At 42.0% G+C, this 144,179-nt stretch overlaps 2 protein-coding genes across 4 annotated transcripts; one reads left to right on the top strand and one right to left on the bottom strand.

The window, feature by feature from the left end:
• Positions 1 to 5,032: 5,032 nt before the first annotated feature.
• Positions 5,033 to 9,528, top strand: pck1 (phosphoenolpyruvate carboxykinase 1 (soluble)). Its single transcript, XM_035778519.2, has 8 exons — positions 5,033 to 5,159; positions 5,649 to 5,911; positions 6,304 to 6,488; positions 6,745 to 6,948; positions 7,165 to 7,352; positions 7,537 to 7,924; positions 8,064 to 8,291; positions 8,436 to 9,528. Exons 2-8 carry the CDS (start codon positions 5,688 to 5,690, stop codon positions 8,894 to 8,896), a joined length of 1,878 nt encoding a protein of 625 aa, XP_035634412.1. The 5' UTR covers positions 5,033 to 5,159; positions 5,649 to 5,687; the 3' UTR covers positions 8,897 to 9,528.
• A 15,994-nt stretch (positions 9,529 to 25,522) lies between these two features.
• Positions 25,523 to 110,150, bottom strand: pmepa1 (prostate transmembrane protein, androgen induced 1). 3 transcript variants are annotated; one of them, XM_035778516.2, is made up of 5 exons: positions 109,868 to 110,150; positions 48,749 to 48,903; positions 35,013 to 35,066; positions 33,969 to 34,549; positions 25,523 to 27,580 (listed from the first exon to the last, which is right to left on the bottom strand). In XM_035778516.2, the coding sequence occupies exons 2-5, from the start codon at positions 48,860 to 48,862 to the stop codon at positions 27,361 to 27,363; spliced, it is 969 nt and encodes a 322-aa protein (XP_035634409.2). In that variant the 5' UTR covers positions 48,863 to 48,903; positions 109,868 to 110,150; the 3' UTR covers positions 25,523 to 27,360. The 3 variants fall into 3 exon arrangements, with proteins under 3 accessions (XP_035634409.2, XP_035634408.2, XP_035634410.2); XM_035778515.2 differs by lacking the exon at positions 109,868 to 110,150 and adding an exon at positions 105,459 to 105,844; XM_035778517.2 differs by lacking the exon at positions 109,868 to 110,150 and adding an exon at positions 105,459 to 105,844 and having other exon boundaries at positions 25,523 to 34,549.
• Between the last annotated feature and the right edge of the window lie 34,029 nt (positions 110,151 to 144,179).

Here is a 144,179-nt window from a genome sequence, read left to right as displayed (position 1 = left end):
AATGACTTTCGCCAAAGTCAAAGATAGTCAGTTTTACGAGGGTATGTTTAGCAGCATGAGTGAAGGAGGCTTTTTTACCGAAATAGGATGCCCATTCTAGATTTAATTTTGGATTGGAGATGCTTAATGATATAGAGGTCCTGGATGGCAGGGAGCTCTACACCAGTGATGTACTGGGCTGTCCGCACCACCCTCTGTAGTGCCATGCAATCGAGGTTTGTGATGTTACCATACCAAGCTGCACCATTGAGAGAATCTTGACTGGCTGCATCACTGCCTGGGTATGGTAACAGCATAGCCTCGACCACTTGATGCTATAGAGGGTAGTGGGTACGGCCCAGTACTCCAGAACTTCTATACCAGGCAGTGTCAGAGGAAGGCCCTAAAAAGACTCAGGCAGCCAAGTCATACACTGTTCTCTCTGCTACCGCACAGCAAGAGGTACCGGAGCGCCAAGTCTGGGGGAATCAAATGGCTACCCAGACTATCTGCATTGACCTCCTTTTTTTGCACTGACGCTCATGCCCACACACACTCTCTACACACACACACACATATATACACACACACACACATATATACACACACAAGCCTAGTGGTTAGAGAGTTGGGCCAGTAACCGAAAGGTTGCTAGATCGAATCCCCGAGCTGACAAGGTACACAATCTGTCGTTCTGCCCCTGAACAAGGCAGTTAACCCACTGTTCCTAGGCCGTCATTGTAAATAAGAATTTATTCTTAAATGACTTGCCTAAAGGTACAATTTTAAAAATTGACAGCACATATTCACATACGCTGCTGCTACTGTTTATCTTTCCTGATTGCCTACACGCTTACAATGTTTTTTGTTATAGAACCAAAAAGCTTTCTATTGCTTGATTCATATATGAAACTCCTAAAAGTTCTATAGGGAACCCATGTATAGGGTTCTTTGATCAGAGCCCTAGAGGTTCTTCTTCACTGAACCAAAATGGTTCCATATAGAACCCTGCATGGTGCCATTTATGACGTATGGCTATTACTATTAAGAATATTACTATTACTACGAAGAATATACACTGAACAAAAATATAAACGCAACATGCAACAATTGTTAAAGATTTTACTGTTACAGTTCATATAAGGAAATCAGTCTATTGAAATAAATTAATTAGTCCCTAATCTATGGTTTTCACATGACTGCAAATACAGATATGCATTTGTTGGATCATAGATACCTAAAAGAAAAATAGTTGATCAGTCTGTTGACTATGGCCTGTGGAATGTTATCCCATCGACCCAGAGTATCCCAAACATGCTCAATGGGTGACGTGTCTGGTGAGTATGCAGACCATAGAAGAACTGGGACATTTTCAGCTTCCAGGAATTGTGTACAGATCCTTGCGACATGGGTCTGTGCATTATCATGCTGAAACGTGAGATGATGACGGTGGATGAATGGTACAACAATTCGTCACAGTCTCTCTGGGCATTCAAATTGACATCAATAAATTGCAATTGTGTTTCTTTTTATGTGTTCTATTTACAGTTTATAATCACTGGTATAGGCTATGTGTGTGCACTGCTGAGGCCTGTTGGAGGCTTGACCACTTTGGCCAATCAGAACGTAGAAAATAGATCTAATTTCACAGTGTGTCTGACTAGATGTTTATAAAACTCCATGGACTAACTCCCTCTTGTGCAGTGGAACACCGAACTAGTCTATTCAGACCCCTTGACTTTTTCCACATTTTGATACGTTACAGCCTTATTCTAAAATGTATTAAATAGTTGTTTTCCCTCGTCAATCTACAAACAATACCGCATAATGACATTTAGAAAAGTTGGCAAAAATAAATAAATAACGGAAAATATCACATTTACATAGGTATTCAGGCCGTTTACTCAGTACTTTGTTGAATCACATTTGGCAACAATTACAGCCTTGAGTCCTCTTGGGTATGAGCTTGGCAGACCTGTATTTGGGGAGTTTCTCCCATTCTTCTCTGCAGATCCTCTGGAGCTGCACAGCTATTTTAGGGTCACACCAGAGATGTTTGATCGGGTTCAAGTCCAGGCTCTGGCTTGGTCACTCAAGGACATTGAGAGATTTGTCCCAAAGCCACTCCTGCGTTGTCTTGGCTGTGTGCATAGGGTCGTTGTGCTGATGGAAGGTGAACCTTCACCCCATTCTGAGGTCCTGAGTGCTCTGGCGCAGGTTTTCATCAAAGATCTCTCTGTACTTGCTCCGTTCATCTTTCCCTCAAGCCTGACTAGTCTGCCAGTCCCTGCTGCTGAAAGACATCCCCACAGCATGATGCTGCCATCACCATGCTTCACCGTTGGGCTGGTGCCAGATTTCCTCTAGATATGATGCTTGGTGATCACGCCAAAGAGTTCAATCTTTGTTTCATCTGACCAGAGAATCTTGTTTTTCATGGTCTGAAAGTCCTTTAGATGCCTTTTGGCCAACTCTAAGCGGGCTGTCATGTGCCTTTTACTGAGGAGTGGCTTCCCATCTGGCCACTACCATAAAGACCTGATTGGTGGAGTGCTGCAGAGATGGTTGTCCTTCTGGAAGGTTCTCCCATCTCCACAGGCAAACTCTGGAGCTCTGTCAGAGTGACCATTGGGTCACCTCCCTGACCAAGGCCCTACTCCCCCGATTGCTTAGTTTGGCTGGGCAGCCAGCTTGGCGGTTCCAAAGCTTTTCCATTTAAGAATGGAGGCCACTGTGTTCTTGGAGACCTTCAATGCTGCAGACATTTTTTGGTACCCTTCTCCAAATATGTGCCTTGTACAGGTGGACTACAATCAAGTTGTAGAAACATCAAGGATGATCAATCGAAACAGAATGCACCAGAGCACAATTTCGAGTATCACCGCAAAGGGTCTGAATACTTATATAAATAAGGTATTTTTGTCTTTTATTTTTAATACATTTGATAAGAATTCTAAAAACCTGTTTTCGCTTTGTCATTATTGGGTATTGTGTGTAGATTGATGAGGAAAAAATGTATTTAATCCATTTTATACTAAGGCTGTATGTAACATAACAGAATGTGGAAAAAGTCGAGGGGTATGAATACTTTCCGAATGCACTGTATTTGGAATTTACATTCGGCTATAGCATACAAATAGCTATACCACATAGTTGTAAGCTTATTAGGCTATACTGCAAATTATTGTTTTTTGTTCCCTGAACTGTCTGAATGGCAGCACTGTCCTTCAGCACCACAAGTTTGTTCAACTTCTTTAACACCATCCCATCCTTTCAGTACCACAAAGGGAGCTCCAATTGCTAATACTATTATTACAAGTAGAAGATTTGTGCTTCTTTAATAAAGTTAGATCAAAGCTGAATCAATGTCTAGCAAGATAACATAATGATTCATTTGCATTTTACATAACAGAACCGATTATAATACCATAGCATAGTCAGCCTATAACATTACTGAATATCTAAATGCATATCCCCATAAAACTGATTGAGATCAAGCAATTGATTGGCATGGAGATGCAGTTTGGACGTTTCATTGGTAAAACATGAAGCATTATCATCTAAGATTGACAGTGATGATGGCCTATTTTGAAATTTGGTAGACGATGCCTAACTTGGTGTTTGAGGATCTTAAAAATCAAACATTTTCTTTAGTCAATGTGTGTGGGCATAGGCAGAAGTTGCAATTGGAGGATGTCTTTTATGCATATTCTATAATGATAGGCTATTCAACGGTCAGTGCAAACTTCGATTGTGGAAATTATGACATCATAAGCTCTCTCACCTAAACAAATAGCACTATACCACTGGACATATCCCATAATAAAAAATAACATTTATTTTGTAAAATGTTGAAATAAAGTAGCCTAGCATTTTCTGTTTAGCTAGCTAAGCTAGCAAGTTTACAAACGTGCTCAAATTCTAATAACGTTTCAACTTTATTTACCTACCCTTTGCATGGTGAAGTTATTACACTTTGGATGGTGTATCAATACACCCATCAATTCAAAGATACAGGCGTCTTTTCTGAGGAAGGAAACCACTCAGGGACATTTGTGACTTTAAAACAGTTACAGAGTTGAATGGCTGTGGTTCAACAATATTGTAGTTACTCCACAATACTAACCTAAATGACAGAGTGAAAAGAAGGAAGCCTGTACAGAATACAAATATTCCAAAACATACATCCTGTTTGCAATAAGGCACTAAAGTGAAACTACAAAAAAATGTGGGAAAGAAATTAAATTTTTGTCATGAACGTTTTTGTCATGAACGTACAAAACGTTCTGTTTAGGGAAAATCCAGCACAATACATTACTGAGTACCACTTCATATTTTCAAGTATGGTGGTGGCTGCATCATGTTATGGGTATGTTTGTCATTGGAAAGACTAGGGAGTTTTTTTTAGGATAAAAAGAAAAAGAATAGAGCTAAGCACATTAAATTCTAAAAGAAACCTGGTTCAGTCTGCTTTCCAACAGACAATTTTTCTTATTTTTTAACTCTGCATTGTTGGGAAAAGGCTCGTAAATAAGCATTTCACGGTAAAGTCTACACCTGTTGTATTTGGGGCATGTGAAAAACAATTTTTATTAGATGTTTTATATTTACATCCACAATTATAAGTTACATTTATTTTGATATGTCAAAAATATGCAGAATTATTAGAACTTCAAGGATCGGCACATTCCTTTATAGTCTTGCAGTGTCAGCATTTAGATCATTGTCCATCTTTGGCGAGCCTCCAAAATGTGCCAATAGCAAGAATCAGATGACGCTCAGAGCGAAACTGTTGAATCACTTGCAATATGGATCAAAGTTTAACTCTTGAGAGATGCACGGTTGTGTGCAACTATCCCTTTGAAAGAACAAGATGCTCAGTTGAATGATTAACTCCCCCAACTACGTATTATCTTAGGATTAATGATTCACTGAGGATTGTCAGAGTTTTCCAAAAGCTGAACATAAGGTATTATAAGTTCATGCAAATACCTTTGAGGACGGGCCACCTTTGGTCATCCCTTCCCCCAAAACATTCCCAAAGTATAAAAAGGCAGACTTCTCCTAACTGGATACAATTCAAGAACAGCCCATCAGGGAACAACAAGCATCAAAACCTCATCATCAAGACTAAGCTGATGAGGCAAATCTAACTCCTTCTTTATAACAAAGAAGAAAAGGTACTGCAATATTATACATACTATTTTTTGTAGGATTTCATTATCCTGTTTCCATGCATTACATTTGTGAAGAGACGTGGTGCAAGATGTTGTCATCTCCTTTTGCTACAAAATAGTTATATTCATTTTAGAATAATATTTTATTAAAATGAAAACATAGGTCAAATAAATCATCCACTTATAAAATGTTATATATCTGTTTATTAATATTATGCAGTCTCTATTCAGGACCATGGGTTCATAATCTACATTGTTCTCTGAATACATATGAGGAAATTAAAAATCATACTTCATTGTAACATTATGGAATTGTAATCCTACCATTGAACAGATAAAAATGAATCTTGGACAATATGTTTTCCTGACAAACACTCAATACCAGTATTTTTGTGGTGTGTGGCTTATTTCGCAACTGTACACCAACCTGAAAGTTCAAACTGCCCATTTTTTTCAACATATCCCTTCTCCATCCTTCCCGCTCTCCTCTAGTTCTCCAGTGACATCCACTTTCAGCCAACAGAACCAACCATGCCTCCTCAGCTGCAGTCCCAGAACAAGGCAGGCGTCCGGGTTGTCCAGGGGGACCTGGGTGCATTGAGCCCGGCCGTCAAGGAGTTTGTAGAGACTAACATCAACCTGTGTCAGCCCGAATCACTGCACATCTGTGACGGCTCTGAAGAGGAGAACCACACCATCCTGGCCAAACTGGAGGAGCAGGGCATGATCAAGAAGCTGACCAAATATGAGAACTGGTAGGTCACCTCACCATTCAGTTTCAGTGAATAGATGTCATGTTGAGTTGGGGACCCTGAGATAATTGAATGTTTCTGATAACTGTGGTTGTGTAGTGTGCTGGTCTGAGCATGATGAAGAGGCAGACAAAGTTTAAGACCTGTTACAATATTTAATGTATGTTGAAAATGTTGCTCTAGTATTATAATGGCATTGACCACATATATACAAGGATATATATGACATGATTTGATATTTTTTCTAATAACTTATGGGCTGACCACTCCGCATATAGTTATAGCTACAGCCTCCATTTCAAACTTGGAAAAACAATGTGACAATGGTGAGAGGTGGCGGTGGCCATATTTTGAGTCTTGATCCAATGGTCTGTTTCTTTTCTTCTCTCCTTCAGCTGGCTGGCCCGGACAGACCCCAGAGACGTGGCCCGCGTGGAGAGCAAGACGGTCATCGTGACCCAGGAGCAGAGGGACACGGTTCCGTCTCCACGAGTAGGTGGCATCAGCCAGCTTGGGCGCTGGATGTCTCAGGAGGAGTTGGACAAGGCTATGGACCTACGCTTCCCAGGCTGCATGAAAGGTACAGTCTAAAATCAACTGGGATGTTTTGCTGTATTACTGGTACATTGACACAAAACAATGTTAAGACTGAGAGTAGCATTATCTTCTCTTGTATTTACATGTTAATGATGATTACCGATTATATTATTGGGAGCATATGTATATGATGACTATCTTTATTTATTTTTACGCAATGCTTTACCAGAAGGACATACACTAGCTGCACCATCACCATAAGTCCTAAAATCACTTCTGTTCACTCCTCTTTATTTTAGGTTGTACTATGTACGTGATCCCCTACAGCATGGGGCCTGTGGGCTCCCCCCTGTCTAAGATCGGAGTGGAGCTGACTGACTCACCTTATGTGGTGGCCAGTATGAGGGTGATGACCCGCATGGGCAAGGCTGTGCTGGCCGCACTGGGAAACAGAGACTTTGTGCGCTGCCTTCACTCTGTGGGCTGCCCCCTGCCACTCAAAAGTAAGTCAGGCACAAGGGTATGCTGTCAACATGCATGGAAAACGAAGAAACAAATTACATTATTTTTCTGTTCAATGCCGGTTATATTTAGATGTAAAATGAATGTAAGAATAAAGTACTACAATACTACCATTATCCATTTAAATCTAAGATCTCTCTCTCTCTCTCTCTCTCTCTCTCTCTCTCTCTCTCTCTCTCTCTCTCTCTCTCTCTCAGAGCCCCTGGTCAATAACTGGCCATGCAACCCTGAGCTCACCCTGATCGCCCACATTCCTGACCGTAGAACAATTGTGTCCTTTGGCAGTGGCTACGGAGGGAACTCCCTGTTGGGAAAGAAATGCTTTGCACTCCGCATTGCCTCCCGCATCGCCATGGAGGAGGGCTGGCTGGCCGAACACATGCTGGTAAGGGCATAGTAACAATAAACACAACCCAATAAGTGCATAGTGTACCGTGAGAACAGCTGAGGTGCACAAGTACAGTATGGTTCCACTTGATTGTTTTAATTCCACATTGTAAAAAATCTATAATTTGTCAGTTACTTCTGGAATGAAAATGTAAAATGCACTATTCTTTGTTGTTGTTCAGATCCTGGGCATTTCTAACCCTGCTGGTCAAAAGAAGTATATTGCAGCTGCGTTCCCCAGTGCCTGTGGCAAAACCAACCTGGCCATGCTCAGTCCCACACTCCCCGGCTGGAAGGTGGAGTGCGTTGGGGACGACATCGCCTGGATGAAGTTTGATGACGAAGGCAACCTGAGAGCCATTAACCCAGAGAACGGCTTCTTTGGTGTGGCACCTGGAACCTCAGCAAAGACCAACCCCAACGCCATGGAAACCATTTGCAAGAACACCATCTTCACCAATGTGGCCGAGACTAGTGATGGTGGTGTCTACTGGGAGGGCATGGACCAGGAACTCCCTGAGGGAGTCACGGTGACCTCCTGGAAGAACAACCCCTGGACATCCCAGGATGGTAAGTCTCCGCAAAGCTGGTCCTCACAAGGCTGGCTGTTCCCCACAAGGCTGGTTCTTCATTAAACACACTTCTTGAAACACACTTCCCTTGTTTTGTATACTGATGTTTTCTCCGCTCTTGTTTTGTCTTCCCATAGGAGAGCCCTGCGCACATCCAAACTCCCGCTTCTGCACTCCAGCTAGTCAGTGTCCCATCATTGACCCCCAGTGGGAGTCGCCTGAGGGTGTCCCAATTGAAGCAATCATCTTTGGGGGACGTAGACCTGAAGGTGTCCCCCTGGTTTACGAGGCCTTTAGCTGGCAACACGGCGTGTTTGTCGGAGCTTCCATGAGATCAGAAGCCACAGCTGCCGCAGAGCACCAAGGTAAGTCAAACTCCCAAGTGTAACCTGCTGCATTGATGACTAAAGCAACTTTTAGAAACTTATGTCAAGACGACAGCGGAAATGACTTGGAGCTGAATTGAAGAATGATATTTACCAAACTCTCTTCTTCTTCCAATCCGCTAGGCAAGTTGATCATGAATGACCCCTTCGCCATGCGGCCCTTCTTCGGCTACAACTTTGGACGTTACCTGTCCCACTGGCTGAGCATGGCCGGGCGGCCCAATGCCAAGCTGCCGAAGATCTTTCACGTCAACTGGTTCCGCAAGAGCCAGTCCGGCAGCTTCCTGTGGCCTGGCTTCGGGGACAACATCCGCGTGCTGGAGTGGATGTTCCGCAGGTTGGATGGAGAAGCCGGAGCCATGCCCTCCGCCGTGGGCTACCTGCCCTGTAAGGGCTCCCTGAACCTGGAGGGCCTGGGGGAGAACCAGGTGAACCTGGAGGAGCTGTTTAGTCTGTCTAAGGACTTCTGGCAAAAGGAGGTGGAGGATATTAGGGCCTACTTTGACATCCAGGTTAATGATGATCTTCCCAATGAGGTGGCCAAGCAGCTAGAGTGTCTTGAGCACAGGGTGAGGCAGATGTAGGGAGAGATAGAGACAGAGAGCGATAAAGAGAAATGTGGCACTTCTGAGCCCAAAAGCCCTTAGACCTCCACAGACTAGAGAATAGAGATCATTCTAGAATATTTAACTGAGCTAGTTAGCTCACTTTAGAAACCTGCTGTGTAGATAACTTTAATTTTCCTCAAAGTTGTTTTCTAATTCTCTTGTAAAACAGAAATCCTCCACTGTTACATTAGCATATTTACACTTGAATAAGATTAGCGATGAATTTAAGAATATCTGGGAACAGTCTTTGTAGTCCCAATTGATCAGTTGCTCATCTCTGTTTTCAAAGCATATGATGCAGTCCAAACAACTGATGTCTGTGTTATTTAACAATAACTTATTAACGCACAATAGCCAAAGCCATATGTTTATATGGTAGTTCCATGTTGGTACAGCGGGTTAGAGGTGAACATTGCTGTACCATGGACCCAACCACCTACATGTATTTCACCCCTACACATCTCAAATGTGTGTAGGTCTTCACTGTTTCTGTTTTGTTATGTCCTAATTTATTTTTGTACTCTATCGTATTGCCTTGTTGTTTCTTTGTTGTAATTTGAAATCTCAAAAGGAAGACAACAATAAACTTTATTTAAACTTTAAATTCACTTATGATTCTTATGGTTTTTACATGTGGGATTTCTTATGATAGAAGTGGTTGAAGTATGACTGTCTTGCCTGATTTATACGGTGGGATTATATGCATGGTAATGATAACTACAAGCGCATGTACTGGAACAAAACCCTACTGTACCTCACACACAAATCCCAAAACAATTAAACATGACCCAAAATCTAATTCTCCTGCCACAAGATAGTAAATTAGAAGTTGATACTGGGTGCATGCTGGGTGGACAACTGAGCAAGAGGACAAGTACATTAGAGTGACTAGTTTGAGAAAGAGACGCCTCCTCCATGGCGTCTCTTAGACGGCCAGCATCCCGGAGAAGCCTCTTCACTATTGACGCTGAGAGTGGTGTTTTCCAGATACTATTTAATGAAGCTGCCAGTTGAGGACTTGTGAGGCGTCTGTTTCTCAAACTAGACACTCGAATGTACTCTGTATGTAGATATTGCATTAAATAAATCTGTCATTTCCAGATACAATAGTCATTTACAATGTTAACAATGTCTACAACGCATTTCTGATCAATCTGATGATATTTTAATGGACGAAAAAATGCTTTTCTTTCTAAAACAAGGACATTTCTAAGTGACCCCAAACTTTTGAACGTAGTGTATATATAAATTATAAATCCAAAAATGGATGTGGCAACTACAGATTGCCCCTTTGAGTCTATCAAAAGTGTACAAGTTTAAGCATTTGTCCATTAGGCCTATGGATTAGGTTGAGCAATAAAAGCCCCACTTTTATTCCATAGGCTTGGATCTGCACTATACAGCTGTTGCAAGAGCGCTGTAACGTCTGCGTCCAACTCATACTCCCAAACACCCTTGAACGCAGCCCACTTTCCAGTTTACTCTCCAGATCCCAATCACCGGAATTCTAATCGCCTGGGGCCGGATTCACAAAACTTTTCTAAGAAGAAATGTATTCTTAACTGCCATTGTTTCCTTAAAAGAAAGTTAAGCAAAGTTGCTATTCCTCAATAATGTTATTGGAAATGTTCTTAAGGTTTTTCCAAATATTTTTCAGAAGAAAAAAGTCAAGAAGAAATGGGATTCTTGAAAATAATGCTTTAGGATTTCTTCTTGGAAATTTACTCAGCTTTAGGACAGCTAAACCCTTGTCTTGAGACGAGTTAATACTTTTGTAAACATGAACGTTTTCTTACACCACAGACACAGTTCGTTACCGTATATTTAAATACAGCACGAAAACAAATTAAATGCCTATTATTTAGCTAGCTAGTAATTAACAATATATTACAATATTCTAGAAGTGTTAAATAGCTAGCGTTATCTCGTCAAATTGTAAAGAAGTACTTGGTTAACTTAGCTAACGTCGTTAGCTATGTTGTTGGCTGTAAGGTCAGGACGCGTTGGCTAGCTAAGGTAGCTACCTAATTTACCGGTTGCTCAGTCCCTCTACCACCATCTCTCCTATCATGGACGACACCTTCAACTCCAGCTGGTCCACATTAATGGTCTCTTAGCAGCCGACTTGATGTCGGACCACTGATTTTTTACGGCGTCACTGTCCTTTGCCATACCCCCGACGGCAGAGACAGACTCCGCCACTGTCGCCCATCCTCTCCTATTGGTATCTACCAAGTCTCCCCAACAGCAAACCTTTCCTGGCTGCTATTTCCTCCACCATCACTTCAAGCTCTTGTTTGCTGAAGTTTTTAATTGCGCTTTCCTTGGTTATCCATTTTTGATTTTGATGTACAGTAGCTAACGTTAGTCTGGCTATAATGTGAAAAAAATGTGTTTTTTTTGTGTGTATAACGGGTTCGCGAGCCCTTTATAAAACATTTTTATTCTCGAGACATAAAGCAAAAAAATAGATGTAATAAAATGTAAATATCAACACTTTATTATAGTGGGCCAAATCCTATCATGAGAGTCACATAGGCGTATTTATTAATTTCATGCACGTCACTAATGTCAATGCCACATAAGAAGATATTTACGAAGTTCCTAAGAAAACTACGAATCCCTAAGAACATACTTTAGTGTTCTTGGGCACAGGGACTATGGTGGTCTGCTTGAAACATGTTGGTATTACAGAAAACTGGCAGTGTGGTGCCAGGATAACAACCTCTCCCTCAAAATGTGAGCAAGACAAAGGAGCTGATCGTGGACTACAGGAAAAGGCGGGCCGAACAGACCCCCATTAACATTGACAGGGCTGTAGTGGAGCGGGTCGAGAATCCACATCACCAAACAAACTATCATGGTCCAAACACACCAAGACAGTTGGGAAGAGTGCAAGACAAAACCTTTTGCCCCTCAGAAAAGATTTGGCCTGGGTCCCCAGATCCTCAAAAAGTTATACAGCTGCACCATCGAGAGCATCCTGACATGCATCACCACCTGGTATGGAAACTGCTCGGTAACTGACTATTCTGCCAGCCTGCCGTCTTGTGCCTGCCCTGACCCCGAGCCTGCCTGCCTGTCCTGTACCTGCTTGACTCCGACCTGATGACAAACCCCTGCCTGTCCTTGACTTGCCCTTTGCCTGCCCTGTGTTTACAATAAATAATCTGAGAACTGTACTATCCGCCACCTGTGTCTGCATCTGGGTCATATCCTGAGTCATGATAGTACCAAAACAAGTGATCTAAGAACTCTGTCTCTTCGCAGAAAATCTGCAAAGCGGAGATGGTTGTATCCTCATATATTTAACATTCTATTGGTTGCAATAATTTTGTATAATCATTTAAATGGAAAAATTATACGTTTTGAATCCGATGTCATTTTGTGTATGTCCATACACCATGTGCCATGGAATCAGTACATTGAAAATCTCCTCAGAACCTATATGCGCATCTGTCATTTTTATAAATCTTTAAGTGAAACTGGTATACTTTTTTATCACAAATTTATGTAGCCAATGCAACAGATAAGTTCCTTACCTTCTCTCCTTTCCATTTGCCTCTTCCATTTTTGCTGTAATGCTGCAATCAGTTGGTTGTAATTTTGGTTAGAGCAGACAATTCCATACATTTTTGGTAACTGCATGTGTGCCATAACTCTACCAGTCCTATTTATGATATCATTAACAAAGATTATACCATTTTTTAAATATTTTTCCCAAATAGTTCTTAAAAATCAATTAGTATATTTGAGTTTAACCATAATATTTGTTATAATATTTGTTCTGTCTTTTCTGGTATATTAAACTAAAATTGCAACCCGCTTTCTATGGCTTGTTTTAAAAATAGTGATATGTTGGAAATTATTTCATTTTAAAATAATAATCTGGAGAATAATCTGGAGTGGGCAATGCCATTAGTAAGTAAGTAAGTAAGTAAGTCAACTGTGATAGGACCAAAGAGTTAATCAATGTAATTTTTCCATAAATAGACAAGTATGTACCTCTCCATGGTTGCAAAATCATATCTATTTTTGCTAACTTTCTATTGAAATTAATTGTGGGAAGTTAATTTATATTTTTTGAGATGTGAATACCAAGTATGTCTACTTTACCATCCAGCCATTTTATTGGTCAACTACAAGGTAGTGTAAACAGTGTATTTTTTAACAATCGAATACATAATATTACACATGTACACATGTCATAATTAGGTTTTAATCCAGAGAGGCTAGAAAAGTGATCGAGATGTTCAATGAGACTGTGCAGGAATCCAGATTGCTGACTTAAGAAAAAACTAGAGTCATCAGAATACGTTGACACTTTTGTTTTATCTCCTGGATTTTTAACCCATTGGTGTTCTTGTTGGATATAATTTTAATAACTAGCAATTCAATGGCCATAATAAATAGATATGGAGACAACAGACAGCCTTGTTTAACTCCTCTTAAAAGCTCAATACTTTCTGAGAAGTAACCATTGTTTACTATTTTACATCTGTGGTTGCTGTACATAACTTTAACCCACTGTATAAAACCGATCAAGTGTAATATATTTAAAAGTAAAGCGAATTGGATGGAAAATGGGGAAAAATTCAAAAACAAATTGTATAAGAGATACACCACAATTAAAGTATTCCAGGCATTTATATATAAATTCTAATCGTACTTTATCTAACGCATTTTCAAAATTTGCTATCAAGACCAGACCTGGTATCCTCTATGTTTCAAGTAATTGTCGTATATTATCTCCAATATACCGTCCATGTAAAAAAAACTGTCTGATCAGGATGAACAATATCTGGTATAACCTTTTTTATTTTATATGCTATGCATTTCACCAGGATTTTCGCATCACAACATTGAAGTGTTAGAGGCCTCCAGTTTTTTAAATGGACTGGATCTTTATACTTACCACCTGAGTCCTGTTTTAGTAGTAATGAAATCAGACCTTCTTGTTGAGTACCTAAAATTTGACCATTTATATAAGAGTAATTAAAACATGCTAATAATGGATATTTGAGTACAAAAAAGGTCTGATATAACTCTACTGGTATACTGTCAAGCCCTGGTGTTTTTCCAGACTGAAAATATTTTATTGCCTCAAAGTTCCTCTTCTGTAAAATAAATTATTATTATTATTGTTATTATTATTATTAGGAAAGAAATCCTTACAGTTAACATCATTCAGTAGAAATGGAGGAGCCTGAAAATAAAAATATAATTTGGTGAATCATGGATATCTCAATAATTTGTAACGAGTTTCTGTAAATTATTTTTGGTAGAATTTCTGTGCTGAAGATTCAAGAAAAATGTTGTGCATTCTTCCAAATTTGACATCCAATTCGCTTTATTTTTGTAATACATTACACTTGATTGTTCTTGAATAAGTACCTCCATTTCTTTTTGTTTTTCCTCTAACCAATTTTGTGCCTCTATAGTACAGTTTCCATTACCATCTACCTGCGCTGTTACTTCCTTTATTTCCTTTATCAGTCTAATCTCTTTTGACCTAAACTGGTTTTGTTTTAATGATGCGTATTGTATTGAATGGTCTCTAAACGTTTCCCATACTATAAAGGGATCTGTTGTACAAAATAGTAAATTATTATTTATTTTGTCTTAGTTAAGAACACATTGTCATCCAATAGGCTTTGATTAAATGTCCAATATCCTCATCCACGTGGCAATTCTGTAAGTTATATGGAAGACAATTAGATGGGGGTCCGATCGCATTCGGTCTCCTATTAATACTTTTAAAAACTTTTGATGCAAGCAAGAACGAGACTAGGAAGTAATCAAGATGGCTAGCTTGATTAAGCCTCCTCCGTATATATCTCACTAGGGCAGGGTTTTTCAACTTCCAAATATCCACTATTTCTAATGTATTCTAATGTTTCTAATGTATTTCTAATGTATCCATGATCTTTGTAATCTCCTTAAGTGCTTGAGGGGGATAGTTTGTAGAATGATTTCCTTTACGATCCATTGAGGTACTTAAAACCATATTATAATCTCCCACCATAATAATAGATTATTTTGTTGCTTGTGAGCTGAATAGATTATATATTTTCGAAAAAATATGGATCATCATTATTTGGCCCATATAGATTCATAAGCCAGATCTGTTTTGGTCAAATAGCATATTTAAAATAATCCATCTTCCTTGCGGATCTGTGTTCACAGTTTGCACAATCAGATCAACATTTGTATTAATTAGTATAATCACCACTTTTGAGTTTCTTTGACCATGACAAAAATATATTTCTCCCTCCCAGTCCTTTTTCCACCCAACCTCATCTATATTTGTAGAATGAGTTTCCTGTAAACCATAGATATTATATTATTTATCTTTTAGCCATGTAAAAATGGATCTTCTAGTTTTATGATCTGCTAAGCCATTACAATTATAACTTACTATACTTATTTCCTCACTTAGCATAATGAGACACAAGTTTCAATTATATTTACCACAACCACTGTTTGTAAACTTACCATTAAAAATAACCATGATGATGAATTGTCCATATAGCTGTAACATAATAATTTGTACTGTTAAGCATACTGTCGCTGCAACTTTGTAAACCTCCAATTGTCCTTATATTCCACCCACCTGCTTTCCTAACGTTTCGCTCGTAGAACTCGAGAAAAGGTCTTCTCTTGATCGCTTCGATGTATCCATTTCTTTTTTGAGCGTATCAAAATGCCGATCAATAAATAGTTTCAGATTCTCTATATTATCCAGAATATTTGATTCGTAGTTATTAGCTAATCCTCAATTTTTGTGATTAATTCATGGGACAAGCTGTGCCTACCACGCTGTCACGTCATCCACCCTGATTAGTATGTTTTAAAAATGAGTATTGCATGGCCTCTAATTATGGGGTGCCAATACGGGGATCTGCTGTACCTACAGTATGTTTTGTAGGAAAAAGCAAGTTGTCATCCAGTAGGCTTTGATTACCTTCCAATATCATTGCCCTCGCAGACATTTTGTAAGAGTAATGTGTATACCAATTATTTGATGGTCCGATCACATTCTGTCCCCAACCAACAATCTTTTGGTGCCAGCGAAAATGACATAAGAAAGTAGTCAAGATGACTAGCTTGATTGAGCCTTCACCATATATATCTGACTAGATCAGGATATTTAAGCCTACTGACGGCGATGAACATACCTGAATTTGTCCAATAAAAACTCTCATTTACAACTGTTGGACTAATGACTACACCCTAGATCAGCTAGATGCAGGAAAGATTGTGCTATTGAATGTGTCAATGTCTGTCACCTTGATTATTCAAATTTCTCTCAACCTCTGCACCTACGTTGTAAACTTTCATTCATAGACTAGATTGTAGCAACTACCTGATGGGTATATGGACATTTGAGCATCATGTAGTAGCATAAACCTATCGATGTTACATTGAGCTGGGTGAATGGAATATGAATGACAGTCATCCAATACGCTGTAATAGAAATAAGGCCATCCTCATTAAAACATTGTTTTTGTCCTTCCTCATCTTAAATGGCACCGACCACCACTAATAGCCACCCCCGCCCCTTTTTTCAGTCTGTAACACCTGAAGATGTTGTAATCAGCAATGTCAATGTACTTTTTCGGTATCAAGCCGTTTAGCTAAGTCACTGTGAGAACCAAAATATCCGGGCTTGTGTCATGCACCCAGATATCAAGAAGGTCCATATTTGACATCAAACTTTGCACATTGATCTGTAACTGTGACACGGTGAGGCTGGACCCAGGTGCAGAGAAGAGACCAGACGAGAAATCAGTGGTTAAGGATAAACATAATACTTTACAGAGAAATTGTAACGGAAGGATCACAGTAACACTGGGAAAACAACAAACACTAAGTCACAAACTCACTCAGGAGACACACGCACACGGCACACAATTCAAGCTTCTGCAAAGGACAACAGAAAACATACCTTTTTTAACAGGGAAATCATAATGAGTGAATAGGACACACCTGAGTGCCGTTAATGTCTCTAGGACGGTCTCTGCGCCCTCTGGTGACAGGTGGAACCATGACAGTACCCCCCCCTTCAAGGAGTGACTACAGCCGCAGAACCAGGATGACCACCACATAGTTGGTTGAAGTACTGCCTGGATCTAGGATGTCCCAGGTAGGCACCCACTCCCACTCCTCAGGGCTGTAGCCCTCCCAGTCCACCAGGTACTGCTGTGTGCCTTGGACCCCGACGAGCCTCCAACAGACGCCATGCAGTGTAGGCCGGGCGACCATCAACAAGTCGAGTCAGCGGAGGAGCAGTTGTAGGGGAAGAGAAGGGACTGGGCCTTACCAGCTTGAGATGGGAGACATGGAAGGATGGACTGACCCTCATAGACCTGGGAAGCTGGAGACGATAGGTGACCGGTTGATGCGACTCAGGATCTTGAATGGTCCTATGTAGCGTGGAGCGAGCTTCCGGGAGTCCATCTTTAAGGTAAGATCACAGGTGGACAGCCACACTCGTTGACCTGTTCGGAGGTGCCGAAGAGGCCTTTGGTGTCAGTTTGCCTGGTGTTGGTGTTGGGTAGAGGAGCGGAGCAAGGAGGATCGTGCTTTGATCCAGGTGCGGCAACATCATCTAATGAACACCTCGGCTGATGGCATCCCCGCTTAGGACTCTTGTTCAGATGAACCTGAATTGACACTTGAACGGCGACAGTCCAGTGGACGAGTTCAGGCAGTGGGTTGTGAGCATACTCTGCCCAGACGAGGAACTTGCTCCAGTTGCTGGTCTGAGTGGGGAATAAGCAGCAGAGGAACTTCTCCAGTTCCTGGTTGACCCGCTCCGCTTGCCAATTAGACTGTGGGTGGAACCCCGAGGAGAGACTCACTGACACCCCCAACAGGGAACAGAAGGCTTTCCAATACCGTGCGACAAACTGAGGCCCACGATCCGAGACAATGTCCTGGGGAAGTCTGTGTAGTCGAAAGACATGGGTAGTCATGAGATCAGCGGTCTCTTTCGCTGAGGGCAACTTGGGTAAGACAATGAAATGGGCTGCCTTGGAGAACCGATCAATGACCACCAGGATAGTGGTAAGCCCTTGGGATGGAGGTAACCCTGTGATAAAGTCTAGCAACAGATGGGACCAGGGCCAGCTGGGGATGGGCAGAGGTTGGAACAACCCAGCCAGTCACTGTCATGAGTACTTGATTTGGGCACAGGTGGAACAAGATGCAACAAATGTTCTCACATCCTCAATCATGTTGGGACACCATCATTTCTGCCTCAGGACCTCCAGTGTCCGATTAAACCCTTGATGCCCAGTTAATTTAGAGGAGTGTCCCCATTGTAGCACTCGAGAATGGGCTGATCGCAGAACATAAAGTATGTTAGTGGGCACTCCGCCGGGATCAGGTTCTCAGGTCTGGACTTGTCGTACCGTGGTCTCTATACTCCAGAACATGGGAGCCACAATACGGGAGCTGAGGATAATGAGCTCAGAGTCCCTCTCCTTGTTAGAGACATCATGTTGGCGGGACAGTGCATCTGCTTTCTTGGATCCTGCTTTCTTGGATCCTGGGCGGTAGACTAGAGTGAAGTTGAACCTGTTAAAAAAAACAGAGCCCACCTAGCCTGGCGAGCGTTCAACCTCTTGGCTTCTTGAATGGAGACCAAGTTCTTATGGTCCATCGAGATCACCAAAGGATGAGGTGCACCCTCCAGCCAGTGTCTCCAAGGACCCACTTGACTACCAAGAGCTCCCGGTTGCCTACATCGTAGTTGCATTCTGCTGGCGAGAACCGCTTGGAAAGAAAGGCACATGGGTGCAGTCTCTTGTCCCCTCGTTCTGCTGTGACAGGACCCCTCCGGTGTCCGAGGTGTCCACCTCTACCACAAAGGGACAAGTAGGATCAGGATGAACGAGGATGGGTCTGGAGGTGAAACGTCCCTCGATATCCATGAATGCCGTGCCAGCCTCGGGGTCCAGCCAAAATGGGTCTGGGACTTGTGGGTTAGGGCCGTAAAATGCCTGTAAAAGTTGGAAATCCCGTGGAACGTGTTTGAGTGAGGTGGGCCAGTCAGTGACTGCCCTAACCTTAACAGGGTCCATTTGAATGGACCCGGATGCCGGCGGTAGAGATACTGTGGCCCAGGAAAGAGATTTGGTATAAATGGAATTCACACTTCTCAATCTTGATGTACAGTTGACTCTGCAGGAGGCATCTCAGGCCTTGGTGGATGTGCAGGATGTGTTCAGGAATGGACTTGGAGAATATCAGACGAACCTATTCAACATATCCTTAAGAGTATCATTGACCAATGCTTAGAAGGCTGCTGGTGAGTTTGATAATCCGAATGGTATGACTAAGTACTCATAGTGGCCACTAGGGGTGTTAAAGGCAGTTTTTCATTAATCTCCCTCCCTGATTCTCACCAGATTGTAAGCGTTGCGGAGGTCCAGTTTGGTAAAGAATTGGGCCCCCTGGGCCAGCTCCAAGGTGGCGGATATCAGGGGTAGGAGGTAACGATTCTTAATCGTGATCCTGTTCAACAAAGAAGAAACGTGCACCAGCTGGGGATGTTGAGGAGTGAATGAAACCTGCCTCCAGCTACTCCCGGATGTAATGGTCCATGACTGCATGTTCAGGGATCAAGAGGGAGTAAAAACAGCCCCGGGGATGGCTGGAGCTGGGTAGGAGTTCTATGGCGCAGTTGTATGGATGATGAGGAGGGAGGGTGGCTGCTTGACTTTTACTGAAAGCCTCGTAGTTCGAAGTATTCGGGAGGGGAGAGAAGAGAAGTCTTGGTCTTTAATGGATGCATGGGGATGTAGCGAGGCTCTAGGTGTCCCAGTGGAGGGTTGCGGGTAGTGACAGACGATGACTGGGTAGCCTGGGGGGGATAACTGCACAGCTTGTCAGGGTCTCCCCCTGTCCAGGCGAAGACTCATCGTAGCTCGACAGTGAAGGCTAATATGAAGATGCAGGATGGTGGCTGCTATTCCCACACCGCCATTTCCCACGCCAGGAGTTGTTCTTGCTGCCGCTCCAGCAGTGCTCCTTGGTGGGTTACAACATTCTTGATCTGGATGATCTCTGGTGGGTCCATGTTGTTGGCAGAAGCTTGCTGTGACGTGGTGAGGTTGGACCCAGGTGCAGAGAAGAGACCAGACGAGAAATCAGTGGTTAAGGATAAACATAATACTTTACTGAGAAACGGTATACCTTCTTTGTTTTCTTTCTTGAGCGTGGTTGACCAACTCTCTGGCTATTTCTTTAAGATAACCACATAATCAACCAAGACTTTACTGTGTTATGGAAACGGCCAAAGCTGACTTTCTCACCTCTGTTCTCATCCTCCTTGATCTTTTCTTTCACCAAAACACATCCTCCTCTCCACCCTCTCAGGGCTGGGCATCTCAGACTCTGCACATTCTTGGATTACATCCTACCTGGCAGGCCACTCCTACCAGGTGACATGGAGAGGATCTGTGTCTGCACCACGTACTCTCTACTGGTGTCCCCCAAGGCTCGGTTCTCTGTACTCTCTTATTCTCTTCATACACCAAGTCACTCGGCTCTGTCATATCGGGTGACACTCAACAACTTGGGCGAAACGCATCTCTGCATGCCTGATAGATAACTCCGCACCTCAAACTTAACACTAACAAGAAGGAGTTCCTCTTCCTCCCGGGGAAGGCCTGCCTGCTCCAAGACCTCTTCATGACGATTGACAACTCCATGGTGTCCCCCTCCCAGACTGCAAAGAACCTTGGCATGATCCAGGATTTAGGACAGACACCATTCAAACCTTACTCCTTCATTTTTTGACTGTCTATTTTGCCATTTATGTATGTGTTATTCAATGCCTTTCTATGGGCCAAAGTAGTAAAAGACCAATTCAATATTTTATCAAATTGTTTTATATATATATTTTTTACACCCAAAATCAAATAGCTAAATGATCCATGGTATGACCATCTTAAAACAATTCCATATGAGCCACAACAGACTTGTAATTAGTGATAAAAAATAGAATTGTCCCTCAGGTATAAGGTCAATCCCGTAATGTGAACTGAACACTATTTTTTACATGGTAAAACTATTCTGTAGAAACAGGTGAGCTGGTTTAACTCTTTTAGACATTTTCTGGTGTTTTGTTGTGGAAAACTGAGCGAGTTGAGCATAACACGTCAATGCTGTTACCCATGCATAGATAGGCTAGAAATGTTTTAGCAAGTTAATTTTTTTTTTGTTAAACTTGCCTTCAATTGCCCCTCCTTGTTGCACACATGGGGAATTATGGTTGATTTAAGATTAAACAGTCAACCCATTTAGCAACTCTAAAAAAAACACGCTTATCAATTGACCTCATTGGACAGAAAGGAGCACACCTCCCCACATATACACCATGCAGCCAATATTCAATATATTTTCATATATATATGATTGCTGGTTGTATGGCGTATTATGTAACATGAAACACAAAGGGGCACAGCTCCCCACACTCATGAGAAACAGCATACAATGCTTGCATGAAACTGAAAATGTTTCATGAGATAAGAAATGGATTCAACAATCAAGTAAACATTTTATATAAACAATTAGCATCTAAACTTCCATAGTGTATCTTTAAATCAGAACTTTGAATAAGAAAATACTTAATTACGGCCTAAAACATTGCTAATAACACAAAATAAAGACCTTATTAGCTACTTATATACAAATGTACAAACGAGTCATTAGTAGCTAATATGTGTACTTTAAAATACAATTTCACCAAATAAGTCCCAGTAGATTCATGCAGGGTAGTAACGACATGATCTGGCACTATGTTCATTGTTGTTTACCTAGCTAACGTTAGCTGGCTGGCTCATTGGCTAAGGTTACGTGATGTGTGTGATCTTACACGTTGTTTACCTAGCTAGGTTAATTGTTTACCTAGCTAGTTAACTACATGTCTTAAGCTAAAGTGTACTGTTAACTAGCTAGCTAATGTTAGCTGGCTGTCTCCCTAGCTGACATTATTATTCGTATCTCAGAGCCGTTTGATTTGCTAGTTAGAGCCTAATGTTGGTTAGCACCCAGCAGATTCATACAGGATAGTAACAACATGATTTGGCACTATGTTCATCGCTGTTTCAATTTAAGTAACATATTAAAATTATTTGGCTGGATGCTACAATCCTTACTGACAGATTTAAAGTAACAGTGCAAAGTTTATTTTCTGAAAGGAATGAAAATAGTACATCCCTTTGTGTCAATATCGTCAAAATAATACAAGTAAATGTAGCACCTCTAAAAAATACATGCTTATTAATTGTGAACAACTGACTTCTTGATTACAGGTATAAACTATTTTACACACAGCCCTATCATTCACTATCACCCAATATGTAAATATACTCTATAATATAACCTAAATTACCTTTGGGTCTAATCCAGTGCAATATTCAGCCTACATTTTATGAATAGAAGTTTATTACTTTGCAACCCTGTCAACACAATGTTTCTTATGCAAAGTGAGCAATTAAATTATGTAAGAGCCTGCGGGATCCCAAATAATATTTGCTCAGGGGAGATAGCGTGGCGATAGCATCAGCCTGCGCACAGCTGAATTGCTCAATGCTAAAAACATACAATGTACGCACCAAAGTCGAGAGTTTATCTAAAAGGTTTGAATGGTTTGTATTGTAACTGATATGGCTTGTCGCTTGAATCATTCTTTAGCCGAGGTTTTGCAAGACACATTTGAGTTTATGACTCTTTGGTACCCTTTAACTACCGCATAAGATATGGCTGATCTACGGAACATGAGGACAGTTTGCCATAAAAGGAAACCAGGGTTGTATTAATTAGGCACCAAACTGAAATAGATGGAAAATGGACTGAAAAAGTGAGGGAACCTGGTTTTCCATTATAAAACATTTTCCTTTGCATGTCCTAATGTATATGATCCAAGTTTCATATTCTCTTCTCTTTTCTAGTCCCAATGTATTTCACGTTTTGAAAGCATTTGTTAAAAGACAAAGAGAGACCTGCAAACTGATCTTGCCAATATCATTTTGTTTATTAAGCTTTGAATGAGCACATTTTGGGACTTTTAAATGCACGTTTTAAAGGCAAAGTACCACGGAGACGATCGTTCACGGTAAACGCTGCATAATATGGCTCAATTGGAATTAGTTTTAAATGGCACATTGTCTAAATCAGCGATCGGATTGAAATCCCGGACATGTTTTGAGGCTACAGTGTTTGTTTACAATTGCATTGTTTATAAACAACGGAGTAAAACAATCTTATATTTGGGGTTCTGATGGGGTATGAAAGTTTAACTAAACTCAGGAGGCATTTATAAGTTATATTTGTCAAGAATCAATCGGTATACACAGAGAGGTGCAAAAGTATTTGGACAGACACATTTTTGTTGTTGTTTTGGCTCTTATAGCACTTTAGATTTGAAATGATACAATGACTATGAGGTTAAAGTGCAGCTTTAATTGGAGGGTATTTTCATCTTCCTCGGGTCAACTGTTTAGTAATTACAGCACTTTTTGTACATAGTCCCCCATTTTAGGGAACCAAAAGTTTACACTTATATGTGTATTAAAGTAGCCAAAGGTATTGTATTTGTTGTACATGTTCTTAACATGCAATGACTACATCAAGCTTGTGACTCTACAAACTTGTTGGATGCATTTGCAGTTTGTTTTGGTTGTGTTTCAGATGATGTTGTGCCCAATTTAAATTAATCGTAGATAATGTAGTGTCATTTTGCAGTCACTTTTATTGCAAATAAGAATATAATAATAATAATAATAATAATAATATATGCCATTTAGCAGACGCTTTTATCCAAAGCGACTTACAGTCATAATATGTTTCTGAACATTTCTACTTTAGTATGGATGCTAAAATTATGATTATCCTGAATGAATCTTGAAAGATTATGAGGGAAAAAGTTACAGAGGCACAAAGATCATTCCGCCAACACATGCCAACCTTTCATCATTACCAATAACAGGGGTGGTATGTTTGGGGGAGGAATGCTATTTATACTTCTGTAACTGTACAATTCATGTAGAAATCACATATTTTACCTTTAAAATAGTTTAACATAATTTTATTTAAACCTTATTTTCACAGACTGAAATGTGAAGTATTATTTGGATTCAGAGTTCTATGGTAATCAAGGACTTGCTTCAAAAAACAAGTTAATACCATGGCATTTGTTGGTACCACAACATAATTATTTTTGCCAATGTCATACAACATTACAAGAATACACCATCTCAAGACAAAAAGGGAGAGCTTTTTCTAACAGACTATATTGTCGGAGGAAATTAATGCTAGATGACCTATTTGATACTGTGATGTTCAATCATAAACTCAATTCCCTTGATTCCTCTATCAAGAACCGTTACATAAGTCTTGAGTGAGAAAACTGACCACTCTGTTCCACCCTTTGGATCATTAACTATACAGGATAATGTGGGATTCCTTAAAGCCACAATCCTGAGTTTGTTTTTCACCTTAACAGCAGCCCCACCATTTTGCTTGTATTAAGCTGAGGGATGGGTCTGGGAAACTCCTATCCACAGAGCTATGCATGCAATGATTGACAGTCAATGAGATCAAAATGGGTTTTAAACATATTTTGAAGCTATTCATTTGACAACAAAAATATACAAATTTGAGTTATACAACTTTAGATTTAGGGTTACAATAGGGTGATAATCTTCTAAGACAAATTCCTTATACAGTGAAATAATGAGTTATATTATTTAAGAATCAATGGTATATTGTCAATTGAAATGACCATTAACAACTGGAAATCTTGTGTATTGTGAATTTGAATATGCTGTAGGGCAGGGGTATTCAACTCTTACCCTACGCAGTCCTGAGCCTGCTGGTTTTCTGTTCTACCTGATACTTAATTGCACACACCTGGTGTTCCAGGTCTAAATCAGTCCCTGATTAGAGGGGAACAATGAAAAAAGCAGTGGAACTAGCTGCAATGTCCAGAGTTGAGTTTGAGGGCTGTAGGGGGTCAGGTTGGGGGAATTCAAAACATAACTTGTACTGCAGCTTAGTAAAATAAATCGTATGCTTCTGTGTAACTGCAAGAGTTTGTCACATTAAAAGGTATAGTTCAGTGCAATTCAATATTTAGATATGTGTTTGGTTGGCTTGGGAGTAGGGGCTAGAGGTCAATTTGGAATCTAACATTAGTATGTAACTAGTACTCCGGCTTGTATACTGTGTGTGGTCGAGTAATAAGAATAAATTATAAAAGCCTACCTCCTGCTGGATACTGAGTGTCACTGCCTACAACTGGTGTACACGAGCATGGAGGAAAGCTGCAGCAAAGCGTTGCTCCAACAATTGTGTACAACTGCCATCTTGTGGTAGTAACCAATATCACTGTCAAATAAGCAACTGATTAAACTGGTAAAGGATACACGTGGTATACATCGTCCAACTAAATGCTTACTTGCAGGTTCTTGTCTTATTCTCGACAATGCAACAATAAGAAATAAACTAAATATGGTGTGTTTTAATATATTTTATTCTTCAGGGTCAATGACGTGAAAGTGAGTGAGTAAAAAGACAAAAAGCAGACAGTTTTTATAAAATGTTTTTACTTGTTTAATTGGGGGCTAATTGAAATGTATCAGATTCATAGCATGTTCTGTTATAGACATTGTCTCCTGTTATCAAATAGAGATACAAACCCAGTAACACTTTAAGGATCCAATATAAATTTAAATAAACAATGTTGATACACGTAAGCAATTATTGTCGACAACAGTAGGCATCTATATATTTACTGCAATACATCTCGGCATAGAACATGTTATAGAATAGAACTGATTTTATATAGACAGTACAACATTACCTCTTCATCAGTACACAAAGCGTCATAACAAAATAAGCACCAGGATAGTCGGTTTTTCTGTACAGTTAATAAATTGCTTAAGAGTTTGATAAATATGCTTATACTGCAACCATATATTTTTTTTAATCATCGCTCATTTATTTATTTCAAAAAAGAAAAAACTCAAAGCAATGCTAATTTGAAGGGCAAAACAAGCAAAGCAACAGAACAGTCAAAAAAAAAAGTCAAACAAAGGAAAATAACAAAGTTCAAGTCATTTTGACTCTTGACAGTCTGAAAGAGTCTGGTTAGGATGATTCCTTCTTTGGAAATGCTTTTTTTCCCCCACACTGAAACCCTCAACAGTAACTTATTGAAGGAAATATCGGAATCTAAAACAGATGATGATTACAATGCAGCAAAGTACGAACCCCTGTTTTATAATGCAGTAGTGGGACATGTACTGCATAATAGGACAGGTTCTGTTTGCTATGTTCTATATTCATAGAGCTGGGCCCTTAGAAACCTCTCCATCCCATGCTTCACCCATTTGGTTTACTTTAGTGCTTCAAGGTTAATATTTACTCTTATCGGTATGCATGCAGCGAAGTTGGAAATTATCATCGTATGATAGAACATGGGAGTCAATTCTCTATTGTATTTTTTGGTATTGTAAATAACAAGGGCGATTTGTTTCATGTGAAAAAGGCAACAGAATCCAGAGGAAGAAAATTGCGCTATTAACACATTACAAAAAAGTCTCAACCACAAAATCCTCAAAGGCACACATCTAGAAATTGAGCATGTGGTGGTGAAGGGAATCTATAGTGATTTGGGTATATAGACCAATAGGTAATATGGCAGAATTTAACCCATACAGGTCCACTCTATGGTGTCCATAATAGGATGGCTTTAATCTCAGCTGTCCTAATATGGACTCCGTAAGGTTCACACTGGTCAAGGAGGCTGTAGTTGGAAGGGTGGACGAAGGTAAAGAAGGTTCTGGCCCAGGGTGATGCCTTTGAGCCTGTCCCCATCTGGTTGTTCCTTGTACTTGTCTTCAAAATGGTGCCGCCAAAAGCAAGAGGCATATATTCCACACTAAGTACTATAGCGCATGTTGAAGACGACTAAAGGGTTCCCTAATAGCGAATAGGAGCAAAGGCATCGATCTGGCACTTGGTCACCTAAAAGTACTTCCCATCAACTCTACCAGTTTAAATAAAGTGCAGAAACCTGTGGTACTGGCTGCATTGAAACAAAGTGATGCCCAACCTGGTTTGGGCTATTGTCTCCAAAGCCTGACTCACTATGGTAGACAATAAAGTTAGTGAAGACACCTGGTGGTCAAACCATGGAATAAATGTTATGTTATTCATTCAGCAAAACCCTTATATGCGTGTACAATGAATTGGAGCAAAAATATATTTTTTTTAAAGAAAAAACAGAAAGAAAAAAAAAACCCATTACATTTCTCAAAGTTAAACAATTACTACATTATCAAAAGGCAAATAGTAGGTATATTGCAACACTCTCCGCGACAACTCTGTCAACATTATCATCCATACGTCTGTCATTTTGTGAGTCAGTCTAGGGCAAGTCTAGGCAGACTGACAGCACAGACGGAGCCTAATCTGTCATCACAGGCAGGCGCACATAAACACTGAACATTTCCAAGGGGACCGACACCCAGCCAATGGCAGCAGGAGGAAGGTCTATGTGGGACTCCATCATTGGACACGGGCATCTCTCTGGAACTGTAGCTCATTTCAGATGGGGACAGGGGGTGATGTAAGGTACCAACCCTAAGGGAACACCATTTGGAATATTCAGTATTATTTGTTTTGTCTGAGTGGTTCTGTTTGCTTTCATCTGAGCACCCAGTCTAGACGGTAAGAGGTCATTAGATGGGTAAGGTAGTGTACGAAAACAACGCAACCAAATATGTTAGGGGTTATTGGAGCTTGCAATGCCTTCAATTTATGTACGAAGTGCATTTTATTAACAGAAATGTTGACAAGTTTAGAGTTCGGAGGAAAATGTAGCTCTTTACTTCATGCAAATTGACAGGATACCCACATTATGTAGTTGTCATTAGCATGTCTGTCGTCATTATACATGACATTTAATTTCAAGTACTGATATTGTTTTATTGTAACGAACAGTCATAGAATGTTACAACAGGCATAACGCCATGAAAGTGTTATGTCAAGGTTAAACAGCGGTCGGTTTAGTACAGTATGCAAATAGTGGTTCCTTTTTTTTGGTTCGTAATGTGTCACTTCCCCACCCTGCCTGTATTGTAATCAGTCAGCACTGGTTTCCCTGAAGCAAAGACTGAAATCAAAACAGGAAACCTGCCCAAGCTCTCCACCGAGGTCATCAAACTGCATCATGAGATGTCACTAGGGGTCAGAGGTCAAATGGCCACACCACTTAAATCAATCCTTTGGCTGCTTGCTTATGAAGGGTCAGAAATGTTTATTTTAATTCAGGTTATTTGTCCTAAAATGAAATGTAAACATAAGAAATAAATCAAGTGGGGCCAACGGGAAGAAAGTGCAAGGTGTCTTACACATATAGACATACACTACATGACCAAAAGTATGTGGACAACTGCTTTTCAAACATCTCAATCCAAAATCATGGCCATTAATATGGAGCTGGTCCCCCCTTTGCTGCTTTAACAGCCTCCACTCTTCTGGGAAGGCTTTCCACTAAATGTTGGAACATGGCTTCCATTCACCCACAAGAGCAGTAGTGAGGTCGGGCACTGATTTTGGACAATTAGGCCTGGCTCACAGTCAGCGTTACAATTCATCCCAAAGGTTTTCGATGGGGTTGCGGTGAGGGCTCTGTGCAGGCCAGTCAAGTTCTTCTACACTGATCTCGACAAATCATTTCTGTCTGGAGCTCGCTATTTGCATGGAGGCATTGTCATGCTGAAACAGGAAAATGCTTTCCCCAAACTGTTGCCACAAAGTTGGAAGCACAGAATTGTCTAGAATGTAATTGTATGCTGTAGTGTTATGATGTCCCTACACTGGAACGAAGGGGCCTAGCCCGACTATGAAAAACACCCCCAGACCATTATTCCTCCTCCATCAAACTTTAGAGATGGCATTATAGGGAAGATATAGCGCTGTCCTGGCATCCGCCAAACCCAGACTTGCCAAATGGTGAAGTGTGATTCATCATGCCAGAGAACGTGTTTCCACTGCTCCAGAGTCCAATGGAGTCCAACACTTGGCATATCACATGGTGATCTTAGGCTTGTGTGCGGCTGCTCGGCCATGGAAACACATTTAATGAAGCTCCCAAAGAACAGTTCTTGTGCTGACGTTGCTTCCAGAGGCAGTTTGGAGCTCGGTAGTGAGTGTTGCAAATGAGGACAGACAATTTGTACGCACTAAGCTCTTAAGCACTCGGCAGTCTCGTTCTGTGAGCTTGTGTGGCCTACCACTTCAGGGCTGAGCCGTTGTTGCTCCTAGACGTTTCCACTTCACAATAACAGCACATACAGTAAAACGGGGCAGGCCTAGCAGTGCAGAAATTTGATGAACTGACTTGTTGGAAAGGTGGAATCCTATGACAGTGCCACATTGAAAGTCACTGAGCTCTTCAGTAAGGCCATTCAACTTCCAATGTGTTATAGAGATTGCATGGCTGTGTGCTCGATTTTATAGACTTGTCAGCAACAGGTGTGGCTGAAATAGCATAATCCACTCGTTTGAAAGCGTGTCCACACACTTTTGTACATATATAAAGTACCAGTCAAAAGTTTGGACACACCTAATCATTCTAGGGTTTTTCTTAATTTTTTTTACATTGTAGAATAATAGTGAAGACATCAAAACGATGAAATAACACATGGAATCATGTAGGAACCAAAAAAAGTGTTAAACAAATACACGTTATATTTGAGATTCTTCAAAGTAGCCACCCCTTGCCTTGACAGCTCTGCACACTCTTAGCATTCTCTCAACCAGGTTCATGTGGTATTCACCTGGAATGCATTTCAATTAACAGGTGTGCCTTGCTAAAAGTTAATTTGTGGAAATTCTTTCCTTAATTCATTTGAGCCAATCAGCCAATCAGTTGTGTTGTGACAAGGTATGGGTGGTATACAGAAAGTCCATATTATGGCAAGAACAGCTCAAATAAGCAAAGAGCAATGACAGTCCATCATTACTTTAAGACATGATGGTCAGTCAATACAGAACATTTCAAGAACTTTGAAAGTTTCTTCAAAAACCATCAAGCGCTATGATGAAACTGGCTCTCATGAGGACCGCCACAGGAAAGGAAGACACAGATTTACCTCTGCTGCAGGAGATATGTTCATTCGAGTTACCAGACTCAGAAATTGCAGGCCAAATAAATGCTTCAGAGTTCAAGTAACAGACACATCTCAACATCAACTGTTCAGAGGAGAATCAGGCCTTCATGGTCGAATTGCTAAAAAGAAACCACTACTAAAGGACACCAATAAGAAGATATTTGCTTGGTATGATGAGTCCAAATTTGAGATTTTTGGTTCCAATCTCTTTGTGAGATGCAGAGTATGTGAACGGATGATCTCCGCATGTGTGGTTCCCAGAGTGAAGCATGGAGGAGGTGGTGTGATGGTGCCTTGCTGGCGAAACTGTCAGTAATTGATTTAGAATTCAAGGCACACTCAACCAGCATGGCTACCACAGCATTTTGTAGCGATACGCCATCCTATCTGTTTGTGCTTAGTGGGACTATCATTTGCTTTTCAATAGGTCAATGAACCAACACACCTCCAGGCTGTGTAAGGGCGATTTGACCAGGCAGGTGAGTGTTGGAGTGCTGCATCAGATGACCTGGCCTCCACAATCATCCGACCTTAACCCAATTGAGATGGTTTGGGATGAGTTGGACCGCAGAGTGAAGAAAAAACAGCCAACACGTGCTCAGCATATGTGGGAACTCTTTCAAGACTGTTGAAAAAGCATTCCAGGTGAAGCTGGTTGAGAGAATGCCAAGAGTGTGGAAAGCTATCATCAAGGCAAAGGGTGGCTTCTTTGAAGAATCTAAAATACACTTTTTTGGTTACTACATGATTCCATGTGTTTTGAGGTCTTGACTATTATTCTACAATGTAGAAAATAGAAAACAAAGTAAAACCCGACTGAGTTGACGTGTCCAAACGTTTTTACTGGTCCTGTATATGTGAGCTCCAAAAGTATTAGGACAGTGACACATTTTTGTTTTGTTTTAGCTCTGTACTCCAGCACTTTGGATTTTAAATTATACAATGACTATGAGATTAAAGTGCAGACTGTCAGCTTTAATTCAATTTTTTTAATCCATATGGGTTGAACGCCAAAATGACACAAAACATAATTTACTATTAATTTATATTGGGCACAAAATAATAATAATCACCAAAACAAAAGGAAAATGCTAATTTGTTGAAACACAGGCTTGATGTAGTCATTGCGTACAATGAATATGGTACCAAATACTTTTGACTACTTTAATACACAAGTGAATTTGTCCCAATACTTTAGGTCCCCTGAATTGAAGGGACTACGTACAAAAGGTGCTGTAATTTCTAAACAGTTGAAATTACCCTCAAATTAAAGATGACAATCTACACTTTAACCTCATAGTCATTATATAAATTCAAATCCAAATTGCTGGAGTACAGAGCCAAAACAACCAAAAATGTGTCACTGTACCAATTTTTGGAGCTCACTGTGTGTGTGTGCACACGTGTATGTATGTGTGTGTGTGATATATATATATATAATTGTCACACACACACACATCTCTCTTCTTTGCTGTGATACCATCTTAAGTTGGGCCCCTTTGCAGTTTGAGTCTCACCTCAGAGGGAGCCGTTGCATAATATCAATATTGAAGTGAGACCAATGCTGACTGAGGGAGATTGCATCTCTCTCCTTCTTCATTAAAGTGCTAAGAGATGCCTGTTGGAGAAAAGCCCAGACGGTAGGAGGATGTGTGCAGCGTACAGTTGCCTGCTAAACGCTCAGTCATGCTCTCTATTGACAAAGCACTCTCGCGCTCACCTGGCCGCTTCAAAGGCCTGACATTCAGATACAAAGCTTAGAGGAAAGTGGTGAAGGTCACCACTCCAACTTTAGTTTCCTGATTAATCTTTTTCTGTTCCAAACCTACACATGGTGGAGGCTTGCATTAAAAACAAAAAATCCATGAGTTGAAATTCAATACGGGCACTAACCATGAAAATATCTGAAGGTAGGTGAAACTACGTGCTTCACGTGCTGCTTGTTGAGGTAGTTTGTCAAAATAAATGATTTGACAAATACATCTTGAGTGATAGTAGGTAATTGAGGTTAATGGAGTTGTGTTGATTTGGACTTTCTAAAGCCCAAGAAAGGTGAAAGAGTTAAGCATAAGGAATAGGTCTTACGAGCAGAATCCTGAATTAAAATCTGCAACTTTAACTCTAACGTTTGCCTAAAATCAATAGGAGATCAATTTGAAAGTCACGTACAAAATGTTTTAAGTCCGATTTTGGTCTTACGGTACTGCTGTTTTGTTTAGTAGGCTACTGTACGCTGCAGTCCTACGAAATGGTGGTCAGATGCAGTTTCCCCTAGGTACAGATCTAGGATCAGCTTCTCTTCCCCTATCCTTACCCAGGGAAAAAGCAAAACTGACCCAAGATCAGCATCTAGGAGCAACTTCACCCTACTTCTGGTCAGAAATCTGGGGGCTCTGCAGATAATAAACTTGAACTGGAGTTCAAAGTTGGGGGTTCAAAGGTTGAGGGCTCTGTCACTCATGATCACACATGCACGCAAAACTCCAGGTCTCTTTTTTCCTCGTTCCATTTTGTTATATAAAAAAATAGTGCAATTATTTTCAACAATTATATAAATAACTCTAAAATCGTGCTTTTTAACGTTGTTTTTCCGTTTCTATATACGTGTATATATGTTTACACACATACATTGATACATATACATACGGATGTATATGTATAGATAGCACAATGTTAAACACATTTGAGTTGGCACCCCAACAGATGACCGTTTTCACTTTTATTTCTAGAGCAGACAAAAAATAAAAAACAAAAAATGTATTTTTCTCTTTAGAATCCATGTTTACAAAAATACCCCTGCTCACACTCTCCTCTCTTATGATACATATTGCAGACTTCTTTTCTTTTTCTCCAGATAAACAGTCTTGAATCTTGTGCAAACATCTCTTTAAAAAAGATCCAGAAAAAAATGAAGAGCATTTGCACACGGGAACTCCTGAACTTGTCTGTCCAAAGACCCAAAGACAGTACTAAAATCGACTGGACAAGACCCAAAGTACAATACTAAACTCAGATGGGTCCAGATAGTACAGCAAGATAGCCATAAAGCACTACAGTGGGCAAAGTACTGTACTCAATTGACCTCAAAAGGACTCTATTCCAGTGCACATGTTGATATACAGACCCAGTCAGCTGTCAATCATGTGTTTCCATGGATGCCAACGCTGACCACCACACCGCTAAGCTGACTCACGCTTTGATGTGGATTGATGAGCGATGGGGGTGTCTACACTGTGGCCAACTGGGTCATGAGCTGAGGCTAACTAGGGCTAACATATGAGCTTCGATCTGGCAACCCGTGAGAGCCTGATTCTGGCAACCTGATACAAGATTGCTATCAATGCACTGTACAAGCCTGTACATGGACAGCACACAAAGCTAGACGGGGTTAGGTGGCGGATCACTAAAAGAGCCATCTGCATCTAAAAAAAGGAAGACCTGGTCATTCTAAAAGACTCTGGGAGCAACTAAGGATAAACTACAAGGAGATAAGTGACTAGAAATGATGCAAAAGGGATACAAAAACAAAATAAACCTAAATACAAAATAAAATAAAAAATGTAACTCTTTTTTTTGTTTTCGCATTTGTCAGTATAGAAAAAAAGCTGTAAGCACGGAGACAACAAAGAACAAGTAAATATTTATACAAAGTAAGTCAGGGGCGACGGTTGTCAGTTATGACGGTGACCGGGGGGGTAAAGTTCAGAGGGGAGGCATTTCTTTTTTTTGCGTCTGCCTCCCCCTGCCACCCCATGTCGACCTCCCCTCCCCAACCCTGCCTGACACCAACAGTTCAGCTGAAGTGCGCAGAGAAAGAAATAAACAGCCGACACCAACACTGCCGTCACACTTGCCGAGGCTTCTGCTTCTCCTTTTTGTTGCGTGCGTTCCTGCTCTCCAAGCTGCCCAGGTGGGCCTGCTGGAGTATCCCATGGAGCAGCGAGGGACCCGGGCTTCCTAACCCGCCTCCGCCCCCCATGCCCCCACTGCCACTGGAAGTCTGGTGGTGGTGCCTGGGCAGGGAAGAGGGGTGGTAGTAGTGCCCTATAACCTCACTATAAGTCGGCGGCGCCCCTTCCACTCGGCTGGAGTAGGCCTGTGCGGATGTGGCTACAGTGGTAGCACTGACTCCTGCATTGAGGCTGGGCGGCGGGCACAGGGAGGTATCGAGGAGGTGGCTGTCGTAGACAGTGCGGTTGGGGGGCGCGCGCACCGACTCCCTGTTAAGCTCCAGCTGCTGCTCGGGGTCGCGAAGCTGCAGGGTGCAGGGGCCCTGGTAGGGCGGGGGCTCCTCGCCGTCCGACAGCGAAATGGTGGGCGGCAGGTCAATGATGGCATGGGGCAGGTAGGGGTAGGTGGGCTGGAAGCGGGCCAGACGCTCCCTCTGCAGGTAGGAAGGGCCGCGGTCCGGGGGCCGGGGGGTGTACACCTGCTGCTGTAAGGGAGGAGTAGAGGGAAAGTTAGCACAAAACACACATATTTCGTCATTCATTTTTGTGATTATTTTGATGAAATTGACAACTTGTATTTGGATGCAATGCACTTAAAATAATTGAGGAGAACACAAAAAAAGTTGAACAACTTATTTCCATTGTGGTCCTCTTGTTCAGAACACTCTTTTTATCCATAGTGACAAAAATAGTGTGTGAAGGTATATTGAGTGAGAGTATATTGACAGGGGGCCGAGCAACCATACAAAACAATACAGCACCATCGTTGTCATCTCTTTGCTATGAACATCCATAAACACCCATAGCCTCTCTGCTCTTATATCAGAGGACAAATCCATAATACATTTCCACCCATTTGGGATGAATTTTAGGTCCTTGGGTTTAGGGATGACCCCTATAGACGTAAAGTCTTAATGGCTAAACAAGATGACCCATAATCCCCCTTACCTCGCTCATTCCACTGGTGGACCCTGGGCCATCTGAGGACCACAGACTCCCATCCTGAGAGAGCGATGGCGTGGTGCAAGGAGAAAGACAGAGAGAGAAGAATTTATCATTCACTGGATACCATGTTGTGCAACTAAGTGGAGTACTTACCTTTCCAGCCAAAGAGCCAACCACCTTTGAGCATAGGGTGAAGGTGATGAGATCAACCCCAGAGCCAGACAGAGTAAGGTATACTTGTATAGCATCTCTTAATAGGCAGAACCCAAGGGCTAATACTGGAGTGCCTTTGTAAACTTCCTGTCCTTCTATCTGAGCCTTGTTCTCTACACCTAGATGGGCTGTGAATTGGACAAGAGCTACATGTACTGTTCAAGTGCTCTTCACACAAGCAATCCTAAACAAACACACAGCCAGACACTGACCGTGACACAGAAAGCTCTGTCATCTCTGACTCATACCCCCTCCTGCAGAGTACACAGACGTCTGCCTAGCCCAAAACACACGGCATCATTCCCCATCTCCTAACGAATGAATCACAGGCTAGGTGATTCAGAAAGCAGCAGTGTGTGTGGGTGATTCAGAAAGCAGTAGTGCAGTCATATGGTTTTGGAATCTTCAGATAACTGCACTGGGCGCTGTGTCAGACATGTGGCAGACAACCTGTCTCCCGTAAGCCTCTGACAAAGACACACAAAGAAAGAAACACCAGACATCAAAACGAGTATACAAAACATTACATAGACTGACCAGATGAAAGCTATGATCCCTTATTCACTTGTTAAATCCACTTCAATAAAGAAGGATTTGTAAGCCTTGAGACATGGATTGTGTATGTGTGCCATTCAGTGGGTGAATGGGTAAGACAAAATATTGAAGTGTCTTTGAACGGAGTATGGTAGTAGGTGCCAGGCACACCTGTTTGTGTCAAGAACTGCAACGCTGCTGGGATTTTCACACTCAACAGTTTCCTGAGTGTATCAACAAAGATCCAGCACATGAAGGACATCTAGCCAACTTGGCACAACTGTGGGAAGCATTGGAGTCAACTAGGGCTGTCCCCGACTAAAACAAATCTTGTTCGATTGTTAAACATTTTTAAACGTGTATTTTTCTATATATGGTGCATTCAGAAAGTATTCAGACCCCTTGACCTTTTACACATTTTGTTATGTTACAGCCTTATTCTAAAATGGATTAAATCGTGTCTCCCCCCCATCAATCTACACACAATACCCCATAATGACGAAGCAAAAACAGTTTTTTAATACATTTTTGCAAATGTATGCATGTATGTATATATATAAATAAATCACGCTACAAACTATCATCACCATGCCCTTAAGGAAATCACAAATATTATGGACACAGAAATAATGGATATTTGGAAACTAAAAAACCCTGACCTAGTGAGATATACATGGAGGAGACTTAATCAAGCTAGTCGTCTTGACTACTTTATTTTCTCTTTCTCTCTTGCATCAAATGTTGAAAAAGTATTGATAGGAGACAGAATGCGATACAGAATTTCCACGTGGACAGGAATATTGGACATTTTATCAAAGTTTACTGGAGGAAAATGTATTATTTATAACTGAATTTTGCCAGTACAATATAGGTTCAATAAATCTCCTTATTGTTTTGGATACCTTTAAATGTATGTGCAGAGGTCATTAAATTCAAAATGTATCAATAAAAAAAGCAGTTTCTGTCCAAAGAGCCAAGACCAACAAGGGAAATACATGAAATAGTACAGGTAGATCAAAATAAAAACGATACTAGAAATTCAAAATAAGTTGGAGCAAAAAGAACTGGAGGAACTTATTCAATAACGATCTAATGTAATCTATTACAAAAATAAAACAAACTGGATGGAATATGGGGGAAAAAAAGCACCAAATTCTTCCTGAATCTCCAACACAGGAATGGTACCAAAAAGAAATAGCAGATACTCGTTATTATGATTCTACAAATTATATTTTAAAAGAGGAAGCTAAATATTTGAAGCAGATGTTCTCTATTCTGTCTCATCCTCAACCTCTGAATGATGATTACTGTAAGGAATTATTTGCAAATACAAAAAATTAAAATTAACAAAATGTACAAAAAGGATCAGTGCGAAGACTAAATTACAGATGAAGAACTTTGAGGCTATAAAATCCTTTCAGTCTGGAAAACCCCCAGGAATTGATGGCATACCGGTAGAGGTATATCAAGCCTTTTTTGATATTCTCAAAGCTTCATTGTTAGCTTGTTTTAACTACTCCTATGGAAATGGTAGTCTGTCAGGTACTCAGCAGAAAGGTCTGATTTCACTATTATTAAAACAAGACCCTGATGGCAAATATAAAGATCCAGTCTATCTTTAAAAAAACTGGAGGCCTTTCACCCTGCAATGTTTTTGCAAAAATACTAGTGAAATGCAGAGCACTCAGAATTCAATTTTTTTTTTTTACCAGGTATTGTTCATCCTGATTAGACCGGCTTTCTACACGGACAATACATTGGAGATAATATACGACAACTACTAGAGATAAAAGAACAACATGAAACATCTAAGAAGTCAGGCCAGGTGTTAGTGGATTTTGAAAAGGCCTTTGATAAAGTAAGAACGGAATTTATTTATAAATGCCTGGATTTTTCCAATGTTGGTGATTCTCTTATATAATGGGTAAAAGTCATGTAAAATAGTAAATACCAGCTACTTCTCAGAGAGTTTTAAATTGTCAAGAGCAGTTAAACAAGGGTGTCCGCTGTCACCATATCTATTCGTTATGGCCATCGAAATGTTAAGTAAAAAAATCAGATCAAATAACAACAACTCTCCTTCCATGGCCTCCAACCGCTCTTAAACGCAAGTAAAACTAAATGTATACTCTTCAAACGATCGCTGTCCACACCTGTCCACCCGCCCAGCATCACTACTCTGGACAGTTCTGACTTAGAATATGTGGGCAACTACAAATACCTAGGTGTCTGGTTAGACTTTAAACTCTCCTTCCAGACTGGCATTTCCAATCCAAAATGAAATCTAGAATCGGCTTCTATTTCGCAAAAAGCATCTTTCACTCATGCTGCCAAACATTCCCTCGTAAAACTGACTATCCTACCGATCCTTGACTTAAACGATGTCCTTTACAAAATAGCCTCCAACACTACTCAGCAAATTGGATGCAGTCTATCACAGTGCCATCCGTTGTCACCAAATGCGACCTGTATGCTGTCATTGGCTGTCCCTCGCTTCATATTCGTTGCCAAACCCACTGGCTCCAGGTCATCTATAATTATTTGCTTGGTAAAGCCCCGCCTTATCTCAGCTCACTGGTCACCATAGCAGCACGCGCTCCAGCAGGTATATTTCACTGGTCATCCCCAAAGCCAATTCCTCATTAGGCCTCCTTTCCTATCAATTCTCTGCTGCCAATGACTAGAACGAACTGCAAAAATCACTGAAGTTGGAGACTCATATCTCCCTCACTAGCTTTAAGCACCAGCTGTCAGAGCAGCTCACAGATCACTGCACCTGTACATAGCCCATCTAAATACCTCATCCCCATACTGTTATTTATTTAATTTATTTTGCTCCTTCGCACCCCAGTATCTCTACCTGCACACTCATCTTCTGCACATTATCACTCCAGTGTTTAATTGCTATATTGTAATTTTTTCACCACTATGGCCTATTTTCCACCATTATTTGCAAATAAATTCATAAAAAAATCATACAATGTGATTTTCTGGATTTTTTTTCTCATTTTGTCTGTCATAGTTGAAGTGTACCTATGATGAAAATTACAGGCCTCTCATCTTTTTAAGTGGAAGAACTTGCACAATTGGTGGCTGACTAAATACTTTTTTGCCCCACTGTATATACACACCTCTCTATTTATGGAAATATTGCCCTGATTAACTCCTTAGTCATATCTTAGTTTACTCACTTACCTATGGCGCTGCCTACTCCTGGTGATTCATTTTTCAAATCATATGAGCAAAAAATATTACCCTTTATCTGGGATGCTAAACCAGGCAAAATAAAGTGTACCTTATCTATATAATGAATATGAACTGAGTGGGTTGAGATTATTAAATATAAAAGCACTAAACCTCTCTCTAAAAGCTTCACTTATACAAAAGTTTTACTTGAACCCTAATTGGTATATTACTAAGAAAAGCTTGTCTATTGTTTAAAAATTGCCTTTTTGTCTTTGTGCAGATTGCCACATCTCATTTTCGATTAATTGAAAATGAAACATTTTACAAAGTATCTCTCTTTTTCAAACAAGCATCGCAGAGCTGGCTACAATTCCAAATTAATTCCCTTGAAAAGATAGAACAAATATTATGGCTGAGCTCAAATGTGCTGGTTGATAAAAGATCTGTGTTTATGAATGTTTGAAAAGGGTATTTTATTTTGTTTTTAAATTATATTGTAAATTGGAATGGTAGAGTTATGTCTTTCATGGAGTTATTATACTTGTATGGGAAGGTCTGCTCAATCCAAGATTACAACCAATTGATTACATCATTACCCCAAAACTAGGCAGGTGCCAGCGGGAGGAGGTAGGGGAATGCTCATCCAGAAGCGGCGCTCCTAGTGGCTGGGGACTTTAATGCAGGCAAATGTAACTAATTTCTAACAGCATGACACATGTGCAACCAGATGAAAAAAAACTGTAGACAACCTTTACTCCACACACAGGGAAGCATACATAGCTCTCCCTCGTCCTCCATTTGGCAAATCTGACCATAATTATATCCTCTTGATTCCTGTTTACAAGCAAAAACTAGAACAGGAAGTACCTGTGACTCGTTCAATTCTGAAGTAGTCAGATGACGCGGATGTTACGCTACAGGACTGTTTTGCTAGCACAGACTAGAATACATTCCGAGATTCATCCAAAGGCATCGAGGAGTATGCCACCTCAGTCATCGGCTTCATCAATAAGTGCATTGACAACATCGTCCCCCTAGTGAAGTGATCGTACCTACAAATCCCAACCAGAAGCCATGGATTACAGGCAACATCCGCATCGAGCTAAAGGCTAGAAATTATGCTTTCAAAGAGCGAGACACTAATCCGGACGCTTATAAAATATCCTGCTATGCCCTCAGACGAACCATCAAACAAGCAAAGTGTCAATACAGGATTAAGTTAGAACCCTACTACACCGGATCTGATGATGGCAAAAAGCTTGGAGCACCTTAAATTAAATTCTGGGAAAAAAGGCAAACTCAGCTCCATCATTCATTGAAACAGATGGCTAATTCCTCACAAAACCAACTGATATTGCCAACTACTTTAAAGATTTTTTTCATTGGCAAGATTAGCAAATTTAGGCATAACATGCAACAAATGCTGACACTACACATCCAAGTATAACTGACCAAATTATGAAAGACAAGCAGTGTAATTTTAAAATCCGTATAGTTAGTGTGGAAGAGGTGAAAAATTGATTGTTGTCTATCAACAATGACAAGCCACCGGGGTCTGATAACTTGGATGGAAAATCACTGAGGATGATAGCGGATGATACTGCCACTCCTATTTGCCACATCTTCAATTTAAGCCTACTAGAAAGCGTGTGCCCTCAGGCTTAGAGGGAAGCAAAAGTCATTCCGCTACCTAAGAATAGTAAGGCCCCCTTTACTGGAAAAAAAATGGTGTTTGACCAGATACAATGCTATTTTACAGTAAACAAATTGACAACAAACTTTCAGCATGCTTATAGAGGAGGACATTAACAAGCACAGCACTTACACAAATGACTGCTGATTGGCTGAGAGAAATTGACGATAAAAAGATTGTGGGGGCTGTTTTGTTTCAGTGCGGCCTTTGACATTATGGATCATAGTCTGCTGCTGGCAAACCTTGTGTTATGGCTTTACACCCCCTGCTATATTGTGGATAAATAGTTACCTGTCTAACAGAACACAGAGGGTGTTCTTTAATGGAAGCCTCTCCAACATAATCCAGGTAGAATCAGGAATTCCTCAAGGCAGCTGTCTAGGCCCATAACTTTTTTCAATCTTTACTAATGAACTTTTGAGAAAAGCCAAAGTTTCTATGCGGAATACTCAACACTATACATGTCAGCTACTACAGCAACTGAAATGACTGAAACACTTAAAGAGTTGCAGTTAGCTTCAGAGTGGGTGGCAAGGAATAAGTTTGTCCTAAATAGTTCTAAAACTAAAAGCATTGTATTTGGGACAAATCATTCCCTAACCTTAAAATGTACACAGAACTACCATTAATAATATGCATGTGAATCTCCCATGGCTCAAAGTGGAGGGGAGATTAACTTCATGACTACTTGTTTTTTTAAGAAGTGTTGACATGCTGAATGCACTGAGGTGTCTGTTTAAGCTACTAGCACACAGCTAGTACACCCATGCATACCCCACAAGACATGCCCTCAAAGGTCTCTTCACAATCCCCAAGTCAAGAACAGACTATGCGAGGCGCACAGTACTACATAGAGCCATGGCTACATGGAACATCTTTTCCCCCTCAGGAGACTGAATATATTTGGCATGGGTCCCCAGATGCTCAAAAAGTTCTACAGCTGCACCATTGAGAGCATCCTGACCGGTTGCATCACCGCCTGGTATGGCAACTGCTCGGCATCTGACCGTAAGGCGCTAGAGAGGGTAGTGCGTACGGCCCAGTATATCACTGGGGCCAAGCTTCCTGACATCCAGGACCTTTACAGGCAGTGTCAGAGGAAGGCCCAAAAAAATGGTCCAAGACTCCAGTCACCCAAGTCATAGACTGTCCTCTCTGCTACCACACGGCAAGCGGTACCGGAGCAACAAGTCTAGGATCAAAAGGCTCCTTAACAGCTTCTACCCCCAAGCCATACGACTGTTGAACAACGAATCAAATGGCCCACCGGACTATTTACATTGACCACGCCCTTTGTTTTCACACTGCTGCTACTCACTGTTTATTATCTATGCATAGTCACTTTACAAATGACCTCGACTAACCCGTACCCCTGCAATGATTAGGTACCGGTACCCCCTGTATATAGCATCATTATTGTTTTGTACATTTATTGTGTTACTTTTGGATTGATTCGATGTTTTACCTCTATTTCTTGAACTGCAATGTTTGGTTAGGGGCATGCAAGTAAGCATTTCATGGTAATGTATTCGGCTCATGTGAAAAATAACATTTGATTAGAACTGGTCTGTCTGCCCAATATAAAGGATCAAAACGGGCAGAGGAATAAAAATAGCATAAACAGGAATACCAGTTTCATTTGAGGACAAGGATGTTGACAGCTGTGCCATAAGGATTGCTAAATAGCTGGGAAGAGATTTTTGATGTTCCGATTCCATGGTACAGGGTGTATGAGTTGATATACACTGCTCCAAAAAATAAAGGGAACACTAAAATAACACATGCTAGATCTGAATGAATTAAATATTCTTATTAAATACTTTTTTCTTTACATAGTTTAATGTGCTGATAAAAAAAAATCACACAAAAATTATGAATGGAAATGCCACCTCACACCATGACTGACCCAATGCCAAACCGGTCATGCTGGAGGATGTTGCAGGCAGCAGAACGTTCTACACGGCGTCTCCAGACTGTCACAAGTGCTCAGTGTGAACCTGCTTTCATCTGTGAAGAGCACAGGGCGCCAGTGGCGAATTTGCCAATCTTGGTGTTCTCTGGCAAATGCCAAACGTCCTGCACGGTGTTGGGCTGTAAGCACAACCCCCACCTGTAGACGTCAGGCCTTCATACCACCCTCATGGAGTCTGACCTCATGTTTCTGACCGTTTGAGCAGACACATGCACATTTGTGGCCTGCTGGAGGTCATTTTGCAGGGCTCTGGCAGTGCTCCTCCGGCTCCTCCTTGCACAAAGGCGGAGGTAGCGGTCCTGCTGCTGGGTTGTTGCCCTCCTACGGCCTCTTCCACGTCTCCTGATGTACTGGCCTGTCTCCTGGTAGCGCCTCCATGCTCTGGACACTACGCTGACAGACACAGCAAACCTTCTTGCCACAGCTCGCATTGATGTGCCATCCTGGATGAGCTGCACTACCTGAGCCACTTGTGTGGGTTGTAGACTCCGTCTCATGCTACCACTAGAGTGAAAGCACCGCCAGCATTCAAAAGTGACCAAAACATCAGCCAGGAAGCACAGGAAATGTGAAGTGGTCTGTAGTCACCACCTGCAGAACCACTCCTTTATTGGGGTTGTCTTGCTAATTGCCTATAATTTCCACCTGTTGTCTATTCCATTTGCACAACAGCATGTGAAATGTATTGTCAATCAGTGTTGCTTCCTAAGTGAACAGTTTGATTTCACAGAAGTGTGATGGACTTGTAGTTACATTGTGTTGTTTAAGTGTTCCCTTTATTTTTTTGAGCAGTGTATGATGTTGCTATGGATGGTTACAATGTGTTTAGGAATGATAGGAAAGGCAAAGGTGGTGGTGTTGCTATTTACACAAATAATCTTATTTGTGTGTCTCTGTTAAAGGCTACTTCCAGTCCTAAACAATTTGAATTGTTGGCTTTAAATCTGCAGTTATAGGAATCTATCATCCACCTTCCGCCAAAAAAAATGTGTACTAAACAAACTCACTGACTTAATTGCCATTTCTATTACACCGGAGGTGTTGATTGCTAGAAATGTTAATCTTGCATGGAGAACGCAGAATGCTGATTGTCTAAATGATTGTTGTACTAATCTAAATTTGACCCAGCTGATTACAAAGCACACTCATCCAAACTTACAGGACCCTACAAAGTCGACTTTGATTGACCTCATATTTACAAACACTGCAGAGAAATACGCTGGGAGTGGGGTATTTGCTTTGGATATTAGTGACCACTGTCCTATTGCATATGTCAGGGATATATGGACGCCTTGATCCGAACCTTGTTTTATCAACAAGATACATTTTAATTAACAGGCCTTTTTTGTGACCTTTATTTTGGTGACTTTGATTGTATTGCATCTATACCTGACCCAGAGTTGGCTCTGAACCACTTCTCAAATGTTTTCAATTGTATTGTAGATTAACATGCTCCCTTAAAAAAAAATGTGAACAAAAAAAATGTAATCTTGCCCTTGGTTCAGTCCAGAGCTATCTGAAGTCATACACAACAGAGATGCTGCCTGGGCCAAAGCTAGATTCACAGACTCCCAGACACAGACTGGCAGTCTTTTAGGCGGTTGAGAAATCTGTGTGTAAAACTAGTTAAAAAAGCAAAATCAGATTATTATGTTAATATACTATCTGAATGTACCGGGAACCCAGCTAAAGCTGTTAAATGACTGAAGGGTTGTATCCCCTCTTCTCTCCCCCAATAAATTAATTTAGATTCTGGCCCTATTACTGACTAAATTGATATCATTAATGCATTTAAATCGCCATTTTATCTCTGCAGGCTTTATATTTGAATATATTTCAAAGCCAGCTCTTGAAAAGAGTAGTTTGGATGTAGATTGGTGAAAATCTATTGAATGATACTGAAAATGCTAGTCAGGAGTTTTTTTTGTTAACATTATACCCCAAAAAATCCACAGGGGCTAATAATTTGGATCCTGGTCTGCAACACCCCTTATTGGTGGCTCAGCAGCCCACATTTTCAATTTAACATTATCAGGAAGTATTCCAAAAGCTTGGAAATCCACATGTTCTGCCACTCCATAAGGGTGGTGATGCAAATGATCTTGAAAACGATCGCCCCATTTCAAGACTACCTTGTTAAGCTAAAATTCTTGAATACATGGTTAATGTACAACTTCATCATTTTTATCTGATAATTGTATTCTTAATATAAACCAATCTGGGTTTAGGCCTGTGCATAGTACTACCACAGCAACCACGCTAGTTGCTAATGATCTTGTCAATGCCTTGGATGTTAAAAAGAGCTGTGCTGCCTTGTTTATTGATCTGTCAAAGGCGTTCGACACTGTTGATCATTCTGTTTTGCTGAAGAAATTATCAAGAGTAGGCCTGGGAAATACAGCCTGTTTATGGTTTCAGAATTATCCTAGCGACAGAACTCAGGCCATCTTGATAGGTGGGGTTGAATCAGAATTTCTTGAGATTCAAAAATTATTGTTCACTTTGTTAGTTATTTTAGCAAATTATCCTTCCTAACGCATATAACAAATCTGACTAAGAAGCTAAGTTCCAAGATATTTTGGGCAAAAGGGGGGGGGGGGTACAACTCAATATTAAGGGTGTTCCTAATGTTTGGTATACTCAGTATATTATATACCGAGTATACAGTTGAAGTCGATAGTTTACACACACTTTAGCCAAATACATTTAAACTCAGTTTTTCACAATTCCTGACATTTATTCCCAGTAAAAATTCCTCGTCTTAGGTCAGTTAGACCCATTTACGACCAAGCTTTACCTTCCTGACTGATGTCTTGAGATGTTGCTTCAATATATTCACAAAATATTCATGCCTCATGATGCCATCTATTTTGTGAAGTGCACCAGTCCCACAAGCAGCAAAGCGCCCCCACAACATGATGCTGCCACCCCCGTGCTTCATGGTTGGAATGGTGTTCTTCAGCTTGCAAGACTACCCCTTTTTCCTCCAAACATAATGATGGTAATTATGGCCAAACAGTTCTATTTTTGTTTCATCAGACCAGAGGACATTTCTCCAAAAAGTACCATCTTTGTCCCCATGTGCAGTTGCAAACCGTAGTCTGGCTTTTTTATGGCGGTTTTGGAGCAGTGGCTTCTTCCTTGCTGTGCGGCCTTTCAGGTTATGTTGATATAAGACTTGTTTTACTGTGGATACAGATACTTTTGTACCCGTTTCCTCCAGCATCTTCACAAGATCATTTGCTGTTGTTCTGGGATTGATTTGCACTTTCGCACCAAAGTACGTTCATCTCTAGGAGACAGAACGCATCTCCTTCCTGAGCAGTATGATGGCTGCGTGGTCCCATGGTGTTTATACTTACGTACTATTGTTTGTACAGATGAACGTGGTAATTTCAGGCGTTTGGAAATTGCTCCCAAGGATGAACCAGACTTGTGGAGGTCTACAATTTTATTTCTGAGGTCATGGCTGATTTATTTTGATTTTCTCATGATGTCAAGCAAAGAGCCACTGAGTTTGAGGGTAGGCCTTGAAATACATCCACAGGTACAACTCCAATTGACTCAAATGATGTCAATTAGCCTATCAGAAGCTTCTAAAGCATGACAATTTTCTGGAATTTTCCAAGCTGTTGAAAGGCACTGTCAACTTAGTGCATGTAAACATCTTACCCACTGGAATTGTGATACGGTGAATTATAAGTGAAATAATCATTACAGTAGTGATTCACTATGTAACCTGGACCATTACAGTAGTGAGTCACTATGTAACCTGACCATTACAGTAGTGAGTCACTTTGTAACCTGGACCATTACAGTAGTGATTCACTATGTAACCTGGAGCATTACAGTAGTGATTCACTATGTAACCTGGACCATTACAGTAGTGAGTCACTTTGTAACCTGACCATTACAGTAGTGAGTCACTATGTAACCTGGACCATTACAGTAGTGAGTCACTATGTAACCTGGACCATTACAGTAGTGAGTCACTATGTAACCTGGACCATTACAGTAGTGAGTCACTATGTAACCTGGACCATTACAGTAGTGAGTCACTATGTAACCTGGAGCATTACAGTAGTGAGTCACTATGTAACCTGGACCATTACAGTAGTGATTCACTATGTAACCTGGACCATTACAGTAGTGAGTCACTATGTAACCTGGACCATTACAGTAGTGAGTTCTTGTGCAGCTTGTAGTTTGCTCTTTGCACATATATCACTTTATCATCTGCATACATTTGAACTTCAGACCCAGTACAGACAGAAGGCAGATCATTAATGTACAGGCTGAACAGGAGGGGGCCCAGTATTGACCCTTGGGGCACGCCCACATCATAGCTACGAGTGGGCGACAGTTCATTGCTCACTCTGACACACTGAGTTCTGCCTTCAAGGTATGATTTCATCCATCTCAAGGCATCAGGGGAAAAGTTGAACTTGGACAATTTTGTGATGAGAATCTCATGGTTAACAGTATCAAAAGCCTTCCTTAGGTGCAGAAACACAGCCCCAACAGCACCCCCTTTGTCCATCTTGGACTTCACATTTTCCAGAAGAAAGCAGTTGGCCGTTTCTGTGGAGTGTTTCGCTCTGAAGCCAAACTGCATGGAGTGTAATGTGAAAGGGCTGTTGTTGAGGTGGTTAATCAGTTGTTCTGCTACACACTTTTCAACAACCTTTGACACCACAGGTAGTATACTAATGGGCATGTAGTTACTCACGTCAGCAGGGTCGCCTGATTTAAAGATGGCCGTTATTATGGCCGACTTCCATACCCTTGAAACACACCGAGACCAATAGATGTGTTGGTGACCTTAGTAATGGGGCCAATGAGTGACTCTTTGTAGTTTTTAAGAAAGGTAGAGTCCATCCCAAACACATCTTTGGCTTTAGAGTTCTTTAGTGAGCTTAATCACCTTGTTCACCTTTGACTCAGAAACCTCCCTTATGATGAAGACAGGTTGAGCGTCATTCATTAGCACTGAGCCCAAGAAACCAGTGGAGGGGTTCTGTGTCAGTAACCTGACAGAGTCAATAAAGTAGGAATTGAAGGCTGTTGCTATTTCAACTGCATCCTGTGTTAGATTGTTATTCACCATGATTTCTAGTCTTTTTGCAGTGTTACTATGGTCTTTCCCTGTTAACTTTTGTTGATGTCATAAGGTGAATGCACCAATTTGTAAGTCGCTCTGGATAAGAGCGTCTGCTAAATGACTTAAATGTAAATGTAAATGTAATAATCTGTCTAAACAATTGTTGGAAAAATGACTTGTGTCATGCACAAAGTAGATGTTCTAATCGACTTCCCAAAACTATAGTTTGTTAACAAGAAATTTGTGTATTTAAACTTCCGACTTCAAATGTATATAATCTTTTCTGCATACTTTATATCTGGTATAGTTATTTAAATATGCACTATGCAGAAACAGTACTGCCATTTCCTGGTTGGAAAAAATGTAATGGTTCGCCTAATTTTAGTTTATGTGACAAAACATGTAAGATAGTGTAGAGAATCATTGCACAATTTAAACCGCTGTGAAATATATTTTCCACAACCAAAAATATTGTATTTTCAGCTGTTTAAAGCAGGTGTAGAAAACCAAAAGCATAGAAGTAGCACACACAGAACAGATCTACAGCTTCTTAGACTGGCTTTCAATGAGAATGACAGATCTATAATACACATTTCTATGTGAATTTTCCCAGGTCGCCCAAAAAGTTACATATTGCAGCTTTAAGTTAACACTGAAAGTGTTGTGTCCATCCAGAAAATGTGCAATGCACCAAAATGTGTATCCCGCGACCTTTATCTCTTTCCCTGCTTTGACCCACAAGTGGGTCCCAACCCACAGTTTGGGAAGCACTGGTTAAGGCTGCATACTGGTCTGTGTGGCGGCTGTCAAGTAAAGTATATTCCCTGGTCAGTGAGATGTACTTATAGGGGCTGTAAAATAGTCTACACCCTTGTCTGTGTGGAGGCTGTAAAGTAGACTCCCCACCCTGGTCTGTGTGGGGGCTGTAAAGTAGACTCCCCACCCTGGTCTGTGTGGAGGCTGTAAAGTAGACTCCCCACCCTGGTTTGTGTGGAGGCTGTAGAGTAAAGTCTGCGTCCTGGTCAGTGTAGAGTACTTACTGAGGCCAGTGGTAGTTGGCGCCTGCGAGCCTGGCTGTGCCTGGAGATGAAGGAGCGTGCTGACAGGCGGTAGTGGTTGAGCAGGCATGTGATCACCACCACCATCACCATCATCACCACCACGATCACCAGGATCTGCACAAACTCCAACTGGGCTGGAGAGAGAAGGGAGAGGTTAGAGCTAGTGGAAGAGTGGAATACTTGATGATTGTATCACCTAAGCTTCATCAACATATCATCAAGTGAGAGGATACTATGTATTGGACCTTCTTTTAGTCTAGCTCCGGTTATTATATTGGATGTGCGTGAAACTCCCTTCATGGAAATTTGAAGAACCCAAGAGGACAGATAGGAGGATATGTACATTGCACAGTTTATTGGGAAAGGGTGTTTGGGACATTTTGGGACCATGGTAATTGAAGACAACTTAGTCCGATGTTACGAAAAGCAACTTTCATAGATCTACCGTGCATTCGGAAAGTATTCAGACCCCGTGACTTTTCCACATTGTTACGTTACAGCCTTGTTCTAAAATGTATTAAACGTTTTCTTTTCTTCTCATCAATCTACACACAACACCCCATAATGACAAAGCAAAAACTGGTTTGTAGAAATGTTTGCAAATTTGGAAAAAATAAAAAACTGAAATATTACATTTACATAAGTATTCAGACCTGATACTCAGTACTTTGTTGAAGCACCTTTGGCAGCGATTACAGTCTCGAGTCATCTTGGGTATGACACCACAAGCTTGGCATACCTGTATTTGGGGAGTTTCTCCAATTCTTCTCTGAGTATGACAAAGCTTGAGAGGATCTGCAGAGATGTTAGATTGGGTTCAAATCCGACTTTTCCCGAAGCCACTCCTGCATTGTCTAGGCTGTGTGCTTAGGGTCATTGTCTTATTGGAAGGTGAACCTTCGCCCCAATCGGAGGTCCTGAGCACTCTGGAGAAGGTTTTCATCAAGGATCTCTATGTACTTTTCTCCATTCAATCCTGACAAGTCTCCCAGTTCCTGCTGCTGAAAAACATCCCCACAGCATGATGCTGCCACCACCATGCTTCACTGTAGGGATGGTGCCATGTTTTCTTCAGACGTGATGCCTGGCATTCAGGACAAAGAGTTCAATCTTGGTTTCATCAGACCAGAGGTGAGTGCCTTTGAAAATCATGTCCAATCAATTGAATTTACCACAGGTGGTCTCCAAGTTGTAGAAACTCATAATCTCAACGATTATGAATGGAAACAGGATGCACCAGTCTTATAGCAATGGGTCTGAATACTTATGTAAATAAGGTTTCTGTTTTTTTTCTTAATACATTTACAAAAATGTATTAAAACCTGTATTTCCTTAGTCATTATGGGGTGTTGTGTAGATTAATGAGAAAAAATATATATTTGTATCCATTTTAGAATAAGGCTGTAACGTAAAAAAATGTGATAAAGTCGAAGGGTCTGAATGCTTTCCGAATGCACTGCATGTTTGGTAACCCTTCATTTTACAGCCCGGTAATTATTAGACAATAACTAGATAAATACAAAAAGTAAACATATGGTAACTATTTGGTCTAAAACGTACTTATTAGGTACCAAACAAGTACGTATTACATACTTACTTAGTAAATACAAAGTAGCAAAATGTAATATATAATAGTCCTCTAAAGTCCCATAATGGGTACCCATAATGTAAATACCAAGTAAAAACATCTATGGTATATTGTATTCATTTATTACCATGTACTTACAACATACCTTCAAGTCAATCATCCTGTCTCTGGTAATAAATAAATACAAAATAGTAAGTTCCTAGTAAGTATGTTTGGGTAGAGCTGGGATGATAAAGCAAAAATTACAGACACCGACATTGCCCTCCTCCTACCGAAGCATTTGGCTTAGGTCAGTAATATTCCGTGATTTTGCAAAACAATGTTCCTAACAATTTTTTTGTTCTAAAACCATTATTTCTGGTCAACAGTAATAGCCTATGCATTATGTTGATTCCTGCTATGAAAGTATCCGCCTGTCCCTGTTTCACTGTGGGCTGCCCTCTCACGACTGTGCGCACGGAGGAGGGAGAGATGCATTCTGATAAACACAAGCATATGACCATAACTCAAAATGCAATTGCAAGAAAAATACGCCTTTCTTGTTACATCGAGGAGAGTGTCACGGCTGTCTGAGTATATAATGTATTTCTCACCTCTCAATATAGTTCATGGCACCACTTTCCAACCGGAGTAGGCTACGTAGTATGATTTTGATGTGCCCGCAGAGCCGAGTGGAACATGCCATTTGCACTGAATAGGCCCACATCAAGTAGCTTAGGCCTAGCACTGGAATGTTTTTTAGGACATTACATTTACTGATAAATTAATCAATTAGCGTACATGGCTATCTAGCAACAAGATCTTAAGAGTTAGAAATTTACTAAGTGTTTTGAGTTCCCACTTTCTCAGGTGGTAAATAGGCTAATATAGCCTATGCCAATAGGCCCATGCACAAAGTGGTCTGCAAATTAATCTCTGAAGAGCCCCAAAAAGAATTTGATCATTCTGGATCCTATTTTGACAGGTTGCACATCAACATATCAATGATGCATTCCCGGGATATGTTGAAATAGCTCACTTTTTATAACATAGCATACCATCTCAGTTGTCTTACTTGGCATAAAAATAAATCCTGCTGCATATATTTATTTTATTGATGGATTTACCTTTAGAGTAAAATAGTTACATTTATCTCTATATAACTTGTCCATATCACCAAGCTATATATTTGGGACCAATATTGTGAAAATTATTTTGCAACATACCCTTAGTATTCGTAACAACTCTTAAAAGTAGGCACATATGGTATCCTACTCAATAGAAAAGCCAAACAGGAACTATTTTAAGTACCACATCATCGATGATATGAAAGACATCTCAAGTATTATGACAGGTATGATGTCATTGATGACAACTTATACTGTCATCATGACAGGATGCTTCCAGTCTTATGTCATGTTTGAATATTATCACCATAGCGCACCACGTGTGCGCGTGTAGTAAAATGAGTGGAGTTATTGGTCAGCTCAGAGGCTCTATTGATACCGAGACGGACGGGAGATCTTTTCCCAGAAGAGTTCACAACAGTGTCGAGGTAGACAGAGCAATCTTTGTTTGGAGACAGGGCAGGACAACCTGACCTTCCCCTCCCCCCACGTGACCCTGGCAGACGGAGCACACAAACAGACCCAGAAGCAGACAGAGACATACAAATGCAGGACTCCGCGCGCACGCGCACACACACACTTTCTAACTCAGACATACTTTGTGTTCTTCTCACACTTCAACAGTCAGAGAGAAAGTTCACGGACAGCCCCACATAAAAAAATCCAGCAGGGACTTTTGCCCCAAGCAACAACAACTCAAACCAAACACAGACAGTCTAACTGAGCAGATAAGCAAAGCATAAGCTAACACAGTAGCTTCCTCTGTGAAACAGCCTAAGGTCATTTCCATGTAAAAGCACCAACATATGAAGTTCATAGGAGCATATGAAATTATGTGACAAAATAAAGCTGAGTCTATATTTTGGGGAAATGAAGGCATAGATACAAATTTCTACCATTACCCGTCTTACACATTAATTAAATGGTAGACATATAGAAAGGTGAGTTAAAGATCTGTCCTCTCATTCAAAGAAACTCTTAAGATCTGTTCTGTGTGTTATTTCTATGCTTCTTGTTCTTAAGTTTCATTTTTGCGTCTTTTACTTTCAGTTGTGTACACCAGCTTGGTTATGGAAAATATATTTCACAATGGTTTGGATGGTACAATGATTCTCTACACTATACTTACTTGTTTTGTCACAAACTGAAATTAGGCAAACTATTCGAATTTTAGCAATTAGAAAAAGGCGTAGTGCATCATTAAGCACATTTTTACTCCTGAACGCATTTAGGCTCGGGGTTGAATACTAATTGACTTCAATTTGAATTAATTTGTAAAAAATAAAAAAATAAAAACATAATTCCATTTAAACCCATTTTAAAATCAGGCTATAACACAACAAAATGTGGAGAAAGTCAAGGGGTGTGAATACTTTCTGAAGGCACTGTATGTTAAAGATATTTTCTAATGTCTATCCCCATGAGGAGAGAGGGTAACAAAAGTTCACAGAAGTAACAAGTAATTAGTAAAACATTATTTAAGTGATTAAAGCTCATAATTTTGTTACTAAATCCGTAACAGAATTACTGCAATTGAATTGGCTACAATGAGAAATCATAGTAGTCACAAACCAGAGTTGGGTTCCTTCCTTCCTTCCACAGGCATACTGTTATGTTCAGCTCATACCTCATTCTTTCTACAGACATCTTTGAATCTTCATTTTGAGAAGATATTTAACAGTATTTAAGAGTTTTTGGAAAACATGGTCGCATAAACGGAGGGAGATTTTACTGTAATTCTGTTACCAAACTTAGCATCTGCACTGTTCTTCCAGTAAATGTGTTTTTGTGAAATGTACTGTGTAATTTCTTCAAAGTAGTCATTTTGCATAGAGTTGCGTAGTTTGTTAAACTTTGAAAACATTGTTTTTTGTTTTGTATAAGTGAAAAAGCTGAGTCTCAGTGTAATTCTGTTGTCATGGATTTGCCCCTAACCTATTCTATTCAAAACAACAAAGAGACCAAGCTATGCAGTGTGCTCATAACCCAGATACTGAAATGCTCTCGCAGGCAAGAGACTTGAAAATAGTTTGTTCCAACATTCCAGAAGTCTTACCAGCGACTATTACACAACCATCCATGTCTGACCTGCAGCAGCATTAAAGGAGAGTTTGCCGTCCTCACACAACAACAAAGGCTTTTATCACGCTAGTTATACACAGACAACCACACAATTGGCAAAGAAACTCAAATTCAAGATAGTCTAGAAAACGAGCTCAATGACTCATCGCATTGGACTTTTGACTTGGGGGGAAAAAAATCTAATGCACGAAGAGAAAAAACGAACTCCTACAGATTTTACCCAATGATTCAAATCCAAGATAGTAACGATTAATGCACAACTCACCGCTACATTGAGTTTGTACGCAGTTATGGTGGTGGTGGGGACCCCCTGAGACCGGCTGCATCGTGTTACCCCTAATACCTCAACTTTGGCGAGCCCCAACCTGTGTGCTCACTGAGCAGAACGACACACTGCGGCCCGCAAAAGGTCTGCAGCCTTGTCCCCACTTTCTCACACGCATTACTCGACACACACACAATGAGTGTCCCCTACTGCGCCGAACAATGGGGTGCAAAAAAAAATACAAAGATTTCCAAAGGGAGAGGAGAGGGAGAGGGGGAGTGGTGGCACAATCCAGAGAAAGACAGATGGGTCAGAGATGAAGAGAATAATGATGGGAGAGACAGAAAGAGGGAGAGAAAGACTAGACAGAATTACCAAAATTACTACGGAAAAGCACATTCATAAATGTTTATACATTTAAGTCAAACGTTTGGACACATCTACTCATTCAAGGATTTTCTTTATTTGTACTATTTTCAACAATTCCACAAATGAAACTTAACAAACCACACCCGTTAATCGAAATGCATTCCAGGTGACTACCTCATGAAGCTGGTTGAGAAAACGCCAAGAGCGTGCAAAGCTGTCAAGGCAAAGGGTGGCTACTTTGAAGAATCTCAAATATAAAACATATTTAGTTTTTTTGGTCACTACATGATTCCATATGTGTTATTTCATAGTTTTGAAAATCGTCACTATTATTCTACAATGTAGAAAATAGTAAAAATAAAGAAAAACCCTTGAATGAGTAGGTGTGTCCAAATTTGACTGGTACTGTATATACATACACATGCCACATTTATTCACGGCCTAAAATACACAAACTGGAGGATAATACGAATGTATGTTATGAGAAATCATCATTCCTCGGCCTCATTCCTCAATATTGACTTAAGGTAAATTCACGCTCATAAAACCAAAACACACCCCAACCGTAAACCTGGCTCCCACAAACAAACAGTGTTGTTGCTAGGGTCTCTCTACTAAAGCATCAGGGTTAATATATGGCCAGTGACCTGAGCCAGCGAATATGCAAACCCACCGTCTGGAACGGCCCTGTCAGCTGGCGCACAGCCTTACGCTCTGACATGGTGCCCGGGGGCACGGACACACCAGCATGCACACACAGGGATGAGGCTCCACACAGATGGCAGGGCTAGCAGCAGGGCGACGTAGTGGGGCCAGTGTGTGCCAGGCAGGCAGAGAGGGTGGTAGGACTGCGTATCTGGGCACATCAGTCTCTATTGCCATACAGGCCTCTTTTTTAGAACTGTTAACAACGATGACATAGTGGTAGAGAGTATACTACAAAATAATTGATTTCTCGACTCCTGACACATCGACTCCCGGTGCTGACTCCCATTTCTGAGTGTCAAGAGCGGAATCGACTCCTAAGATTCAGTATTTTTGGAACGGAGCTGTCCTTCCAAAAACACAATCAAACTTGCATCTTCCATTGTTAGCGAGGGACAGCGAGAGAGGGGGGGCACAGTATGTCGGCACCAGGCAGACAGAGTCAGAAGCGTGCACTAGGCATGTCTATATGCAATCAAAAGCTGTCTCACAATTTGTTGTTTCTTCTTTCAATGTCTTTTAACTTCAGTAAAGCAGTGCCTATCACCAATGAATAGGCTAGGATATTGAGATGAGCAAGATGCAACGCTGTCACATAGTCACAACCTGTATCTGCTCATGTGCACAGACTCGCTTCACACTGTTGACAGCATGGTAGCCAGGTACCAAAACAGTAGAGAAGTTGAGCCTTGCGCTTCAACACTCTTAGTTGTTGCGGAAATTGACCCACTATGCTGTATACTTTCTGCATCTACTTTATATCGCTGAGTGTACCTTTTAAATTACATAACTTTTCCCAGGCCTTTATAGCTAGTTGTGTAATGGAGGCTATATACGCAGGTATATGCTGTATACCCACTTTTATTTCAGTGGGCATTGCATCTACTCACTTCTTAATCCCCTCTGATGCGTATAAAAAAAAAACTGAAACCTATGATTTACATTTTTTTTTACTCCTTTTTCGCCCCAATTTCGTGGTATCCAATTGGTAATTACAGTCTTGCCTCATCGCTGCAACTCCCGTACGGACTCGGGAGAGGCGAAGGTCGAGAGCCATGCGTCCTCCGAAACATAACCCAACCAAGTCGCACTGCTTCTTGACACAATGCCCGCTTAACCCGGAAGCCAGCCACACCAATGTGTTGGAGGAAACACCATATACCTGGCGACCGCGACAGCGTGCATGCGCCTGGCCCGTCACAGGAGTCGCTAGAGCGCGATGGGACAAGGACATCCCTGCCGGCCAAACCCTCCTCTAACCCGGACAACGCTGGGCCAATTGTGCGCCGCCCCATGGGTCTCCAAGTTTTCTACACAGGGCGTCTTTACTTCAAGTGGGCCGTTTGAAGAATTTGAGTATACCCACTTCTCCAGGCACCCCTGTTTCTAGCCTATCGTCTAGTTCAAAAATAATATGTTTTATAATAACTGTACCGTGATTTACATTTGGGGGGGGGGGTTAATTCATGTTAAGGATCCCTATTTATTTAATTGTTTTAACAGTTAAACATTCACACCACTACCAGGGTCATGGTGTTATTGAGTACCATATATCATAAGGTAGGCCTACATCATATACTAAGCCTAACCTATATCATAGAAACAAATGAAAGCCGCTACATTGTCCACCAGCAACACTGTGTCTTGTGAGAAGTATTTTTTGTATTGCTATGAACAGCCTTTTTAATTATAGACATGAATCCACTTCATTCAAGTAGTCCATCTATCTTCTCTGGGTATTTTTAATAGACAAAGCATTGCAAGAGAGGAGAGGAATGTTGTTCTGAGAAAAGCAAGCCTTCATGCTCCTGAAATGGCTTATCTTAAGGAATGCAAATGGAAACGTTCAAAAAGGGATAGTCGGGGGTGGAGGAGAAAATGGCCTCTGAGCAGTTGCTGCCAGACCGAACAGAGAAGTTTACCAAAGCTTTCCAACAAAGCTTCCAGAATAAATCCCTACGAACAGATTGTGGAAAAAAATGCGCAATGAGGAGACCTTGCGGTTTCCCTTTTTCCGGACCACTGCAACAACTACTAAAGCCCGGGCTAAATTTAAACACACGCACACAAACAGATACACACACTGTTTAACCGTTCAAGAGTTGCTCATAATGCCAGCAGCATACCACCCTGTATCCCACTGCTGGCTTGCTTCTGAAGCTAAGCAGGGTTGGTCCTGGTCAGTCCCTGGATTGGAGAACAGATGCTTCTGGAAGTGGTGTTGGAGGGCCAGGAGGAGGTACCCTTTCCCAACGGCCCAGGGCAATGATTGGGGACATTGCCCTGTGTAGGGTGCAGTCTTTTAGATAGGACGTCATACAATCAAATTAATTTATAAAGCCCTTTTTTCATCAGCCGATGTCACAAAGTGCTATACCCCTATACCCAGCCGAAAACCCCAAACAGCAAGCAATGCAGATGTAGAAGCACGGTGGCAAGGAAAAACTCCCTACAAAGGCAGGAACCTAGGAAGAAACTTAGAGAAGAAACAGGCTCTGAGGGATGGCCAGTCCTCTTCTGGCTGTGCCAGGGGGAGATTATAACAGAACATGGCCAAGATGTTCAAATGTTCATAGATGACCAGCAGGGTCAAATAATAATCATCACAATGGTTGTAGAGGGTGCAGGTCAGCACCTCTGAAGTAAATGTCAGTTGGCTTTTCATAGCCGATCATTCAGTTAGAGACAGCAGGTGCGATATAGAGAGAGTCGAAAACAGAAGGTCCGGGACAAGGTAGCACGTCTGGTGAACAGGTCAGGGTTCCATAGCCGCACGGAGAACAGTTGAAACTGGAGCAGCAGCAGGTGGACTGGGGACAGCAGGTGGACTGGGATTAGCAGGTGGACTGGAGACGGGTGTCCTGACGCTGTTGTCACTCGATATCCCATGGCACTTATCGTAAGAGTAGGGGTGTTAATCCTAGTATCCTGGCTAAATTCCCAATCTGTCCCTCATACCATCATGGTCACCTAGTCATCACCAAGTCATCCCCAGTTTACAATTGGCTCATTCATCCCCGCTCCTCTCCCTTGTAACTATTCCCCAGGTCATTGATGTAAATGAGAATGTGTTCTCAGTCAACTTACCTGGTAAAACAAGGGTTAAATAAAAAATACATAAAAAAATAATTATCATTCCCCAAACTAGGCCAGCTGACACGGAGGATGTTCAGGGGAGGGTTCTCTTTTGTGCGATTTTCAACACCAAAAAAAACATGATTTTTTTTGTCACGTGCTTTGTCAACAACACGTGTAGACAAACAGTGAAATGCTGACTTACGGGTCCTTCCCAACAATGCAGAGAGAAATAATAGAAAAGCAATAAAAGTAATGATAAATACACAACGAGTAACAATAACTTGGTTATATTTACAGGGTACCAGGTAATTGAGGTAGATATGTACATGACTAGGAATAAAGTGACAGATAAACAGTAGCAGCAGCATATGTGATGAGTCAAAAAGGTTAGTGCAAAAAGGGTTGCTGATTTTGTTTGTGTGTGTATGTGTGTGTTCGAGCTAGAGAGTTACAGCACCCCAGCCACTTGCTCTCTCTCTCTAGACAATACAGCCTGTGGAGATACTCACTCGCTCCCAAATGGGGAAGGTGAGGGGGGTCAAGGGAGTCCCCTGTCACAGAAGGAAGACAACCCCGCACCCCACCCCACATCTCTGTTCCCTCCCTTGCTCAGTGTCAGGCCGGGGCATTCACGGTCACTGCTGAGCCAGACAGCTCTAAGCACGCAGACAGACAGCGGGACGAGGGGGGGAGGGTTAGCACTCCACTCTCTCATCTGTCTCTCCCTCCCTGTTACTGACTCGACACACTGTTAGTCTAGGGAATTTGGGAGTGGCCAGATAGCGGGGTGTGGGGAGGATGTGTGTGTAAGGAAAGGGGGATATATCAGTCTGTAAAACTGTCTGCTCACATGGGCAGGCAGGATGGGTGTGTGCGCTTGTGTATGTGTGTGTGTGTGTGCCGGCGGCGGGTTGTAGGTCAGAGGTGCACAACATTTGCTTGCCAATTTCCATTAAAAAAGGCTGGGTTGGAGGGGGTGCAATGCTCGGAGCAAACAGGGCAGGCCTGCATTGCGCAGAGTCACTGAGAAGGGCAGAGCAGGGAGAGACCGAGACAGTGGGGAGCAATAGTGAGACAGAAGGGGGGGGGGGGGGGACAAAGCAACCCCTTTTCATTGACTTTGGAGCCACGGTCATACAGCCACAACCAACAAGTGTGGGAACTTTAGATTGGGACACTCACACTATTGATACGGGTGGGGAAAAAAGAGGGGGGAAGGGGGAGCTAAGTGAATTATTAGCTTTACCTTATATGTTAAAATGATAGCACTAGATGCTAATGCTAAGCGGAGTAGGCTCAGCCTAAATGCTAGGAACTTTTAGTTAAACATAGTTTGATAGCAATGGGTGGTGAAGAACAGGAGGTGAGTAAGCGAGTTATTCGCTTTTGCTAACATGGTGTAGCAATTAACACTGATGCTAACACTAAGTGATGTCTGTTCAGTGACAATACTGAGATAGGTTTTATTTTATTTAGCAGAGCAAATTTAACCACAAGCAAACCATGTACCACCCACCCAGTTTAGAACTGGAGCTTTGGTGAAGTTCAAGGGTGTTTGTGTGTTCACACATGTCTGGTGGGTTAAGGGGTGGGAGTGAGAGAGAGGGTGAGGAGAAGGCCCAAAGTAAATGGGAAACCTTCCTGGACTCTTTGTTTGAACAAGTCTTGGGGGAAGCAACTGTTCAATAAACAAAGCTGACTGTGCTTTAATCAAAATCAAGTTATAGTAATTATTTCAACCCAAACAACAGGGGCACACATGGAAGAGTCAAAGGTAGATTTGATAGAATGAACGGCGAGTCCGGACAAGAGCTGTCGGAAAACAGGTCTAGTGGAAATATGGTTGTCATCTCGTCGGGAGGAAATCTAGACAAACAAAACCGGAATTGTTGCTCTTTAAAATCTCCACCTCTCTATATGTTGAGCTCTTAGGCGTAGCTTAACATCTCGGAGCAAGTTTCAATTGCTGCTCGGCGTGTCTCTAAAGCAATTCCAGACACAACAGCAGATGCTGGGGATGCTGCCCCCCCCCCACAGAGATACACACAGTTTTGTAGAGATGCTGAATATGAGACTCCTAGGCCAGGTTTTAGACATTCACAAATATATGTGCAAATATGGGAATGCACAAACACACACTAAGTGGACATAACACACAAACACTATAAGAGAGATACACAGGCAGACTTGACAAAATGATATGTACAGTGCTATTTTAATTGTACCTTTATTTCACCAGTTTGTGCCATGAAGGGATGTAAAATGTATTTCAGACCAAAACACTAACAAGAGCAGCATTGCAAAAGAGAGAAAAAAACGAAAGTAACTGTAGTAAAGCACCAGGAAGGGACTCGAGGCATCATGCCATTAATGTGTGTGGAGGACACTTGGATATTGAGATGCAGGGGTTGTACACTGGAGCCTCATGCAACTCTGCCAAAGTACACCAGGCAACACAGAGTCCCAGCCCAATGTAGGACAATGAATTACCTCGAGAAGCAAATGAATTGCAGAAAGCAACTGTGCTCCAAACAGTGCAATGTAGTCCACTGTAGAGACATACAACTCTGAACTGATCTTACATCAGGGATGAAGGAAATGAATAATCTCACTGGAATGATGAGACAGGTCAACTGGGCACACATTTGGTGACTCGTTAGATTGTTGACTGGGAGGTACACCTTGCAAAAATAAAAATAAATAGAAAAGCAGAATAAGCACAGCCAATGTTTGTCCCAGTGCACAGCTTGTGATAACCCACTTTCGATCTGCGACAGCGGCCGATGATGCTTGTCTAGAAGACTGGAGTGAATCTGACAGACTTCGGAGTCTCGTAGTGACCAGGTCAAGGTGCCAGGGGCCAAAAAACTAGAACCATGCCATCTTTACCCTCTTCACCAAGCCTGTGCCCCATTGAACTATGTTGAAATATGAAATATGACAGACATTAAATATGTTGCATGTCTGTCTGGGATTGACCACTCCCTGAACGTGTGTGTTGAGTCGCTCAATGTCGTTAAGCTGTGTCGTTAAAATGTCGTTAAAATTAAGCTAATTGATTGCACCCAAATTGGCCATTTAAATTTATAGGATTCAGATAATATTCAATAAATATAGTAACCTACATCCGATTTGGAACAAACTTCTTTCTACCAATGAGTAATTCATGAGAAATCCCCAAAAATTGGCAAACGTCAACCATGGACCCCCACACCAATTGACCCCAACAACCAGTATGCAGTATCAGTTCTCTATTTGAATAGTATGAGGCTTGGAATATTTATTCTCCATACTATGTAATGTATTCCCTGTGAATCCGGTGATGTTTCTCACCCACCATGTTCAGAGAAATGTGTAATATAAGTTGGTTGCATCATTTACAGTACAATAGTATAAAAGTACCACGTTTTGACCACTAGATGCCGCTGTTCCTTCTATGTCACCAGACTTTTATCCAGTTTGCTGGTCTTGTGCTCATTAAATATACTGATATACTGAATACAGATATGCATCTGTTGGTCACAGATACCTTAAAAAAAGGTAGAGGTGTGGATCAGAAAACCAGTCAGTATCTGGTTTGACCACCATTTGCCTCATGTAGTGAAACATCTCCTTTACATAATGTTAATCAGGCTGTTGATTGTGGCCTGTGGAATGATGTCCCACTCGTCTTCAATGGCTATGCCATGTTGCTGGATATTGGCGGGAACTAGATCACGCTGTTGTAGACGTCGATCCAGCGCATCCCACTAATGCTCAATCTGGTGAGTATGCAGGCCATGGAAGAACTGGGCCATTTTCAGAATTGTGTACAGATCCTTGCATTATTATGCTGAAACATGAGGTGATGGTGGCGGATGAACGGAACGACAATGGGCATCAGCATCTCGTCACAGTATCACTGTGCATTCAAATTGCCATCGATAAAATGCAATTGTATTCATTGTCAATGGCTTATGCCTACTCATATCGTAACCCCACCGCCACCAAGGGGCACTCTGTTCACAACATTGCCATGAGCTCGCCCATACAATGCCATACACGTGGTCTGCGGTTGTGAGGCTGGTTGGACGTATTGCCAAATTCTCTAAAACGACGTTGGAGGTGCGTTATGGTAGAGAAATTAACATTTCATTCTCTGGCAACAGCTATGGTGGAAATTCCTGCAGTCACGCTCACTCAAAACTTGAGATCTGTTGCATTGTGTTGTGTGACAAAACAACATAATGGGTGGCCTTTTATTGTCCCCCGCACAAGGTGCACCTGTGTAATGATCATGTTGTTTAATCAGCTTATTGGTATGTCACACCTGTCAGGTGGATGGATTATCTTGGCAAAGGCGAAATGCTCACTAACAGGAATGTAAATAACATTTGAGAGCTTTTTGTGCGTACGGAACATTTCTGGGATCTTTTATATCAGCTCATGAAACATGGGACCAACACTTTACATATTGCGTTTATATTTTTGTTCGGTGTGGATCACAACATTTTCTTCGTAACTTAGAAAGTTGGGTAGAAACCAATAGACTTGGCTCATGAATAAAAAAAATACATTTTGTGGTCATCCTCAGAATTCAAGCCAGTCCTCCAAGAAAGCAAATCAGTTTGTCACTCTTTTACGATAATATGTGTGCAGGAAACGGCCCCTTTGTGGTGGGTTAATTCCCTTCAAAAAAGGTTGGGAATAGTAACTATTAGACCCTTCCTGGTGAATAAGCAAACCATTAGGCTACAGCAGTTCTAATCAGGAATGTAACTACATTGATCAATGCTCAGAGCGCTTATATCCTTGATCTGACCGAGTTCTAATCACACCTGCCTCTTTTCGAACGAGTGGAATCACGAACAGTGGTTTGTTTGTTATGTTCGCCTGCTTCCCCCTGGATTTGCAGACGTGAAATGAACTACTCCAGCTTAGAGTCGGCTCAACTAGAGTTTATATTTGGTCCCATATTTCTAGCACGCAATGACTACATTACGTTTGTGACTCTACAAACTTGTTGGATGAATGTGTTTGTTTTGGTTTTGTTTCAAATTATTTTGTGCCCAATAGAAATGAATGGTACATAATGCATTGTCATATTTTTATTGTAAATAAGAATGGAATATTTCTAAACACTTCTACATTAAATGTGGATTCTACCATGAGTAAGGATAAACACGATTCATTCAGGATTATCCGTAATCATGGTAGCATCCACATTAATGTAGAAGTGTTTAGAAACATATTCTATTCTTATTTACAATAAAATTATGACAATCATATGAGAACTGCATAAGGATAACCCTCTGACAGCGGCCACTTGTTAGACTATTCAAGGAGAGTTGGGTTGAAGCATTGGGTTTCTATTAGGACAAACTGAATTGCTTTCATGGAGGACTGTCTTGAATTGTGAGGATGACCACAATTTATTTTCATAATGAGACATATCTATTGGTTTTCTACCCAAAGTTGCCAAGGAAATGTGATCTATTTGATAAACACAAGAGATGAGCATAACGGATAAAAGAGTGTGGCAGTATAGCAGGAACAGCGCCATCTAGGTGGTCAAAACCTGGTACTTTTCCACTACTTTATGGTAAATAAGCGATGCAAGCTATTTCAGTGGCTAATTTCTTTGAACAGATGGGGAGAAAAAACATCACCAGATTCACAGGAACTACATTACAGATTACGGAGAAGCAATACCTTAAGCCACAGAGTCCATACTTGTCAAACATAGAAAACTGAAACTGTATACTGGTTGTTGGGGTGTGGTAGGAAGAAGTTTGTTCCAAATTGAATGTTGGATACTATATTTATTGAATATTATCTGAATCCTATAAATCCTATGTTAATCATATCTGTTACTAACTACATAAAGTATTTCAGAACAATCTGATCTGATGGGCATCAAAAACCTATTTCTTATGCTTTTTGAGGTGGAACGACCCTGTTAGAACATAAATAGAATAAACACACTCATTTTCTCGCTCATCTCGGATTCGTCCCAAGGGAGGGGGGTGACAGACATCGCCTCCTCCTTCTCCTCTCCCTGACTAGACAGAGCTGGCAGCTTCAGGGAATCCTAGACTACATCCCCCCCTCTACCACCCCACGTACTCTCGCCACTAAATCCCACCCCCACCTATTAGAACCCACAGGGGAGGCCTTGCTGGCGAATTACTGAAACAGACAAGTGAAGGGAAGAACAAAGGATGAGCAGGGCTACTGGATTAACTTGAGTACTTCCACATTGCTAGAAGAGTGTCCTAAAGCAAAGGAGTTGTATGGGTGAAGGAGCTTTGAAAATAGGAAGAACAGATCTGTTCGATTCTGTGGCTACAGGACAAGAAAGGGAGTTTCGAAAGGTCAGGTTTTGGCTAGACATATCATGGGATGAGAGTGTGGGAGGTTGCAGGTTAACGCCTTTACAGTGTGTGTGGCCTAAGGTATAGTCATACTGTACATACCCTCCTTGTGATTCACAACCCTTGAAACAATATGGAGGAAAAGTAAGCAACGTCACAATACGGAGCACAATAGTGGTGTTAAAACACACAAAAATAAACATCCCTTCTAAAGATTGAAAAGGAAAGCCGGCAGAACAGCTTGAGAGCCGTCTGTCGAGTCTGTGCCCACTGTTTTAAAAGAATCATGGCAGAATCTCAAATTGAGTTTCCTCCTCCACGCCATCATTCACAGCTCAGCGGACGATTAGCACACTGCTCACTGCGGGACTGAGCCTGCCTCACCCACCGGCATGTACCCCCAGACCTGACTGTCTGACTGTCTGTAGCTTATGAAAATCTAACCTTGTTATCAACTGGCCTGTCTGCGGGCCGAGCGGTGTGACGCTCATTGTTATTCTAGCCAGCGGGAGCTAGACCTAGACCTCGTCTCGCACTCCCCCGGTCCCTGGCTTGCCACCTCATTTATCTGTTGTCACCAAGGGCACACAGCCACGCTCTCCTTCATTTGAATAAGAAAACATGAGGAGCCAGACTGGGGAGCAAAGAGCAAGTCATCCAGCGCTTGGCTAACTCCAATAAGGACGCACCTCTCGCTCTGTCTGACAGTCATTCCCGTTTTGAGCTGGAGTGGTGCTAGACATAATTATTATCTAGGCTACAGTCTGAATAGGGTGGGATGTGCTTTGTCTCCCCTAACAACATCCATATACACAGACATACAAACCTAGAAGCTGTGAATTTCTCCCTACAGTTCATTTTGCCCACGGGTGTCCAGACATAGGACATGACAGGCCTATTGTAGGGAAAACATACTCCAACTGTTAAATATAGCCTGGCCATATACAGGAAGGGATTCTAATGAGAATAGAAAGTTCAAGAGTTCAAGCGAAAATGTTTCACATTCACCTTGATAATAAAAAAACAACAGTCTGCACCAGTGTTGACTTTAAGAGCTTGTGGGAACAGACGAAACGGCTAATGACTGCATGGGCCTTGGAGGCCGATAAAGAGAGGCCATTTCCAGGTGCTGGGTTTTATGTTCCAGGTCTGCGCTGTGTAAACTGTCTCTTGGAGGGAACACAGACGTTCCCCAACATGGCAGCCTCATCTATAAACAGATGGCTGCCAAGTTTTTCCAGAGCTGAAAACTTGCCATACCCGTCAGCCGCAGCTGCAGACAGACTCAACACTCGTCCAGACATAACAGTGTCTGTCTAGAGAGAGAACACCACTTCCACCACCACCACAGTCAAACTCGTCTAACTACAAGAGACCTGGCAGGAATCCGGTTCGTTTTCATCGGGGGAGGGAACTAGACAAAACAAACCCCAGCTACACAAATCACACTTAATGAATGTATGCTCGGATGAGTGAGGTTGAATGAAGGACGATGAAGATCTGAATTGGGGTTGGAATCATAGACACTGCCCAGACATTGAAAGGAACAATGTATTTTTTCCTTAAACATAGACAAGAGATTAGAGGAGAAAAGTCCAGTAACCTCAGAATTTACTTTACTGAAATTATTCCCACAGCTCTGACGAATAAGGGCTCGCCCAATGGAAAAAATTATTTGGCTCAGGATGAGGCACGTTAGTCGGCTGGCTTCTCAAATCCAAAAAAAGTGGACTTTGGCTCAACATCCGACACAATTTCCCCCTGGGCTCTGTAAAGTCAGTGTTTACACCATGACTCATCGATATTGTTTTGAACGTTAATTTTACGAGCTAAAGCCCTCTAGGTACATAATGAAACGTGTCTCAAATCCAGTCATTTCTGATGGTGTACTGCTGGGACTTGAATGTACTGCCGGGACTTGGATGGACTTCTCGTCTTTGCACATAATCAAGCTATAAGGAGATATACACAACAGCCCTCCATGCTAGCGCTAACTGGGAAGGCTAAATGGTGCAGATGTGGAGGAAAAATAAAAGCAGAGTTGTTTGCTTTGGTCAGGAAACATAGCAAGCTGAACACATGTGGCAGGCAGCCACAAGGGCTGCTGAGACTCATAGGGCATTAGTCACAACATCAAAGCAACTAGCTTAACACCTAATGTGGAAACTAGTCATTATATGCCAAGGGCTTTACAACATTTATTCTACAGATTTATGGTAGCTTGAACAAGTCTAACATGTCTGAAATGTGTTTAGATTACAAGGTCAATGGTGTTAAAACTACACAACCGGTGTGGTTAAGCTTTGTTCAATCTTATGAAGAAATGTTTGGTATTTAGTTGGGTTGTGTTAGTTCTTGAACGTAGCCCCATAAAACCCTTCTTATAACTGGTTGAACCTCGGCCGTGAAGCATGTTGCACTTCATTACGTGCTCTTGCCCAGCGCTGCAGAGGTCCAAATGAGTCATTTTAAGAGATGAAGACATCTGCCAGGATTGAGAAATAACAATAACAACAGCAAGAGCTCCATGTGCCAGGTTATAATTATGGCTGTAGGCGGGAGTAGGGGGGAGGAGCAGAAATGGAATGAATGGTGAAGGAAGCACAGCAGACCCCACTGCCAGCATGAAGTGAACACAGGTGCACAGGAGGCAGTGTGTGGCCAACACTTGTTTGTTCCCTCACTCCCTACGATCGTGTTCTCTCTTGGCTTCTGGTGGGAGTGCCAATACATGACCCCAGGAAAAAGGCAGCTCTCGAAAGGCACTTCCAAAAAGAGATTTGCTGTTCTGCAGAGGCCTGGATTGATGGTTTGCAGCTGCTCTTAATTGCCCGTGCTGAATTCAGTCTAGGTGAGGCATTTCTTTGTCTGAGCCCTCATTTTTTGGGATTATGGAATCACATCCTTTTTCAAACCGGAAGCCGTTTGGCGGGTTTAAGCTCTCTGTTATGTCACAACATCCATTCCAAGGTTTTAGGTTGATGAACCTGCGGAAGCATTACAATCATCAGCAGGTGGTTGTGATTTACCTCAGAAACAATTTGTCAAATATGTTGTCTCATCGCGAATCAGCAACTCCTGTGGCGGGCCGGGCGCAGTGCGCGCTAACCAAGGTTGCCAGGTGCACAGTGTTTCCTCCGACACATTGGTGTGGCTGGCTTCCGGGTTGGATGCGCGCTGTGTTAAGAAGCAGTGCGGATAGGTTGGGTTGTGTATCGGAGGACGCATGACTTTCAGCCTTCGTCTCTCCCGAGCCCGTACGGGAGTTGTAGCGATGAGACAAGATAGTAGCTACTACAACATTTGGACACCACGAAATTGGGGAGAAAAAGGGGTAAAAATTCAACAACAACAAAAAATATTTTAAAAAAGGAATCAATAATGACGACTTCTGAAGTTTCACTACGGGTGCTGCCCTTTCTGGCAAATAAGAGAGAAAGCTATGAAAAGAAAGGGAAGGACAAATTAACAAATTGCATTAAACATCTGCAAAGGGCACCAGACACCCGCCCCCTGCACCCTATAGACAAACAATAGTGAACAATTCAGATGAGTGTGTAGGGTATTTAGACAGTCCCAGCTGTTTCCTATTTTGAGGGTGGGAGGAGAGACAGACACACCCCTTTCTCTAAATCCATGTCAGCACATACATATATACACATATATATGTGTGTTCAGTTGTCCCTGCCGGGCAGAGGGGGATTCCTTTATGGGGCACACACACACATTCAGCAGCTTGCCGCATTGTTTGCTGCCTGCATCAGCAAGTAAGCCCGGTCGGCAGCCAGTCTAGACAAGGCCACAAACAATGGCCACTTCAGACCAGACGGGAGCACACACCATCACCAACATAAAAATTTCACATGTGTTACTATGCTTAGCAGGCAAATTGTCTGCAGCCAAACTCTTATAAAAAATATTTAAAGAAGCACTGTAGAAATCGTTCTTTTCTTGGTTGTTCAAATTCTAATAGTTTGCCTAATTTCCATTTATGTGACAAAACAAGCAAGTATAGTGTAGAGAATCATTGTACCATCTAAACATGTGTGAAAAGCTACATATTGCAGCTTTAAATCAACAATGTTTGATCAAAGCATGAAGTGACATTTTTAACTTCACAGAGAGAATAGGAGTGACAGGTGTTGACTTGATTCAATTTACTTCAAATTCAAAATCCTACTCAACCACAATCGTCAGGAAAGCTAAAAGAACCCCCATCTAAATTTCTCTCCCATTGTGACTGTCTGGAAGGTCTACGGGCATTTCCATGCAAAAAGCCCCATGAACACTAACATGTGAAGTTCATACGAGCGCATCAAATTTGTTGTCAAATGAAAGCTAAGAGGATTTGACTTCTGTTCAAACAGATGGAATTTTAAGAAATATTGCCTAGTTTCTTGTCAAGCTGATAGAAAATATCCTAGATGTGTTGGATTTTGCTAACTTCTCCCCCTCATGAGGGAGGATAATGAAAGTGCACAGAAGTAACGAGAAAAGGTAGACCAACCATTTACTTAGTGTTTTCACTGATACATTTTTTATGATTTATTAAGTGATTAAAACACGTCATTATGTTACCAAATCGGTAACAGAATGAACAACTGGGAATTCATACTAGTCAAACTTCAGTTGGGTCACCTGCTTACGGTCCTCCCTTCCACTGGCATACTAGTTATGTTCAACTCATAACTAACTATCTTTCTCGTTGTCGCGTGGGGGTCAAAGCAAGAGTGTGAAAACAGGTCAACCATTCTCTCTCTCGCTCTCTCGTTAATGTTACCTCTCCTGGCTCTCTCACCCACTGATCACAGGACGTCCATGGACCTTGAAAAGTAGTTATGGTCCTTCCAAATCTGAACCTACCATAGAGGTCTGTTTCACAAGTTTGGACAGCACAGTAGAGTAAAGAAGAGCAGAGTATAGGTCAGCACAAAACAGTAGAGTTTAGTATAATACAATAGAGAACACTAGAGGTACAATTTACTATATTGCACTGTACTTTACTGGAATATGCTCAACTGTTTGTTTTACCCTACTGAACTTTACACCACATCTGTCACTGTCTTTATCAATAAGTGCATCGAGGACGTCGTCCCCTATCAATAAGTGCATCGAGGACGTCGTCCCCACACAGTGACTGTACGTACATACCCCAACCAGAAGCCATGGATTTAGAGGCAACATTTGCACTGAGCTAAAGTGTAGAGCTGCCGCTTTCAAGGAGCGGGACTCTAACCCAGAAGCTTACAAGAAATCCTGCTATGCCCTGCGACGAACCATCAAACAGGCAAAGCGTCAATACAGGGATAAGATTGAATCGTACTACACCGGCTCCGACGCTCATCTTATGTGGCAGGGCTTGCAAACTATTACAGATTACAAAGGGAAGCACAGCCGCGAGCTGCCCAGTGACATGAGCCTACCAGAAGAGCTAAATCACTTCTATGCTCGCTTCGAGGCAAGCAACACTGAGGCATACATGAGAGCTTCAGCTGTTCCGGACGACTGTGTGTGTGATCATGCTCTTTGTAGCCGACGTGAGTAAGACCTTTAAACAGGTCAACATACACAAGGCTGCAGGACCAGATGGATTACCAGGACGTGCGCTCCGGGCATGTGCTGACCAACTAGCAGGTGTCTTCACTGACATTTTCAACACGTCCCTGATTGAGTCTGTAATACCAACGTGTTTCAAGCAGACTACCATTGTGTTCTTGGGCACAGAGACTAAGACACCCTGCCTAAACGACTACAGACTAGTAGCACTCACGTCCGTAGCCATGAAGTGCTTTGAAAGGTTGGTAATTGCTCACAACAACATTATCCCAGAAACCGTAGACCCACTCCAATTTGCATACCGTCCAAACAGATGATGCAATCTCTATTGCACTCTACAATGCCTTTTCACACCTGGACTAAAGGAACCCCTATGTGAGAATGCTATTCGTTGACTACAGCTTAGCGTTCAACACCATAGTACCCTCAAAGCTCATCACTAAGCTAAGGATCCTAGGACTAAACACCTCCCTCTGCAAATGGATCCAACACTTCCTGACGGGCCACCCCCAGGTGGTGAAGGTAGGTAGCAACATATCTGCCATGCTGATCATCAACACTGGAGCTCCACAGGGGTGCGTGCTCAGTCCCCTCCTGTACTCCCTGTTCACCCACGACTGAATGGCCAGGCACGACTCCAACACCATCATTAAGTTTGCAGACGACAACAGTGATCACCGACAACGATGAGACAGCCTATAGGGAGGTCAGAGACCTGGCCTGGTGGTGCCAGAATAACAACCTATCCCTCAACGTAACCAAGACTAAGGAGAGGATTGTGGAGGAAAAGGAGGACCGAGCACACCCCCATTCTCATTGACAGGGCTGTAGTGGAGCAGGTTGAGAGCTTCAAGTTCCTTGGTGTCCATATCAACAACAAACTAAAATGGTCCAAACACACCAAGATAGTCATGAAGAGGGCACTACAAAGCCTATTCCCCCTCAGGAAACTTGGGAACATGGGTCCTGAGATCCTCAAAAGGTTCTACAGCTGCAACATCGAGAGCATCCTGACTAGTTGCGTCACTGCCTGGTACGGCAATTGCTCAGCCTCTAACTGCAAGGCACTACAGAGGGTAGTGTGTACGGCACAGTACATCACTGGGGCTAAGCTGCCTGTCATCCAGGACCTCTTCACCAGGCAGTGTCAGAGGAAGGCCCTAAAAATTGTCAAAGACCCCAGCCACCCCAGTCATAGACTGTTCTCTCAACTACCGCATGGCAAGCGGTACCGGAGTGCCAAGTCAGGGACAAAAAGGAGTCTCAACAGTTTTTACCCCCAAGCCATAAGACTCCTGAACAGGTAATCAAATGGCTACCCAGACTATTTGCATTGTGTGCCCCCCCACAACTCATTTTTTTACACTGCTGCTACAGTCTGTTTATCATATATATGCATAGTCACTAACTATACATTCATGTACATACTACCTCAAATTGGGCCGACCAACCAGTGCTCCCACACATTGGCTAACCAGGCTATCTGCATTGTGTCCTGCCACCCACCAACCCCTCTTTTACGCTACTGCTACTCTCTGTCGATCATATATGCATAGTCACTTTAACCATATCTACATGTACATACAACCTCAATCAGCTTGACTATCCGGTATCTGTATGTAGCCTCGCTACTTTTACAGGTTTCGCTACTATATGTAGCCTGTCTTTTTACTGTTGTTTTATTTCTTTACTTACCCATTGTTCATCTAACACCATTTCAGTCTAAGCAATCATTACACTGTAAGGTGTTGTATTCGGCTCACGTGACAAATAAACTTTGATTTGATTTGCTGTCCAAACCTGTGAAACATTTCACGTCTATGATTGGTACAGATTTTGGTCTAGAACAACTAAATTTGGTCTTGTCTGGGAGCAGAGCTCATTAAAATAATAGCTATTATGTAGAATAAAACCCAAAATAAGGATATTTAATTATTCTACCTTTGTGTTCCTTTTCAGGATACATCACCATGAAGAGAATGACATTCAGAATAATGCATCTCTGTGTAGTACAGATCAGGGACCCATGATGTCATTATGTTACCATCACTCTGTTACCGGGTGTTAATCCACTTCACTTACAGTAGGTCAATAACCAAAATATATTTTCCAAACTCAACGTGTCATATCATTGCTGACACCCCAATCATTTTGCAGACATCTTTGAATCTTAATTCAGAGTAGATCGTTTTTTGAAAACATGGTCACAAACCAAGGTAGAGTTTACAATCATTCTGTTACCAAACTTTACATCTGCCATGTTTTTTGTCAAATGTTCTGTGAAAATTGTTCAAAGTAGTCCTTTAACTTTGCAATCAATGGTTTTTGTTTGGCATACTTTTAAAGTGAAAAATCTGAGTCTTAGAATCATTCTCTTACAGTGGAATTGCCCCTATTCTAGTTGGAAGAAACATACTTACCGGCTTAAAAAGGGAGGGGAAATAAGTCCTTAATACAATAAGCTTTAGGCCTTCGTTAAAACATGAAAGTCAAAATACATACAACCAGGTAAAAATACATTTGAGAGATTGTCTCCTAAATAAACTGTAGAATGCTATAAGAATTTGAAGTTTGTGGGGAAAACAGACGGGGGAACTTTACCTCACTCTGACCTCTTTAGGCCGCACATTAGCCGCTGATGCTAACTACAGACAGCCTAATGGTAATTAAAAGGAAATTCATTTAGACAATTGCAAAGCCGGCTGTGCTAAAAAGCAATGCATAATACATGTCCAGTCGTCAAGCTAGGACCTTGGGGAGCCAGGTTTGTGCAAATATTATTACACTTGCCATTTAAGATTTCAGAGGACATTATCCTTGGGCGGTTGAACTAAACTTCATTAGGTTTGAACAGCCATGTTGCCCTTAATGAATAATGCAGGGATAAAGGTTTACGCATCCCTCTGCTTCGCTATTCTCCCATAGTTTTGGGCTATTATAAACAAGACAATTTGATTGCAATATAAAGGGTTATGGTTTTGTCGCATCACTGGAAATAGTCAAAATCTCTGCAAATGGTCCATGTAAGCTACCCAAGTTAGTTACATAGGGCAGAGAATGCAGGAAGCGGATGTGTATGACTATGGTTAATGAGATTGATCCGTCACACTGGACACAGACAGCTAAGCGTTCTGTACTGTGCAGGATGGTCTGGGTGAGTCTGTTCAGCTGCACTCTGCACAATGCCCCAGCTGGGAGGTTAGGAGCTGGGACATACACACTCCCACACACACTGACATGGACACACACATGAACGCACACACACAAACCTCAGCCAGCAGCCCCTCTGCTCCATACGGAAGCAAATCAAGCAGCCATGAGTCAGTTTCAGGAAGAGCACATCGGGCCCAGAGGGCTGCTTCCTGGGTTTAAACTTTTATAGCTCCGTTCGAGGGGAGGAGAGAAAGGGCTTTACTTTCAACTCTGTCAGCGCTTACTCATGATGGAGCCTCAAGTTCAGATGACTTCCGTCTGGATGGTTCTGGGCGAGATGTTGGGGCAGGACAAAACTTGAGCAACTGAAACCATCTCTCGCAGACTAGTATCTAGAAACATTTGTCATGTATTCCTGGCAGCCACTGTGAGGAAAAAAATTGAAAGGAAATGCAGTGGGTTTTAAAACGATTGTGGGGGATGTGGGAAAATACTTTTAAATTAGAGTATTTCTGAAATTATGGCTGCAATTGTGAGTGTAATATTAAAGAACAGGGGTAGAGAACAGAGGGGGTGGTAGGGCTGATAAGGCTAGCTCTGTGGTCTTAGGGCAACAGAACTACCATCACCACACAAGCACTGCTCACCCCCAACCCCCAGTCATTCTGACAATGAACCCTTTGCTTTGATTGCAGCGGTGCCACCCCATAATAACCAATGACCTTCCCCCCGAGACACAGCCAGGTTGCCAGGAGACACCCTGTCCCCACCCCTTTTCAATTTCCCCCAGACCTTCCCATTTCCCCTCTGATGCACGGCAAGACTGGTTTCATATGCAAAACTTAATTTACATACATCAGAATTCCTAAGCCAATCATCATAGAGGGAAAGGTGGATGGGACTGGGAGGTGGGACCTGGGGCCTCTTGCTCTGGTCTGTGTGACCAGTTGGGTTTTATTAAGTGACAGCCCTCACAGCCACACATAGGAGAAAAATGTTCACAGAAAATACAACCTATTACACAATATAAGAGGACTGGAAAACTGGATAGGCCTTACAACTCTCATCTTTGTTACGTGTTATTCCTACCACTGAGTTACATGGAAAGAGGAATGTGACTTGTTCAGGCACACCCCTGTCCTAGTGTATACAGTGCATTCCGAAAGTATTCAGACCCCTAGATTTTTCCATATTTTAACATTACAGCCTTGTTCTAGAATTGATCAAATAGTTTATTCCCCCTCAAATCTACACACAATACCCCATAATGACAAAGCAAAAACTTTTTTTAAATGTTTACAAATGCATAAAAGAATCAAAACTGAAATGTCACATCTACATAAGTATTCATACCTGTTACTCAGTACTTTGTTGAAGCATATTTAGCAGCGATTACAGTCTCGAGTCTTCTTGGGTATGACGCTACAAGCTTGGCACACTTGTATTTGGGGAGTTTCTACCATCCCTCTCTGCAGATCCTCTCAAGCTTTGTCAGGTTGGATGGGGAGCGTTGCTGCACAGCTATTTTCCGTTATCTCCAGAAGTGTTCGATCGGATTTAAGTCCAGGCTCTGGCGGGGCCACTCAAGGACATTCAGAGACTTGTCCGGAAGCCACTCCTGCGTTGACTTGGCTGTGTGCTTTGGTTCGTTGTCCTGTTGGAAGGTGAACCTTTGCCCCAGTCTGAGGTCCTGAGTGCTCTGGAGCAGGTTTTCATCAAGGATCTGTCTGTACTTTGCTCTGTTCATCTTTCCCTTGATCCTGACTAGGTACCCAGTCCCTGCCGCTGAAAATCATCCACACAGCATGATGCTGCAACTACCATCCAGAGATATGACGCTTGGCATTCAGGCCAAAGAGTTCAATCTTGGTTTCATCAGACCGGAGAATCTTGTTTCTCATGGACTAAGAGTCTTCAAATGCCTTTGGAAAACTCCAAGCGGAACGTTCTGTGACTTTTACTGAGGAGTGGCTTCCGTCTGGCCAGTCAACCATAAAGGCCTGATTTGTGGAGTGCTGCAGAGATGGTTGTCCTTCTGGAAGGTTCTCCCATCTCCACAGAGGAAATCTAGCGCTCTGTCAAATCAAATCAAATTTTATTGGCCACATACACTCGCAATAACATCTGCTAACCCTGTGTAACGAAATGCTTGTCAGAGTGACCATCGGGTTCTTGTTCACCTCCCTGACCAAGGCCCTTCTACCCCGATTGCTCTGTTCGGCCAGCCGGCCAACTCTAGGAAGGGTCTTGGTGGTTCCAAACTTATTCCATTTAACTATGATGGGAGCCACTGTGTTCTTGGGGACCTTCAATGCTGCAGAAATGTTTTGATACCCTTCCCCAGATCTGTGCCGAAACAATCCTCCATTCAAATTGCAGAAACATCTCAAGGATGAGCTCAATTCCGAGTCTCATAGCAAAGGGCATGGAGTATTGTGTGCAGATTGCTGAAGAAAAAAGTTTTTTTAAATACATTTTAGAATAAGGCTGTAACGTAACAAAATGTAAAAAGTCAAGGGGTCTGAATACTTTCCGAAGGCACTGTAACTTCTATTCATTCCTACAAAATTATATTAGTCACAAAACAGAATTGTAGTTCTGTGTGGGTAGCCATTGTAAAGGTATATTGAGAGTTATGACACAGATACGCTTTTTACCTCAGTCGTTGCGCTAACAATTTAACCATTTAATTGTGCAAAGGCTAAAATATCACACGGGCAGTAACAATAAACAAAACCTGAATGGCTGAACTTAATTTGTGGGAGAAACTTGGCTACACCACCAGTCCAGTGCTTGGAGCCCCTCTGTAACCTCATCTAGAATGCAGATTATGCATATCACATATACGGCCCAATTTCCCATGTCCCTGCTCCCTACACACATACATGCATATATTAGACCCGGACGACTTTTGGGAGTGACAGGCAAGGGGTTAGGAGGTCTCGGTGTCTGTCTGAGTCGTGGCACTGCTGTATTCCCCTTTGCATCATGTCTAGACTGCTAAACAAAGGCCAGTCGAGAGCAGCTATGGAAGGAGGAGACTCACTCACCGGTCGGACACCATTAACAGCTCATATAACGGAAAATCTGTTTCAGGTTCACCTGCAGTGAGGTGCACTAGCTTGCTAGTCTCTAAGCTAGTGATAAAGCCAAATATGGCACTGGCTGAGCATTAAGCTACCACAGGGCTCAACATAAAATTGTAATAGACTAGAAATAGAGCTAACTACTGCAAAAAGCTTCAAGACTACTAAAAAAGCTAGGCCTAAATGGTGAAGGATAAACTTTGGAGCTAGCCATGGTGCAAGCTAAATAATACACTGTAATGCTAGGTTAGTCATGTTGCCTGGTGCTAATAGCTCGAGTCACTAATAAAACACTAATTATAATACACTACCGTTCAAAAGTTTGGGGTCACTTAGAAATGTCCATGTTTTCAAAATAAAAGTACATTTTTTGTCCATTAAAATAACATCAAATTGATCAGAAATACAGTGTCGACATTGTTAATGTTGTAGATCACTATTGTAGCTGGAAACAGCTGATTTGTAATGGATTATCTACAGTGGGGCAAAAAAGTATTTAGTCAGCCACCAACTGTGCAAGTTCCCCCACTTAAAATTGATGAAAGAGGCCTGTAATTTTCATCATAGGTACACTTCAACAGCGCAAACTGTCTCTAACCAGATTATAAAGGAGTGGGAGGCCCCGGTGCACAACTGAGCAAGAGGACAAGTACATTAGTGTCTAGTTTGAGAAACAGATGCCTCCCATGTCCTCAACTAGCAGCTTCAATAAATTGTACCCGCAAAGATGCTGGCCTTCTAGGCAGAGATGCAAAGAAAAAGCCACATCTCAAACTGGCCAATAAAAAGAAAAGATTAAGATGGGTGAAATAACAGACACTGGACAGAGGAACTCTGCCTAGAAGGCCAGCATTATGACACTTCCTGAATGTGATGTCATTCTGGTAAGGGGATATTGTTTTTTAAAGTAGAATAAAAACATGGTGGAAAGTGAAACCAGGGACACAGAAAATCTTAAATATAATAATCATTAATAAATACTTCCTGGGGACAGAAAAGTATTTATTAATGATTATTATATATAATATATATAATATAATAAATATAATATATAAGGCGGTGCCTTTTCTGTCCCCAGGAAGTATTTATTAATGATTATATATATATATATATATATATATATATATAATGTTATAATATTATAATATAATATATATATATAAAATATAATAAATAAATAAATAAATAAATAAATAAATAAATGGCCAAATAAATCAAACTAGCCACGAATATCAACAACGGTGCACACGAGGCTACACGCAGCTCTGTGATTTGATCTCAAAGGGTAATTGAAAAAGACTGTTCATGCCCGTCAATGTAATCTGCAGAAATGGTAGAACACAGTGGAAAACATTGCATCTGGAGGACATTGATCCAATTCTGATCAGAGTGATTGTTTTATATTGTATGATATGTATTTACTTGCCCATTCGGACAACTTAAACCTAAATTCTGCTTGTCCAACATTTTATTTTTTTACTTGTCCCGGACAGGCGTTAATGTCTTGCCCTGCCGTACATTCAAATCAAATAAAAATGTATTGATCACATACACATGGTTAGCAGATGTTAGTGAGTGTAGGAAAATGCTTGTGCTTCTAGTTCCGACAGTGCAGTAATATCTAACAAGTAATCTAACAATTCTCCAACAACTACCTAATACACACAAATCTAAAGGGATGGAAAAATAATATGTACATATAAAAACACTGCTCATAAAAATAAACACTAAAATAACACATCCTAGATCTGAATGAATGAAATATTCTTATTTCATGTGAAAGAGAAATCTTCTGCCGGAGTGCTGGACATTGTTCTCTGGGCTTTCCCAGAAGTGAACATATGCACTATTCAGGGCCAATATGGCTTAATACAACACAGAATGTGAGAGAGAGGGAGACAGAGAATGAGGGCCAGATAGCTACCCCACCCCACAGCCCAACCCCAACCTTTCTGCCACAGTGGGGGCAACCAGACATGGGTAGTGATAAGCAGAATGACTAATGAAGGCCTGTTAGGGGCTTTGGGTTGGTTTGTTCTGATGGGGAGTTGCCCTCTTCTGTGCCAACATACGTTCCTCCCATCTCCACTTATTCCCATGCCCCACTCCACTGTTCAGACACTAGAGTGAATAACCCCTTTGTGAGGAGAAACTACTATGCTTTAAGATAATTTATTTAGATGTGAGACTCTTTAATATCATGTTTTCAATCAATAGAGTGACTGCCCAAGATCGATTATGTCCTACAGCAAAAAATGTACATCTCCGCCAAAACTTCAAGCTCGGTTTAGATGAGCGGTATAACTTACAAAAGACACTCTACAAAAATTAGAACATCTGAGTTTAGTGTTCTATCAAATAATAATATGTTGTCTTGTCTTTTTTAAACCATAGCCAAAAAAAGACCCCCCCAACACCAGCCTGTAAAAACATACTGGGTTTGCCATCAAATTGACTTTGACTGTAAATCCATAGGCGGATGCCAACAGCCAGCTCAAAGTGCTGAATAGCTCAGAAACAAAGCTGATCTCCTTGGAGCTTTCACACTGGATGCCAAGAACCAAAGTCACTGGGAGAACAGCAAGGAGGATCTGCTACAGGGAGGGTAGAGGGGGACAGGACAGACACTGACAGAGAGAGAACAAGAGAGCGAATAAGAGAGGTGGTGTAATGAATGAGTGCTCAATGGTGATAGCACCACTGGGCTCTATTTGCAACACATGGTGTTCTGTTTATAGCAAGGCTAGCTTGACTCTGGGACCTGCAAATCACTGATTGAGAGCCATTGTGGCCGGCTAACATTCAAAAGAGGCAAGCTGGAGAGTGTAGCTACACTTAGCCTAGCCATGCTAGCTCTATGGAACCTACAGGTACGGGTATAGTTTGTGAACACACAGTGCCTTTGGAACGTATTCTGAACCCTTGACTTTTTCCACATTTTGTTACATTACAGCCTTATTAGATAATGGATTCAATTGTTTTTTTCCTGTCATCAATCTACACATTATACCCTATAATAGTTGACTGAAATTTTTGCAAATGTATTTAAAAAAAAAAATAATATCACATTTACATGAGTATTCAGACTTTGGTTCGTGGCATCCAGTGTGAAAGCTCCAATGAGATCAGCTTTGTTTCTGAGCTATTCAGCACTGAGCTGGCATCTGCCTATGGATTTACAGTCAGTCAATTTGAAGGCAAACCCAGTGGGTTTTGAGGCTGGAGTTGGGGTCTTTTTTGCCACTGGTTTTTGTTACTCAGTACTTTGTTGAAGCACCGTTGGCAGCAATTACAGCCTTGAGTCTTCTTGGATATGATGCTACAAGCTTGGCACACCTGTATTTGGGGAGTTTCTCCCATTCTTCTCTCTGAAGATCCTCTCAAGCTTTGTCAGGTTGGATGCGGAGCGTTGCTGCAAAGCGATTTTCAGGTCTCTCCAGATATGTTCAATCGGGTTCAAGTCCGGGCTCTGGCTGGGCCACTCAAGGACATTCAGAGACTTGTCCCGAAGCCACTCCTGCGTTGACTTAGCTGTGTGCTTAGGTTCGTTGTCTTGTTGGAAGGTGGACTTTTACCCCAGTCTGAGGTCCTTAGAGCTCTGGAGCAGGGTTTCTTCAAAGGATATCTCTGTACTTTGCTCCGTTCATCTTTGCCTCAATCCGGACTAGTCTTCCAGTCCCTGTCACTGAAAAACATCCCCACAGCATGATGCTGCCACCACTATGCTTCACTGTTGGGATGGTGCCAGGTTTCCTCCAGGCTTAAAGCTTGGTATTCAGACCAAAGAGTTCAATCTAGGTTTCATCAGACCAGAGAATACGGTTTCTCATTGTCTGAGAGTCCTTTAGGTGCCAACTCCAGACCGGCTGTCATGTGCCTTTTTACCGAATAGTGGCTTCCGTCTGGCCACTCTACCATAAAGGCCTGATTGGTGGAGTGCTGCAGAGATGGTTGTCCTGGAAGGTTCTTCTGATGGTCACTCTGTCAGAGTCAGGTTCTTGGTCACCTCCCTGACCAAGCCCCTTCTCCCTTGATTGCTCAGTTTGGCTGGGCAGCCAGCTCTAGGAAGAGTATTGGTGGTATGAAACTTCTTCACTGTGTTCTCGGGAACCTTCAATGCTGCAGACATTTTTTTGGTACCCTTCCCCAAATCTGTGCCCCGACACAATCCTGTCTCTGCGCTCTACAGATAATTCCTTCAACCTCCTGGCTTGACTTTGTTCTGACATGCACTGTCAACTGTGGGACCTTATAAAGACAGGTGTGTGCCGTTACAAATGATGTCCAATCAAATTAATTTACCACAGATGGACGCCAATAAAGTTGTAGAAACATCTCAAGGATGATCAATGGAAACAGGATGCACATGAGCTCAATTTCGAGTCTCACAGCAAAGGGTCTGAATACTTACATAAATACGGTACGTTTTAGAACACCTACTCATTCAGGTTTCTTTATTTTGATTATTTTCTTCATTGTAAAAGAGTGAAGACATTAAAACTATGAAATAACACATACGGAATCATGTAAACCAAAAAAAAGTGTTCAACAAATCAAGAATATTTTATATTTGAGATTCTTCAAATAGCCACTGTTTGCTTTGATGACAGGTGTGCCTTGTTAAAAGTTAATTTGTGGAATTGATATCCTTCTTAATGCGTTTGAGCCAATCAGTTGTGTTGTGACAAGGTATGGGGGTATACAGAAGAAAGCCTTATTTGGTGAAAGACCAAGTCCATATTATGGCAAGAACATCTCAAATAAGCAAAGAGAAACAACAGTCCATCATTACTTTAAGACATGAAGGTCAGTCAATACAGTCAAGAAGTTCATTAGAGTTACCAGCCTCAGAAATTGCAGCCCAAATAAAAGCTTCACAGAGTTAGACACATCTCAACATCAACTGTTCAGAGGAGAATGTGTGAGTCAGGCCTTCATGGTCAAATTTCTGACAAGAAACCTCTACTAAAGGACACCAATAATAAGAAGAGACTTGCTTGGGCCAAGAAACGCAAGCAATGGACTTTAGAGTCCAAATTGGAGATTTTTGGTAACAACCGTGTCTTTGTGAGATGCGGTGTGGGGTGAACGGATGGTGTCTGCATGTGTATTTCCCACCGTAAAGCATGGAGGAGGTGGTGTTATGGTGTGGGGGTGCTTTGCTGGTGACACTGATTTATTTAGAATTCAAGGCTGTTTAACAGTCTTCACCCGCATGGCTACCACAGCATTCTAACAGTGATATGCCAACCCATCTGGTTTGGGATTAGTGGGACTATCATTTGTTTTTCAACAGGACAATGACCCAACACACCTCCAGGCTGTGTAGGGGCTATTTTGCCAAGAAGGAGAGTGATGGGAGTGCTGAATTAGATGAATCTCAAATATAAAATATATTCTGATTTGTTTAACACTGTGTTATTTCATAGTTTTGATGTCTCCTATTATTCTAGAATGTAGAAAATAGTACAAATTTAAGAAAAAACCTGTGAATGAGTAGGTGTTTTAAAACATTTGACCGGTAGTGTACATTTGCAAAAATGTTTAAAAAGCTGTTTTCGCTTTATCATTATGGGGTATTGTTTGTAGACTGATGAGGATAAACATTTAATACATTTTAGTATAAGGCTGTAACGTAACAAAATGTGGAAAAAGTGAAGGGGTCTGAATACTTTCCAAAGGCACGGTACATGTAGAAAGGACCCTTACAACAGATCTACAGTAGCCTAAACTCAGTTTAGATCTATTCAATCCTAACCCTCACCACTAGGCCATAAAACTCTAACCTGAACTTAGATCAGCTCTTACGGGTCAGCTTTAGCCTTCATTGCTAAAGTAGTAGCCATTTGTCCGAGACAGTCTGGCTCAGTGTCAGACAAGAGCCCGGGGCTACTAGCCAGCCAGCCACTGTAGTTAATAATTCAATTACAAAGAGACACCACCTGTAAATGGGTATAAAAATAGACAGGGCCCTGATGTGATCTAAGTTACTTTTACAATGGAACGCTCCGTTTGCCTTGCAGCATTGTGCAATTGCAGTGCATTCTGTGTGGTGCATAATTTGGATATATTGAACATACGCATGAAATTGTATGTGCAGACGGCTTGACAGAAAGGGGTAGCAGAAGGTGAATGTTGAACTTTTGTTGCACACATATCCAGATGATGTTGCATACCATTTTGAGCAATGACGCTTTAGGTATGTTTGAGGCCTTAGGCTTAACACAAAGCAGAAAGACGGCCATTTCTAAATAATCTGGGGGACAACTAAAATATTTTCATCGCAAAGCTCTGTCTGAACGCCCACTCCCGCCCGCAGCATGAAAAATGCAGACCGTGTAGCAATGATCTCTATCAGGACCCGCAGGTCCTGTGGGCATCCCACGGGAATGCAGCCCTCTACCCGCATGTGATCTGTGACTTTTATACTGGGCGGCGGGAGAAGGTTAGTGTGACTGCAAGTGTATGCTGTAGAGGAGGTAGGGGTGGCAGGGAGGGGGCTTGGAGTGACAGAGGGAGTTTGTATTTATAGAGAGGGAGAACCTCTGCTTAACAAGTGTGAGAACTTGTGCCAGATGGGCAGTGAATGATCCTTTGGTTTTAAATGGGGAAGAGAAAGGGGTGGTCAGTCGCTTAACAAAGGGGTACCCGATTGAATACTCAGTGGGGTCCGAAATTGTATAAAAATGTTTCAAATACTGAACGACATTGCTCAAAAAAAATTAAGGGAACACTAAAATAACACATCCTGGATCTGAATGAATGAAATATTCTTATTAAATACTTTTTTCTTTACATAGTTGAATGTGCTGACAACAAAATCACACAAAAATCATCAATGGAAATCAAATTTATCAACCCATGGAGGCCTGGATTTGGAGTCACACCCAAAATTAAAGTGGAAAATCACACTACAGACTGATCCAACTTTGATGTAATGTCCTTAAAACAAGTCAAAATGAGGCTCAGTAGTGTGTGTGGCCTCCACGTGCCTGTATGACCACCCTACAACGCCTGGGCATGCTCCTGATGAGGTGGCGGATGGTCTCCTGAGGGATCTCCTCCCAGACCTGGACTAAAGCATCCGCCAAGTCCTGGACAGTCTGTGGTGCAACGTGGTGTTGGTGGATGGAGCGAGACATGATGTTCCAGATGTGCTCAATTGGATTCGGGTCGGGGGAAGGGTGGGCCAGTCCATAGCATCAATGCCTTCCTCTTGCAGGAACTGCTGACACACTCCAGCCACATGAGGTCTAGCATTGTCTTGCATTACGAGGAACCCAGGGCCAACAACACCAGCATATGTCCTCACAAGGGGTCTGAGGATCTCATCTCGGTACCTAATGGCGGTCAGGCTACCTCTGGCGAGCACATGGAGGGCTGTGCGGCCCCCAAAAGAAATGCCACCCCACACCGTGACTGACCCACCTCCAAACCGGTCATGCTGGAGGATGTTGCAGGCAGCAGAACGTTCTCCACGGTGTCTCCAGACTGTCACAAGTGCTCAGTGTGAACCTGCTTTCATCTGTGAAGAGCACAGGGCGCCAGTTGCGAATTTGCCAATCTTGGTGTTCTCTGGCAAATGCCAAACGTCCTGTGTGTTGCACAACCCCCACCTGTGGACGTCGGGCCCTCATACCACCCTCATGGAGTCTGTTTCTGACCGTTTGAGCAGACACATGCATATTTGTGGCCTGCTGGAGGTCATTTTGAAGGGCTCTGGCAGTGCTCCTCCTGCTCCTCCTTGCACAAAGGTGGAGGTAGCGGTCCTGCTGCTGAGTTGTTGCCCTCCTACGGCCTCCTCCACGTCTCCTGGTACCGCCTCCATGCTCTGGACACTACGCGGACAGACACAGCAAACCTTCTTGCCCCAGCTCGCATTGATGTGCCATCCTGGATGAGCTGCACTACCGGAGCCACTTGTGTGGGTTGTAGACTCCGTCTCATGCTACCACTAGAGTGAAAGCACCGCCAGCATTCAAAGGTGACCAAAACACCAGCCAGGAAGCATAGGAACTGAGAAGTGGTCTGGTCACCACCTGCAGAAGCACTCCTTTATTGGGGGTGTCTTGCTAATTGCCTATAATTTCCACCTGTTGTCTATTCCATTTGCACAACAGTATGTGAAATGTCAATCAGTGTTGCTTCTTAAGTGGACAGTTTGATTTCACAGAAGTGTAATTGACTTAGAGTTACATTGTGTTGTTTAAGTGTTCCCTTTATTTTTTTGAGCAGTGTATATTGTATGCTCCAAAAAAATTGGCAAACTATATTATTTTATATAAATACAAATTGCTCCGAGAAAGAGATTTTGTTTAACAAGTAATACAAATCTATCAAACAAATGTAGGAGTCAAAATTATTGACACCCCTCACCTTGCGAGCATAACGACACTGAATGTTTAAATGTTTTAAAAAGTTGGAAAACACATTGGAAGGGTTCGTCGACCATTCCACCATACATAATCCTTCCAGATCCTTGATGTCATTTGTCTGGGCTTATGGACTACCCATGTCAATTGAAACCACAGGTTTTCAATGGGTTTGGAGTCTGGAGAGTGAAATGGCCATTGCAAAATTTTGATTTTGTGGCCAATTAACCATTTCTTTGAGGATTTTGATGTGTGGTTGGGGTTATTGTCTTGCTGGAAGCTCCACTGGTAGCCAATTTTTAGCCTAAAATATCCTGGTAATGAGGAAAGTTGATGCCATTGCCGTTGACCCCAACAAGGGTCCCAGGATTTTATTTTCTGCTCATGCATTATCATTTCGATGCCAAACCCACCATTGGTGTGCGTGGCCAAAGATATCTATTTTCATGTCATCCAACCAAAGTAAACACCTGGAGTTTTCCAAAAGTCATTCTCTCCTGCAGATAAATTCTCCAGGTGACTATGTTTTCAGTTGAAAATAGTGTTTCCATCAAGCATCTTTAAAAATATTGTTTGGGAATAATTGCAACCGAGTGATCAAAGAAACCCTTCCATTAAACGTTGATGTTTTCCAAATTGGCCAGATGTGCTGGTGGACCAATCTAACTTTCACAGAAGACTCGGGGGGAAAGAGAGAAACAAAGCTCAAGCGGTTGATTCAATAACAGACAACTGCATTCGCTAATGCGAGCAGACATTTAGCCTCTACTCACCCAGGTTGCTCACATGCACATGCTCCTACACAAGCACACACGCACCCCTGTTATTAGTGCCAGACAGTGTCTGAGTCGCCTCCCACTGTCTGCAGGCTCCATTCATGCACCACAGTCCTCAAACAGGGACGACCCAGTCACACTTGACGCATCGACTTCTCTCCTACATTATTTTAGGGGATCCGCCATGTTAATCCGCTTCTCTCACTGGGGTCTGGGTCACAAAGAGAGGAGCAACAGTCTCTTAATATTACTGATCTCTTCCAAACGGGTTGGCGAGCTTCTTCGTAGTGTGTGTGTGTGCGTGTGTAGGCAGGCTAAATAAAGCCAGGGTTGCAGAGCAGAGAAGCTGTGTGCAGCAAGCAGAGGGCCTAGATACTGTCGCTGGGGTGAGTCTGCAAAAACCTGTGATGTGGTTTGCGCACGCATATTGCTATAAAAATATATGAATCCAAAAATGAACATGGTAAAATGGATGCCCTCGTATAGAAGAACAATAAGGTGCTGTCTCCGTTGTGCTCCAGGCAGGTTGATATCTTTCATTCTGTTTCATCCTCCCTCTCACTCTTGTTTGGATGGGAGATAACAGCTCTCTTCTCTCTATGTAATAGTTAAGGTGTTGAGTGGGCTATGTAAAATGGAAAGAGGGAGGGGCAGCTGGTGGAGTAGAGAAGCACACAGCCGAGTGCTTCTCATTGTTGCGGTTACAGTGGTACAGTCCTGTATCCCACAGACCCCCAAAGAATTTACAAAATGTTCAGAGTGGATAGGAATAAGCGAAACACAAAACAGAGGAGGGCAAGGGAGTGAGTGGTTTAGTGAAAGAGGAAATCGTGTTTTTGTTTGGGATAATTTGCTGAGCGGCAGAACACCTGTGCAGAACACCTGCACAGACAAGGCTCTACCTTTGCAGAGCACACGCCCCTTTGCCCTTCCTGTCTTCAAAGTGTCCTTTACGATGGTGGTATAATTTTCACCCAATGTTTTTTTAGGAGTATACATTTTTTGTTTTTGGTCTGAACTCACTGCCTGCAATCATTGTTAAATTCTCATCTATGCTTCAGAACCAAAAAGTTGATTGATTAATGACCATTGACCAATCATCAGCATTGGCACACAAAGGCGCGCTCACATATCCAGGTTAGTGACCAGAAAGAACTTGTTAATTCTCCCCAGTTTTACCTGGCAACATTTATCATCCATATAAAATTTTAGCAATCTAGCCAATTTGATTGATCATTTTCAGTTATGCCTAATTAGGGTGGCTACTGGCTATATGACTAAAGAAAAGCAGCTGTAAAATTGCACTGCCTTCAATATTATGGGAGGAAGATGTAACATATTCTGGCAAAGAACAGGGCTACCCGGCTGGCAACGAGCACTCTGCTGGCAGGGTGCCCTCCTGCAACCTCCACTTAGTTTGCTACAGGTAGGCCATACGATTCTGCTTGCTCTGGACTCTAAAGTGACACACACACACAAATTAGTGGCATCGGCTATTTCAGCCACACCTGTTGCTGACAGGTGTATAAAAAATATTTTTTAAAATCGAGCACACAGCCTTGCAATCTCCATAGACAAACATTGGCAGTAGAATAGTCTTGCTGAAGAGCTCAGTGACTTTCAAAGTGGCACCGTCATAGGATGCCACCTTTTCAACAAGTCATTTTGTCAAATGTCTGCCCTGCTAGAGCTGCCTCGGTCAACTGTAACTGCAGTTATTGTGAAGTGGAAACGTTTAGGAGCAACAACGGCTCAGCCACCAAGTGGTAGGCCACACAAGGTACAGAATGGGACCGCTTAGTGCTGATGTGTGTAGCGCGTAAACATTGTCTGTCATCAGTTGCAACACTCCCTACCGAGTTCCAAAGTGCCTCTGGATACAATGTCAGCACAATAACTGTTAGTCGGGAGCTTCATGAAATGGGTGTCCATGGCTGAGCAGCCACACACAAGCCAAAGATCACTGTGCGCAATGCCTTTCCCGTTTCAGCAAAACAAAACCCTCATGCACAAAGCGAGGTCCATAAAGAAATGGTTTGTCGAGATCGGTGTGGAACTTGACTGGCCTGCACAGAGCCCTGACCTGGGATGAAAGCCTAATTGCCCAACATCAGTGCCCGACCTCACTAATGCTCGTGGCTGAATGGAAGCAAGTCCCCGCAGCAATGTTCCAACATCCAGTGGAAAGCCTTCCCAGAAGAGTGGAGGCTCTTATAGCATAGCAGCAAAGGGGAAACCATCTCCACATTAATGCACATGATTTTGGAAGATGAGATGTTTGAAAAGAGCAGGTGTCCACATACTGTATATTACACACACTACATGACGAAAAGTATGTATATGACAGTAGGTATAAACAGTATAGGAATAGCAAAGGTGTACAGAGGTAGTTATACAGGATGAGCCTTGGCTAGAATACAGAATCATATGAAGTCAGTAAACAGTATGTAAAAATTGTCAAAGTGACCACTGTTCAATGGCTATGTACATTACAGAAAGTATTCATACCCCTCGACTTATTCAAAATGTTGTGTTTACAGCCTGAATTCAAAATGTATTAAATATATTTTTCCACCCATCTAAACACAATACTCCATAAAGACAAGGTGAATTTTTTCGTTGCTGATATTTTAGCAAATTTATTGAAAATGAAATACAGAAAAATATAAATTTCTATAAGCATTTAACACACCCGAGTCAATACTCTGTGGAATCACCTTTGAAAGTGATTCATCTTTAAGAGCTTTGCGCATCTGGATTGTACAATATTTGCCTATTATTCTTTCAAAAATTCTTCAAGCTCTGTCAAGTTGATTGCTGATCATTGCTAAACAGAAATGTTCAAATCTTGCCATAGATTTTCCAGCTGATTTAAGTAAAAACTGTAACTAAGCCACCCAGGAAGATTCACGGTCGTCTTGGTAAGCAACTCCAGATCTAGCCTTGTGTTTTAGGTTATTGTCCTACTGTCACATGCGCCAAATACAACAAGTGTTGACTTTACCATGAAATGCTTACTTACAAGCCAATAACCAACAATGCAGTTCAAGATGAGTTAAGTAGACGAAAACAAAAACGAATAATAAAAAACAATGAAAATAACAATAACGAGGCTATGTACAGGGGGCACCGGTACCGAGTAAGTGTGCGGGGGTACAGGTTAGTTGAGGTAATTTGTACATGTAGGTGGGGGTGAAGTGACTATGCACAGATAATAAACAGCAAGTAGCAGCAGTGTACAAAAGGGAGGCGGGGTGTCAATATAAATTGTCCGTCTTATGGCTTGGGTGGGGGGGTGGAAGCTGTTGAGGCCAAGGATTCTTATAGCTATATTCTGTTTATTTTTATCCCCCAAATACTCCCTGGTCCTTGCCAATGACAAGCATACCCATAGCATGATGCAGCCACCACAATGCTTGAAAATGCAGAGTTGTACTCAGCAATGTGTTGTGTTGGATTTGCCCCAAACATCACGCATTGTATTCAGGACAAAAAGCTCATTGCTTTGCCAAATTCCTTTGCAGTTTTACTTTAGTCCTTTGTTACAAACAGGATGCATGTGTTGGAACATTTTTATTCTGTACAGTAACTTCAATGTTGTTGATCCATCCTCAGTTCTCTCCTTACACAGCCATTAAACTCTTCAACTGTTTAAAATCACCATCGGCCTCTTGGTGAAATCTCAGAGCAGTTTCCTTCCTCTCCGGCAACAGCGTTACGAAGGACGCCTGTATCTTTCAATGTCTATTTTACTTCAATTTTTTTTTACCTACTGTATACCAAATCAGTGCACTTCTTTGCCAGGCATTGAAAAACCTCCCTGGTTTGTGGTTGAATCTGTGCTTGAAATTCACTTCTCGATTGAGGGACCTTCCAGATAATTGTATGTGTGGGGTACAGAGATAGGGTAGTCATTCAAAAATCATGTTAACCATTATTATTGAACACAGAACGGGTCCATGCATCTTATTGAATACTTACTGACTCAAGACATTTCAGCTTTATTTGTTATTAATTTCAAAACATTTCTACAAACAAATCTCCACTTTGACATTATGGGGAATGGAGTGTAGATCAGTGACACAAAATCAGGCACTGTACATAATAGATACAGACTGCTACCCTAAGGTGCAGGTTTGAGTACCGGATGTTGGCCGGCTAGTAACAGTAACTAAAGTTCAGGGCAGGGTACTGGGCGGAGGCCAGCTAGTGGTGACTATTTAACAGTCTGATGGCCTGGAGATAGAAGCTGTTTCAGTCTCTGTCCCAGCTTTGATGCACCTGTACTGTCTCTATCTTGTATATGGTAGCAAGGTGAACAGGCTGTGGCTCGGGTGGCTGAGGTCCTTGATGATCTTCTTGGCCTTCCCGTGACACTGGGTGCGTTAGATGTCTCGGACGGCAGACAGTGTGCCCCCGGTGAAGCGTTGGGCTGTCTGCCCCACCCTCTGGAGAGCCCTGCAGTTGCGGACCGTGCAGTTGCCGTACTAGGCAGTGACACAGCCCGACAGGATGCTCTCAATGGTGCATCTGTAAAAGTGCCTGAGGGTCTTAGGAGGCTGAAGAAATTCAGCTTAGCCCCTGAGGTTGAAGAGACGCTGCGGCACCTTCACCACACTGTCTGTGTGAATGAATAATTTCAGGTTGTCAGTGATGAGCACGACGAGGAACTTGGAGCTTTTCACCCTCTCTACTGTGGCCCCGTTGATGTGGATTGCGTGTGTTCTCTCAGCTATCTACTGATGTCCATGAGCAGCTCCTTCGTTTTGTTGACGGAGAGGTTATTTTCCTGGCACCACTCCGCGGGGGCCCTCACCTCCTCCTTGATGGAGGTCTCATCGTTGTTGGTAATCAGGCCTACTCCTGTTGTGTCGTCTGCAAACTTGATTGAGTTGGAGACGTGTGTGGTCACGCAGTCATGGGTGAACAGAAGGGGGCTGAGCAAACACACTTCAATGAACAGCATTCTTACATAGGTATTACTCTTATCCAGAAGGGATGGGGCAATGTGCAGTGCGATTGCGTCATCCATGGATCTGTTGGGGCGGAGGCAAATTGTAGTGGGTCTAGGGTTTCAAGTGAGGTGGAGATGTCCTGATCCTTAACTAGCCTTTCAAAGCACTTCATGATGATAGAAGTGAGTGCTACAGGGCGATAGTAATTTAGTTCAGTTACTTTCGCTTTCTTTGGTACAGGAACAATGGTGGACATCTTGATGCAAGTGGGGACAACAGACTGGGAGAGATTGAATATGTTAGTAAACCCCCCAGGCACATGCTCTGAGAACAAGGCTTGGGATGCCATCTGGACCGGCAGCCTTGCGAGGGTTAACACCCTTAAATGTCTTACTCACGTCAGCCACAGAGAACGAGAGCTCACAGTCCTCGTGAGCAGCGGTGGACCACGGCAGCTCAGTATTTTTTCCTCAAAGCTGGCAAAAAATCTGTTTAGGTTGTCCGGGAGCAAGGTGTCGGTATCCGCGATGTGGCTGTCTTTCCCTTTATAATCCGTGATTGTCCATGAGTCCCTGCCACATACTTCTCGTGTCTGAGCCAATTAATTTAGACTCCACTTTGTCCCTCTACTGTCGTTTTGCCTTCGATTGCCTTACGGAGGGCATAGTTGGTCTGTTTGTACCAACATTGAACAGTTCTTACCACGGGTATTTCCTAAAAATTTGCATTCCTGCAGCGTTATTTTGTTGAAATATATTTTGATTACTGAGGAATTAGGCTAATTGATTGCACCCAAATTGGCCATTTTAAATTGTTAGTATTCATATATTCAATAAATATAGTACCCAACATTCAATTAGGGCTAAACTTCTTTTCTTTTTTACGAGTAAGACACGATGAATACACAGATATTTTTTTTTGCCACCCATGGACCCCCCACACCAAAAACATGTATATAGTATCAGTTTTCTATGTCTGGCAAGTAGTATAGAGCTGTGGCTTGGAGTATTGTTTCTTTATCCTATGTAATGTATTCTCAAATCATTTGGTGAGGGTTTTGTTCCCCCTGCTTGGAGAAATGTTTAATTGAAGTTGTCCTCACCACTAGATAGTTATTTGGCCACAGCTGAAGTTGGGTACTGCCCAGATTATGCATTAAGTTTGTTCCTAAGGAAACCCATAGATGAGAATACAATGGTGAATGTGCGAGCCTCTAATTTTCTACTTTGCTTCTATGATGATGAGTACTGGATTGGAATTGTGGAGGATGTGAATGATGAAAACATTGAAGGAAAGCAGGGCATCTAAGTAATCCAGCAACGTCACTTTCTTGGCAAAAAACAAAGAGGACACACATTTTCTACCAAAACAAGCATCATCTGCACCATTAGAGTACCAAACACTGCTACTTGGCCACCAAATAATTTGGGATTTTAACGACATCACTGCAACAGGAGATGCACTGAAGACAGAAAAGAAAGTGAAAGAATGAAATTAATAATAAATAGTCCTGTTTTTTGTTTTCATATGATTTTTCTTTGAGATCTATTTGGACAAATACATTCTCCCAGCTGTAGCTCTTAATTGTATGTGTATAAATCATTATCATTTAAATATTAAGTTGAGTTAACATTGAGGGGAGGGGATTCTTCTTTTTCACCTAACAGCAGGATCAGCACCATCTAGGGGTTAGAACCTGGTATTATCAGGTTGTGTGATGGGATATAGACAACTTCTCTGAAAAGGGAAAAATAAACAGCACCAAATTCACTTAGAATACATTACATAGGTTGAATAAATATTTATCCAAGCCGCAGCGTCATACTACTTGTCAAACCATAGAGAACAGATACTGTATACTTGCTGTTGGGTGGGCTTGGTATGGGGTCTTGGAGGTCCGTGGCTGGCTTTTGAACATTTATTTTGATTCTTCACGTCTTAAATCATTGTTAAGAAGAGGTTTGGTCGAAATCAGACATTGGGTACTATATTTGCTGAATATTATATGAATCCTATAAATTATAATGGGCAATTTGGGTGCATTCAATTAATTTCAAAGAGGCCAAATTGTCTTTGAACAAAATGTGCAGGTATGCTTATCTTTATCTGTTTATAATTACAAAAACCATTTCAGTACAATTTGAGATGGTGGGTGTCATAGCTTGCTGAAATCACATGGAATGACCCAAAATGCTATTGAAATGTCATTTGCCATCGCGCGCATGTGGATTTTGTCCAGTCACACCAGATGTGGTAAGGACAAGCAGGTTGAAATATCAAAACAAACTCTGAACCAACAATATCAATTTGGGGACAAGGAAAAACATTATGAAGTATTCATGGATATTCAGCTAGCTAGCTTGCTGTTGCTAGCTATTATGTCCCGGGATAAAAACATTGGGTTGTTATTTTACCTGAAATGTACACGGCCCTTTTTTCTTTTACTGGATCTTTGTAGAATTTTGAGCCATTTTCAGTCACACAAAATCGTGTGTTCCCTACTCTGACAATTCATCCACAGATAAAAGGGGAAACATTGTTCAGGAGAGATTGGAAACTATCTCTCCTTGTTCAGTCTCCATCTTCTGTGGATTTTATATGGCGGTTGGCAACCAACTTTACGGTGCATTACTGCAACCAACTGGACTGGAATGTTCAACTTTCAATCACCCACATGGGTATATGCTCCTAAAAACCAATGAGGAGATGGAAGAGGTGGGACTTACAGTGCATCAAGCATCTAAAATAGAACCAAGGTCAATTTTAGCACCTAGCTACGCAGATGTTCGTTGATGCGCAAGCAGTTTGAATTCAATTATTGAATAACATGTATATGTAAATGTATTTTGCAACACTCACGCATGCAAGGAGACCAGTGTGGTCAGCATGTAAGAGTTTCCTGCACCAGTGAGCTCGGGACAGACACAGCTGTAGGCTATCTGCGCAAGGGATAAGAGGTAATCAGGTAGGCCTATTTTATGACATTACCATTGGATCAGAGCATGACATTTTTCCCTCTCACGCTGAGTGATTATCGAAGGGAAAGAACTGGAAAGATTTTACAAATATATTGAGGATCTATTGTCAATATCAATGGATGTAAAAACAGACTTGTTTGTTTGCTGTTTGAGGTGAAGAAAACATTACTTTGAGAATCTCCACAGCTCATTAGTGGTGGTGTATTAAACCAATCAGAAACACCATCAGATCTACAAGTGGGCACATTTATATGCATACATTTGCGTGCAAGCCAGGTAGCCTATAAACCTACTTCAATGCCTGGGATGCAAACTGGTGAGGGCCCAAAAAGGTTACACTTTTTTTGTTGCACTGAAACATGCAAAAAAAAAATCCCTGCTAGGGGGAAATGCAGGTTTTAACTAAGTAAACAACAAAGAATATGATCTCTCTCTTTCTGTAAAAGAAAGTGGTTAATGTGAACCTAACACACAGCTAATTGTGGTCCTTCTGTGGCTCAGTTGGTAGAGCATGGCGCTTGTAACGCCAGGGTAGTGGGTTCGATTCCCGGGACCACCCATACGTAGAATGTATGCACACATGACTGTAAGTCGCTTTGGATAAAAGCGTCAGCTAAATGGCATATATTATTATTATTATTATTATTATATTAATAAAAAAATGTAAGAAAGCAATCCAATGTTACTTGTTGCCTAGACTTTACTGCAAATGACACTCAAGTCTTGATTTTAAAAAAACAATACACTAATATTGCAGTTAGGCATGACAGCCTCTATAATAGAATTCTTGTAACCAGACAAACACTATAGGAAAAAAACATCTTAAAGTAGAAATAGAATGAAACAAACAGGCATTCTATTTTTGCTCTATTATAGTGCCCACTATAGTAGACATTGATCAAGTGCACAAGGCTACATGACTAACATTTTTATAATCCCCCCTCACTCTCACACACACACGTGTCACTGTCAAGTCCAACACAACAAAAACAATATATTTGGGCTATACTTCACATTATTACATTGCACACTTTCTGTCTGTGGACATCTGTTCTACAATGTGCCAGCAGAGCCAGATACCCTTTGTTGGCATAATTGATCTCTTTCAGGCAGAGAGTACACCTGGCATACCCCTTGCCTCCGCAATGGATTAGTTCACTGAGCGTGCCATAAAAAAAAAATATATATATATATATATATATATATATATATATATATATATATATATATATTTGCTACTGCTGGATAACAAAAAAAAAATCTTGTTGGACCAATAGCCTATCGACCAAACAATCAACTAGTCGACTAGTATGCACGTACAGTGGGGCAAAAAAGTATTTAGTCAGCCATCAAGTTCTCCCACTTAAAAAGATGAGGCCTGTAATTTTCATCATAGGTACAATTAAACTATGACAGACAAAATGAGAAAAAAACTCCAGAAAATCACCTTGTGGGATTTTTTATGAATTGATTTGCAAATTATGGTGATTATGATTTTTCAACGCCGATACCGATTAAATCGGATGATTTTTATTTATTTATTTGTAATAATGGCAATTACAACAATACTGAATGAGCACTTATTTTTAACTTAATATAATACATCAATAAAATCAATTTAGCCTGAAGTAGATAATGAAACATGTTCAATTTTGTTTAAATAATGCAAAAACAAAGTGTTGGAGAAGAACGTAAAAGTGCAATATGTGCTATGTAAGAAAGCTAACATTTCAGTTCCTTGCTCAGAACATGAGAACATATGAAAGCTGGTGGTTCCTTTTAACATGAGTCTTCAATATTCCCAGGTAAGAAGTTTTAGGTTGTAGTTATTATAGGAATTATAGGACTATTTCCCTCTATACCATTTGTATTTGATTAACCTTTGACTATTGGATGTTCTTATAGGCACTTTAGTATTGCCAGTGTAACAGTATAACTTCCGTCCCTCTCCTCGCTCCTCCCTGGGCTCGAAACCAGCAACACAACGACAACAGCCACCATTGAAGCAGCATTACCCATGCAGAGCAAGGGGAACAACTACTAGAAGGCTCAGAGCGAGTGACGTTTGAAACGCAATTAGCGCACGCTAACTAGCTAGCCATTTCACTTCGGTTACACCAGCCTCATCTCGCGAGTTGATAGGCTTGAAGTCATAAGCAGCGCAATGCTTGACGCACAACGAAGAGCTGCTGGCAAAACACCCAAAAGTGCTGTTTGAATGAACGTTTATGCACCTGCTTCTGCCTACCACCGCTCAGTCAGATACTTAGATACTTGTATGCTCAGTCAGATTCTATGCAACGCAGGACACGCTAGATAATATCATCAACCATGTGTAGTTAACTAGGGATTATGATTGTTTTTTATAAGATTAATGCTAGCTAGCAACTTAGCTTGGCTTACTGCATTCGCGTAACAGGCAGTCTCCTTGTGGAGTGCAATGAGAGAGAGGCAGGTCGTTATTGCGTTGGACTAGTTAACTGTAATGCTGCAAGATTGGATCCCCGAGCTGACAAGATGAAAATCTGTTGTTCTGCCCCTGAACGAGGCCGCCATTGAAAATAAGAATGTGTTCTTAACTGACTTGCCTAGTTAAATAAAGGTATAAAAAAAAAAAAAAATAGGCGCCCAAAAATACAGATTTCCGATTGTCATGAAAACTTGAAAATCGGCCCTAATTAAATCAGCCATTCCGATTAATCGGTTGACCTCTAATGCACACACTAATATCCTCCCTTTCTCTCGGTCACTCTTATCCCAGAACTGAATAACCCAAATAAATTCTAAATTCCAAAAAAGTCTCCCCAGTCTGGCATTCTGGCCAGCTTCAGACAACAAAGGACATGCATGTTAGTGCCTATCCCCCTAGGGCTGGGGGCGAGGGAGCAGTGGTAGAGGCAGGGGGAGGGGGTGACTAGATGGGAATGGAGCCCAGGACTACACTGATAACAACTGAAGGGGGTGGGGAGATAAAGCATTATACAGCTCAGAGCTCGATCTGCTTGCTTGTGGACCCTTATTCCCTGTACTGTACACAGGCAAGTCCTCACAGGGGCCCAATGGTACCCACAGATAGAGCAGTAGGGGGAGAACTGAAGGGAGTTAAATAATCTGATAGTCTTGACAAGTAGGGTGAGTGAGTAAGGTCTGTGGTCAGGACTCACTTTGTGATTTTTCCCGTGTTGCTGGCAGGTTTTGCCAGGTCTTGTGTCTTCCACCTCATTTCCAATGCAAATGGATGCCGGTTGGCTAGCTAGCTCACGCACAGCCGGTGTGTCAGAGCAGATGAGCAAGGACTTCAAAGGGAAGAGGCTTGTGTTTTTTCAATGACTGGGCAGTGAGTGGTACTGATGAGATCATTGGTTTTGGCTGCGGCCTAGTTCGGTAACCCATGGAGATGGGGTTAGGTGGGTGGGGATGGTGTACACACAGGGTTATAGAGTGACTAAAATAATCATACCCTGCAATTACTGTACATGCAGGATCCGGGGAGGGAGGTATGAGGGGAGGGAGGGAAATTTGAAGGTATGAGCAAATAGTAGACTCCCAAAGTTACATTCCTTCAACCTGAGTCAGAGATCTTGACTCCTGGTAACGGTTATGATATAATATAGAAATGAGGGTTTGATTAAAAATGGTTTCACATGAGCAGTCACAAGGTCTGGAATGAAATGGTGCAACACTTACTTTCACCCTGACCCAAGTTCAGAAAGTATTGTACCTCCCCATTTCACATCTCCGTTTCAAAGTCTTTTTGTCCATTTCATGACCACTGAACATGACCCTGATGTTGCTACATTAGGGTAAATTATAATTAAACCCTCTATTAGGCCTCTAACCAGAATAGGTCACTTTTGACATGCTCCTAATGAGGAAAAAAAATATTCCTCCATTTACAAAAGAAAACAACATGTGTGGAAGGCATAAGAACTAATGGTAGCCTAACCATTAACAGGTTACTGCCCACCTCAAAAAAATCCAATCGAACCACTGTCATTTCATTGAAGTAATTGTGTTGGATTAAAGGTTCATTTTATCCGATTCTAAAATAATCTAAACACTAAATGGCATAATCAACCAACCATTGTCATGTTTGCACCTGACTGAAAACGAATGGAAAAAGGAGAATAGCACTGTGTGGGAACAAGTGATAGAGAGAAAGAAGAGTGAAGGAGGGAGGGAGTTACTGAACAAAACCTGTATCCTGTCCAATGGAATATTCCTCATGTTTTCTTGAATTAGCAGCAGATTTGATTCTGTTTTCTTGGGTATGAGGAGAGGGGGAGTTGGGGTAGGGGGGCGATGTGAACTAGACTTTCCTGGGTGGTCCATCTTGTCACTGCCTGGGCCTGTTCTATGCCGGCCAGACTGTTACAAATCAAAAATCATTTGTTCTTCAAAACAAGTAAATAGGAAGTGCTATTCCAATAAACATAAAATGGTGGGGATTGTGTTAGCGGCACTGAAAAGAAGGTGCCTGATAGTTGAAATAATGCTTAGGATGGCAATAGCTTCAGTATTCTATTTCACAAGACTGTATCCAATGAATCATACTACATCCTATTTAGTACATGTTTAGTGTACCCTATGCAAGAATAAAAAGATGTGCAGTATACAAAAATGTGTCATAATTGGGGTATGCCATGAACGACAGGATGTCATACTTAATTTAGCCTTTTCATGGAGTAGGAATTCACTGTACACTTTTCAGTAAGAGAATCACCCTTTCTAGACCAACAATTCAATGCAACCAGAAAAGGGGACAGCTGTAAGAGCAAAAGTGAACAAATGGTGGTCGATAACATGATGGAGCAATAGAACATTTCCTTAATATGGATGAACAGTAGCATGTTGGCCTAGTGTGTAACTGTAGTATGTAGGAGCTTAGTGCATACATTATACTAACAGTATGTTCTAAGTAGTAGGCTATATGTAGTACAAGGTAAATACTTTTAGTATGAGAATCCCGACACAGCCAATGGGGTGACGTTCCCCACGAGACACTGAAATGTATTTAGCCAGCATTTAAGAGATTCACAGCATGACAAGAAACACACCAAAATAGACCTAGTGGTTTCCAAAAACAGAGAGCGATGAAGGACAGTCTTTGTTGCTCACCCAAGTCCAATTTGATCACAATCAAGACTGTACTTCACAATAAGAAAGAGCAGAATAGATTTGAATTTAAAATCACCTTAACCTCTATGCTGCCGCGCTCTGATTCCAACAAATCTGCCAACCTGCAGATGTGCTCTGTTCTCTAAAGAATGACAGTCACTTGAAATTCAGACCTATGAGCTAGTCAGACAGACTCTCTCCTTACCAACGAAAAGAGAACAGAGAAACAAGAGAATGCATGAACAAACACCTCTTTGGGGGAATATGGGCTCCTGTGCAGATTGCTCAACTGAAGACCTGCTAAGAGAGAGACAGAGAGAGAGACAGAGAGAGAGACAGAGAGAGAGACAGAGAGAGAGACAGAGAGAGAGACAGAGAGAGAGACAGACAGAGAGACAGACAGAGAGAGAGAAAATGGTGTCGAAAGCAGAACATTCCACGGTCTGTGGTTGGTTATGTTCCCCGATGCCTGTTTTCCCAACTGTCTTCAGAGTAAGGATGCAGGAAAATTAAGTTGCGTGCCAGACTCCCAGCCTGGTTCACAGGTGTATGTGTGTGTAGGTGTACTGTGTGAATTCCCCTTTCAAAAGAAAAGCCCTTGCTCTTAAAAACAGTATACAACCCTAACTGCAAATGAAATTAGAGTGGGCACAATACTAGGCCTATTTAAAAAATGACATTCTTTAGCGACAAATGATTAGGCCCATCTTCACTGCACTGGATCCCTCCTTTCTTCAAACTTTTGTATGAATAGCAAGAATATGGACAGAACCCACACCGTATCATATTATTCATTATCAAATGTTACAATTGATTGAGAAATGAATTCCCTATGGAAATTAGTGAGACAACCATCCCTTGCCCAAGGCCCTTCCTTGTTTCCAATCCTTCTGAGAATTTAAGGTTGAATTAATGTTTGTAAGCCTCATTAGCTTTGGCGAGACTGACTGCTCTGTTGGTTTCACACCTCCAAGGCATTATTTTGACGTATACACCAAACTGCTATTAGTTAGTTGGTTGTAGAGCAGTGTTTACTGTGGCTTATACCCCAGAGGACATTGACATGCCTATTAGATTGTTTTCACATTGACAATAGCAAAGGGACATTTGAGAGGTTAGTCAAGAGGTATCAATTCTCGAGAGCCAATACTGGTTGTATAAAGTTGCAAAATTAGAACGTCTCAAGAGCTACCTCCGGAGGTTGTGCACGACACTCTCCCAACAGTTGCCCCCCTTCCGATCAGGGTAGTGTATTGTCTTAGTTGAGCTCAACACTTCTACAGTGTAAATGATAATAGCAGAGCAATGTCTTTGAAACAGCTGAAATGTATAGACATTTTGGTTATATTTGAGACTTGTTTTATTGAATTTTTACCTGAAATTGCAGTAACAGCCTGTTACATTCTGAAATTGTCACAGTAGCTGCCGCCTGCCAGCTGCATTGAGGTTACGTAAATCTATGGAAGCTCATTTCTCTCAACAGTTTTTTTTTATGTCAATACTATAACAAAAATTGATAGTAAATCATACAAATCTGGGACCAGATTTTTTTCTAATCAGGACATAAGTTGTTTTTTTTAACTCCTGGAAAAACTCCTTAGCGAGGATGAAAACAAAAACCCGGTTAAACAAATCATGAGGTGAATCAGTCAAAATAACAGTACTTTGTCCCTCTTTTCAACGCTTATTTTTTTATTAAATCAAATGAAAAGTGCTAGGGCAAATAGAGAGCAATAGTAATGGAGACTTTTTGTAGACACTTACAGAAGCTAACACCGCCATGGCTTGTTGGACAAAGCCTATGGAGAAATTGTTTGTTTTGGATAAACATAAAAAATAAGGTCTGCAGTAAAACAAGGCTTAGATCTTTTACATTTTGTTTTATGAGAATCTCATCAGCTAATATTACTAGTTGTGAATTTTGATGCATTTATGTAATAAAAACAAGTAAAAAGGTTGCAGCCTGAAACAAATATAACATCCTTGCATTTTCCTTCGAGCTGGGAAGCAGAAAGCTCACTAAGCTAACGATAGCTTTTTGGTGGACTGTAGCGTAGACTAATTTGCGTAGTTACGTGAAAAAATGTATGACTAATGTTGTAGTTCCATTTGACAGTTAGCAACTGACATTTTGAGCAAGTAAAGGCTTCATAATTCATGTCATGTTAACTGACTAATATTATCTCATATAACAAAATGAAACATATGATCTCCTAAGCCTGTGTTAACCTCAGACCTTATTTTTGGCATATATCCCAAAGCTCCATTCCTTTCCCCATTAATTTCGCCCATAGGAATGCTCAATGAACTAGAGGTAGAAAATGCTATCTAATGTCTGTTTTTTAGGACTACAAGCTGGCAAGTTTATTACACTTTTGTGGCAGCCCTGATGTGCTAATTTCTACAACGTGGACAGATGGAAATTGCCATACAATGCTACAAATTAAGAAACATAACCTATATGGATGAACTATATGTATTTTATTTTTGGGTGGTGGGAAAGGGCTTCCATATAAAACAGCTGAAGTCCCCAGTGAAGTCCCCACAAAGCCTAATGATTTGCATGATATTGATAAAAATGATTGGTTGGTTGTAATGTTAAAAGGTAGGTCTACTGTACTTGTATATTCGTATTAGAGGGGTAATTGTTCATTTTGATATGCTAACATTACTTGATGACATGTTGTTAGCTTTAGCTAGCAGTAACTCTGTGCTTTTGTCTTGAAGTAAAAATGTCTACAGTCAAAGAATAAAAACTCTTGACATGCTTGTGAATTGTTGCATTATTTGAGAGATTTGTTGCAATAATTAAGTGTAATATGGGGTGGCAGCGTAGCCTAGTGGTTAGAGCGTTGGACTAGTAACCGGAAGGTTGCGAGTTCAAACCCCCGAGCTGACAAGGTACAAATCTGTCGTTCTGCCCCTGAACAAGCAGTTAACCCACTGTTCCCAGGCCGTCATTGAAAATAAGAATGTGTTCTTAACTGACTTGCCTGGTTAAATAAAGGTACATTTAAAAAAAGACGCATAAAGAGTTGCTTGCATAACTTTAGCTAGTAGCTAGCTATGTGAATAGTTTGCTTGGCCTCCTGGCTAGTGGCTATTGTGACATTTACAGTACTTTTGAGCTGCGACGCAAGAACGTATACCGAACCCTCTCTCGGCTCGTGACATTCCCATCGCTAATGTAAATAGAAAAGTGTATAGTTGAAGTCGGAAGTTTACATACACCTTAGCCAAAAACATTTAAACTCAGTTTTTCACAATTCCTGACATTTAATCCAAGTAAAAATGCCCCATCTTAGGTCAGTTAGGATCAACACCTTATTTTAAGAACGTGAATTGTCAGAATAATAGTAGAGAGAATGATTTATTTCAGCTTTTATTTCTTTCATCACATTCCCATTGGGTCAGAAGTTTACATACACTCAATTAGTATTTGGTAGCATTTTCTTTAAATTGTTTAACTTGGGTCAAACATTTTAGGTAGCCTTCCACAAGCTTCCCACAATAAGTTGGGTGAATTTTAGCCCATTCCTCGTGACAGAGCTGGTGTAACTAAGGCAGGTTTGTAGGCCTCCTTGCTCACACGCACTTTTTCAGTTCTGCCCACAACTTTTCTATGGGATTGAGATCAGGGATTTGTGATGGCCACTCCAATACCTTGACCTTGTTGTCCTTAAACTAAATTGCCACAATCTTAGAAGTATGCTTGGGGTCACTGTCCATTTGGAAGACCCATTTGCGACCATGCTTTAACTTCCTGACTGATGTCTTGAGATGTTGCTTCAATATATCCAAATAATTTTCCTTTCAAGTGTTTCCATCTATTTTATGAAGTGCACCAGTCCCTCCTGCAGCTAAGCTTCCCCACAACATGATGCTGCCACCCCCATGCTTCACGTTTGGGATGCTGTTCTTCGGCTTGCAAGACTACCCCTTTTTCCTCCAAACATAACAATGGTCATTATGGCCAAACAGTTCTATTTTTATTTCAACAGACCAGAGGACATTTCTCCAAGAAGTGAGATCTTTGTCCCAATGTTCAACTGCAAACCGTAGTCTGGCTTTTTTATGCCGGTTTTGGAGCAGTGGCTTCTCCCTTGCTGAGCGGCCTTTCAAGTTATGTCGATATGGGACTCGTTTTACTGTGGATATGGATACTTTTGTACCCTTTTCCTCCAGCATCTTCACAAGGTCCTTTGCTGTTGTTCTGGGATTGATTTGCACTTTTTGCACCAAAGTACATTCATCTCTAGGAGACAGATTGCGTCTCCTTCCTGAGCTGTATGACAGCTGCGTGGTCCCATGGTGTTTATACTTGCGTACTACTGTTTGTATAGATGAACGTGGTACATTCAGGCATTTGGAAATTGCTCCCAAGGATGAACCAGACTTGTGGAGGTCTACAATTTGTTTCCAGAGGTTTTGGATGATTTATTTTGATTTTCCCATTTTGTCAAGCCAATAGCCACCTCTAATTGACTCAAATTGTGTAAATTAGCCTATCAGAAGTTTCTAAAGCCATAATTTTATGGAATTTTCCAAGCTGTTTAAAGGCACAGTCAACTTGGTGTTTGTAAACTTCTGACCCACTGGAATTGTGATACAATGAATTATAAGTGAAATAATCTGTCTGGAAAAATGACTTAGTTTGTTAACAAGAAATGTGTCGAGTGGTTGAAAAACGAGTTATTGTCATCACTCCAACCTAAGTGTATGTAAACCTCTGACTTCAACTGTATGCACATATTATGTAAATAGAAATTTCACCCCCATAACTCTATTCAGTGAGAATAAGCCCTTAAAAGGCAAACTCATATTTCAGTTAACTTTTTTGGGGACAGACCGAAACCGATTAAAAGAAAACCTAAACCTTTGCCTTTAGTGTTTGTATAATGGGAGAGTATCGTTTTACGATTAATTAAAGTATCACACTCGCTACGTCTTTTCTGTTTCCTCTTGGAGTCTGTCTTCAAAGCACTTGCTGGGAAGGAACCAGAGCCTCAACAGGAATTCATCACAAATCAAGAAACAATTCAGCCCTCTAGTCTAAGCAGTGAAAAATAGCCATAGAAGGTCCGTTTTTATCAATGACTTTATTTAGGCTAGATAACTTGGTATAGTGCATCAAACGCTCTTTTCCACCAGTGACTATTATCATTGCATCGAATAAATAGGGTACATTTGACATTTTTGTCATTTAGCAGACACTCTTATCCAAAGCTACTCACAGGAGCAATTATGGTTAAATGCCTTGCTCAAGGGCACAACGACAGTTTTTCATCTAGCCGTCTGGCCTGCTCTGGGATTCAAACCAGCGACGTTTCGGTTATGGCCCAACGCTCTTAACCGTTTAAAGGCTACCTGCCATGAAATTGTTAAGCAGTATTTGGAAGCTTAGAAATATACAGCTTCACTGAAGAAATAGGGGGAAAAGAGGAGTGTGTGTACTGAATAAGTGCATTGTATAACGTTGTGACAAATATCATCTGAGATTGAGAGGAAGTGTGGGTTGTCGAATATCTTTCATTGGCTTTCTGCTCTTTAGAACACCAGACAGCACCAAATCGAAGCTTGAGATGAGCTCCCCACCACCACCCACACAGTCAGATAAGCGTTGAAATTGATTTCAACATATTCTTTTAAAATGCTCAGAGAGATAGAGCATTCCCAAATAGGCTGAGTTTTTGACTAACAGAGGCAAACAAAGTGAATAACCTAATTCTGGCCGTGGTATTTAGATTTTCCATTTATCTGATTTTGAAGCTTTGTCATCCACCACGTCTCATTCTTTCGGGGGGCTGTCTAGACAAAACGCAGTGGCTTCCTAATGCATTTGTTTCTGATAATGGAAATACTTTCAGACATGCACCTTTTACACTTCATCTTCAGTCAAGACTGCCCTACCACAGAGAAACAAAGCACTACAGACAGGATACAAGAAGGCGCTTTTATTATGGGGAAACCAAGATCAGATCACGTTCAAAATTCCATAATTGCACCGGGGGGACTTTGTCTCTTTCCTGGCTAAAAATATTTTTGTGTGGAAAAGAGGAGACTGTATGCAGGAGACATGAGCTCACAGTCCATTACTTTGAGGAATTCAATGTGTCCAGATCAGCCCCTAAGATATCCAGACTGGTTGTCTCTTTGGGAAAACTCTCTTATCAAACCAGGGACCATCTCTCGCACTTTTTTATCCCCTCCATCTCTAGACAAAACATCATGTAGTTCTTGCAGGCAGAGCTTAGCACAACTGTCATTATAAGAAATTCCACTTTACTCCTAAATTAGTTTGTGACTATATCGAATCTCTATTATAACTGAATGACATTTCCGAGTGGATTTAGAAGAGACGATACTAATACAATTATTGTTAATGTCTAATAATCACCCCTCTACTCTAATTAAACTATTTAATTAAAACATAAATAAAACATATTTCTATTTGTAAACCGATTTATTGTGTTTTATTAATTCATTATGAATCCCTGGTAGAATAATCAATCTACTGATTTAAATATGCAAAATGTTATTGTGATAAAGAAAGGCTCTCATGCCACCATTAAATATTTGGCCTACTGTCTGCATGGTATGATCAAGATTTAGGTTTACAAGATCACTCCAATAACCAGAATTAATTCATTTGCTTTCATTGTCCATATACATACACAATACATGTACACGGTTTGTATTATAAAATGTCTTCACTGAGCCACCTTTTATGGAAGTATAATTGACCTTATTTAGAGCCAATTACTGGAAATCAGAGATAGCCAGACGTCTGGCCTGCACAAGAGTCAACTTTGTTATGACGACCAGATAAGCTTTTATTTCATCATGTCAAACCACGGCAGACAGTCTAGACCTTTTTTATTTGACAAAAATCCCCAAGACAAAAAGTAGCTGTGACATGTTATGGCTGAGAAACGTTGCACATAAAAACCGGGCAGTCAGCCAGACATTTTGCTGAATTGAAAGCAGAAAGAGCTTGGATAGATAGCTAAGCTAGCTAGCCTACCAGCCACGCAATGGAAGTCTGCGAGACCTAACAGACAGCTTAGCTTGGTTGACAAGCCTGGTCATTCGAAGTGGGAAAGAAAAGTACAGAAAAGTAGCAGCTTGAACATAACAAAAAGTACTTACTGATCTCCATGCTTTGGAATGAAGTCGAGCGTTTGCAGTTACATGTACAGGATACATTGGTCTGGATGGCCGCTGTACCGTTTATTAGACCCATGAAGTTGAACATTTAAATCTGGAAATGTAGGAGAAAAACGTATCGAAGATCTCTCTCCAGTTCACTTCTCTAGCGCGCGCGACGGTGCAGAAATCACATAAAAACGATGTTTTCTTTCTTGGTAAATTCTTTGCGGGTGGAAGTCAGGGGTCTGGGGTCACAGTTGCCTTCGTCCTCCCCCCCTCCCCGGGCCGCAGCCTGCCGTCGGTACTCCAGTATCCCCGATGTTTGTTAACAGCTTGTGCTACTTTGTATCCGTCTGTCTGACGGGCTTCTGAGCTCACCTCATTCAAGTCCAAGTCGGCTGAGCTCCTCTTGGGGCGGGGCTTAAAGGCAGACAAGATTACGTCAACACCAGACTTGAACTGGCAAGAGTGACAGGATATCTGGCCAATCGAATCGCAGTCTGAATGCCCACACAGTTTATTGTAGCCAATGTGCATTGGAAGCTGCATATTAGATTCAGACAGTAATTTACATTCGTTTTGGAAAAGAAAATCAAACTGAAACACCAGTCATACACTGATCAATTTAATATATTTTAATTTTAGTGTTCAAAAAGAGTAGTAACATGCTCTGTTTCAAGCATTTGTACTGCACATGGGTGGGCTTACTGGGCTATAATTAAAATGTTCTTGCATTTAATATTATCCAATGCAGTACATTTTGTTCTAACTTTACCACAGCCTCATTTGCTTGTCGTCTACTCTAATGCAAATAGATTAATGGTTTTAACGATGACATAACAATGTCTTGAAAGCCGCATGACTGTTCAGTGACCCAGAGAAAGAACAGCTTCTTCTATGGCTGAAGATATATAATAGCCTATATGATGTTCTACAATGTACATACATTTCAGACTATCATTGCAGATCTGTGTGATTCACATTTTTATTTCTCACATTTTCCAACGTAGCTAAACATTTGAGTGAGGTCTTTTCCTTGCCTGAGTAGCCTCGTTTCAGTGTCAAAATAAAATTGAAGCATCTAGTGTTCAGCGAAATAACAACACAATGTAAAATACAGGTAGCCTAGTGAAATAATTAACATCCAATCACATTAACTGTTACTCTCTTGCGGGAATTCCAATAACAGGCCTTATGTAGCCAAACGTAGCTGCTGCTCATATTGGTATCTGTACTGATGGCGCAAAAGTAATGACAGAGAGACATAGTGGAGTGGTACATGTGTGTGCAAGCAGTTGCTCCCGACGTAACTAGTGTACACTGCTGCATCCACCGAGAGGCTCTTGCAGCCAAGGGAATGCCTGACAGCTTGAAAGACATTTTGGACACTACAGTGAAAATGGTTAACTTTGTTAAAGCAAGGCCGCTGAACTCCCTTGTATTTTCTACACTATGCAATGATATGGGCAGCAACCATGTAACACTTTTACAACATACAGAAAGAAGTGCACTGGTTATCAAGGATGCAAAGTATTGACACGTTTTTTTTTTTAATTGAGAGCTTAGATGGTTTTACTGACCATAATATTCACTTGTCTGACGGCTTGCATGATGACGAGTTTCTCACACAACTGGCCTATCTGGGCGAGGTTTTTTCTTGCCTGAATGATCTGAATCTAGGATTACAGGGACTCTCCGCAACTACATTCAATGTGCGGTACAAAATTGAGGCTATGGTTAAGAAGTTGGAGCTCTTCTCTGCATTAACAAGGACAACACAGGTCTTTCCATCATTGTATGTTTTTTTATGTGCAAATGAACTCAAGCTTACGGACAATGTCAAATGTGCTATAACAAAGCAGTTGAGTGAATTGGGTGCGCAATTACGCAGGTACTTTCCCGAAATGGATGACAAACAACTGGATTTGTTATCCCTTAAATTTGATTTACATCAGAAGCCACTGCCAGATTTCTGGATTGGGCTGCGCTCAGAGTATCCTTCCTTGGCAAATCGCGCTGTTAAGACACTGATGCCCTTTTGCAATCACGTACCTATACGAGAGTGGAATCTCGGCCCTCACTAGCATGAAAACTAAATACAGGTACAGACTGTGTGGAAAATGATTTAAGACTGAGACTCTCTCCAATACAACCCAACATTGCAGAGTTATGTACATCATTTCAAGCACACCCTACCCATTAACCTGTGGTTCATTTTATATGTAAGATGGTTAAGAGCAAAATTATTGATTTTATATTATTATTTGTGCCCTGGTCCTATAAGAGCTCTGTCACTTCCTACGAGCTGGGTTGTGACAAAAACTCACACTCATTCTTATGTTTAATAAATGTATCATATAGTGTGTTTGTGACAGGCTTACAATGATGGCAAAAAAACATTTGAGAGTGCGCTGACCCTGGTGCTAAAGCGTTGGTATGCAGTTTGAGGTTGAATGTTTGAAGGGGTACAGGACTATAAAACATTTGGGAACCACTGGACTAGAGGAATAGCTGCCCTCCAAAAATATGGAAATACAAGGCAAGTTCGCATTGAAGGGGGGGAAAAAATTGTAGTATGATGCACTTGATTCTTTATGGATTTAAATTAAATAAGTAACATTTTGACTGCTGACAAAATTCACTTGGGGCATATTCACTAGGAACCAAATGTAAGAAAACAGGCAGGAACGGGGAGAGACAAACCTGAATTTGTCAAATAAGAAAAAACAAATGTTTTCCTTTGCAAAACATTTTGCTACGGTTTACAATTGTGTGCCCTAATGAATACACCCCAGCCCAGGGTCTGACAGAATGGAACGGCCATGTCTTGGTTGTTTAGTACTTCCCAATTGATGTATCTGTATTGCAATGCAATGGATGTCAAACCATCTCTGTAATGCCTTATTTATACACGAAACATATTTGCACATGTAGTATAAACAACCATTATCTTTTCTCTTTAAGGCCAGCAAGACCACAAGTGATGTCAACGTTGCTTCAACCAACATCAAATCTATAATTTTTAAATCTGTATTTTTTTAAACAATTTAAATACCTCCGCCAAACCCTGCTATTAAGTACAATGTTAAATTTGTAGGTTTGGCCAGAGTTCCTCTGTTGCGATACGAGAACCTTCCAGAAGGACAACCATCTTTGCAGCACTCGGCTAATCAGGCCTTTATGGTAGAGTGGCCAGACGGAAGCAACTCCCTCAGTAAAAGGCACACCAGCCCGCTTTGAGTTTGCCAAAAGGCACCTAAAGGACTCTCAGACCATGAGAAAAGAGATTCTCTGGTCTGATGAAGCCAATATTGAACTCTTTGCCTGTATGCCAAGCGTCATGTCTGGAGGAAACCTGGCACCATCCACTCTGTGAAGAATGGTGGTGGCAGCATCATGTTGTGGGGATGTTTTTCAGCAGCAGGGACTGAGACTAGTCAGGATTGAGGGGAGAATGAATGGAGCAAAGTAGAGAGATCCTTGATGGAAACCTGCTCCGGAGCGCTCAGGACCTCAGACTAGGGCGAAGGTTCACCTTTCAACAGCACAACGACCCTAAGCACACAGCCAAGACAACGCAGGAGTGCCTTCGGGACCAGTCTCTGAATGTCCTTGAGTGGTCCAGTCAGAGACCGGTCTAACATCTCTGGAGAGACCTGAAAATAGCTGTGCAGCGACGCTCCCAATCCAACCTGACAAAGCTTGAGAGGATCTGCAGAGAAGAATGGGAGAAACTCCCCAAATACAGGTGTGCCAAGCTTGTAGGGTCATACCCAAGAAAACTTGAGGCTGTAATCGCTGCCAATGATGTTTCAACAAAGTACATTTCCAAAAATGTCTAAAAAAACGTTTTTGCTTTGTCATTATGGGGTATTGCATGTAGATTGGTGAGGGGAAATCCTTTTTAGAATAAGGCTGTAATGTGGAAAATCTGGAAAAAGTGAAGCGGTCTGAATACTTTCAGAATGCAATGTATATAGCAATTGAGCCTGGAGACGAGGTTATGTTCCCCGCTGTTTTCTGACCAGGTAATAGTAGTTCCTCCTGTGATGTCAACAAACACAACAAAAAGATGACATACCACTTTGCGGTTTTCACCTATGGAGGGCATTTGATTGGTTTGATGTATTGTGATGTGTCATAAATTTACAATGGTTTTCAACACCTTTTTAGCTATTTCCTGCCAAAGGATGTGTCCCTTTGCTCAGTTGGTGGATTGTGCAGCCATAGTGTGTGTGTGTCCCGCATGTGTGTCTCTGCTGGGACAGCTTTAGAGATTCCTGCTTTTCTACAACCAAGACAGCCATGACTGCAATTATTTCACATAGAACTTTACTTCCAATGAAGAAGACTTTGTTAATAACGTACTAAATCATGTGAAAGGATGTAATTCAAATAAGTTGACTTACCCACATAAGTATACCTGGATGCACATGCATCAACTTGGAAACATGGTTTGCTTTGTTTGGGCTAATGGCTATGGCTAATGGCTTCTATCTGAGCGTGTGGTAATTGTCTGCAATTCACACCTCCCAGTATAGATGGTGATGATTATCATAACGCTCGGTGCTCTGCCCCTCTTTTCCGCCAAACATTCCTTTGTTCTTTGAGCAGCTTTGCTGCGTGAGCCAGGCGGGGGAGAGGAAATATAGCGCTGCTCAATTCATGGCCATGTCGCCGACGCAGGCAGTATCTCCACTTCAGTCTGCGGCATCATTATTTTTGACAGCTTGGTTTAAATGTGGCTATGTAACCTGCGTTAACAGACAAGAATTTGCCATTGGCTGATGAGTTGCATTTCCTGAGTTCCGAATGGGCAGCAGAATGCGCCCATAGACTACGACGACGTAAAACATTCTGGGCTCTATTTTAAACAAATCTAATGCAATGGTAAATCTTAGCAGTAGTGTTATAGGTTCAGGGGTGTGTCAGAAATATTTGTGCTATTTTCACAGCCGGAATTATGGGCGCATTATTTAAAATATATTTTTATTTAACCAGGTAGTCTAACCAAGTCCTCATTTACAACTGCGATGTGTCCAAGAAAGCAAAGCAGTGCGACAAACAAAAACAGAGTTACACATGGAAAAAACAAACATACAGTCAATAATACAATAGAAAAAGTCTATATACAGTGTGTGCAAATGAGGTAGGAAAAGGGAGGTAAGGCAATAAATAGGCCATAGTGGCGAAATAATTACAATTAAACACTGGAGTGATAGATGTGCAGAAGATGAGTGTGCAGGTAGAGACACTGGGGTGCAAAGGAATAAAATAACAGTATGGGGATGAGGTAGTTGGATCTCTCTGATTTGGTCCTGCCGTTACATACCTACACGTACGCTACGGTCACAAGACGCAGACCTCCTAATTGTCCCTAGAATTTATAAGCAAACAGCTGGAGGCAGGGCTTTCTCCTATAGAGCTCCATTTTTATGGAATGGTCTGCCAACCCATGTAAGAGACGCAAACTCGGTCTCAACCTTTAAGTCTTTACTGAAGACTCATCTCTTCAGTGGGTCATATGATTGAGTGTAGTCTGGCCCAGGAGTGGGAAGGTGAACGGAAAGGCTCTGGAGTAACGAACCACCCTTGCTGTCTCTGCCTGGCCGGTTCCCCTCTTTCCACTGGGATTCTCTGCCTCTAACACTATTACAGGGGCTGAGTCACTGGCTTACTAGGGCTCTTTCATACCGTCCCTAGGAGGGGTGCGTCACTTGAGTGGGTTGAGTCACTGATGTGATCTTCCTGTCTGGGTTGGCGCCCCCCCTTGGGTTGTGCCGTGGCGGAGATCTTTGTGGGCTATACTCGGCCTGGTCTCAGGATGGTAAGTTGGTGGTTGAAGATATCCCTCTAGTGGTGTGGGGGCTGTGCTTTGGCAAAGTGGGTGGGGTTATATCCTTCCTGTTTGGCCCTGTCCGGGGGTGTCCTCGGAAGGGGCCACAGTGTCTCCTGACCCCTCCTGTCTCAGCCTCCAGTATTTATGCTGCAGTAGTTTGTGTGTCGGGGGGCTAGGGTCAGTTTGTTATATCTGGAGTACTTCTCCTGTCCTATCTGGTGTCCTGTGTGAATTTAAGTATGCCCTCTCTAATTCTCTCTTTCTTTCTCTCTCTCAGAGGACCTGAGCCCTAAGACCATGCCTCAGGACTACCTGACATTATGACTCCTTGCTGTCCCCAGTCCACCTGGCTGTGCTGCTGCACCAGTTTCAACTGTTCTGCCTGTGATTATTATTATTTGACCGTTCTGGTCATTTATGAACATTTGAACATCTTGGCCGTGTTCTGTTATAATCTCCACCCGGCACAGCCAGAAGAGGACTGGCCACCCCACATAGCCTGGTTGCTCTCTAGGTTTCTTCCTAGGTTTTGGCCTTTCTAGGGAGTTTTTCCTAGCCACCGTGCATCTACACCTGCATTGCTTTCTGTTTGGAGTTTTAGGCTGGGTTTCTGTACAGCACTTTGAGATATCAGCTGATGTACAAAGGGCTATATAAATACATTTGATTTGATATACAGGTGCAGTGATCTGTGAGCTGCTCTGACAGCTGGTGCTTAAAGCTAGTGAGGGAGATAAGTCTCCAGCTTTAGTAATTTTTGCAGTTAGTTCTAGTCATTGGCAGCCGAGTACTGTACGGAAAGGTGGCAGAAAGAGGAAATGGCTTTGGGGGTGACCAGTGAAATATACCTGCTGGAGAACGTGCTATGGGTGGGTTCTGCTATGGTGACCAGTGAGCTGAGATAAAGCGGGGCTTTACCTAGCAAAGACTTAGAGATGAGCTGGAGCCAGTGGGATTGGTGACGAATATGAAGCGAGGGCCAGCCAATGAGAGCATACAGTGGTTGGTATTATATGGGGCTTTGGTGACAGAACGGATGGCACTGTGATAGCAAATTGGATGCAGTCTGGCTCGTGACGGAGGCAATTTTGTAAATGACGTCGCCAAAGTCGAGGATCGATAGGATGGTCAGTTTTACGAGGGTATGTTTGGCAGCATGAGCGAAGGATGCTTTGTTGCGAAATAGGAAGCCGATTCAAGATTTAATTTTGGACTGGAGATGTTTAATAATGTGAGTCTGGAAGGAGAGTTTACAGTCTAACCAGACACCTAGGTATTTGTAGTTGTCCACATATTCTAAGTCATAACTGTCCAGAGTAGTGATGCTGGACGTGTGGGCAGCGATCGGTTGAAGATCATACGTTTAGTTTTACTTGCCTTTAAGAGCAGGAGTGTTGTATGGAATTGAAGTTCATCTGGAGGTTAGTTAACACAGTGTCCAAAGACGGGCCAGAAGTATACAGAATGGTGTCGTCTGCGTAGATGTGGATCAGAGAATCACCAGCATGCAAGAGTGACATCATTGATGTAGACAGAGAAAATAATCAGCCAGAGGATTGAACCCTGGGGCAACCCCATAGAGACTGCCAGAGGTCCGGACCTCAGATTTGACACACTAAACTCTGAGAAGTAGTTGGTGAACCAGGCGAGGCAGTCATTTGAGAAACCAAGGCTGTTGAGTCTGCCAATAAGAATGTGGTGATTGACAGAGTCGAAAGCCTTGATCAGGTCAATGAATACAGCTGCACAGTACTGTCTCTTATCGAAGGATGTTATGATATCGTTTAGGACCTTGAGCGTGGCTGAGGTACACCCATGATCAGCTCGGAAACCAGATTGCATAGCAGAGAAGGTATGGTGGGATTCGAAATGGTCGGTGATCTGTTTGTTATCTTGGCTTTGAAAGTCCTTAGAAAGGCAGGGTAGGATAGATATAGGTCTGTAACAGTTTGGGTCTAGAGTGTCACCCCCTTTGAAGAGGGGGATGACCGCAGCAGCTTTCCAATCTTTAAAGATCTCAGATGATACGAAAGAGAGGTTGAACGGGCTAGTAATAGGGGTTGCAACAATTTCGGCAGATAATTTTAGAAAGTGAGGGTCCAGATTGTCTAGCCCGGCTGATTTGTAGCATGTCCAGATTTTGAAGCTCTTTCAGAACATCAGCTATCTGGATGAAGAATAAATGGGGAGGCTTGGGCAAGTTGCTGTGGGGGGTGCAGAGCTGTTGACTGGGGTAGGTGTAGCCAGGTGGAAAGCATGGCCAGCGGTAGAAAAATTATTTTGGAAATTATTGATTATCATAGAGTTATCGGTGGTGAGAGTGTTTCTTAGCCTGCGTGCAGTGGGGAGCTGGGAGGAGGTACTCTTATTCCCCATGGACTTTAGTATCCCATAACTTTTTGGAATTTGTGCTACAGGATGCAAATTTCTGTTTGAAAAAGCTAGCCTTTGCATATTGGTTCCTAACTTCCATGAAAAGTTGCATATCGCAGGGGCTATTCATTGCTAATGCAGAACACCACAGGATGTTTTTGTGCTGGTCAAGGGCAGTCAGGTCTGGAGTGAACCAAGTGCTTTATCTGTTCCAGGTTCTATTTTTTTTTTTTTTTTATGGGGCTCCCCCCGCAACTACTCGGCCAAGACTCCCCAGCTTCTCCTTTACCCAAATCCAGATAGCAGATGTTCTGAAAGAGCTGCAAAACCTGGACCCATTCAAATCAACTGGGTTTGACAATCTGGACCCTCTATTTCTGAAACTATCCGCTGCCATTGTCGCAACCCCTATTACCAGCCTGTTCAACCTCTCTTTCGTATCATCTAAGATCCCCAAGGATTGGAAAGCTGCCGCGGTCATTCCCGTCTTCAATGGGGGAGACACCTTGGACCCAACCTGTTACAGACCTATATCCATCCTGCCCTGCCTAGCTAAGGTCTTCAAAAGCCAAGTTAACAAACAGATCACCGACCATCTTGAATCCCACCGTACCTTCTCCGCTGTGCAATCCAGTTTCCGAACCGGTCACGGGTGCACCTCAGCCACGCTCAAGGTACTAAACGATATCATAACCGCCATCAATAAGACAGTACTGTGCAGCCGTCTTCATCGACCTAGCCAATGCTTTCGACTCTGTCAATCACCATATTCTTATCGGCAGCCTCATTAGCCTTGGTTTTTCTAATGACTGCCTTGCCTGGTTCACCAACTACTTTGCAGACAGAGTTCAGCGTGTCAAATCGGAGGGCATGTTGTCCGGTCCTCTGGCAGTCTATGGGGGTGCCACAGGGTTAAATTCTCAGGCCGACTCTTTTCTCTGTTTTTATCAATGATGTTGCTCTTGCTGCAGGCGATTCCCTGATCCACCTCTACGCAGACGACACCATTCTGTATACTTCTGGTCCATCCTTGGACAAGGGTGCTATCTAACCTCCAAACGAGCTTCAATGCCATACAACACTCCTTCCGTGGCCTCCAACTGCTCTTAAACGCTAGTAAAATCAAATGCATGCTTTTCAACCATTCACTGCCTGGACCCGCACGCCCGACTAGCATCACCACCCTGGATGGTTCCGACCTAGAATATGTGGACATCTAAGTTCCTAAGTGTCTGGCTGGACTGTAAACTCTCCTTCCAGACTCATATCAAACATCTCCAATCTAAAATAAAATCTAGAGTCGGCTTTCTATTTCGCAACAAAGCCTCCTTCACTCACGCCGCCAAACTTACCCTAGTAAAACTGACTATCCTACCGATCCTCGACTTCGGCGATGTCATCTACAAAATAGCTTCCAATACTCTACTCAGCAAACTGGATGCAGTTTATCCCAGTGCCATCCGTTTTGTTACTAAAGCACCTTATACCACCCATCACTGCGACCTGTATGCTCTTGTCGGCTGGCCCTCGCTACATATTCGTCGCCAGACCCACTGGCTCCAGGTCATCTACAAGTCCATGCTATGTAAAGCTCCGCCTTATCTCAGTTCACTGGTCACGATGGCAACACCCACCCGTAGCACACGCTCCAGCAGGTGTATCTCACTGATCATCCCTAAAGTCAACACCTCATTTGGCCGCCTTTCCTTCCAGTTCTCTGCTGCCTGTGACTGGAACGAATTGCAAAAATCACTGAAGTTGGAGACGTTTATCTCCCTCACCAACTTTAAACATCTGCTATCTGAGCAGCTAACCGATCGCTGCAGCTGTACATAGTCCATCGGTAAATAGCCCACCCAATTTACCTACCTCATCCCCATACTGGTTTTTACTTATTTACTTTTCTGCTCTTTTGCACACCAGTATCTCTACCTGCACATGACCATCTGATCATTTATCACTCCAGTGTTAATCTGCCAAATTGTAATTATTCACTCCTATGGCCTATTTATTGCCTACCTCCTCATACCTTTTACACACAATGTAAATATACTTTTTTTCTACTGTGTTATTGACTTGTTTATTGTTTACTCCATGTGTAAATCTGTGTTATTGTCTGTTCACACTGCTATGCTTTATATTTGCCAGGTTGCAGTTGTAAATGAAAACTTGTTCTCAACTAGCCTACCTGGTTAAATAAAGGTGAAATAAAAAAAATAAAAAGGATGATATCTATGAGGGTGCACGTGTTTACAGACTTGTGGTTGTACCTGGTGGGTTCATTGATCATTTGTGTGAAATTGAGGGCACCAAGCTTAGATTGTAGAAGGGCCGGGGTGTTAAGCATGTCACAGTTTAGGTCACCTAACAGCACGAGCCCTGAAGATAGATGGGGGGCAATCAATTCACATATGGTGTCCAGGGCACAGCTGGGGGCAGAAGGTGGTCTATGGCAAGCAGCAAAGGTGAGAGACCTGTTTCTGTAAAGGTGGATTTTTAAAAGTAGAAGCTCAAATTGTTTGGGTACAGACCTGGATAGTAAGACAGAACTCTGCAGGCTAACGCCGCCCCCTTTGGCAGTTCTATCTTGTCGGAAAATGTTATAGTTAGGGATGGAAATTTCAGGGTTTTTGGTGGTCTTCCTAAGCTAGGATTCAGACATGGTTAGGACATCCGGATTGGCAGAGTGTGCTAAGGTAGTGAATATAATAAACTTAGGGAGGAGGCTTCTAATGTTAACATGAACGAAACCAAGGCTTTTACGGTAACAGAAGTCAACAAATGAGAGCGCCTGGGGAATTCAATTGCTAACCAAAATAACAATGGACAAGGCATATTGACATTCGGGAGAGTCATGTGTAGCCGTGTGATCATAGGGGTCCAGTGAGTGGCTCGGTGGGCTGGAGACACGGCGATTCAGGCAGCTAGCAGGCTGGGGCTAGCAAATTATCAGAAGTGCCTTAGAGGGACGTCGCAACAGATTAAGTCTTGTAAGCCCCCTGTTACGTCGGCAGACCAATCGTTGTGGATCAGAAGGGCTCTGTGTGGTAAAAGAGTCCAGGCCAATTGGCAAAATAGGTATAGTGTCCAAAGAATTTGTCCGATGGGCCTCATAAGCTAACAGTCCGATATGCTCTAGACATCTAGCGGGCCGTGGATAGCAGGCTAGCAGATGGGCATTCAGGGGACGTGGCGACAGAGGAGCCAGATTGAGAAAAAAAACTTGGGCAAATTACGTCAGTCGTCCAGTCGTGATGGGTCGGCGGGGGTTCAGGCCAATTGGGAAAATAGGTATTGTAGCACAAGGAGTGGCTAATTTACCTCTTCGGCTCCCGGGAGATGGGCCTAGCAAAGGCTAACTCCAGGCTAATTAGTTCTTGCGTCGGGACAGAGACGTTAGCCAGGAGTGGCCACTTGGATGGCAGCTAGCTAGCTGCGATGATCCAGGGGAAAAGGTTCAGAGCTTGCGGTAGGAATCCAGAGAGATAAGTCCGATTTGCTCTGGTTTGAGTCGCGCTGTGCAGACTGGCGAGAGTTGCCCGGGCTAAAAGTAGCTGATGACCGCAAGCAGTGGCTAGCTGAGTACTAGTTAGTTAGCTGGCTAGCTTCTGTTGGGGTTCCAGTTCAAAAGTAAAGAAAATAGCAGATCCATTCCACATTGGGTGAGGCGGATTGCAGGAGAGTATGTTGAAGTTGAGGTTAAGAAAAATATGTGATGAAAAAGGATACACACGGGACACGACAAGGACAAAAGTCATGACTGCTACAACATCTTGGATTACAATGTTGATCCAGTAGCTGGCGTTGTCACGAAAGGACAGGGTTTTGATAAAAAAAATAAGTTGTGGGTCTGTCGATACTTGGCCCCTCACTGGACAATCAGAATGTGCTCCATGGCTAAATATGTTGTTGCTTCAAGTTGTGTACTTAAGGTCTTTTATGTATTGCGTTGTTATCAACTCCAATTCCAATGTTAGTTGGTTATCACCGATTTCATTAAATAAGCTACCCCATATTCAGAAAAACATTGCTAAACATAGCCTACAGAAATCTCAGTGATATAAGGGTTAGGCCTACTGTAAATTGCAGTCTGGACATGACAAACAGTCAATAAGCAAAATTACATTTACTAGGCTGATAAGGCCTAAAAAGAAGGTGTATACTTTTTTTGGATCAAATTCTAATAAAACATAAAACTTGTTTAAATAGGCTGTCTAAATACAGTTACAGGCACCATCATTTCTCCCCTGGGTGTATAATATAGACAAGGAAATTTAGACTATGGAGGGTTTTACGCACATCCAAACTTTTCATAGGAGCTGGATAAACATTAAATATAAAGAGAATGGGGGAAATGTCCACCCACCGTTATTCTCCTCGCAAATGTAATGTTTCATAAACATAATGGAACCATCTTACAGATCATATTTGTACTTTTCCAGAAATAGCAGACGAAATTGCATTGCAATCGAGCTATGTACCTTCTCACATGAGGGAGGACAGCTCATAATCTCTGGAATGGAGTAAATGGAATGGTATCAAACACATGGAAACCATGTGGTTGATACCATACCATTAATTCCATTCAACCCCTTACTATTATAACACATACATAGGGTGTCAGGAGGCAGGTGCAGAAGGTGAGATTAAGAACCATGACAATAATCAAACTAGGGGTAGCACACTGAACATAAACAAAACCAACACTGAGGCTACTGAGGGCTAAATAAAGGGAGATTAATCAGGGTGATGATGAAGTACAGGTGTGAGCAATGATTGTTGCCAGGTGTGCGTAATGTCGGTTGCCATTACCGGTGGTTACTAGCAGAAGTAGTGACAACTATGACCACCTACTCCCAAATTAAAGTGCCAGCAGCCACCTGTGGTGCACATGTTGGCTTAAATGTTTTTACGCATAACATTCGCAATTCTATGCAAAATACTAGGCTCATGTCTAATGTATCATTGCCAATGTGCGAGACAGATTCTCAAAATAATCTGCCGTTGATATGACATTAAGTCTGTGGCATGCTTCCGAGTCAAAACAGTTTGTGCGTATATGATGACAAAATGTTTTGATTATGTTTTTGTTCGTTTCGCCAGGTTTTTTTTCTGATGTTTATACACACATTTTTATTGAGGCAAGTTGAAGTTCGGTAGCCGAAGTCTACGCCCATACTACGCCCATACTTCTGTGATTGGTCAACCATACTAATCAAATCAAATTGTATTTGTCACATGCTTTGTAACAGGTGTAGAATAACAATGAAATGCAAGTTAATGTGCAGGTGTACGGGGTAATTGAAGTAGACATGTACATATAGGTAGGGATAAAGTGACGAGGCAACAGGATAGATAATTAACAGTAGCAGCAGTGTATGTAATGAGTCAAAAGACAGATCGTCAGGGAAAGCTATTTGTTAACTATTAAGCAATCTTACAGCTTGGGGGTAGAAGCTGTTCAGGGTCCTGTTGGTTCCAGACTTGCTTCATTGGTACCACTTGATGTGCGGTAGCAGAGAGAAGAGACTATGAATTGGGTGGCTGGAGTCTTGGACAATTTTTAGGGTCTTCCTCTGACACTGCCTGATATAGAGGTCCTTGATGCCAGGCAGCTCGGCCCCAGTGATGTACTGGGCCGTACGCACTACACTCTGTAGCAGCTTGCGATCAGAAGCAGTTGCCATACCAAGCGGTGATGCAGCCAGTCAAGATGCTCTCAATGGTGCAGCTGTAAAACTTTTTAGGATCTGGGCCCATACAAAATATTCAGCCTCTTGAGTGGGAAGAGGCCCTGTCGGGCCATCTTCGAGGCTGCATTGGTGTGTGAGGACCATGATAATTCCTTAATGGTGTGGACACCGATGAACTTGAAGCTCTCAACACACTACAGCCCCGCCGATGGGGATGTGCTCTGCCCTCTGCTCCCTGTAGTCCACGAATTTACATTTACATTTAAGTCATTTAGCAGACGCTCTAATCCAGAGCGACTTACAAATTGGTGCATTCACCTTATGACATCCAGTGGAACAGCCACTTTACAATAGTGCATCTAAATCTTTTAAGGGGGGTGAGAAGGATTACTTTATCCTATCCTAGGTATTCCTTAAAGAGGTGGGGTTTCAGGTGTCTCCGGAAGGTGGTGATTGACTCCGCTGTCCTGGCGTCGTGGGGGAGTTTGTTCCACCATTGGGGGCCAGAGCAGCGAACAGTTTTGACTGGGCTGAGCGGGAACTGTACTTCCTCAGTGGTAGGGAGGCGAGCAGGCCAGAGGTGGATGAACGCAGTGCCCTTGTTTGGGTGTAGGGCCTGATCAGAGCCTGGAGGTACTGAGGTGCCGTTCCCCTCACAGCTCCGTAGGCAAGCACCATGGTCTTATAGCGGATGCGAGCTTCAACTGGAAGCCAGTGGAGAGAGCGGAGGAGCAGGGTGACGTGAGAGAACTTGGGAAGGTTGAACACCAGACGGGCTGCGGCGTTCTGGATGAGTTGTAGGGGTTTAATGGCACAGGCAGGGAGCCCAGCCAACAGCGAGTTGCAGTAATCCAGACGGGAGATGACAAGTGCCTGGATTAGGACCTGCGCCGCTTCCTGTGTGAGGCAGGGTCGTACTCTGCGGATGTTGTAGAGCATGAACCTACAGGAACGGGCCACCGCCTTGATGTTAGTTGAGAACGACAGGGTGTTATCCAGGATCACGCCAAGGTTCTTAGCGCTCTGGGAGGAGGACACAATGGAGTTGTCAACCGTGATGGCGAGATCATGGGACGGGCAGTCCTTCCCCGGGAGGAAGAGCAGCTCCGTCTTGCCGAGGTTCAGCGTGAGGTGGTGATCCGTCATCCACACTGATATGTCTGCCAGACATGCAGAGATGCGATTCGCCACCTGGTCATCAGAAGGGGGAAAGGAGAAGATTAATTGTGTGTCGTCTGCATAGCAATGATAGGAGAGACCATGTGAGGTGGTTATGACAGAGCCAAGTGACTTGGTGTATAGCGAGAATAGGAGAGGGCCTAGAACAGAGCCCTGGGGGACACCAGTGGTGAGAGCGCGTGGTGAGGAGACAGATTCTCGCCACGCCACCTGGTAGGAGCGACCTGTCAGGTAGGACACAATCCAAGCGTGGGCCGCGCCGGAGATGCCCAACTCGGAGAGGGTGGAGAGGAGGATCTGATGGTTCACAGTATCGAAGGCAGCCGATAGGTCTAGAAGGATGAGAGCAGAGGAGAGAGAGTTAGCTTTAGCAGTGCGGAGCGCCTCCGTGATACAGAGAAGAGCAGTCTCAGTTGAATGACTAGTCTTGAAACCTGACTGATTTGGATCAAGAAGGTCATTCTGAGAGAGATAGCGGGAGAGCTGGCCAAGGACGGCACGTTCAAGAGTTTTGGAGAGAAAATAAAGAAGGGATACTGGTCTGTAGTTGATGACATCGGAGGGATCGAGTGTAGGTTTTTTCAGAAGGGGTGCAACTCTCGCTCTCTTGAAGACGGAAGGGACGTAGCCAGCGGTCAGGGATGAGTTGATGAGCGAGGTGAGGTAAGGGAGAAGGTCTCCGGAAATGGTCTGGAGAAGAGAGGAGGGGATAGGGTCAAGCGGGCAGGTTGTTGGGCGGCCGGCCATCACAAGACGCGAGATTTCATCTGGAGAGAGAGGGGAGAAAGAGGTCAGAGCACAGGGTAGGGCAGTGTGAGCAGAACCAGCGGTGTCGTTTGACTTAGCAAACGAGGATCGGATGTCGTCGACCTTCTTTTCAAAATGGTTGACGAAGTCATCTGCAGAGAGGGAGGGGGGGGGGAGGAGGATTCAGGAGGGAGGAGAAGGTGGCAAAGAGCTTCCTAGGGTTAGAGGCAGATGCTTGGAATTTAGAGTGGTAGAAAGTGGCTTTAGCAGCAGAGACAGAGGAGGAAAATGTAGAGAGGAGGGAGTGAAAGGATGCCAGGTCCGCAGGAGGCGAGTTTTCCTCCATTTCCGCTCGGCTGCCCGGAGCCCTGTTCTGTGAGCTCGCAATGAGTCGTCGAGCCACGGAGCGGGAGGGAGGACCGAGCCGGCCTGGAGGATAGGGGACATAGAGAGTCAAAGGATGCAGAAAGGGAGGAGAGGAGGGTTGAGGAGGCAGAATCAGGAGATAGGTTGGAGAAGGTTTGAGCAGAGGGAAGAGATGATAGGATGGAAGAGGAGAGAGTAGCGGGGGAGAGAGAGCGAAGGTTGGGACGGCGCGATACCATCCGAGTAGGGGCAGTGTGGGAAGTGTTGGATGAGAGCGAGAGGGAAAAGGATACAAGGTAGTGGTCGGAGACTTGGAGGGGAGTTGCAATGAGGTTAGTGGAAGAACAGCATCTAGTAAAGATGAGGTCGAGCGTATTGCCTGCCTTGTGAGTAGGGGGGGAAGGTGAGAGGGTGAGGTCAAAAGAGGAAAGGAGTGGAAAGAAGGGGCAGAGAGGAATGAGTCAAAGGTAGACGTGGGGAGGTTAAAGTCGCCCAGAACTGTGAGAGGTGAGCAGTCCTCAGGAAAGGAGCTTATCAAGGCATCAAGCTCATTGATGAACTCTCCGAGGGGACCTGGAGGGCGATAAATGATAAGGATGTTAAGCTTGAAAGGGCTGGTAACTGTGACAGCATGAAATTCAAAGGAGGCGATAGACAGATGGGTAAGGGGAGAAAGAGAGAATGACCACTTGGGAGAGATGAGGATCCCGATGCCACCACCCCGCTGACCAGAAGCTCTCGGGGTGTGCGAGAACACGTGGGCGGACGAAGAGAGAGCAGTAGGAGTAGCAGTGTTATCTGTGGTGATCCATGTTTCCGTCAGTGCCAAGAAGTTGAGGGACTGGAGGGAGGCATAGGCTGAGATGAACTCTGCCTTGTTGGCCGCAGATCGGCAGTTCCAGAGGCTACCGGAGACCTGGAACTCCACGTGGGTTGTGCGCGCTGGGACCACCAGATTAGGGTGGCCGCGGCCACGCGGTGTGGAGCGTTTGTATGGTCTGTGCAGAGAGGAGAGAACAGGGATAGACAGACACATAGTTGACAGGCTACAGAAGAGGCTACGCTAATGCAAGGAGATTGGAATGACAAGTGGACTACATGTCTCGAATGTTCAGAAAGTTAAGCTTACGTAGCAAGAATCTTATTGACTAAAATTATTAAAATGATACAGTACTGCTGAAGTAGGCTAGCTGGCAGTGGCTGCGTTGTTGACTTTGTAGGCTAGCTGGCAGTGGCTGCGTTGTTGACACTACACTAATCAAGTCGTCCCGTTGAGTGTAATAGTTTCTACAGTGCTGCTATTCGGGGGCTAGCTGGCCAGCTAGCAGTGTTGATTACGTTACGTTGCGTTAAAAGAACGACAATAGCTGGCTAGCTAACCTAGAAAATCGCTCTAGACTACACAATTATCTTTGATACACAGATGGCTATGTAGCTAGCTATGTAGCTAGCTACGATCAAACAAATCAAACCGTTGTGCTGTAATGAAATGAAATGAAAATGTGATACTACCTGTGGAGCGAAGCGGAATGCGACCGGGTTGTTGAGTGCGGAAGTTCTATTCAGTAGACGTTGGCTAGCTGTTGGCTAGCTAGCAGTGTCTCCTACGTTAAGGACGACAAATAGCTGGCTAGCTAACCTCTGTAAATTAAGATAATCACTCTAAGACTACACGCTCTAAACTACACAATTATCTTGGATACGAAGACAGCAAAGACAACTATGTAGCTAGCTAACACTACACTAATCAAGTCGTTCAGTTGAGTGTAATAGTTTCTACTGTGCTGCTATTCGGTAGACGGTGGACGTTTGCTAGCTGCTGGGCAGATAGCAGTGTAGACTACGTTAGGACGACGAAATACGAAGTTGCAATAGAAGTGCTGACTGTTTCACTTTGTTGTCCTCTTTCTTTTCCTTTTTCTTCTGTCCTTCTTTTGTCTTCCTTTCTTCTGTTAACTAGATATTTTTTGTTGTTATTCTTTGTAAGCTAGCGAGCTTCTTCCAATCAGCTTCTTTGTCTTGCTGACGTTGAGGGAGAGGTTGTTGTCCTGGCACCACACTGCCAAGTCACTGACCTCTTCACTATAGGCTGTCTCATTATTGTCAGTGATCAGGCCAACCACCATGTCATCAGCAAGCTTAATGGTGTTGGAATCGTGCACGGCCACGCAATCGTGGGTGAACATGCAGTACAGGAGGAGACTAAGCAAGCATGTGTTGCCAACCCTCACCACGTGGGAGCGGCCCATCATGAAGTTTCAGTGGGAGGTGTTTAGTCCCTAGGTGCTGAGTTTAGTGATGAGCTTGGAGAGCACTATGGTGTTGAATTCTGAGCTACAGTGCATTCAGATAGTATTCACACACCTTGACTTTTTCCACATTGTGTTACAGCCTGAATTTAAAATTGATTCAATTGAGTCACCGGCCTACACACAACTTCATAATGTCAAAGTTGTTACAAATGTAATAAAAAATAAGCTTTAATGTCCTGAGTCAACAAGTATTCAACCCCTTTTATGGCAAGCCTAAATAAGTTCAGGAGTATACATTTGCTTAACAAGTCACATAAGTTGCATGGACTCACTGTCTGCAATTGTGTTTAACATGGGTTTTTAATGACTACCTCATCTCTGTACCCCACACATACAATTATCTGTAAGGTCCCTCAGTCGAGCAGTGAATTTCAATCACAGATTCGACCACAATAAACAGGGAGGTTTTCCAATTCCTCACTGTGACAAGGTAGAGTTGAACCCATGAGCAGAGAATGAACCTGACCAGGAATCAGCAACCTGGGAAAAACATAAACACTTTACTTGAATAATGGAGAACACAACAATACTTAATACCAAAAACAACATCCTCTAGCACTCAAAACTCACACGGGGGAGACATATGGGGAACTGAATTCAAGAACTAACAAAGAGAAACAGAAAACACACCTCTCTTAAAGGGGAAACAATCATTGATTAATAAGACACACCTGAGTACAATAAAAGTCTCTAGGGCGGTCTCTACTGCCCTCTGGTGCCAGGAGGAACCATGACACTCGCAAAGAAGGCTACCTTTTGGTTAAAAAAGAGCAGATATTGAATATCCATTTTAACATGGTGAAGTTATTAATTACACTTTAGATGTTGTATCAATACACCCAGTCACTACAAAGATGCAGGTGTCCTTCCTAACCCAGTTGCCGGAGAGGAAGGAAACCACTCAGGGATTTCACCATGAGAACAATGGTAACTTTAAAACAGTTACAGAGTTTAATGGCTGTGATGGGAAAAAACTGAGAATGGATCAACAACATTGTAGTTACTCCACAATACTAACCTAAATGACAGAGTGAAAAGAAGGAAGCCAGTACATAATAGGCTAGGCTATGCTGGGGTGGCAGCGTAGCCTAGTGGTTAGAGCATTGGACTAGTAACTGGAAGGTTGCAAGCTCAAACCCCTGAGCTGACAAGGTACAAATCTGTCATTCTGCCCTGAACAGGCAGTTAACCCACTGTTCCTAGGCCATCATTGAAAATAAGAATTAGTTCTTAACTGACTTGCCCAGTTAAATAAAATAAATAAACAATATTCCAAAATATGCATCATGTTTGCAAAAATAAACTAAAGTAAAACTGCAAAAAAATGTGGCAACGAAATTAACTTTATGTCCTGAATACAAAGCATTATGGTTGGGGCAAATCCAACACAACACATCACTGAGTACCACTGAATACCACGCATGTTGGGGGCTGCATCATTTTATGGGTATGCTTGTCATCCGCAAGGACTAAGGAGGTTTTTTTAGGATAAAAATAAATGGAAAAAGAGTTAAGCACAGGCAAAATCCTAGAGGAAAACCTGGTTTAGTCTGCTTTTCAGCAGACACCGGGACACAAATTGAGGTTTCAGCAGGACAATAACCGAAAACACAAGGCCAAATGTACTTTGGAGTTGCTTACTAAAATGACATTGAATGTTCCTGAGTGCCCTAGTTACAGTTTTGACTTAAATCGGCATGATAATCTATGGCCAGATTTGAAAATGGCTGTCTAGCAATGATCAACAACCGACATGGAAGAGCAAATATACTTTGGAGTTGCTTACTAAAATGACATTGAATGTCCCTGAGTGCCCTAGTTACAGTTTTGACTTAAATCGGCATGATAATCTATGGCCAGACTTTAAAATGGCTGTCTAGCAATGATCAACAACCAACATGGAAGAGCTTGAAGAATAAAATAAAAAGTATAATGTGCAAATATTGTACAATCCTTGTGTGCAAAGCTCTTAGAGACCAGAAAGACTCACAGCTGTAATCACTGCCAAATGTGATGCTAACAAGTATTGGGGTGTGAATGCTTAAGTAAATTAGATATTTGCAAACATTTCTACAAACATGTTTTCACTTTGTCAATATGGGTATTGTGTGTTAAATCAATTTAATACATTTTTAATTTAGGCTGTAACACATTTATAAAAAAATAAGTCAAGGTGTATGAATAATTTCTGAAGGCACTAAGCATTCTCACATAGGTGTTCCTCTTTTCCAGGTGGGAGAGGGCAGTGTGGAGTGAAATAGAGATTTTGTCATCTGGTGGATCCATGACCAGCCTTTCAAAGCATTTCATGTCTACAGATGTGAGTACCTCGGGGCGATAGTCATTTAGACAGGTTTCCTTGGCGTTCTTGGGCACAGGGACTATTGTGGTCTGCTTGAAACATGTAGGCATTACAGAATAGGTCAGGGAGAGATTGAAAATGTCAGTGAAGACACTTGTCAGCTGGTCAGCACATTCTCTGAGTACGAGGTCTGGTTATCCGTATGTGAATGTTAACCTGTTTAAAGAAATTACATCAGCTACGGAGAGCGAGATCACACACATCGTACGGAACAGCTGGTGCTCTCATGCATGGTTCAGTGTTGCTTGCCTCGAAGCGAGCATAGAAGGAATTTATCTTGTCTGGTAGGCTTGTGTCAGTTGGAGAGCTCATGGCTGGGTTTTCCTTTGTAATCTGTGATAGTTTGCAAGCCCTGCCACATCTGACGAGCGTCAGAGCTGGCGTATTAGGATTTGATCTTTGTCCTGTATTGACGTTTTGTCGGTTTGATGGCTTGTTGGAGGTTGTAGCAGATTTTATTACAAGTGTCCAGATCAGTATGCTCTTCTTGAAAGCGGCAACTCTAGCCTTTAGCTCAGTGAAGATGTTGGCTGTAATCCATGGCTTCTGGTTTGGATATGTACGTATGGTCACTGTGGGGATGATGTCATTGATGCAGTTATTAATGAAGCCGGTGACTCATGTGGTAAACGCCTCAATGTTATCTGAACATATTCCAGTCTGTGCTACTGAAACAGTCCTGTAGTTTAGCATCCACATCCTCAGACCACTTCACTGGTACTTCTTGTTTGAGTTTATGCTTGTAAGTAGGAATCAGGAGGATAGAGTTAGGAGGGCGAGGGTGAGATTTCTATGTGTATGTGTGTGTGAATTAAAGGTGTTTTGGTAAAAATTAAGTTTGGCAGATTTCAGTTTCCCTGCATTATAATCAACGACCACTAGGACCGCTGCCTCTGGATATGCATTTTCTAGATTGCTTATGGATCTATACAGCTCATTGAGTGTGGTCTTAGTGCTAGTATCAGTTTGTGGTGGTAAATAGACAACTACAAAAAATATAGATGAAAACTCTCTCTGGTAAAAAGTATGGTCTGCAGCTTATCATAAGGTATTCTAACTCAGCCGAGCAAAACCTTAAGACTTGCTTATTAAAATTAGAGATTGCTCACAGGCTATTGTTAACAAAGAGACACACACCTCTACTCTTAACCGAAGCTGCCTTTCGGTCTTGACGATACAAAAAAAAACAGCTAGATGTTTAATATCCATATCTTTGTTCAGCCACGACTCCGGAACTCGTCCAGTTTGTTCTTTAAAGATTGTACGTTCGCCAATAGAACAGAGGGTAGAGGCGGATTACTTACTCGCCGAAGGGTAGAGGCGGATTACTTACTCTCGTCAGGGAGCCCATTAATTTTCCTCTCTTGCGCCATCTCTTCATCTTTCGAGGCCCAGGGATAGGGCCTGGTCCAGAATGAGCAGTACATCCAAAACTGCCTACTCGTTGAAGTAGAAATCTTCATCCAAATCGAGGTTAGTGATCGCTGATGTCCAGAAGCTGTTTCCGGTCATAGGAAATTATGGTGGAAATATTATGTACAGAAAAAGTTAAGATCAGTGTGAAAAAACACACCAAAGAGCAGAATTGGTCAGCTAATTGGTCAGAACGGCAGCTATCCATTGCAGCCCCATAATCTACTCTTACTCCTAGTAGCACGGGAACTAGGGACGGGATTCTTCAAGGAAGTGTTTGATGTCATTGAACAAGATGACTAGTTTTCATGCAAATGCTTTCACTTGAGATAAACCGCACCAAACATTTTAGTTTGATGTAAAAACACTTCCTCTGCAAAACATCAAAATTAATGGGTGATTCTTGAGTTATTGTAGATTAATTTGGACTATTTTGAGGAAGTGTATACTGGCTATGTTGTTTCCACAGTGTCTCAAAAGGAACAGTAATATTGCCACTTTTGGATAGATAGCCTACTAAAAGCGAAATGCAGGTATGTGAATTGCAAATAATGAAAAGGCATGAGGGCAAAAACCGACAAAGATATTTCAACACACACTCAGTAGACTATTTTAAACCCCTTCATTTATAGGGTACTTTTGGCTAGTGGCCAAGATAAAAAGGCACACCTACTGTATGTGATGCTGCTAAACCAGCCTTAATGAAGGTGAGGGTAGGCTATGCTTGGTTTGTAAATGGGGGGAAACCAATGCTTTTGTTTGTTTCTACAATAAATATGGCAAATCTCTCTTTCCATGGGCACTGTGCATCATGGCTGGATAGACTGCTTATGCCATTATCAACTGCATTATTGTTAAGACCTGTATTTGTGGGTCCTAAAACTTTCCACTAGCTCTGCATGAAATTGTCACTTTTGCGCTTGTTTTTAAGGAACCTCAAATATTGCCACCCCTCCCACCTCAGCACCAGCGAGCTGATGTTAGACAGGTAAATAGAACCTTGCGTTAGAGCTGGAAAATGCCAGTGCACCAGTTTTTACATGATGAAATTGAAAACTAGCGTGTGTTTGACAATTGCACCTCCTTAGCGCCAGATGTAAATAGAGTCCCCTGTGTTGTTCCTGCTGTTTCTCACTTAATTTATGTTATGAAAAGGTCATAGGAGTAATGGTGAGGGCTACTAACAGGCTGTTAAATGGCTCAGCTAAGGTATAATCTAAACAAGTAAAACATTCTCCTCATGCATTCTTAATCATGTTCGCAGTGCTCAGCGTGACAGAGAGGGAGTAGAGAGAGCCGAGAGAGAGATAGCCAGAACATGGCGGTTGGTGGCATCTAAGGTGTGTTCTCTTCTAGTCTCCCTGTTACACACATAACGATTTGCAGTCTTAAGACTGGCACAATATAATTTTCAAAAGAGGATTTGCAGAGATTTACCATGTTCCTCATGAAGGTAGACGGATTAACTGTAATCTGTCTTCAATTTTAACAAAATGTCAGTTGTGCAATTCCTATGTACTGTCGCCTAAAATGTTGGTTCATTAGAAGAGGAAATTCACTTGTTTCCTCCCTGGTTTGCAGTCACACAATAGACCTAGTGTCATCATCTTATCTCTTAATTGGCTTCATAGACAGCATGTTGTTTGGTTTTAGAAGAATTAGTACCCACTGGGCAAAACCTGGTTGCATCAACTTTGTGCCATGTCATCGGCCTCCCCAAAAATATCTGATGACGTTGAATCAATGTGGATTTTCAAAAAGTTATCAAAGTGTAAGGACATTTCCTTTTTTTCACTAAACTTATAACCAATGACGTGCTGACATTTGTTGTTCATTTGACATTGAATTCACATTAGTTGATTTCTCAAACAAATGTACATCAAAACTAGACATTGAAATTCCATCTGTGCCCAGTGGGTAGTATGGTACAGGGCCCAGTTTCCAAAAAGCATCTTAAAGCTAAATTAATTGTTAGAACCATATGAGCATTGTTAAATCTCTGAGCTGTTTCCCAAAAGCATCTTTACTTAAGTTGCACTTCAAAACACTCGTTATTTATGACTGCCTCAGACCACTAGGACAGCTAAGTGCGTCGTTAGATGCTTTTTTGCCCTTCAGCATCACTTTATACACAGGAGATTTCCTCTAAATATAGAATCAAGGTGTTAATCTGTTTCTCTGCGACCACCCAGAAATTCAGAACAAAGTTGACGATAAATACAAAGTTGCCAGTGTTTTTGCAATTCTTAGAAACAAGCGAAGGATAAAAAATATGCTTCAAATGAAAGCCAAGATGACAGCATGAAAAGACAAATACAGTAGGCTATAGGCTACATAGGCCTATATATTTTAATCATATTAACGTCAACGTAATCTTCAATCGGTTGAGTTCTATAGATAACTGCCAAAATAATGGAAATACTTGAGTAAATGAGGGATATAAAGTATATTGAAAGCTGGTGCTTCCAGACAGGTGTGGTTCCTGAGTTAATTAAGCAATTAACATACCACCATGCTTATTTAGGGTCATGTATAAAAATGCTGTGATATTTTTTGCTACCATGGTTATGCTCCCACAGGGTGACAATACCCTCATCCACAGGGTACGAGTGGTCACTGAAGGGTTTGATGAGCATGAAAACAATGTAAATGTCAATGACACATGTCATGGCCATCTCAGTCACCAGATTTCAATCCAGTTGAACACTTATGGGAGATTCTGGATCGGTGCATGAGACAGCGTTTTCCACCACCATCGACAAAATACAAAATTATTGAATTTGTCATGGAAGAATGGTGTCACATCCCTCCAATAGAGTTCCAGACACTTGTAGAATCTATGCCAAGGGGTATTGAAGCTGTTCTGGCTCGTGGTAAACCAAAGCCCTATTAAGAGATCTTATGTTGGTGTTTTCTTTATTTAGGCAGTTACCTGTAATTTGCGAATTGTAGGCTTCTGTCTGTCATTTTTGCCTCAATATTTTTTTATGATGTGCAACAACATGTGTGCAATAATGTGCCAAATCTGTGATTTAGTACATCATTATAGGGTAAGCATTAGAATAAGCTACCTCAATTGCAGCTATATAGTGATAATACACTACATGACCAAAGGTATGTGGACACCTGCTTGTCAAATATCTCATTCCAATATCATGGGCATTAATATGGAGCTGGTCCCCCCTTTGCTGCTATAGCCTCAACTCTTCTGGGAAGGCTTTCCACAAGATGTTGGAACATGGCAAACAGTTATTGTGCTGACGTTGCTTCCAGAGGCAGTTTCGAACTCAGTAGTAAGTGTTGCAACCAAGAACATGTGCTTCAGCTTGTGTGGCCTACCACTTCATGGCTGAGCCGTTGTTGCCCCAAGACGTTTCCACTTCACAATAACAGCACTTACAGTTGACCGGGGCAGCTCTAGCATGGCATAAATTTGACGAACTGTGACGGTGCCACGTTGAAAGTCACTGAGCTCTCCAGTAAGGCCATTCTACTGCCAATATCTACAGTGCCTTGCGAAAGTATTCGGCCCCCTTGAACTTTGCGACCTTTTGCCACATTTCAGGCTTCAAACATAAAGATATAAAACTGTATTTTTTTGTGAAGAATCAACAACAAGTGGGACACAATCATGAAGTGGAACGACATTTATTGGATATTTTTAAAAAATTAACAAATCAAAAACTGAAAAATTGGGCGTGCAAAATTATTCAGCCCCTTTACTTTCAGTGCAGCAAACTCTCTCCAGAAGTTCAGTGAGGATCTCTGAATGATCCAATGTTGACCTAAATGACTAATGATGATAAATACAATCCACCTGTGTGTAATCAAGTCTCCATATAAATGCACCTGCACTGTGATAGTCTCAGAGGTCCGTTAAAAGCACAGAGAGCATCATGAAGAACAAGGAACACACCAGGCAGGTCCGAGATACTGTTGTGAAGAAGTTTAAAGCCGGATTTGGATACAAAAAGATCTCTCAAGCTTTAAACATCCCAAGGAGCACTGTGCAAGCGATAATATTGAATTGGAAGGAGTATCAGACCACTGCAAATCTACCAAGACCTGGCTGTCCCTCTAAACTTTCAGCTCATACAAGGAGAAGAATGATCAGAGATGCAGCCAAGAGGCCCATGATCACTCTGGATGAACTGCAGAGATCTACAGCTGAGGTGGGAGACTCTGTCCATAGGACAACAATCAGTCGTATATTGCACAAATAATGCCTTTATGGAAGAGTGGCAAGAAGAAAGCCATTTCTTAAAGATATCCATAAAAGGTGTCGTTTAAAGTTTGCCACAAGCCACCTGGGAGACACACCAAACATGTGGAAGAAGGTGCTCTGGTCAGATTAAACCAAAATTGAACTTTTTGGCAACAATGCAAAACGTTACGTTTGGCGTAAAAGCAACACAGCTCATCACCCTGAACACACCATCCCCACTGTCAAACATGGTGGTGGCAGCATCATGGTTTGGGCCTGCTTTTCTTCAGCAGGGACAGGGAAGATGGTTAAAATTGATGGGAAGATGGATGGAGCCAAATACAGGACCATCCTGGAAGAAAACCTGATGGAGTCTGCAAAAGACCTGAGAGTCTTCCAACAAGACAATGATCCAAAACATAAAGCAAAATCTACAATGGAATGGTTCAAAAATAAACATATCCAGGTGTTAGAATGGCCAAGTCAAAGTCCAGACCTGAATCCAATCGAGAATCTGTTGAAAGAACTGAAAACTGCTGTTCACAAATGCTCTCCATCCAACCTCACTGAGCTCGAGCTGTTTTGCAAGGAGGAATGGGAAAAAATGTCAGTCTCTCGATGTGCAAAACTGATAGAGACATTCTCTGTGTCCACAGCAATGCTTAAACTGCATCAGAGGACCATTTTTTGAGGTCTGGGAAAAATAGAAGAAACTTCGATTTTTGAGTGATGTTACCCTTTAATTACCCTTTCACACATGCACTGCTGTTTGGTTAGCGGTGTATCAGTAGTGGAGTAAACACACGTGATGGAATTTGCAAATCAAATTACCTTTATTTATTGTCATTTAAATGACTTTGTAGTAGTTAAGCATCGAGTTAGATTACATAGCTACCTCAATCGTTATTTCAAATCTTTTCGGTGACTTCAGAGCAATTGCTAGCCAGCTAACATTAGATAGCTAGCTCAACTAAAATAAATCCCCCTAGATATAGCAACGTCTCATAGTCATGTCATGAGATTTGTAAATGAAAGGGGAATATAATAATATGAATAGAAAGGAGTTTCCCATCTCTTTCCCATTTGTGTTTACCATAAGCCTTTATGTATCTGTTATGAATGACCGAAGGTGTCTTTTAGAGCGACTTACAGGAGTAATTAGAGTTAAGTGCCTTGCTCAAAGGCACATTGACAGATGTTGGCTTGGGGATTTGAACCGCACTCTTAACCCCTTGGCTACCTGCCGACCCTGCATTTATGTATGTGTTATAAATTACCAAAGGGGTCTGACTTTAAAGTAAGTACAGCGTCATGCGATATAGAGTCTTTATGGACGCGTTATGATTGACCGAAGGTGTCTCACTTCAAACTAAATATTACTGGACAATACATCAAGTGTCAATAAATAGGTTATCAACATTCTGCTAATTTATGAAGGTCTCATGAAGGTTCTCATGATCCACAGGTTACTGTAGGGTGTGAGCGGTATTTCGATGGGTTGGTGGACCTGCAAAGCTTGCATTTGTGTGTCAGAGCCAAAATGATTTGGAGTAGGCCTACATGAGACTACCACATCAGCTTTTCCTTTTCTGTTCCTATGCTGGAAACCAGGGCATGATTACAACCTGTTACAATGGTACCAACATTTTTATGGCTGATCTTTCCGCGTGGGAGTGGATGAATGTGTCAAAGATCTGACTGGGCACAGCAGTGCACGGCATGGCTTGTTATATTGTTGTGTGGGTGTTTGTGTACTGTAACTTGGTTCCAGAAAAAATCCACTTTCAATTTACTTTTGTTCAGTTTCCTTAAGTACAGTTGAAGTCGGACGTTTACATACTCCTTAGCCAAATACATTTAAACTCAGTTTTTCACAATTCCTGGCATTCCTGGTCAGTTAGGATCACCACTTTATTTTAAGAATGTGAAATGTCAGAATAATAGTAGAGAGAATGATTTATTTCAGCTTTTATTTCTTTCATCACATTACCAGTGGGTCAGAAGTTTACATACACTCAATTAGTATTTTGTAGCATTGTCTTTAAATTGTTTAACTTGGGTCAAATGTTTTGGGTAGCCTTCCACAAGCCTCCCACAATATGTTGTGTGAATTTTGACCCATTCCTCCTGACAGAGCTGGTGTAACTGAGTCAGGTTTCTAGGCCTCCTTGCTCACACACGCTTTTTCAGTTCTGCCCACAAATTTTCTATGACATTGAGGTCAGGGCTTTGTGATGACCACTCTAATACCTTGACTTTGTTGTCCTGAAGCCATTTTGCCACAACTTTGGAAGTATGCTTGGGGTCATTGTCCATTTGGAAGACCCATATGCAACCAAGCTTTAACTTCCTGACTGATGTCTTGAGATGTTGCTTCAATATATCCACATAATTTTCCTTCTCATGATTCCATCTATTTTGTGAAGTGCACCAGTCCCTCCTGCAGCAAAGCACCCACACGACATGATGCTGCCACCCCAGTGCTTCACGTTTGGGATGGTGTTCTTCGGATTGCAAGATTCCCCCTTTTTCCCCCAATCATAGATCATTATGGCGAAACAGTTCTATTTTTGTTTCGTCAGACCAGAGGACATTTCTCCAAAAGGTACGATCGTTGTCCTTTGCTGTTGTTCTGGGATTGATTTGCACTTTTTGCACCAAAGTACTTTCATCTCCAGGAGACAGAATGCGTCTCCTTCCTGAGCGGTACGATGGCTGCGTGGTCCCATGGTGTTTATACTTGCGTACTATTGTTTGTACAGATGAACGTGGTACATTCAGGCATTTCGAAATTAAATTACTCCCAAGGATGAACCAGACTTGTGGAGGTCTACATTTTTTTCTGAGATCTTGGCATATTTCTTTTGATTTCCCCATGACGTCAAGCAAAGAGGCACTGAGTTTGAAGGTAGGCCTTGAAATACATCTACAGGTGCACTTCCAATTGACTCAAATGATGTCAATTAGCCTATCAGACGCTTCTAAAGCCAAGAGATAATTTTCTGAAATTTCCAAGCTGTTTAAAGGCACAGTCAACTTAGTGTATGCAAACTTCTGACCCACCAGAATTGTGATACAGTGAATTATAAGTGAAATAATCTCTCTGTAAACAATTGATGGAAAATTACTTGTGTCATGCACAAAGTAGATGTCCTAACCAACTTGCCAAAACTATAGTTTGGTAACAATAGATTTGTGGGGTGAAAAATGGGTTTTAACCTCTCTGCGCACAGAACCCGGTAGCGGGATGAAATTCTACAACATACGGTGATCGCTACATAAATAGTCATATTAAACATTCATGAAAATACAAGTGTCTCACATGTTTCAAAAGCCTAGAATCTTGCTAATCCAACTGCGCTGTCAGATTTAAAAAAGGATTTACTGCGAAAGAATATGATGCTGAATATGATGATCTGAGGATAGAGCCCCATAAAAAAAAACTATTTTAACCAGCACTGGCGTAACAAAATCACAAACTGCAATAAAATAAATTGTTTACCTTTGACGATCTTCCTCTGTTTGCAATCCCAATGCTCATTGTTACACAATGAATGGTCTTTTGTTTGATAAAATCCATTTTTATAGCCTAACACGAAACATTTTGTGAACCACTTGTGTCGTGAATTACGTCTCATTCCATTTTTGACGACACATTCGAGGTAAATACACACACAGAACGTGACTTTTCCATTCATGTTTGGTTTCATTGCAATCAACTGGTTTGTTTGTAACACAACCAAACCTGATGGGTCATTTCGCGGGACGTATTGACTGAAAGAAACCGATTTGAAGACAACAAGTAATGACATCAATGTGCATCAATGATATGACCGCTGTTTCGTTGATTGACTGTATTTTAACCCAATGAGATAGCCAATGAGCTGAGGTAAACGGCAATATGTAATATTTATGTGTTGGAAGACCAACCCATGTAGTAAACTCCGGCGTAAAGAGGTTAATTCGCCAATGACCATTCATACCGGAAGGAGCCACACATGTTGCGCACAGCATTGTTTTGGTAAAGAGCATATTCAGCTGTTTATATATCAATCAGTATGGCGACTAAGTCAGGGAAAGCTAAATATTAAGTCTAGATATACAGATGTACACACAATTTTAGAAGAAATTGATAGAGGACGTTTCATTTAGCGATTCCCAAATGGGGGAATATTTTTTGAAGGGAGAGGACATCGTTTTGGACTGGTAGGTTCTTCTCATGCTAATGCCGTTGTTTGACAATAATATAAAATATTATTTGTGAAATGAAATAGCCTATTTAAGGCTGTTGAAGGGAGGGCAGGCCCACAACAATGGCCAAAGTGAAATGGAGACAGTAGATCATAGCTGGTCTGTCGTAATATAATAGAGACAGTAAATCTAGCTGAAATATCAAAATATAAATGAGACAGTAGAACTAGCAGGTCTATAATAATATATTCAACCTTATGTTCCCTGTACTCATATATATATATATATATATATATATATAATCTGTTTATTATACCTGTTGATACAGGGCTCATATGTGAAACTATTCTAACTGAACATTTTCTTTCACAGTGACACTGACTCTGAATGGGAGCCCCCAGTGCCAAGGTGTCCATCCCCCACTGAAGCTGGTTCATCCAGCTCCTGCCACAAGTGGTGTTCATCTGCCCAAATGTATTTCTGCAGGCATGGATGTGCCTCAGGGCCAAAAGGGCACAGCATGGAGGCGTCGCTGTGTTCTTTGCAAAATGAAGTCACCTGCACCACATGTTTGGTGACCCTCTGCTTTACAGCAGAAAGAGACTGCTATGGCACCTGACATCAGCAGCACAATATTGTGTAGAGGACTGAGGGTCTTCCAAATATTGAAAGTGTTATTTTGTAAATGTTTTTAATAGTTTTTTCTCCATTTTTTGGGGGTGGGTGTGTTAGGATACCATTTTGGTATTTTGTATATAGTTATTCCATTCAAAATGTATAACTTCACCAATTTGGCCACTTGGGTACATTTGGGCTACTTGTGTGGGACACCTGGGTGACTTCATGATAAATATCATGTAGCACACTCATTATGGAAGTTATTATTCTGAAACTTTGCACAAGTACCGTTGCCCTTACATTTTTCACTGAAATTGTCCCCCTCATCCTATCTGAATGTTTGGATGTTCTTGTTCAGTTGAAAGATGATGCAGCAACAATAAAAACAGAAAACGTATGTTTATTTCCTTGTATTTTCTTCTACCAGATCTATGGTGTTATATTCTCCTACATTCAATTCACATTTACACAAACTTCAGTGTTTCCTTTCAAATATCTTTCCAGGAGACTTACAGTACAAACAAATCTTCTGCAAAAGGTCGAAGCAGTGGGTGTTGAAGAAAGTGCTGTCCACCTGGCTGTGGAGTGCAGAAAGGACCAGACGGTTGTCTACATAGAGCCAGAGTCACAGGCCCCTAAACCCAACATCCCTGTCAACATCGCCACAGGAGCAAAGCTTGCTAAACCAGCTGCCATTACCCAACACAAGAAGAGGTTCACCAGCTGAAGAACATTCTGGATCCTGCCTGGAAAATTAAACCAACACAACAGCCATATTCAGTTAGAGTGATGTTGTAGAATATATGGAATGCCTTGTATGCTCAGAACTGCAATTTGGCATAGATATTGCTACTCTAGCTCTATGTAAATAATGGTGTTTTATATCATATTTTGGTAACACTTTACTTGACAACCAGCAGTCACCAAATCTCTGGATAACATGAAAACAGCCTAACCAACTCTACTCGGTTGAGTAAATTGGTCAGAGTGATGTTCTCTCATTTGTGTCTGGAAGTAGCTAGTAAGCTAGCCAGTTAGCTTGGGTGCTTGACTGCTGTTGTGAGGTCAGAACTCTCAGATCAACTCTACTCTTCTGCCTGCACGTCCAGTGTGCGCTCTGAACACTCAGAGAGTGAATGCTCTGAATTTAGGAATGCACAATCCGACAACCTCTGAATTTACTAACACCCAGAGCCCGCTCTGTGCGCACTCTGGCACTCCAGATTGAATTTACAAACACACCCTAATGTGGTACAGGATGGTCATAATGCTTCATGATCGTGTCAAGAAGTGCATTTTCTACAAGTTATTTAAAATATAATGAAAAAAAGAAGACTGTAAAGAATTATTTAAAACAACCCAAGGATTCAATTAACAAGCTTTCAAATGAAAGGGAACTTTCTTGGCAGGGATTTATTTTTTTAAATAAATGTGGGTTTTGACACTTATGTAGGTGTAACGGTTCTCCTCTTCGTCTGATGATGAGGAATAGGAATCATGGGACCAACATGCAGTGTGATAAGTGTTCATAGTCAATTTAATTAAATAAACTGAACACTGAATGACTAAAAAACAACAAAGCGAGTGAACGAAACAGTCCTGTAAGGTGACAAAACACAAAACAGGAAACAACTACCCACAAAATCCCTGTGGGCAAGAGCTACTAAGTATAGTTCTCAATCAGAGACAACGATAGACAGCTGTCCCTGATTGAGAACCATAACCGGCCAAAAACAAAATACAAAAACATAGAAAAAAGAACATAGAATGCCCATCCTAGTCACACACTGGCCTAACCAAAATAGAGAATAAAAACCTCTCTATGGCCAGGGCGTGACAGTAGGTGTCATAACTAGCCATAACATAATGCAATATATTATTGTGTTGGAAGAACAAGACTTTGTTCTTTATCAACGACACAAAGTTTATTCGCTATCACTCTAACATGCCCACTGTCCTGAGCTCGCATAACAACCCCGTTTTGCCAAAGTATGGTGGCTCTTCAGGATAATAATACAGTGAGTCAAAAGACCCACAACAAACTCACAGGAGCCCCCCCCCCCCTGGTAGTATCAAAGTCCTGGTGTGCATGAGCCCTGACATGGCTCAGGGGCAGACAGAGCTGGCTGTTGTTCAGGAGGCTGGGCAGGTTGCATGGCAACAGGTTTTTCCTGACTGACCACTGGAGCAGTGGGCAAGTTTGTTGTGTTCACAGGAGCAGGAACCCTGCGTAGACAGCTGGCGTGCCAATGAGATTTATCTGCCAGATGAAATGTCACTGGGCCCAGTTGACGACTGACCTGACTTGGAGAGGACCAGAACGTGCTCATTTTGTTGGCCTGATAAGGTCGACGGGCTCTGACTCAGAACTCGGGGGAGACTCACGTAGTGGGGTGAGAAGCAAAGCAGTAGTGAAGAAGGGTCTGGGAGAGTGCAGTCCCCAGAGAGTAACCTTCTGCAATGTGCGTGCGCAGCACATTTTCCAGGACTGATTAAATCTGTTTTTTTTTATGTTGGGGGGGCTAAATCAGCTTTAATATTGCAGATAGATTGTGGTTCCATCAATGTAATTGTCTGCATCATTTCCAATCCCCCATATATTTTGGGGTAAATATATACAGTACCAGTCAAAAGTTGACACACCTACTCATTCAAGGGTTTTTCTTTCTCTTTACTATTTTCTACATTGTAGAATAATAGTGAAGACGTCAAAACTATGAAATAGCACATATGGAATCATGTAGTAACCAAAAAAAGTGTTAAACAAATTAAAATATATTTTAGATTCTTCAAATTTAGTCACCCTTTGCCTTGACGACTGTCACGTTTTGACCTTAGTTCCTTTGTTTTGTCTTTTCTTTTAGTATGGTCAAGGCGTGAGTTGGGTGGTTTGTCTATGTTAATTTTTCTATGATTTTCTATTTCTGTGTTTGGCCTGGTATGGTTCTCAATCAGAGGCAGCTGTCAATCATTGTCCCTGATTGAGAACCATATTTAGGTAGCCTGTTTTCTATTGTGTTTTGTGGGTGGTTGTTTTCAGTCTTTGTGTCTGCACCAGACAGAACTGTTTTGGTTGTTTCTTTGTTGTTTTGTTATTCAGTGTTACGTTTACTTTATTAAAAAGATGAACACGTACAACGCTGCGCATTGGTCCTCACCTTCTTCCCATGACAGCTATTACAATGACCGCTTTGCATGCTCTCCATATTGGTCAAATAGCCCTTACACAGCCTGGAGGTCTGTTGGGTCATCGTCCTGTTGATAGTCCAACTAAGCGCAAACTAGATGGGATGGTGATTTGCTGCAGAATGCTGTGGTAGCTATGTTGGTTAAGTGTGGCTTAAATTCTAAATAAATCACAGACAATGTCACCAGCAAAGCACCCCCACACCATCACACTCCTCCACATCCTCCTTCTCCACATGCGGAGATAATCCATTCACCTACTCTAAGTCTCACAAAGACACGGCGGTTGGAACCAAACATCTCTAATTTGGACTCATCAGACCAAAGGACAGATTTCCACCGATCTCATGTCCATTGCTCGTGTTTCTTGGCAACACCATGTTTCTTCTTCTTTTTGGTGTTCTCTAGTAGTGGTTTCCTTACAGCAATTTGACCATGAAGGCCTGATTCACACAGTCTGCTCTGAACAGTTAATGTTGAGATGTGCCTGTTACTTGAACTCTGTGAAGAATTTATTTGGGCTGCAATTTCTGAGGCTGGTAACTCGAATGAAATTATCCTCTGCAGCAGAGGTTACTCTGGGTCTTCCTTTCCTGTACTCATAAGAGCCAGTTTGATCATAGTGCTTGATGGTTTTTGAAACTGCCTCGAAGGCCAGCATCCCGGAGTAATCTCTTCACTGTTGACGTTGAGACTTATGTTTTGCGGGTACATTTTAATGAAGCTGGCAGTTGAGGACTTGTGAGGTGTCTGTTTCTCAAACTAGACACTAATGTACTTGACATCTTGCTCAGTTGTGCACCAGGGCCTCCCACTCCTCTTTCTTTTCTGGTTAGAGCCTGTTTGCGCTGTTCTGTGAATGGAGAAGTCACAGCGTTGTACGAGATTTTCAGTCTCTTTGCAATTTCTGACATGGAATAGCCTTAATTTCTCAGAACAAGAATAGACTGGTGAGTTTCAGAAGAAGGTCCTTTGTTTCTGGCCATTTTGAGCCTGTAATCGAACCCACAAATTATGATGCTCCAGATACTCAACTAGTCCATAGAGGCCAGTTTTATTGTTTATTTAATCAACACAACAGTTTTCAGCTGTGCTAACATATTTGCAAAAGGGTTTTCTAATGACAAATTAGCCTTTTAAACTTGGATTAGCTAACACAACGTGTCATTGGAACACTGGAGTGATGGTTGCTGATAAAAAAATAAATAAAAATAAAATATTTCACCTTTACTTAACCAGGTAGGCTCGTTGAGAACAAGTTCTCCTTTACAACTGCAATCTGGCCAAGATAAAGCAAAGCAGTTCGACACATACAACAGAGTTACACGTGGAATAAACAGACATACAATCAATAATACGGTAGAAAAATCTATATACAGCATGTGCAAATGAGGTAAGAGAGGAAATGCAATAAATAGGCCATGGTGGCGAAGTAATTACAAAATAGCAATTAAACACTGGAATGGCAGAATGTGCAGAAGATGAATGTGCAAGTAGAGATACTGGGGTGCAGAGGAGCAAGGTAAATAAATAAATACAGTATGGAGATGAGGTAGATTGGATGGGCTATTACAGATGAGTGCAGTGATCTGTGAGCTGCTCTGACAGCTGGTGCTTAAAGCTAGTGAGGGAGGTAAGAGTCTCCAGCTTCAGTGATTTTTGCAGTTCATTCCAGTCATTAGCAGCAGAGAACTGGAAGGTGAGGAGGCCGAAGGAAGAATTTGCTTTGGGGGTGACCAGTGAGATATATCTGCTGGAGTGAGTGCTACGGGTGGGTGCTGCTATGGTGACCAGTGAGCTGAGATAAGACAGGGCTTTACCTAGCAGAGACATGTAGATGACCTGGAGCCAGTGGGTTTGACGACGAGTATGAAGCGAGGGCCAGCCAACGAGAGCGTACAGGTCACAGTGTTGGGTAGTATATGAGGCTTTGGTGACAAAACGGATGGCACTGTGGTAGACTGCATCCAATTTGTTGAGTAGTGTTGGAGGCTATTTTGTAAATGACATCGCAGAAGTTGAGGATCGGTAGGATGGTCAGTTTTACAAGGGTATGTGTGGCAGGTACGTGTGGAGCGAAGGATGCTTTGTTGCGAAATAGAAAGCCGATTCTAGATTTAATTTTGGATTTGAGATGTTTAATGTGAGTCTGGAAGGAGAGTTTAGTCTAACCAGACACCTAGGTATTTGTAGTTGTCCACATATTCTAAGTCAGAACTGTCCAGAGTAGTGATGCTGAACGGGAGGGCAGGTGCGGGCAGCGATCGGTTGAATGCATTTAGTTTTACTTGCATTTAAGAGAAGTTGGAGGCCACAGAAGGAGAGTTGTAATGGCATTGAATCTCATCCAGAGGTTAGTTAACACAGTGTCCAAAGAAGGGCCAGAGGTATACAGAATTGTGTCGTCTGCGTAGAGGTGGATCAAAGAATCACCAGCAGCAAGAGGGACATCATTGATGTATACAGAGAAGAGAGTCGGCCCGAGAATTGAACCCTGTGGAACCCCCATAGAGACTGCCAGAGGTCCAGACAACAGGCTATCCGATTTGACATACTGAACTCTATCAGAGAAGTAGTTGGTGAACCAGCCGTGGCAATCATTTGAGAAACCAAGGCTGTTGAGTCTGCCAATAAGAATGTTGTGATTGACAGAGTCGAAAGCCTTAACCAGTTCGATGAATACAGCTACACAGTCATGTCTCTTATCGATGGCAGTTATGATGTCGTTTAGGACCTTGAGCGTGGCTGAGGTGCACCCATGATCAGCTCTGAAACCAGATTGCATAGCGGAGAAAGTATGGTGGGATTCGAAATGGTCGGTAATCTGTTTGTTAACTTGGATTTCGAAGACCTTAGAAAGGCAGGGTAGAATCGATATAGGTCTGTAGCAGTATGGTTCTAAAGTGTCTCCCCCTTTGAAGAGGGGGATGACCCGGCAGCTTTCCAACCTATGGGAATCTCAGACGATACGAAAGAGAGGTTAAACAGGCTAGTAATAGGGGTTGCAACAATTTCGGCAGATCATTTTAGAAAGAGAGGCTCCAGATTGTCTAGCCCGGCTGATTTGTAGGGGTCCAGATTTTGCTGCTCTTTCAGAACATCAGCTATCTGGATTTGGGTGAAGGAAAAATGGGGGAGGTTTGGGCGAGTTGCTGTGGGGAGCGCAGGGCTGTTGACCGGGGTAGGGGTAGCCAGGGGGAAAGCATACCCAGCCGTAGAAAAATGCTAATTGAAATTCTCAATTATAGTGGATTTATCGGTGGTAACAGTGTTTCATAGCCTCAGTGCAGTGGGCAGCTGGGAGGAGGTGCTCTTATTCTCCATAGACTTTACAGTGTCCCAGAACTTTTTTGAGTTTGTGCTACAGGATGCAAATTTCTGCTTGAAAAAGCTAGCCTAGCTTTCCTAACTGCCTGTGTATATTTGTTCCTAACTTCCCTGAAAAGGTGCATATCACGGGGGCTGTTCGATGCTAATGCAGAATGACACAGGATGTTTTTGTGCTGGTCAAGGGCAGTCAGGTCTGGAGAGAACCAAGGGCTATATCTGTGTTCCTGGTTCAATTCTTTTTAAATGTGGCATGCTAATTTGAGATAATTTAAGATCCTCTACTGACAGGATGAGGTCAATATCCTTCCAGTATACCCGGGCCAGGTCGATTATAAAGGCCTGCTCGCTGTGTTTTAGGGAGTGTTTGACAGTGATGAGTTGTGGTCGTTTGACCGCAGACCCATTACGGATGCAGGCAATGAGGCAGTGATCGCTGAGATCCTGGTTGAAAACAGCAGAGGTGTATATGGAGGGCAAGTTGGTTAGGATGATATCTATGAGGGTGCCTGTGTTTACGGATTTGGGGTTGTACCTGGTGGGTTCATTGATAATTTGTGTGAGATTGAGGGCATCAGGCTTAGATTGTAGGATGGCCAGCGTGCTAAGCATGTCACAGTTTAGGTCACCTAGCATCACAAGCTCTGAAGATATATTGGAGGCAATCAATCCAGGGCACAGCTGGGGCAGCTATAGCAAGTGGCAACAGTGAGAAACTTGTTTCTGGAAAGATGGATTTTTAAAAGTAGAAGTTCAAATTGCTTGGGTACAGAGTTGGATAGTAGACAGTACTCTGCAGTAGATTGCAACACCGCCCCCTGTGGCAGTTCTATCTTGTCAGAAAATGTTATAGTTAGGGATGGTTTTTGGTGGACTTCCTAAGGCAGGATTCAGACATGGCTAGGACATCT

The sequence above is a fragment of the Oncorhynchus keta genome, chromosome 10 (genome assembly GCF_023373465.1).
Source record: "Oncorhynchus keta strain PuntledgeMale-10-30-2019 chromosome 10, Oket_V2, whole genome shotgun sequence".
Taxonomy (NCBI): Eukaryota; Metazoa; Chordata; class Actinopteri; order Salmoniformes; family Salmonidae; genus Oncorhynchus; species Oncorhynchus keta.
Note: the sequence above shows the minus strand (reverse complement) of the source record. Positions and strands in the feature narration are given on the sequence as shown.

What these genes read in the sequence shown, in the direction of transcription:
- pck1 (XM_035778519.2), top strand. Translation starts at nt 5,688, where the DNA reads ATGCCTCCTCAGCTGCAGTCCCAGAACAAGGCAGGCGTCCGGGTTGTC. An exon ending in CTGACCAAATATGAGAACTG is followed by an intron (nt 5,912 to 6,303) that starts GTAGGTCACCTC and finishes TCTCTCCTTCAG; the next exon opens with CTGGCTGGCCCGGACAGACC. An exon ending in CCCCTGGACATCCCAGGATG is followed by an intron (nt 7,925 to 8,063) that starts GTAAGTCTCCGC and finishes GTCTTCCCATAG; the next exon opens with GAGAGCCCTGCGCACATCCA.
- pmepa1 (XM_035778515.2), bottom strand. Translation starts at nt 105,564, where the DNA reads ATGTTCAACTTCATGGGTCTAATAAACGGTACAGCGGCCATCCAGACC. An exon ending in ATTCCAAAGCATGGAGATCA is followed by an intron (nt 48,904 to 105,458) that starts GTAAGTACTTTT and finishes TTCTCTCTCCAG; the next exon opens with CCCAGTTGGAGTTTGTGCAG. An exon ending in AAGGAGAAGCAGAAGCCTCG is followed by an intron (nt 27,581 to 33,968) that starts GCAAGTGTGACG and finishes GTGTTCCCTTAG; the next exon opens with GGTTGGTACCTTACATCACC.